This window comes from Eutrema salsugineum, unplaced genomic scaffold (genome assembly GCF_000478725.1).
Source record: "Eutrema salsugineum unplaced genomic scaffold, Eutsalg1_0 scaffold_5, whole genome shotgun sequence".
Classification (NCBI taxonomy): Eukaryota; Viridiplantae; Streptophyta; class Magnoliopsida; order Brassicales; family Brassicaceae; genus Eutrema; species Eutrema salsugineum.
In genome coordinates this window covers 201788-332129 of record NW_006256612.1, presented here as the reverse complement: position 1 = coordinate 332129, position 130342 = coordinate 201788, and the positions used below count along the sequence as shown (strand labels likewise).

Here is a 130342-nt window from a genome sequence, read left to right as displayed (position 1 = left end):
GAAACGCGATATACCCAATACGAACTCGTCTCGAGTATCCGAATGACCATGCCGAATGTCGACAAATTAGCAAAACATCAACAACAAAATCAAGATTGTGTGAATAAATGTTGTGCATTTTCCATTCAAAGTGGTTAGCTTTTTTCTTTTATTTTTGTCAATAATATGCAATTTACGGAAATTTTTGAGTGATGCCGAAGTTTGAAAACGTGATGAAAATTGCCGTAAAAAAAGAAAAACAAACAAACAAAACGAGGTTTACACGTGAACAAGCGTAAGCGTCGGCAGTGTAATAATAAATTAATAATCATACCAAGAATTTCAAATATGAATTAAATAATGATATGAAAATAATAATAATAATAATAATATGTAACCCGCCACATTATCGCTCGCCTACCCATGAAGAAGAAGAATCAGAAGATCCTTCTCTAATTTCCATCGCCGGATCTGAGACAGAGAGAGAGAGTAAGAAAAAATGGAGGATCCGATTCTATCTCCTTCTTCTCCATACGACCTTCTCTTTCAAGCTCTCACTCTCATCCCAATTCGCCACTACCTCTTCGCTCTCTTCGTTATCTGGACCATCTTCTTCTACAATTTCCTCGAGTTCCACTTCCTCGGCGACACGATTCTTCAGCATTTCAGATGCCGCGTCAATCTCATCTTCAATCCCGATTCGCCTCTTTACCACGGCGTCGTCTCTCGCTGCAAGATCCTTCACGGCCGGTGAGAAACGATTAAAACGATTTCGGAATTTCGGAATTTGGAATTTGAATTTTTGAATTTGAGTTTTGTTTTTTTTTTTTTTTATGAATGCTTGAAGATATGTGGCGACGCCATGGTTAGCGAGTCCTCATCTTCAGACTTGTTTCCTGAATTTCAATGGATTGCCTCCGGTTTTCAGCTACACGAGGTGATATTTTTTGCTAAAAAAATTTAATCGTTTTGTGCGATTGAGACGCTTTTCTTTAAACGTTTTGTTTTATTTTATCAGACATCTCTTTCGTGCTTCTGATGGTGGAACGATTGCATTGGATTGGGTCACGAATTCTAACGGTATAAATTTAGTGACTGAAACAGTTGATTTTTATATATGTCAGCTGAATAGTGGAATAATTTAATCATATAATAGCGGAATCACCCCTAAGCTGAATAAATTAAAACGAAATTGTGCAACAGCTTGAACAACAACAAAAAAAACTAGTACTATTTAAGTAGAGAAATAAAGTTTTGTTCTAATCGTGTTTTTGATTGAATTTGTTTTGACTTGTTCAGTTCTTGATGGCGCTCTGAACAATCAGAATGTAATCAAGAAAGAAGACACAACCCCAATCGCTGTCGTTATTCCAGGGTTAACTAGTGATTCTTCATCTGCAGTAAGTCTAATTTTCCACAAATCACCTTTAATTATGAATGTGCTTTATACATTACATGAAGTTTAAATGGTTAATTTGACTTGCATTTGATGTTTTTTGCAGTATCTAATGCATCTTGCATATAACACTGCAAAATCCGGTTGGAATGTTGTTATTAGCAACCATAGAGGATTGGGAGGTGTTTCTGTTACTGTGAGTTAACTTTGTTGTGTCTTTGTGTATAGAATGTTCACATGTGTTTATAAATCCTTGTGCTTGCTTATATATATACATATTCTTGTATAATCTTGTTATGTTGCAAACAGTCCGATCGCTTCTATAACGCTGGATGGACAGAGGATATACGGGTGGTTCTTGGTCATCTTCAACAAGAATACCCAATGGCTCCTCTCTTTGCTATTGGAACTAGCATTGGAGCAAATATTCTGGTACTAAATCAGCAATTCAGTGTTTTACAATTTTAGTTTACACTTCTTAGTTTGATTTTCTTGTCTTCCATGGACCTTCTGTTTCATATTGCTAAGTTGGCTGCACCATTTGCTACATTTAAGCAGAGGTTTCAGGCTAATAGAGTAGCTTGCCTCTTTAGGTTTTTCAGTACCGTTGATATGCGCAAACGAGGTTCATCAAATCGACAACATAAGCCTGAATCTACTTAATGTTTTCAGGTGAAATATCTTGGGGAAGAAGGTGAAAAGACTCCCCTGAGAGGTGCTGTAGCTATTTGCTCTCCATGGGACCTCTTGGTGAGTCATTTTGTCATAACTGTAATCTTAACTCCTCTCTAAGAATTTGATCAGAAATTAAAACTTATTTGATTTTCTTCATTGGTCCTAATTTAAGAACTTTGAGCTTGTCAATATTACTAAGCGTATCGTTTGATTACAAGTTGAGCTTGATAAATTATGATTTCTTTTCCTTTTGTGGCTTGTCCCACCAAGATTGGTGACAGGTTTATCTGTCGAACGTTCAAGCAAAAGTTATACGACAAAGCTCTCACCATCGGACTCCAAGGTTATGCCCAATTGTATGTACACCTACCTTTGAGTTTGTGACATGTGTTGAGAGTAGATATTTCAGATATGCTACTTTAAGAAGATCAGGTTTCAGTAATATAACTCTAGTTTTCATTTGCAGACATGAACCTCAATATACACGGCTTGCTAATTGGGAAGGCATAAAAAAGGTTAGTAGTGTCACTACATAACCATAAACTACACATTTTACTTGGTCGATGCCCTGAAAGAAGCAGAGTTCTTACTACTGACGTTGTCTGTTGTTCGCGCCAACTTTATGGCTTCATCAGTCACGTTCCATCAGAGATTTTGACAACCATGCTACATGTCGTGTCGGAGAATTCGAGGTATTACTTCTCCTCCCTATTATTTCCAACTTTCTGATGTTATACTTTCCACTAAAATCATTGCTGTACACATCTTTACGCAGACTGTGGATATTTATTACCGAAAATCTAGCAGTACACAATATGTAGAAAATGTCGCCGTGCCGCTACTCTGTATAAGTGCTCTAGATGATCCATTATGCACAAAGGAAGCTATTCCTTGGGACGAATGCAGGTAATACACAATCTCTTTCAAAACCTTGAATCCTGGTACAGAGATTAACATGAAAGTTTCTTTGGAAAAGGGCAAACAAAAACATTGTCTTGGCTACAACAAATCACGGTGGACATCTAGCGTTCTTCGAAGGACTAACTGCATCTAGCTTGTGGTTGGTATCTCTCAGATTTTTAAACAAGTGTAAAAATGGGATAGTTCTTCTTGTTTTCACTGTCTATATATGTGTGTGTATAGGTGGGTTCGTGCCACGAACGAGTTTCTTGGCGCTCTTAGCTGCAGTGATTATATGCATGTACAGAAAGTAAGTTCAAGATCAGTGAAGCAGGAGGAGCCTTCGATAAACCAAGGCCCGTACCTAAATATTGCAGAAGACGGGTTGGTGGCAGCAGTTAACTACGAGCAAGAGACCAGTACTGCCACCATACGGTCAGGAGTTGGAACACGAGGATCGAACCAGACCGGACCAAAGCATAAGGATGATGTAACAAAGAGAAGCTTTAACGAGCTGTGTCGCCAGAAAAAACGGTCCATATGGTGGCTTGGTTACATAGGTGTGGTAACAGGTTTCCCATTAGTTGGGCTACTCATAAACTACATCTTCCGTAAGAAGCAACGACCCACAACATCCAAAAAATACTGAAGTTGCTTCTATCTCCTCTCAAGAAACCCCATTTACTGATTATTAGTTTATGTCGTAATTTTTTAATTATTGATATTTGGTATGTTGATAAATACTAGAGAATTTGCTTCCTTAACGCAAAATAAGATCATATTTGCAAAACTAACACAACACTGTTTTCCACACTGCATTTTTTCATAACCTAATATTACCTCTGATGTTTTTCTCTCACATCTTCTTGTCTTATTTATTTATTTCGTTCATCTTATTCTCTCCTCACAAATCTTCAATTTCCACAATTCCTACTCAATCTCTTACACACATTCACCAAAAATCAAAAATCAACATTGTGTATTTCAGAAGAATGAACATAATGAACATCAAAGATATGGATGTGGATGTGATGCAAAAATAAGTGGAACTGCAAATTTGGGTGTGAATTTTATGGGAATTTAGATCGATTTTGATATGTGGGTATTATTGGCGATTATTGTTCATATATTAGTTTTTTTTAATGCTCTTCTGATGAATATAGTTACGTTAATTTGAAAGTTGATGATTCAAGATTTTACTTATCCTGTGAAATATAAAGTTAGAACTATATCTAAATGTTTAGATCATATAATAACATGTAAACTTTTAGAGGTAACATGTAAGTTAAACAGAAAATGATTAAGTTATCATATTAAAACAAATGTTAGAAGTACAATACATAATTTAACGTGTTATAATATTAACAATCTAAATAATACTTGTATTAGTTTGAGAGAAATAGTTTTATTATTCTCAAGTTTAACAAGAGAAATTTTCTAAATTGTCTTATTGAGTTCCTATATGAAGTTGATACAAACATTAACAGCAACTGTATTTTCAATGTCATGTCAAAATTTGTTAAATTATTTTTGTATAAAATATCATTCACATAGTAATGTTAAATAACATTGATGTTTGTTACAAAACATAAGTCTGAAACCAACACAAAGAAACCGTTATGGAGATTTTTTGGAAGCACCAAACATTTTTTGGCTGAATATGAAACTGATATAGAGATTACAAGAATTCCTGTGCACAACTTATGCACATAAGTTCTTGTAATTGTTAGTGTGTTGGTATTGTAAAGGGGATGATAAACTCTATTAAATATTTCTCTCAACTAATTTGTTTTTGTTCTCTACTGATTAAAAATGATTCTAAAAATTTAATCTTCAAAGATAGTTTGTTTGAGAATTCAAAGGATTAATAAAAAATAACTCTCTTTATTACTTTAGAAAATCATTCAAAACTAAAGCTCTCAATCTCAAACTCATAAGTTATGTCACACCTTGACATCTCCTTATATAATAGACAAAATCCTTTTCCTATTAGAAACACAATTATATTTAGATAACTCCTAAATATTCCTAATCCTAGTCTACTTTGAATAACTTGTAATTCAAGCTATCTTTAAGCTTACACCAACATTCTCCCTTTTAAGCTTGAAGTCATCTATCTCTTAATCTTGAACACCAATGAGATCTCTCATCTCCTTGAACTTGATTTTTCCAAGAACCTTTGTTAAGACATCTGCCTCATTTTTAGGGACATGTTCTACCTACGTGTTCATTTTCCACATATTCCCTTATGAAGTTATTCTTGGTAAGATGAATTGTTGACTGATTATCAATCCGTATGACAACATTTTCACACGGTAATCCAGTGAATTCACTAAGAAGATTTTGAAGCCAAATCGCTTGCGTTGCTGCTTCAGTACCTGCCATCACTACAAAATAACATCACAGATTCGTATGACATATATCATCAAAAAATTGTAGGAAACAGTCATTTTCTACCAATTTTCTACGAAATATTTTGGTAGGTTTTAAGCCGTCAGAAATTGCAAAATGTAGGAAAATCGTAGGAAATTTTCTATAAAAATGTTGGTAGAAAAATTTCGTCGGAAATGTTGGTAGGATATTCGTAAGGAAATACCTACTAAATTAATTCTATAATTTCTTACGAAATATTACCTATATATTTCCTGCGAATTACTCTTACCATTTTCCTACCACTTTTCAGATTTTGTAAGAAAAAAATAAATTTTATAAAATAAAAAATAGAATTAATTTTAAAAATTAAATTTATATTAAAAGATGAATTAATTATTAATTTGATTATTAATATATATAGAGAAGACGAAGACGAAGATTAATTAGTTTTCTTGTAGTGAATGCACTCGGCCTCACATGATGAAAATGCCATATTATCTTGTTTTTGTGAACACTAGGAGATCAGACTTTCACCGAGATAGAACACATGACCAGCTGTACTTTTTTCATCATCAGGATCAACATTATGACTACTATCACTATAGCCTACTAACATTGGTATCTTTGAAGCAAATGACTTAAATGTTAAACCAAAAGTGGTGGTGCTTCACAGATACCTTAAGCATTGTTTTATCGCAGCTCCGTGAGATTCTTTAGGACTTTGCATATATCGACTTAACACTCCCACCTAAAAGGACAGGTCTGGTCTTGTATAAAGCAGGTAACAAAGACAACCAACATTATTCCTGAACCTCATAGCATCAATTTCTTTTTCATCTTCAGCTTTTGACAGTTGCAGTCCAGACTCCATCAGTGTGTGAACCAAATTACAATTTGCCATTCCAGCTTCTTCCAAAATTTTCAAAGCATAGCGTTTTTGATTCAACTTTATTCCTCATTTTGTGTTGACACACCTCAATTCCAAGACAATATGTTAGTTTCCCGAGATCAATCATATCAAACTTAGAAGCCATCTTTCTTTTGAACTCATCAATGACGTTTATATTTGTTCATGTGACGAATAGATCATATTTCACATAAACTGCTACAAGAAGAAGATCTTTGCTTACTTTCTTTTGATAGACCGATGGCTCATTTGAACATTTTTCAAACTGAAGTTCTTCTAGAATTTGATTCAATGTATTGTTCCATGCTCTTAGTCCTTGCCTTAAACTATACATAGCTTTATTAAGCTTATCAACTTTATTTTCACATCCCTTCTCTTCAAATCATTCTGTTTAAGTAACAAAAATAGTTACCACTTAACTCTCCATGAAGAAAAGCCATTTTATCAAGATGATGTATTTCCCATTCATTTGATGATGCAAGAATGATAAGAAGTAATACTGTTCTAAGACGAGCTACTGGAGCAAAAACTTTATTGAAATCAATATCATACCTTTGCCCATATCCTTTAGCAAATAGTCGAACCTTGTGCTTATTAATACTTCCATCAAAATTACGTTTGAGTATAAAAATCCACTTCAAACCAATTGGTTTTGCTCAATGCGGTAGATTTACAAGAGTTCAGTTTTGATTTTTCTTGATTAGATGAATTCATCTTCACATGCATCCATTCCTTTGATTCATTTGCTTCATTGAAATTTCTTGGTTCTTCATTTAAGCAAAACAATAATCTTTCTCCTTCTTCTTGCGCAAGTAAGATGTAGTCTTCAAGATACTTAGGTTTTATGTTTTATCTTTGTGATCGTCTTAAGTCTAGTGGAGACTGATTGTCTAAGATCTCTGTCTCTTGCTCATGAGAAGGTATAGACTCAGTGTCATCGTTTTCCTCAATATTTCCAGAAGCTTCAGGATTGTTGTCAGCTTGCTCTGTTTCGACACTCTCACTTGATCTTTGGATACCATGGTTACCAAATTCTCCAAATACAACTCTGAAACTTCCACCTTGTTGTTGATATGAGTTGTTGGCATTCCAGTTCCAACCTTTTGATTCATCAAATACAACATCTCGACTTACCACTATTTTTCCGATTTTGTGTATCTAGCAACCGGTATGCCTTAGAGCCTGGTTCAGTGTCTAGATGAACAAGCATATGTAATCTATCATCCAGTTTCTTTAAATGTGGTGTCTCCATTTTTGCATACCCAATGCATCTGAATTTACGAAGGTGATCAATATTTGGTTTCTTGTCTCGGAATACTTCATATGGAGTTCTATCCTTGACTGCTCTTGTGGCGATTCGATTCAGCAGATACGTCGAATGTCTTATTGCTTCTCCCCTTAAGTAATTTGGCATACGCATGTGCTTCATAATGTTCCTTTCCATCTCCATTAATGTTTTGTTATGCCTCTCAAACACACCATTTTGTTGAGGGATATATGGCGCAGGGAGGTGTCGGTTAATGCCATTGTCATTGCAATTAAACTCCTGTGACACAAACTCTTCTCCTTTTTGAATGTTTGTATACTTTCTCCTGATCCTTGCTCCACTAAGCTTTTGATTTTCTTGAATTTGTTGAAGGCATCACCCTTTTCTTTCAATAAAATTTTCCACATGTACCTGGAGTAATCATCAATGAGAACAAAATATACATATTCCCAGCCGTCGTGCTTGGTGTTATAGGTTCGCAAAGGTCTCTATTTATGAGCTCAAGTTTCTTGGTTGCTCGATATAATGTATCTTGGGAAAACACTCGTCTAGTTTGTTTACCAAGTAGACATGAAACACAGATTTCCTTTTCAATGTTTACCCGTGAAATTCCTTTGACGAGTTCTCTTTGTATCATGTTCCTTAATGTGTCAAGGTTTACATGTCCCAATCTTGCATGCCATTTACTTGAGTCACTCATCAGTGTTAGGTACAGACACACGGTGTCTGTTAATCCCATATGAACCTTATATAGCCGATTTCGTGACCTGATTACTTTGACAAGTAAATTTCCATCGATATCATGCATTGTTAGATAGTCTCCTCTCATTCTTATAGCACAGCCTGATTTTTTAGCTTGTTCGAGACTAATAATCTTGCTTTTCAAATCCGGAATGAAGTAGACGTTTGTCATTACGCTTGAATCACCGTTTCTGTCAATGAATGATATCGATCCTTTCCCTTTGATGTTTATTCATGAATCATCACCAAATCAAACTTTTCGGGTAACAGAGTCATCAATCTTTGTGAAATATCTTCGATCCCTTGTCATGTGGTTGCTAGCCCCATTGTCGAGATACCATATGTTTTCTTCTCTGGTATTTTTTTCATACTCGCTTGGTATACAATTTTTTCTCGTTTAAGTACACCACCTTATGCATTAGGAGCTCATCTGCGTCTTCTGTCTTGTCTTTGTTATTTTCTTGAGCTTCTTACAGCCTAAGTAATTGATCTGGGCAGCTTGAGGCATAGTGACCTTGCTTGTCACATCGGTAACAGGTAAGTTTTGATAAATCAACACTTCTTGATGAATTTCCTCCATTAAATCGTCCACGTCCTCTACCCCTTAGGTAGAATTGTCCTCCACGTCCTCTGCCTCTGTAATCTCCATTGTAGTCTCGATTTTGAGTTTCCATATTTGTATACATCAATTTGGTTTGATCTTCCTGAGCTTCTTAATCTTTGAAGATGTGTTATTCATAAGCTTTTAGGCGTCCTATGATTTCTTTGAAACTCGTAGTGTCGAGATCTAAGACTTGTTCAAGAGATGCTACTATATGTATGTATTTTCTCTGAGGAAGACTCTTAAGAAACTTCTTTACCAGTTTTGATTCTTCAATGTTTACTTCTAAGGCAGCTGATTTTGACAAAATTTCGGACAACTTTACCGCAAAGTCATCAATAATTTCAGTTTTTTTCATCTTAAGACGATCGAATTCGGCCATTAGAGTCTGCCGTCTTGCCTCTTTGACCCTTTCTGCTCCCATATGTCTTGCTTTGATTGCTTCCCACACTTTCTTTGCCATGTCTAGCTCTCCGACTTGCAATATAAGTGTCTCGGGTATTGACTGAAATAACATAGTTATCGCCATGTTTTTCTTCTCCCCATCTGTTGTCCCTGCTTCTATGATTTCCTAAACTTTGTGTACCTTAAGACAAATTTTCATCTTCATGGCCCATACCATCACTACAAGAAAACACAAGATTACCATCGATTTTTTACAAAGATTTATTTTCGTAGCAATTTTACGACGAATTAGCAACAAATTCATCGTTAATTCGTCGTAAAACGATTCGTTGTAAATTCGTTGTAAATTTACAACGAATTTACGATGAATATTTTGTTCGTTGTAAATTCATTGTAAATTTACAACGAACTAACAACGATTATTATTATTTTTATTTAAAAACAAGAATCATCGTATTAACAACAATTAATAAAAAATAATCGTTGTAAATTCATTGTAAATTTACAACGAATTTTCGTCTTCTGAAAAAAAAATACTTTAAAAAAATTATTGTAAGGGTAAAATTTTTTTTTATCATAACTACTATAATTCTAAGTTCTAAATTTTATTTTAATATTTAGTTTTATATAAATTTCATGTTTGATTTACTCAATGTTTACGTAAAGAGTATATATATAATATATAGTAGTATGATCATTTCTAATTTATTCAAACTAACGAAGAATTAACCATGATTTGTTGTAAATTTGTCGTATATCTATTTTTTTAAAAAATTAACAACGAATTTACAACGATTACTCGATGTAAATTCGTTGTTAACCAAAAATTACAAAAGTCCACATCGGAAATTTGGCAAAGTCTCTTATAATATATATATATATATATATATATATATATATCTAATAAACTCATAACTATTAAATAACAAGTTTATTAATCCACGGTGGTGAAGCAATACACTACCGTCGGAGCCACCACCGCCGGAGCCACCACTGCCGCTGGAGCCACCGTCGCTGGAGCCACCACCGCCGGAGCCACCACTGCCGCCGGAGCCACCGCCGCCGTAGCCACCACCGTCGAGCCTTAGTTGGAACTACCCAGAGCAATAGTTGCTAATTCGTTGTAAATAAAAATATAATAAATAAATAAAATAATAAAAATCGTTATAAAATCGTTGTAAATAATAAAAATAAATATATAAATAAATATAAAAAATCGTTGTAAAATCGTTGTAAATTAGCGTCGAATATAAATCGTCGTTAATTTACAACAAATTTATGACAAAATTCCATTTACGACGATTGATTCATGACAATTTGAATTTCGTCGTAAAATCGATACAAACTCTCTTGTAAATTCACGACGAATACTGTTATTGTAAATGACGTGTTTTCTTGTAGTGCATGTAATTGGTTGAGTTAGGACATTGGATTGAAGAAAGTCTTCCTCCTTCTTTTGATTTCTCTGTAGGAGGTATAATATCTCCCATGACGTTATACCGTATGATCTTCGTGATTGATATCCTAGTTAGCTTTTAAGGTCTAATACTAAATCTAGTCTTCAAAGATAGTTTGTTTAAAAACTCAAAGGATTAATAAAGAATAACTCTCTTTATTGCTTTAGAAAATCACTCAAAACTAAAAGCTTTGAATCTCAAACTCATAAGTTATGTCACACCTTGACAGCTCCTTATATAACAAAATCATGTTCCTATTAGAAACACAGTAATATTTAGATAACTCCTAAATATTTTTAATCCTAATCTACTTTGGAATATCTTGTGATTCAAGCTATCTTCAAGCTTACACCAACAAAAAAACTGTTACAATTGCTTTTGCAATCAACTGGTGACTTGGAAGTGTATTATTATGGTGTTACTGGAACATGAGAGATGCCTAGTTTGAGGGATCTGTTCTGAACTGTATTATAAGATCGCCAAAAGTTTGAGATCCAAGGATTTGTTGGCAATCGTTATGCCTAAATCTTTTTGGATCGCATAAATAATCTTTTTTTTTAAATATATTGGATGATGATGTGGTCGATAATTGGTACCCTAACGAACTATGCTTATATTATTCCAAGGGGTGTTTAATCCGGTTTTCAGCTTTTTTTTTTCTTTGTGGTTGATGATATAAAGGGAACTGAATAGCTTGGTTCGATAAGGTTATGATCTCGATTAGATTTCATTTCTAAAAGGGTATGAAAAGACAATTGTTGACTGCTGTGGGTAGTGATCCTAATAACTCGATGTATATATCATCTTATGGGCCATTCTTTCAGTGGAGAACAAGGTATATTGAAAGTGGTTCATGGATTTATTGCAAGAAACTAGCTTGAAGCTTGGAAATGGTCTTGCAGTACTATCTTCAGATTACCAAAAAAGAGATTGATATATGCTATAAAATGGTGAATCAAACCCTTATATACCAGTTCACCAATCAATTTATTCTCATATACCAGCGTTATAAAAATTAATTTATTTCTAAATTATTTTTAAATCGGAAAAGCGAGAAAATACTCAGTCACCCTTAGAACATCATAACATTTACTGACCCAACCAGTCATGGATCAAATATCCACACCCAGTTAGCTATATTGTATCCGATTTCGGGTCTAAATTTGAATAACCCTAAATTCGAATGTAAATCATTTCTGGGAAATTCGTTCCATTAGGTACAACTACGAAGATACTACGAAGAGTCTTCGATTTTCTAAACTGGTCACAATCTTCAAATTCGCATCAGGTTCGTTCTTTGTTCTTCTTCGTTTTTGTCATTTTACTGTAGCTTATCTTAGGCAGAAGGCTTACGAATGAATCTGTAGTGTCTGATACCTGGGTTTAGGAACGAGGAACTGAAATTAGTATTTCCTGCAAAATTTGAGTTCAGTTCACTTCGATTGATGTGTGGATCCCGGTGATAATTAGATGTGTCTTAACTTGGTAGAAATACTGTAATGACATCATTCGGAGGAGATAGTGAGTCGCTTCAATTAACGCTGTGGAAGCCATTACGGTTTCGTAGTGAGGTTGGAGAGCAAACGCGTAATGAGCAAACACGTAATGATGAGGAAAACCAGCCGCCAATGCAACCGCTGAGTATGTATTTTAGTCCAAATTAGTACAACAAGGCAATAAAGTTAGGTACTCGGTGTTGGATCCACAAAGCAGTGGAGAATCTGGAGTCGCCGTCTCTGAGACTGAGACCCGAGGAGCTAAGATGGTTTAGCGAGCATCTTCAATTCAAGCACTTCTAGCATATGCACAAGGCCATGTATTTGGATACAACCCATAAGACTCAGAGGTTGTGGATGCTCCTTCTACGTACAGCAAAGATAAACAAGAGGAGAAAGTGTTGGTTTGTTTCTAATGGAGTTCCAATTCGGTATTCTCTTAAGGAACATGCACTCATATCTGGATTAGACTGCCATGATTATCCAAAGAATTACGAGAAGATGAGCATTAGTGATTTTATGGAGAAGTATTTTAAGAAAGGAACTGTCCCTGCACTTGCTGTTGTTAAAGAGAAGCTTGAAAAGATGCGTGGTGGTCCTGATCGCTTAAGAATGTGTGTTTTGTACTTTCTAGCAAGCGTGTTAAGTGGTAAGGTTAAGACTCGGAAGGGAGCTCCCTCAGTAGACCCTTTATTCTTGATGATGGTAGAAGATCTCGATGCGTGTCGAACATTTCCTTGGGGGAGGTATTCATTTGATGCGAATCTAAAGGAAATTGAACATACATTGAGGCACTTCAATGGGGTTGTCGAAACCGATTCTCTGACATTTCCTGGCTTTGTTACTCCCTTGGAAGAAGCTAAAGGAGCAGACATAGAGTGTCCTCGGATGTGTAAGACAAAGTTCAGACCATTCACTCTCAAAGGATTTCCTCTGTCGACCCTCTACATAACACTCGGTAATACCAAAGATATCCAGAGTATCTTGGAACCATCTGCTGATGAGGAAGATATGTTAGCTGGTATCATGGAAAGGTATGAAGACCCAGATAACAGTGATACAATTCCTGATACTTGGACGAGTCGTATAATTGATGATGGGAAGCCGATATTCTGGAAGGATATGAGCTTGGACGATGAAAAAACCGAGTTGAACCAGCGAAGAATGCCTCCTCTAAATCTCCTGCGCCGAGTGGGATTGTGGACCAGATTCAAGGGTTGAAGAAGAGTATGGATGAGCAGTTCCAACTAATGAGAGACCACATCAACGGCATGGATATTAGATTGAAGTCCGTTGAATCTTATGTGAAAGAGGCAATTCCAAGTGAATGTCTTGGAGAAGAGAAGGAAGGAGAAGAACAAGGTGATGAAGGAGAAGAGGGAGAAGAAGGAAAAAAAAGGAGAAGAAGATAATGAAGAAAGAGTTGAAGAGAATGAAGAAGTGGGAGGTGAGGTGGCAAAGAAGGAAAAGAAGAAGACGAATACGAAGGCAGCGGTTGTCAGAAAGTATTTGACCAGACAACGGACTGGAATTCAGGTATTATTTGGTACTTATAGGTATTATTTGGTAGTAATAGGTATTAGTTGATACTAATAGGTAGAAATATAGTATAAACCACATATCTTTGTTACCATGTAGGAACAATCTGGTTTTTCAGTCGAGAAAGGGGAGGTGCAGCATGAGAAGAAGAAGAAGAAGAGTAGGAATTAACAGTCCCAGATGTTCCCTCTATCATGCTGTCGATTTGAATTTATGGTTTTTTTAAGAACTAAATTGTGGGATCGTGTTGTTTGCAAAATTTAAATTTATTTTGAGGATATTGGTTTGTTATTGTTATAAGAATCGATTTATATTTAATTAGAGGATTTCAGTTTAGTATTAGTCGGTTTAAAATATTGTTGCTCTTTGGTTGTCGGGTAACTGTCTTGTCGTTATTAAATTATGTTATCTAAAACGACGCATGTGGGAATAGATAAAGGCAGCATTTGTATAGTGAGAGAAATCCCATAGTGAGACGATGCCATTAATGCATGCCACCGCTTAACTTCTTCTTCTATAAATACCACACCCTCGCCTTCTCATAACACCATCGCAGAGAAAGAAACATTCCCTAAACGTAAAAAAAAACCTAATTTCCCCAAATGGCCCACTTTCCTCACAACATTCGTCCGGCGTCATCAACACGTCCCGAGTAGTGGATGCACCGATACCTGCTAGACCTCCAGCTAAACCCATCGCCGATATAATCCGCCGGAGTGGAGGTGGAGGACGTGTATGTGTGGGCGGCGACCATCACCGGTCCGCCGTGAACTCCATACAAAGGGGGTGTCTTCAACCTCCGCATCATCTTCCCGCTGGATTTCCCCTGGAAGCCACCAAAGGTGCACTTCCGGACCCCCATCTTCCACCCTAATGTGAGCCATCGTGGCAACATCTTCCATCCGATGCTCATGTCTGATACGTGGTGCATCGCGACATCTGTGGCCCAGATGCTGATGAGTCTGGCCCAGATGCTATTGCATCCGCTGGTGGCGGAAGGCGACATCGTGAGGGAGGAGGTGGCGGTGATGTACCGGGAAGACAAAGCAAGCTACAAGGAACTCACACGTAGCTTCACCAAGATCCACGCCATGGATGGTTAACATAACATCCATGGCGGAAAAGACTCTAAATAATTGTTTTTTTATGGTTTTTTTAGTTTTCGTTGATATTATTATTATGTTTTCTGTATGTTTATATTATATTTTTATTTGGTTATTATTATGTTTTTTTTTTTGTGATAATGGAAATATTTCACAAACTTTTGGGTCTCGTAACGTTGACGTTTTAATAATCTACATGCAACCCTAACATCTAATAAGACTTGGTAGTTGGACCAGTTTTACATCGAGAATCTGCACTCATTTATAGCCCCATTTATACTGGTTACGCGTGAAGAGGTCATCAAGCAGACGCCTCTTTTTTTATTCATAATAGATAAGCGTAAATCACGGGAATTTATTATCTTATTTAAAGAAATTATTTTTTAAAGATATCTTTTTAAAATAACTGAGGTTAAACCAAAAATTACAAACGAAGATATCCAAAATTTTAAAATCAAAACTGAAAACCAAAAATTAATGTGAAAAACTGAATACAAAAACCTACATCGTCTTTGCATCCTACAAAGCCTAATTTTGTTCAGGCAAAAAAAACAGGATTACAAGTATAAGCATGAGCAATCAACGTATCAACGCTTTATAATTGTAATCATGTTTTTCTTGCCTGAACAAAGATTAAACCTTGTATTTCCCAGTCTGCAACATCAGGTGACCAAACTCGCTGACCAAACTCTGACTCACTGATCTGACTATTTATCAAGTGAAATACCCTTCTTTTTTGCTTTTATGGTGTAAGTACGATGGGTATTTCATCTGATGAAGAGTCTGAGATCAGCGAGTAAGAGATTGATGATTATTTTCAGGTTTATGTGTTTTTGAAGGACGACATTTCTCCATGGTAAGATCTGACTCGCTGATCTGACTCTTCATCAGGTGAAATACCCATCCTTCTTGCTTTTAAGGTGTACGATGGGTATTTCATCTGATGAAGAGTCTGAGATCAGCGAGTCAGATATTGATGATTATTTTAGGGTTTATGTGTTTTTGAAGGACGACGTTTCTCCATAGTAAGATAAGGAATATATATATATATATATATATAGTCAATGAGAGGATGAGTAAAGGAAGCAGTTAGTAAAATAGATTAATGATAATAACCAACGCCTCAATTTTCCTTTAATACCCCATTACTCATTTCATTTCCTTCATTTCATTTAATTCAGTGTAACATCTATTTATTCTCGACTTGTCAGAAACCCTAATTTTAAATAACTGTTTGTTCATCAAGTGAACTCTCTCAAAATGGCACGGCCGCATCTTCTTGAGATATGTTTTTTTTTCTTATTTTGTATTTTTGTTTTTTTTATTTTGATATTTTCACTTAATTTGTATTTGCAATGATATCTTTGTTATTCACTTTTTCAACATTAATTTTTATTTGGAATAGAAGTTTTTATTTTATTTTCAATATATTAATGATAATAAATGATATCGTTTACCAGGCTTGGTAGTTGTTCCAGTCTTACATTATAATTGTAACGCGTACAGGCGTCACCAACCACCGCCCACTTATCCTTAAATACCCTAGTCTCCTTCTCATTTCATCACCCCAACCTTTCATTTCCTTTTAGAAAAAACCGCTTACTTATCCTTCTCGATATGAAACCCTAAGATCGTACAAAAAGTGGTTGATGAGAAGATGAGCAACTTAGGAGACTGAGCGAAGAGTTTGGAGGAAAAATCCAAACACCAGCCTCCTAAGTTGTTCATCTTTTTCATCCACCACTTCCTGCACCATCTTAGTAAGGATCCACTCAGATCGCCTTGTAATTCAGGTAAGTATTACGAATCTAATTCTTTAATATGTGAAATAACCGTACAACATGAAGAAACCCTAAATAATAGAATTCGTTTTAATTTCTTACATGGGGTTAATTCATCCCGGGCAAATTTAAGAAATTATAAGTTCTGGTACAATTTGGTATAATTAGGCCCAACTACGTTCAACTTGGGGAAATATAAATCTCTGGTGGAAATTGGTATAATTCGGCCCAACTACGTGTAACTTTAGAAACCCTTAAAATCTGGTACTATTTGGTATAATTCGGCCCAACTACGTGTAACTTTGGAAATCCTCAAAATCTGGTACTATTTGATATAATTCGGCCCAACTACGTATAACTTTGGGAACCCATAAAATCGGGTACTAATTGGTATAATTCGACACAACTACGTGCAAATTCTTGAAATTATAATAACTAGTACAAATTGGTATAATATAACCCAACTATGAGTACTTGTCAAACCATAACTCGGTAAAATTAAATTATCAGAAATTAAGGATAAGATAAGTTCTTAGTCTGCGAATGAAACAATCTGGGAATTAAACAAGGATTCATTAAACAACAGGATTGTTAAAGAACTGTATCAGTTCTACACATTAAACCCTAAACCCGCCAATACACCTTTCAGCTTTACAATCAGCTCCATGCGCATTTGCTTGATTTGAAATTCATGGTTTGATATTTTCGCAATCCTCGAGTACAGGTCCCTAATCTCACCTTTTAGCCTAGAAATCTCATCATCGACAGCGTGATCCCATTTTACCCTAAAGTGGTAGCCGTCGTTCTACACAACAATTCATAAACTTAAACCTTATACACTCAACCCAGGAATTTTAAATCAATATAAATCCAGAAAATTAAAGTAATTCAAACCTTATACACTTTGCAGGTGTAGTATCTCTTTCTTGGATCTTCAGAAATCTCCTGCTTAATTCCTCCACCACATGGACAAACTGTTGGAATCTAAAACTCTGCATCGGCTACGTGGTAAAGGCGGTCGATAAGCTTCTTGTTTCTCTTCTCGTCTCTGTAGGTCGGGTTCATAGTCGCTGTAGCAAAGGAAGTTCACAAATTTGAAGAGAGAGAGAGGAATGTCCCAAAAGAGAGAGAGACAGAATATAAATATGTGAAATGAAATTCAAAATGAGGGGAAGTGTGGGGGAAGTTCGAATTTTGCTGAATTTAGGTATTGGGAGGAAATTCAAATTTGAATTATATTACAACTCAAGGGAAATATAATATTATTTAAGTATTACATGCAGAAAATGGGGCCGTCCCTCACGTGTGGAATTCGCTCACGTTCCGCCGCCAATAGCTAATATCCAATAACGCGTGGACACATGTCACTTCTTCATATGAGGTTTGATACATTTTTGTACGTAGTATGACAGTTATACACACTCTCAAGTAGTTGTATATTTCCGATTTTAACCAAAAAACTAGTTATACTTATATTAAATATGTAATTATGTAGTTGAACTTTTCACAAGTACTACTTAATTTGTTGCCCCATCATGTTCATGTAACCAGATTTCATTTTTGCTTTTTTTACGTTCTATTCGATGCCTTATGTGGTTACTCATCGTGAACTCTTCATAGAACTATGATGTGTATTATGAGAAAACTTGTTTCAAAGTTTAAAGATTTATAAATTGCATATTTTGGCTAGTTTAAATGTTAATCATAACATAACTATGCATACAATCTACGAGAATGTAATCGATTTCATATAATTTGGTGTATATGAAATCGATTTCATGGTTATTGTAATTTAAAATTGGTTTACCGAACCGATATATACCGAAACCTAGAACCAAAACAGAATGTATTCATATATTTTAATAATATATTAACTGAGAATGTCTGAAAAATGTCATGTCTGATAAAGGTATAGTCATCTACTCCACTTACGGTGTCTGGCCCACAACCCTTTATCTGATAAAGTAAAAAGTAACTGATTGTAACTGATACGTGTCTATTTCTCACGGAAGCTCATTTTCCGATGAAATGAAACAGAACATTCTCACTCGTTTTCCATAATTATTAGAAAAGCCTTGGACACATAGAGTTTTCTTTATTTTTAGCACGAGAGAACAAGCAAACCCAAAACCAAGAGCTAAAAATAGTTGAACATAGTTGTACCAAGTTATTCATACTATTACAAATTAAATGGTTAACTATTGTGAGAACATAGTTGTAACGTCTTTCTCCGGAAATTCTTTTTTTCCCTTCTGACAATGCTTCTGATTTTTTATATTTTTATTTTTTTATCCATTACAAATTTGTAATAGGTTCCGTTATTTCACCACATTTCAAATTTCAAATACATATTCAAATCCATATTTGAAGATATCTCTCTCTCTCTCTCTCTCTCTCTCTCTCTCTCTCTCTATCTATTCAAATTTCAAAACCCTCTCTTTTAGTCAGAATGACAAACAACGTGCTTTTCCAGCTACGAGATGTGTTGATTGGTATATTCTTAAGGGTAGGGAGAGAGTCTGCTGCTGATGCTGTTTCATTTGGTTGTACGTCGAAAGTTCTAAGCCAGATGTTGATAGATCTAGAAGTCATCAAGGTGTGAACCTGTCTGAATTCGTTAAGAACCCCCATTTAATTGCTTGCTCCCCGGATTTCTTTGAGTCGGCGGTCAGTCATGGTAATCCATACGCCTTGTACCTTCGTGGCATGAGCCGGATGATTCTCGATGTTGAGATCGACAATTTGGTGCCTTTTTTAACTGGGCCTCTAAGGCGGGAATTGATGCGGCGACAGTCATGATGGCAATCTGCGCCACCGCAAATAGTTTTTATCCAAGGGGCCTGGAAATCCTAGACCGTATCAATGGTTGGAAATCATGGATGATGTATATGAAAGAACTGGGGGATCAAGTAATGAACACTATTTTGATAATGGTGAATGATGGTTTCCAATATCTGCCAGCAGTCTTGACCGATTTCCCTGCATGTCGATTCCAGCACTACAACAAGTGCTGTGAGCTCTGCTTCCTCTACATGCATTACCAATGTGCGAAGAATTTACTACTTCTGTAACTGACTACTAGCTGGGAATGGCTACATATCCGTTGGAACTAGTTATGTTTGTGTTATTGATTAGTTAAAAACTCCGTATTCTGCTTGTAGTCAACTTCTTTTTACTATGAACTAATTTTCTATTGTTGTTTAGTATGAACTGTTTAGTCAACCCCGTATTACTATGAACTATTTACTATGAAATGAAACAGAGCATTCTCACGTAGTTGTACCAATTTATTCTCACATAGTTGTACCAATTTATTTATAAGCTTACAAATTAAAATTGTCATCTGTCCTGAGTACTAGATCCACCCTGATATTACTCTCAGGATTACTGCAATTAAAATATTGCCACCAGCCTCCACCATGAGTATAACCCTGCGTATTCCCTTCAGGATTACTGGCATTGAAATTTGGATCTCTGCCTTCATTCCCCTGAGTATTACCATGTGCATTCCCCTCAGGATTACTGGCATTGAAATTTGGATCTCTGCCTTCATTCCCTTGAGTATTACCATGTGCATTCCCCTCAGGATTACTGGCATTGAAATTTGGATCCCTGCCTTCATTCCCCTGAGTATTACCATGCGCATTCCGGACTAAATCCTCAGTATTACCCTGCCTTTTCTTACGCTTATTACTTGGTCTTGGCCCACGCTCTCCAACCGATGCAAATCTTCTCTGTTGCCTTCTTCTAGCTTTTTTCGGGACCACAAGTGGTTTTGGGGCAGTCTTCTTTTTGATATCATCTGGAATTACCCATTGTGAACGATGAGGAACAGGGTATACCGTCCTGGCATATGCAAGTGCCCACAATTCCGTAGTATAATACTTCGAGCACAAATCATACGAATGGATGTCCTCACTTCTATCTTCCCTGGCCATAAAAATTGTCACTGTGGCAAGTGCATGGACGCAAGGATATTTGTCTATATCAAACCATCTGCATGAACAAGATTTGGTTTTCAAGTTCACCAGATAAGTCTTCCCATCTCCACGGACCACAGCGTATTCAACCAGAATTGAGTTCAGCTCAGTCACATTTAGGGACTGAGCAATTTCAACTCTCCCGTGTAAGACATTTTCGACATAGAGAACCATTTTATGTGCTCCAGGTGCTGTAGCAGCGTCTTTCCTATGTTCGTTACACCACTCAGATACCTTTGACAAGATGGCATTCATCATAGGTAATAAAGCATACTTCCTCGCATCATCAAACACGCTGTTCATAGACTCTACACAATTACTAGTGTCGATGTTGTACCTTTCTCCCGGAAAATAGCACCTTACCCATTTTTCCTCTAGCAAACTATTACATAAATACGTAATTGCATCTGGATACCTTTCTCCCAGTTGACTATAAGCCACAAGAAACTCAGCCTCTGTATACTTCCTCGCAACTTCCATGAACTTGCCTACAACTAACTCTTTCTCTCTCCTAACGTTCTTTTTCACATTCTGGGCCAAATGATAAATGCAATAACCATGCTTAGCTTGCAGGTACACATCCCTTATTGCATTGATCAGGCTTACATTCCTGTCAGAAACAAACACCAATTCAAAACTGTCAGGTATATGGGTTTTAAGTTTAGTGAAGAACCAGTTCCAACTATCATTATTTTCCCCATCAACTACCCCAAAAGAAAGGGGATAATGGTGATGATTCAGATCCTGAGCTGTTGCAAATACAAGGCATCCACCAAATCCATTCTTCAAAAAAATTTCATCAACAATTATCACTTTCCTCATTGCCACAAACCCTTATATGGTAGGACCCAGAGCGACGAATAGGTACTTGAATCTTCCTAACTCATCCACTTCATCACTTGATGTCGTACCAGGATTAAATGCTCTATCATGTACAAATACGAATGCAGATGCTCGAAACTCTCTTCTGGAGTACCACGAACATAAGTTATAGCTTTCTGTTTGCCTCTCCATGCCGTAGAGTATGATACCTCCACATGACCTCTAGTTTGAACCAAAGCCATGATATCTCTAGGAGGTGGTGGTTTTAAGAGACCTGGGTAAGTTTTATTAACAACGCCTGCAACTAACCCAGGTGTGCCTTTCCTTCGTTTGCTGCTAGTACACGCAGAAGCTCGAGAGCAAGAATGCATTTTCCTATATACTCTAACCGTGAAAATATGTGACTGAGTTGTCTTAGCGGCATTTATATAACAGGTACATCCAGTTTCAGCTTGACCGCATTTCACATAGTATCATTTCTTATCAGAATTGTGTACAGTGATGCCAAAACAATGTTTATGAGAACCTCTGTAAACTAAATCTATTAGCTCGTGCTTACAACTAAACTCTGCACCAACTCTCAGTTTCTAACCGTCTGCCCATTCACATTGAATACGTTGTTCTACTACACAGTCTGGAGGATCAATAATATCAAGCATTCGATATGTTTGACTTATGTCATCTTGATCTCCACCGTTTTCCTCATTATCACGAGATAGATTAACATCTTCGTCATTCTCCATTACTGGCACATGTTGTTGTTCTGTTGAATCGTTTCCTGTATAAATAACAATAGCACCATCATTAAACTCAGCATTGCCGACAAAAATGCCATCACTCGCTATATCATTAGCTGCGCTCACCTCCTTGACATTCACAACAACAAGACTTACCCTCTCTACACGTGAAACTTGCTTGGCCACCTCAGACACTCCATCTACATTGATGACCTCTACATACAAGACACTTATGCGTTCCTCATTATCAAACGACATCAGATAGATACCGAGATCATCGTCATCCAAAATATACTACTGTTTCTTCATTTGCACTACTACCGGTATATAACTCAGTTTCAACTTTGTGGATGATTCTCCTATCCCAACCTTCTTGCATATCCTACCCACTAAATTGGAATAGCTTATTTCCTCTAAGCCTGATGTCTTAAACATTATACCGTACATGGAACCTTCTCTTGAAATCCATTTATCATCGGTACATGAATAATGTCCTCTATATTCAAACAATATGTTTGTTATCATTGTGTTCTGGAAAAAAAAAATATATACTTAACTCATTAATACCAATTGTTCCGAGTTATATGAAAACTCCTACTAAAACCAAATTATCCCCCAGTTATCCTGAATCGGCGAATTTGGTGTACAAACTAAATCTCATTACGATTAAACCTCACCAGTCAATTAAAAGAGCATATGCGACCTAATGTGAATAAAAAAATTAACTCTCCCCATTCTGAATTGCCCTATTTTGTAAATCAAAATTATATCCAAAACCCAATTGTTCCTGGGCAAAATAATCATTTAGCGACTTCACAAGAAAATACAGACGCCGAGAATGAAGAAAAACTTACCTCGTCCTTCGGCGTTGGAATGGAAGAGTAAAAGCCCCGTCGAATTTCCCGAAGAGAGGAGATGTTGCATGCAAACCCAGTTTTCTGATTTCAGAAAACACAGGAAAGTAGAATAAGACCAAGATCGACCTGATTTCTGATTGGCTTAAAATTTGGTCCGAAATGTTTTAATTGGCTGAAACTTCTCTATTTCCTATTGGTCGACATTTCCTTCCAGCACTTTTGATTGGTTGAAACTAACACTTTTGATTGGTTGAAATTATCATGAATCCCAATTATTCATTTTAGTTATTGCCCGACCAATATGGGGACTGAGTTTCTTGTTGGGCTTTTCCATTAATGGAATTGTCGAGAAAAAAGGGCAATATGGGGATAACAAGTTTCATTGAAATGTTTTTATTGGCTGAAATCTCTTTCTTTCTTATTGGTCGACAATTCCCACCAAGATTTATGATTGGCTGAACATTCTTAATTTCATTAGTCGATTATTCATTTTCCTAATTAACAGTTAAGGGTAATATGGGGATAACACATTTCATTATAAAGAAGGGGGACCACCGCTGGTATGAGAGAATAACTTGGACAGGGTAGAATAAATCATCATTACTTACTGGTAGACGAGAATTTCTTCCTAAAATGATACTCTCTTATGTATAGCATATAATGTGTGCTAACCACATTTGCTAACTTGAAGAAAATACACGGTCAAGCAGGCTATAATTATTAAAATCACATAGTGATAATGTTGTTATGCCTTCTTCAAACAGGATAGTGATAAATACACCAGAAAACAATGACACTATCTGTGATCCAAGCAAATAAGTTCCTTTTGAGAATGCTACAATGGTAAATTTCAAATGTTTTTACATTACGAGAATCATTTATAGTTGTTTGAAAACGGTGATGCATTTTATTTGCCGACATGTAGTAATTGGGGATAAAGATGGACACAACAAACATACATGCCAGAATTTCTTTGATAAATATCAAATTGTATATTATTATTGAATCATCATTTATATTATTTGTATATGTTCTTGTAATACATGTTGCTTATTTGTAGACATGTTAGCAACTGCCTACAAACCGGGCCCAACAAACGCAAACGTAAGGTCGAGTCAATGCCTAAGCCAGCCAATATATCGTTAGGAAGACTTTCAAAGAGACAAAAGACAATGAAACAACGTTAGGATTTTTAATGGACTTGACTTTTAGGATGTAAACCGTGTTGCCTTTTTTTGGAAATTTGATGCTGCTAATGGTTCAACTTGTCTTTGGTTTTCAAAACATTATAATGTAAACTCGGCATAGGAGTGCTTCAAAACTAAAGTTTGAAAGTTGCTTGAATTTTTTTTGTTTTTTGTCTCTGAAACTTAACTAAAATTATTAGTGTTTTAAAATTGAAACAGAAATTGAAACAAAAACACCATTTTCTTTTTCTTTGAAGCTATTTGTTACATGGACATATTTAGACAAAGGATAAAACAAGAAAGACATAATCAAACAATACCAAACAACATCACTTCTAAAACTTTGTTCTAAGACATTTCAATCACTGTAATGATCTCAATTATGTGTTTTTTTTTTAAATTATTATCAAAAATGTCTTTCTTATTCTCGGCCAAGTCTTTCTCCATCATAGACTGCTTATTTGCCAAAACATAAAATGCATCAAGATTTGCTTCATCAAGCCATTTAAACACATGATTTGAAGTCAAAATTTCACCACATTGATATAATTTTCTGATGGAATTTTGTTTTGTTGTAGATTTCACCACAATTGTTGATGCTCCACACTAGCACCTCCTAGATATTCTCAGACTTAAATCTATCGATGTTCAACCTCAAGCACTAGTTCTTCACACTACAAAACTAAACCAACGTCTATGAAACATCAACAAGAGCCCCATTAGATTAGAAACAAACAACTACGTAGTTTCTGTAATACTCCGGGATTTAAAAAACCAAATTAAAATCAAAAACATTCTTGAATATCCACTAAGATTCTAAATGGTAACCAAGAAATGAGGATGAATTATGAATTCCTCTTCATTCTAGAAAATACACTATTTAGAAAGAATACTTTTTTCTCATTCCCCTTCATTCTTAAATAATTACACCATTTACAAGTAATTTTTACACGTAATTCTTTTTTATTCTTCTGTTATTAGGTTACAATAATTCGAGAAGAAACAATGAAAAAAGTTAATTCTGTTATAATATATTTTATGATTATCCACTTTCACCGTCATAGTTTTTATGGATCTAGTAATATTCTATATTTTCTTTTGTCTAAATAGACACTTATCCCATGTAAACATGGTGTACGTAAGAAATCAAAAAAAGAAGAGACCAATTCTCTTTTATCTCTCTTGCTCTCACTTATCTTTCCCCACCAAAGAAATAATATAATATATATATATATACACATATATAAGCACATATATTCTCACCTATATAATATTGTAATATATAATATGTTATTAGCACGAATCATTATTATACTGAAAAAGTGAGGTTTAATTTATGTTTAATCTGTTTATGTTTTGTTTAATTCAAACTGATCATTATGGTCGGCTATGCCTTCACGATCATGATCATATGATAAACTATGTCTCTTCATATCAAATATATGATTGGTTTATGATCATATGATAGTTGTTTACTCAGATCATTACCTCCATATAATAAATGTCTCGAAGACATTTAAGAACAGTTTCTGAAGAACTAAGAAAAACATATTATGTCCAGAAGACATACTTGAAAAAAAAATATCCTGAAGACATATATGAAAAGAAGTTACAGAAGAACTATATGAAAATATATTTTAAGAAGATATACAAAAGCGTTCCTGAAGAACTGCATAATAAATCTCGTCCAGAAGACGAATATTTATTTTAATTATTGTTATTTAATTTCTGTTTATTTTTGCTTTAAATTCAGTCTTTTAAATTCAATTTTTATTATGTTTATAAATTTTAAAATTTTACCATGTTTTATTAAAATCAGAATTTCTAAAACTGGATTATAACCAAATTTATAAATTGTATATTGATTACAGTTATTATGTCAAATTTGACAAAACTCGAGATTTCTGTCCTTGATATATCCGGAAGTAATTATATGAGATAGGCAATAGCTGCAAAAATGCATCTAAAAGGAAATCAGCTCCTTGATATCATTGATAAAACAAAAATAACTCCTGAAGAGAAAAAGGCGAAAGCCATAATCTTTTTATTCCACCATATCCACAATGGTTTAAAGGATGAATATATTATGAAAGAAGATCCGCAGATTTTTGGCAATCACTCCAAGATAGGTTTGATCACCAGAAATATGTGATCTTACCAAAGGCTAAACATGAGTGGTTGAACCTCCGGTTCCAGAATTATAAGAGCGCTAGTGAGTATAACTCCGCTTTATTTGGAATCACTTCCAGGATGATGTAATGTGGAGAAACGATAAGTGATCATGATATGATTGAAAAAATTCTCTCAACAATTCATCCTGGAAACGTAGTTCTACAGCAACAATACCGGGCAAACGGATACAAAAAGTATTCAGAGTTAATGCAAGTTCTCTTGGTGGGAGAACAAAATAATGAACTCGTGATTTTAAACCATCAAACTCGTCCAACTGGATCAGCCCATTCCCAGAAGTGAATGTTGCATCGTCAAGCCATGAAAATTGGCAAACTGGACGTGGATGCGGTCGACAAAATGATCGTGGTCGTGGACGAGATTTTAGACGTGGCCGAGGACATGGACAAGGAAGAAGATTCTGTCCTACTGATTTCAACGATGGAAGAAATAAGAAAAGGTTCAAAGGTAATGAAATTGGTCGCGTGAATAATAAGCAACATGAAAATGCTTGCTACAGATGCGGCATGAAAGGACATTGGTCTCGTACCTGTCGCATGCCAAAATATTTAGCCGATCTGTACCAAGAATCACAAAAGGTGAAAGGAAAAGAAATTGAAACCAAAGGTAAAAGGAAAAGAAATTGACACCAACTTCATCCATTTTATGGTATAAATGAGGACACAAATCTCGATATTTCTGATTTCATGGTTGATCCCGAAGATATCAACAAAAAACAGAACTAGTAAAAAATTTCCGAAGAAGAAGATATGACATAATCTATATATAGTGTGCAAAATAAAAATGTAAAATCTAATGTTTGAAAATGTATCTTTTGTTGTAAAAAATGTTTTTATTGTAATATAAACTCTTTTATTTTGCTATATTAATTCATCTTTTATGAATATCTTGAAATAAGAAAATGTCAAAGATTAAGATCGAGGATGGAGATATATGTCTGACATACAGTGCTACAACGCACACAATATTAAAGGATAAAAAATATTTTTCCTCTCTTAAAATGAAAAATTCTGCCGGAAGCGTGAATACAATATCTAGTAATGCAAAAATTATTATGGGCTCCGGAAGAGTCAGTTTTTAATGCCAAGAGAAACAAAATTTGAAGTAAATAATGCGTTATATCCCCCTGGATCTTACATAATTTTTTTAAGTTTTAAAGATATCCTCAGAAATGGATATCACATAGAAAGTATGAATAAGAATAGCATTGAATATCTTTGTATTACATCAGTTATTTCGGAGAGAAAAGTTGTATTAGAATTACCAGCATTATCCTCCGGAATATATTCCACAAAGATAAATATGACTGAATCATATGTTACGGTAAACCCGAAGTTTACAAGTATATTCAAAATCTGGCATGAACGATTAGGGCACCCTGGTTCAATCATGATGAAGAAAATTGTGGAAAATACTAATGGTCATCTGTTGAAAAACCAGAAGATTTTTCAATCGGGAGAACTTATATGTAATACTTGTTCTCAAGGAAAACTTAAAACTAGGGCATCACCAGCTAAAATCGGGAATGAATCTCAGTTATTCTTAGATACATGGTGATATATGTGGGCCTATTCACCCACCATGCGGGCTGTTTTGATATTTTATGGTATTAATTGATTCATCCAGAAGATGGTCACATGTGTGTTTATTGACAACATGAAATACGGCTTTCGCAAGATTCATTGCCCAAATAATCAGGTTAAGAGTACAATTCCCTGATTATACGATAAAGAAAGTAAGGCTTGATAACGCTGGTGAATTCACTTCCCAAGCTTTTAATGATTATTGTATGTCATTGGGAATTGATGTTGAATATCCTGTTGCACATGCTCACACACAAAATGGCATGGATGAGTCATTGATTAAACGGTCACAACTTATTGCTAGACCGTTAATATTGAGAACAAAGCTCTCAATTTTGGTATGGGGTCATGCTATATTGCATGCAGCGGCATTGTTACAGATTAGACCGAGTTTTTATAATAAATATTCTCCAATACAATTAGCATCTGGCCAGGAGCCAAATATATTCCACCTGTGTGTTTTCGGGTGTGCGGTTTATGTTCCCATAGCTCCACCGCAAAGATCTAAAATGGGGCCGCAAAGAAGATTGGGAATATATATCGATTATACATCACCAAGTATAATTATGTATCTTAAACCGCAAACTGGTGATATGTTTACGGTACATTTTGCCGATTGCCATTTTAATGAAGATGAATTTCCTGCATTAGGGGGAGGAATTAAAGAAGTTTCGAAAGATGTTACATGGTGCACACCATCTTTGTTGCACCTTGATCCCCCTATGAAACAATGTGAACTCAAAGTTCAAAAAATAGTTCATTTCCAAAATATGGCAAATGAATTACCAGATGCGTTTACTGATACGAAAAAGGTGACAAAGTCATATATATCCGCTGCAATTGTTCCATCGAGAATTAATGTTCCGAAGAAACAAAATGGTGGAAAAATAGTGAATGAACCCAAAGTTCAGTTGAAGAAGGGGAGGCCGATTGGCTCAAAGGATAAAAATCCCCAAAAGAAAAAGAAGTTGGAAGAACAATAAAAATGGTTTAGAAAAACCACATACAGAGAAATGTCCTGAAGACGAAAATGACGAAGAAAACCATGAGATTTCCATTAGTTACGCCCAAGATGGAATATTATGGGCTAGAGATGAAATAGATGATAATGATGGAATATTCTCATTCTCTGTATGCAAAGAAATTGAATATGAAAGTGATGATCCAGATCCAAGGTCCATATTGGAATGCCAGAAACGATCTGATTGGGAGAAGTAGAAAATGACCATAGAAACGAAATTGATCTCCCTCAATAAAATAAAATTTTTTGGACCTATTATCACAACATCTAAAGATGTAAATCCGGTTTGGTACAAATGAGTATTTGTGAGAAAAAAATGAGAAAAACGAAGTGACAAGATATAAAGCCCGACTTGTCGCTCAAAGATTTTCTCAAAGACTAGGAATTGATTATGAAGAAACTTATTCTCCGGTTATGGATGCAATTACATTCAGATTCTTAATGAGTCTTGCAGCATCTAAAAATCCAGAAATGTACCTTATGGATGTTGTGACAACATAATTATATGGATCACTTGATAACGATATCTATATGAAAATCCCAGAATGATTGAAAATGCCTGAAGCATTAAGTTCCAAATCAAAGGAAATATGTTCGGTCAAGTTACAGCGATCACTTTATGGATTAAAACAATCCGGACGCATGTGATACAATCGCTTAAGTGAATATTTGCTAAAGAAAGGCTATGTGAATAATGAAATTTTCCCTTGCGTCTTTATTAAGAATCTTCGTCAGGATTCGTGATCATTGTTCTCTATGTGGATGACCTGAACATTATCAGAACTCAAAAATAGATTGATGATGCAAGAAGTCATATGAAAGAAGAGTTCGAAATGAAAGATCTCGAAAAGACAAAGTTTTGTCTTGAATTACAAATAGAGTATTTCTGAGATGGAGTATTCGTACATCAATCAAATTATACTAAAAAGATATTAAAACGCTTTTGTATGGATAAAGCGACTCCTTTGAGTACTCCAATTATTAATCGATCTCTCGATACCAAAAAATATCTGTTTCGGCCTTGTGAAGATAACAAAGAAATATTAGGTCCTGAAGTACTTTATATGAGTGTTATTGGTGGACTTATGTATCTTGCGAATTGTACCCGATCGGATATAGCATTTGCTATAAATTTACTAGCAAGATATAGTTCGTCTCCTACGCGTAAACATTGGAATGGAATAAAACATATATTCCGTTATCTTCAATGAACAATTGACTTGGGATTATTTTACCCTAGAAACTCCAAACTTGGTTTAGTCAGTTTTGCAGATGCAGGTTATTTATCAGATTCTCATAAAGCTCGATTGCAAACCGGATATGTTTTCATGTTTGGAGGAACCGCAATCTCTTGGCGTTTTCAAAAGCACACATTGGTCGCTACTTCTTCAAATTATGCAGAAACTATTGCACCTCATGAGGCATGTAGAGAATGCGTTTGGCTCAGATATATGACTCATCATATGTGTGAGCCAAAACTCGCACAACCAAAAATTTGTAAGAAAAAACTAAGGGATCCGAAATTTTTAGGGTAATCGCAAGAACAGTAAGATCAAAAAAAGGTTTTGTTTGCTGTGAAAGTGTTTAGGTCTTATTGCTCTCGAGTTGTGAAAAGTTACAGAATGAATTTCATACATTGTCTATTTATACTAACTTTCTTAACCGCCTAGCCGAGAATCTCGGGAGAGATTTTAGGGACATTCCCCTATCGCTTCATGCGGCCACCGCCTCAAGGCATCGCCTAGGGTTTTTACGGGCTTTCTTCCTTTAAGACTTCGGTTTGGCCCATCTCGAAAGGTAACGGCTCGGCCCATTCTCCTTCTTGCACGGCTCGGCCCATCTTCACTGGTGTACGGCTCGGCCCATCTTCACTCATACGCGGCTCGCCTATTTCTTCCTCGCGGCTCGGCCCACTTGGTTTTGGCCTACTCCTCTCATGCACGGCTCGATCCATACTCAATGGATCGCTGGTTATCCTTGCAATATCGGCTCTCCGATATTCCTGAGGTGGTTTAAACCGATTGGGGTGAAAACGACCCCAACATCATATACAAGAAGGAAGCAGAATAGTCATCAACAAAGAGCCGACGAAATTGTTCGAAGATAATGCTACATGTGTCGCTCAACTAATAAAAGGCTATATCAAGAGTGATAAAACAAAACATATTCCTCTAAGATTTTTTTCTTATACTCAAGAGCTCGAGAAGAATCAAGAAATCGATATCCAGTATGTTTGTTCAAGTGACAATGCGGCAAATCTCTTTACAAAAGAGCTTCTTACTACAATATTCAGAAAGCATATTTAGAGTATTGGAATGCGTTATTTGCGGGATTTATGAAGAGAACGTTATATCCATCATTTCAGGGGGGATTGCGTTACTGTACTCTTTTTCTCTTATCATAGTTTTTATTCCATTGGGTTTTTCCATAGTAAAGTTTTTAACGAGACAGTACATAATACATTAGCGGTGATAAATAATCAAGGGGAAGTGTTATGATATATTTTATGATTATCCACTTTCACCGCCTTAGTTTTTACCGACCTAGTAATATTCTATATTTTTCTTATGTCTATAAATAGACACTTACCCCATGTAAACTTGGTGTACGTAAGAATTCAAAAAAAGAAGAGACCACTTCTCTCTTATCTCTCTTGCTCTCACCTATCCTTCTCCCACCAACGAAATAATATAATATAATATAATATATATATACATATATAAAAAACACATATATCTTCACCTATAATAAATAATAAATTTTATTATTTTATTCTTATTCGTTTTTTTCCTCTTCATTTTTACAACAGTTGACTCTACACAATAGTGTGTTGAAAAAAAAAATAATAATAATGTGGATTTATTTCTGTTGAATATTTTCAACTAGTTGAAAATCAAAAAACCGAGATAAAAAACAACACGTGCCATCAATTGGTTGGGCGAGAAAAAAAATAGTTTATATATAAATAAAACATGTATTCTATTTCTATTGGATGCTGGAATTCTTGATATTTTTTCTCATCCGAATCATTTGAACTCAATTATTTCAACAAAAGTAATATTTTATTTTTTTTTTATACCAAAATTCATCATTTTTTATTCTCTATAAATAGAGACTTGTTTCATTCAATTTGGACACAGAAAAAAAAAACCATCTTTTTTTACTATATTTTTCCTATTAGTTTCAGATAAGCTCTTGTGTATTTTTTTTACCCTGTCTTTTTGAGTAAAATGGATCCAAATAATAACCCTTTTAGCTCTTAAAACTCTTCTAATTATCTTTTTACCTATCTAAATCCTAACAATTATCCTTTTCCAAACCAATCTTCAAATCAACTCCAAAATATACCAAATTATGGTTATCCACCAAATTTTTTCATGCCGTCAGCTGTTCCAAACTTTCATCCATATTATGAATCGATGATGCCATATCCATCTCAAACGCCTCCTTATTCTTTTATTACAACGGGTAATGAAATTGTTTCGAATGTTAGAGTAATTGAATTTCCCAAATTTTCTACACAAATTGCTCTTGGTGGTATGAGCGGTGTTCATGAAGCCACTCCTGATGCAGAAGATTTAACTCCTGCTCGGAAGAAACACACTGGATGGACCACTCAGCAAAATTTGGTATGTTGGATGGATGTCAAAACCCAAAAAGGTGAAAAATATTGGGGTAAAATTGCTGATTACTGTAACGAGCATTGCTCATTTGATCCTCCATGTGATGGGATTTCTTGCAGAAATCATTACAACTATATAAAATAATTTTTGGGCAAATTGATTGGCGCATACGATAATGCAAAGTGTATGCAACAAAGCGGGTGGTCGGAGCATGATGTATGCAAAAGTACAAGAACAATATGCAAGTGCTGATAATGGAACTTTCAATTTAATGGAAGAATGGCTCGCTGTTCGTGATCAGGTAGGAGGAAATACCGGCTCTGGAAGCAGTGGATCTAAGAGAGCCCACGAGAGTGATACTAGTGACTCCAACTCTGTAGGATCTGGTATTCGTCCAATGAGGAGAGATGCAACTAAAAAAGGCCAAAAATAACCAGTTCGCCTATGGGATATAGCCGATTTGGCTATAATTATGAGGTCATGTATCATATTGCATAGTATGATTGTTGAAGATGAACGAGATACATATGCTCAAAATTAGACTGATTATGATCAGTCTGAGGCAAGTGGATCTACTACACCACAACCATTTTCGACCGAGGTGTTACCTGCATTTGCAAATCATGTCCGTGCTAGATCTAAGTTACGTGATTCAAATGTACACCACGAATTGCAAGCAGATCTCATCAAACACATTTGGAAAAAAATCGGAGTGTTCCATGATTAAAGAGACGTTAAAGTATTTGTGTGTAATTTAAGAATTTCATTGTTTGTGAGTTGAGTCTATCGTAATTTTTAAGGTATGTGTGTTTTATTTAGTTTTTTTTGTATGCTTATTTATGCATTATATTTAATTTCAAGGTTTTCATAATTTTAATTGTTTTAATGATAATTATTTCTATTTTTATTTTTATTAATTAAGTACTTATATTTATTTTTATTCAGAATTATTATTAATTTGTACTATATAATCATAAAAGATAGGGTTGACGATCTATTTTCACACGAGAACTATCATATAGCACCATATCCACACGGAAGTTTGATCTCGTTCTATATATCCATCAAATGAAAGTTTAAGATCTATATCCCCAAGTAATGATAGTTCGAAATCCACTTCCCTAGAAGTGTTGGTTTTCACGGTTTCTGACGGTTTGGGAGGTAAACCCGAGAGTTAAGCCATTAATCGCTGAAACAAAAAAAAAAAACCCGACTCAAACCCGACCCGTATGACAGCATTTATCTCCCCATTTTGGTCCGAAAATCCCCAAATCGAAAAAATTCAGTAAGAACCCTAAAATCGATTCTGGAAAATCGATTGTTGTAATCAGTAATTTCTGAAATCGAGGGTAAATATACTGTTATGGGTTCGTATTTGAGGGTTAATCGTAGTATATTTCTTCTGTTTCGTGGTCCAAAATTTTTTTTTTTTTTGTGATGAGTTTTGTTTTGTAGGCTTAATTTGGTGATGTCTAGAGCATCAAGAAATGTTTTAGGAGGTTCTAGTGGATCATCTTGTGGTCGCCCAATGTGAATTCCACTTTGTAGCTTGTCAATGATAATCACAACTTCAAACAGGTTGATGAGGCTCTGTTAGATGAGATTGAAAAGCTGCAATTGAAACATTCGAGGCTTGAGCAAGTGTTGGAAGAGTTAAAGGCAACTGAGAGCATGATTTTTGAGAAGCTTGAGAAGAAGATATTTGATAGGGTTGAAGATGTGTTGGTTAAAGCTAATAGAGATATGAAGAAGATGATATTGCTAGGGGTCGTCGGATGTTTGCTCGTGGTTGGGATCATGTCACTAGTTGGGGGAAGAATATGAAGAAGATGATGTTGGTAGGGGATTATTGTGGTCGTTTTTGTTGAAGAATATCACTTGTTGAGTCGTTTATGGTTGAATGTTGTATGTTTTAGTACTTATTTGTGGGATTATTGTGTCATCTTTAGTACTTTGTGTTCAATGAAATGAGTTACGTCAATTTGAATGTATTACTTTCTGTCTTCTCTTTTGCATCTAGTCAATGACATGAACGAGATTAAAGCCATAAAAATCCATTACAAAACAAAAAACAATCCGAAAACTTTCTAGAGTGGTCCAAAAGTGGTCCAAAAGTATCAAACAAAAGCATCAATCCGACAATTTTCTAGAGTTAATAAAAACTGACCCACCAAAAACATTAGAAAGCTGACAAGATAACATAAAAAGAATAGAAACAATCTAACCCATCTTATCCTTATGCTAACTAAGACCCATCTTCCACATTACTCATCCCATGTTATCCATGGGATGAGTTTACTCTGCACACATTTCTAAGGTTCACCCTGCGAAGCTTGAGAATCATGGGACTGGCCTTGAGAAGCAGACGGCTGACCCTGAGAAGAAGCAGAAAGCTGACCCTGAGAAGAAGCAAAAGTCTGATCTTGAGAAGCTTTCTTCTTCGCAGGAGATTTCTTATGTGGAGGAGCAGGATCTATCTTCCTTGTAGGAGCTTTCTTCTTTGCAGGAGATTTCTTCTTTGCAGGAGATGGCACTTTCTTCTTTGCAGAAGTTTTCTTCTCTGGAGGAGCAAGAGCTTTATTTTCTGGAGGAGCAGAAGCTTTATTCTTTGGAGGAGCATGAGCTTTCTTCTTTGCAGGAGATTGAGAGGGTTGTGAAGCCGCAGCCTGAGTAGTTGAAGCCGGAGGCCGAGCAGCTGAAGGTTGAACAGAAGGAGCAGCTGAACCTTGAACAGAAGGAGCAGCTTAAGGTTGAATGGAAGGAGCAGCTGAAGGCCGAGAAGTTGAATGTTGAACTGCAAGTTATGAAGCCGCAGCCTGAGTAGTTGAAGTCGGAGGCCGATCAGTTGAAGCTTCACTAGCTAAAGCTTGAATAGCTGGAGCGTTATCCTTATCCAACAAAAAACATGTAACTACATTAGACACCATAAAACACATACCCGAGAAACCTAAACCAAAAAAATACAAAACCTTATTGTGGAATCTAGAGTTGTGGTCAGCTTTGCCACATATTCCACAATGCATGATTCTTTTTTTGTTTGGTGGTTACTTCTTGGTTGGAGACTCATTCACGCCTTTCTTCCTCTTTTTGTCTGCATTGGTGAGCTTCTTTCTCCCTGGCTGTGGTGGTTCAGGAAGAATGTGGACATCCAGAGCATCAGTCGTAGGCCAAAATGCAGCTCTTCTAGTAGGTACAAGTCCATCCACATAATTCCTCCTCCACATAGCAGTGTGGAACCAATGACAAACAAAGTTTTCAGGGACGAGTTTTTTAGTCAAAATCACTCCATAAGCATGCTCACATGGAATACCACAAATCTGAAATTTTAAACAAGTGCAAGTCCTCTTCTCCAAGTTCACTCGGTAATTACAACCTCCTAGCCTTACTTCATAGTCTCCATTTGTGCTTCTAGTAACTATGCAAAGCTTAGCTTCCTTATACTCCTTCGCAAGGAACTTAGTGACATAAGGCGTGCATATCCCTGAAATGACAAAGACAAACACAAACCCAAACACACAATTAAAGCACTAACTAAACCAAATATAAGAAGTCCACAAATACCAAATATAAGAAGTCCACAGTTAAAGCACTAACGCCGATTATACTCAGCCTCACTGTAGCTCAAGGCCAGATTCCATATGTATTTCTTCATATCTTTTTTAGAAGCATGGTTCTTCTTCAGATTTCCATAGATGTGTCTGACACACATTCTATGCTGGATCTTTGGCAACTCCATTTGAACAACTGCGATCAGTCCCTGAAACACATGAACAATTCAATAATAGATTAGTCCCTACTATCATCACCCTATATTTTACTTATTAAATACACAAACACATTAAACATATTACCCTTTGACGATCATAAACCATAATAAATCCATCACCATCATTCAGCTCCAAGTCGTGCTTCAACTTCCTCACAAACCATACCCAATTCTCAGTGTTTTCAACTTGGACAACACTCCAAGCTATTGGGTATATGGAGTTATCTACATATCTCCCTAATGCCACCAATAACTGTCCCTTGATTTTGTGCTTCAAGAAGCAGCCATCAACTCCTATAAGTGGCCTACATGTATTTTTCCAAGTTTTTCTAAGGTTTTCAGAGCACACGTAGAACCTGTTAAAGTCGTCTTCACCTTTTTCATTTGTCAGAGTTTCAACCACCACATTAGAATCCTCATTTGAATGACGCAACTCAGCCGCATAGTCTCGGAGACGGGCAAACTGGCGATCATACTCACACTCGATCCACCTCAATGCCTTATTCCTAGCTGCTTGACATTGTGGCCTAGATACAGTAATTCCCCACTCCTCCCTAATTTTTTCTTCGATCTTCATAGGCATAGAGTATTTAGGTTCCTCTCTAACCTTATCAAGAAACAACCTAGCGATTTGTGGAACCTTTAACATTTTAACCTCTCCATTAGGTGTACATGAATGCTTGTCTTCAAAAATTCTAATCTTCCACAGAGCATCTTTCTGCCGAGTTGAAGCATAGACTCACCATTGACAGCCTCCACTTTCTTTATCACCACCAAGACACTTAAATGATATGTTAATCTTATCATACCTCGTTTGCTCCAAGTTACGTCCAGTACTCAGTGCATAGTCGAGCACATTCTCCTTGAAATCCACTCCATTGAAGAATGCCTGGTTGAGATACAATCTCCCATTACCACGGCTAAAGGATGTTCGTGGTCTCGGCCTCGTCGGAGCTGCCTCTCCCTCGTCATCGTCATCACTTTCTGGAATATCGTCGTGGCAAATTGAAAGCTCATCCACAAATTCCTCAACCAGTTTCTCGATTTCAGTTGCATCTCTGTCTACTTCTTCTTCATCGAAATCGTATTCGCCAAGCTCACGACGAATGACTAATGCCATCGAAATCAACTTCTACCTCTTCCTTCAGCTTTGTTTTCGAATTCGATTATTAGGGTTCTACGATTTAGGGATTTCTAATTTGGGGATTTTAGTGTTAGGGTTTTGAATCGAAGAAGCTAACTGGGTTTAATGGGTTTTTTCGGGTTATTATTTCTAATCGGGTCATAATCCGGGCAGTTATCAGTTTAATTATGTTTATACATGGTTTAGGTTTGTTCTGGAAACAGTAAACCAACTAAAACCGATCGCAATAGGGTTTGGGTTTTCGAAGTTTAAACTTCTGGGGAAGTAGATTTCGAACTATCATTACTTGGGGATATAGATCTTAAACTTTCATTTGATGGATATATAGAACGAGATCAAACTTCCGTGTGGATATGGTGTTATATGATAGTTCTCGTGTGGAAATAGATTGTCAACCCTAAAAATAATAAAAAATATGAAGTAAAAGTTGTGGGGCAGAATGTTGAATTTTTATTAAACAAAACTATTGTAAATATAAAAGTTGAATTGTGTGTTGAATAATTAAGTGGAAGAGAAAGAAAATGATGTGAAGTGTTAAAAGAGAAAAAAGAAGGTGTTGAAATGAAAATCTTATGATTTTTCTATGAATCACCATTTAGAGCTTGAAACCGAGTTTGGTACAGCCAAAAACCATCACTGATAATAGTAGTAGTCTGTTTCCCATTTGTGGGCTTAGTACTCTCTGTCTCTAAAAGAGTCTTTGACTTTTTAAAGGATAGGGCTTGTTGGCTTTTATCATGCTTTTCAAAGATATTTTAACAATATTTCGAGTGGTTCCCTGCGAAAGAGTTACTGTTATTGATATTTTGGTGTTTGATCTTCAGAATTTCTAGGGTTTGTTCATCAAATTCACTATTCACTGAAGTTTTTCTCTGTCAATTTTCGAGTTTGGTTCTGTTGTTCGGTCAAGTCGAAGTAAGTGAAGAAGGTTGCGTTTTGCAGAGTATGTCTTTGAGTATAGACAGAGCTTTGATGGCGATGTCACTGGAAGAAGAAGATATTCCATTCGATCTTCCAGATGACCCAGATTACAGTTCGTGTGAAAGAAACGAGTTTAGTGTCATTGGAAGGCTTCTTAACCCAGATTGTCAGAAGATGTCTGATCTGATTTTAGATATGCCAAGGAAATGGCAGCTCTATGATAGAGTTAGAGGTGTTGCTCTTAATCAAGAAAGGTTTCAGTTTATTTTCAAACATGAACTGGATCTTGAGGAGGTTTTGAGGAAAGGAGTTCAATCGTTTAATCTTTGGACCTTAGCTATTGAGCGTTGGATTGAGAGACCTCCATCTGATTATCTGCAGTTCATCGAGGTTTGGGTTCAGATTCGGAAGATTCCTGTCAATCATTATACTCTTAAAGCTATTACTGCTTTGGGAGAGTTTGCTGGGCTTGTAAAAGTGGTTGCTTGGGATCCGTTGAAGGCTCAGAACAGATCTTATGTGAGAGTGAAGGTGGTATTTGATGTTTCCAAGCCATTGCGGGTATCAAAGGTTGTCAACTTACCGTCTGGTGAGGTTGCGACGATTTTCTATTACTATGAAAACATCCAGAAAAGATGCTACACATGCCAAAGAATCACCCACGAGCAGGAAAGATGTCATCTCTTTATTGCTTCTAAACAAAGCAATGAAAAAGGGAAAAAGTTTAAGAGCTTTCCTTTGGTGAAGAGTATTCCAATAGTTCTGAAAGAGTTTGATCCCCTTTTTGGTGTTCTTGCCGAAAATCAAGTTGGGATGAATCCTCATACAGGAAGGCCGAGGATTGCTGCTGAGGTTTTGGAAGGTATGAGACAATATCTTTTGTTGGCTAATGGTCCGGAAAGAATTATCAGAGAGGAAAGAGTCAAAAACTCGGTTGCAGTGGCAGAAAAAGATCCGATTGCTCAGAAAATCTCTCTCAGGCTGGAATCTCCTCCTAGAGTCTCGACTGATATTGATAAAGGAAAAGGAAAATTTTTTGATTTTGAGCTTAATGATAGCCTTAACAGGCGGGAAGATCCAAATAAGAATGAGAATAAGCTCCTTTCGTCTGCTATTCAATCTGAGAGGACTATGAGTTTATTGCGTTGAATGCTTCTCTCCAATCTGATTTCGTGGATGCAAACTTTAGAGCTGGTTCTGAATTTTCTGAGATTGGTACAACGGTTTATAGGACTGGCTCTTCGGTAGCTGGTTCTTCCGGGACTAATTTCAAAAAATCAAATCAGAAATCTTACCAAAGAAGGAGGCCCCGTAAAAGTCAGAGGAAACTAAAAAGGATGAGTGAGGAGCAGGGGTCGGGTGAGATTGTTATGAAGAAAGGTGTTCAGTCAGGAGAAATTATAAAAAGGAAAGCTGCGGATGAGGCTGTTGGTTCATCAAAAATCGCTAAGCGTAACCAAAAAGAGATGGTCTCAAATGAGGGACCGTCCAATATTTAATGAGTCTTCTCAGCTGGAATTGCCAAGGCTTGGGACGGTCTCAAGATTTGGTGATTCCCAGACTCAAGGAAATGCGTAAAGAACATTTTCCTGAAGTCTTGTTTCTGATGGAGCTAGACTATGAATAAAAGAGATGTTTTTTGGTTGACTTACAATAATGGCTGGGTTATGATAGGCTTTTCACTGTTAATCCGATTGGTACTTGTGGAGGATTAGCTCTTTTTTGGAAGAACAGTGTTGAGCTGGATTTCAAGTTTGTAAATAAGAACTTAATCGACTTTCATGTACAGTTTGGTGGTGTTGGGTTCTTTGTTTTGTGTGTATATGGTGATCCATCCAAGCAATATTGAGCTGTTGTTTGGGAAAGAATAATAAGGATGGGGATAAATAGGAAAGAAGCTTGGTGTATGTTGGGTGATTTTAATGAGATATTGCATAATGGAGAGAAGCTTGGAGGTCCTCGAAGAAGTGAAGCTTCGTTTAGAGATTTTGCTGAGATGTTAAAAGGTTGTGCAATGATTGAATTTCCGTCATCAGGAAATGGTTTCACATGGGGAGGAATGAGAGGTCAATCATGGATTCAATGCAAACTTGATAGATGCTTTGGGAATAAAGCCTGGTTCAGCCAATTCCCTGTTTCCAATCAGACCTTCATGGATAAGAGAGGCTCAGATCATCGTCCGGTTATGGTAAGACTTTTGTCCAGCAAAGAAACCTATCAAAGAAATTTCAGATTTGACAAGAGGTTTCTGAACAAACCGGATGTTAAAGTGGCAATTGTGGAAGCATGGAACAGAAAACATATTTATTTTGAAGAACATGTTTCGGATAAAATTAGAGGTTGTCGAAAAGCTCTCAGCAAATGAAAAAAGAGGAACAACATGAATGCAAGGGATAAGATTTCTCAACTTCAAGTGGCTTTGGAAAGTGAACAATCGGTTATTTATCCTTGTCTTGTTCATGTGGATTTAAAAAAAAAAACAGTTGATGAAAGCTTATAGAGAAGAAGAAGATTTTTGGAGTCAAAGAAGAAGAGTGAAATGGCTTAAGAAGGGTGATCTCAATACCAAATTCTATCATGCTTCTGTGAAGTCTAATAGAGGAAAGAAAAGGTTAGAGAAATTGGTGGATGCTAGAGGAAATCAGCAGAAATCTGAAGCTGCTAAAGGAGAAGTTGCCTCAGCTTATTTTTCTAATCTTTTCAAATCTTCTTCTCCGGGTAACTTTGAAGATGTGTTCCATGACTTTCATCCGAGGGTAACCAAGGAGATGAATGAAAATCTGATAAAAGAAGTGACTAAGGAAGAAGTCAAAGAGGTTGTGTTCTCAATCAAACCGTCAAGTGCACCTGGGCCTGATGGTATGACTGGTCTTTTCTTTCAAAAGTATTGGGATGTCATAGGTGAACAAGTCACAATGGAGATTCAGGGATTCTTTTTGAATGGTTCATTCCCGACTGAATGGAATTATACGCATCTGTGCTTATTACCGAAGATTGTGAATCCGTCATTGCTGTCTGATCTTCAGCCTATAAGTCTTTGCTCGGTTCTTCTTAAGTTATTTTCAAGATTCTGGTTTGGCGTCTGCACCTTTGTTAGATGATTTGGTGTCTCCTAACCAATCTACTTTTGTGGCTAAGAGGTTGATTTCAGACAACATCCTAATTGCTCATGAGATGATCCATGGTCTTAGAACTCATCCGTCAATATCAAAAGAGTTCATGGCCATTAAATCTGACATGTCTAAAGCCTATGATAGAGTGGAGTGGAGCTTCTTAAGGGCTTTGTTATCAGCTCTTGGTTTTCATCAGAGATGGGTGGAGTGGGTCTTGTTTTGTGTGTCTTCGGTTACATTCTCTGTTTTGATCAACGACCAGCCACATGGGATGATTACTCCTGAGAGAGGCTTAAGACAGGGTGATCCTCTATCCCCTTTTCTCTTTGTTTTATGTACTGAAGGTCTCACTCATCTTCTCAATAGAGCTGAAAAGAATGGTCTTATTCAAGGGATTCAGTTTTCTCTTTTCAGGTCCAGCTATTCATCACTTACTCTTTGCTGATGATAGTCTCTTTTTGTGTAAAGCTGATGAAGCACAGTGTGGAGCTCTAAATGATATTCTGAAGTTGTATGGAGATGCTACTGGTCAAACAATTAATTTGCTTAAGTCGTCCATTACATTTGGTTCGAATGTGGAAGAGGAAAAGAAAATCAGAATTAAAGAGATGACTGGGATCCTTAATGAAGGTGGTGCTGGAACATATCTTGGTTTGCCAGAATGTTTCAGTGGTTCAAAGACTGATATGCTTTGTTATATCTATGATCGGTTAAAGTCTAGATTATCAGGTTGGTTTGCTAGGACTTTATCTCAAGGTGGCAAAGAGATCCTTCTCAAGGCAGTAGCAATGGCCATGTCGGTTTACGCTATGTCTTGTTTCAAACTTACTCAAGCCATGTGTGAAAAATTGACAAATGCTATGGCTGATTTTTGGTGGGATGCTCTAGAACATAAAAGAAAGATTCATTGGCTAAGTTGGGAAAAGATGTGCTTAACAAAAGATCAAGGAGGACTGGGATTTAAAGATATTCAATGCTTCAATCAAGCGTTGTTAGCAAAACAAGCTTGGAGGATCCTTCACTTTCCCAACAGTATTTTTGCAAGAGTTTTCAAAAGTCGGTATTTTGATGAAGATGTCTTTCTTAAAGCAGAAGTGGGTTCTCGACCTTCATATGCTTGGAGAAGCATTAACCATGGAAGAGATTTGTTGTCCATTGGTCTTAAAAAGATGGTCGGTAATGGAAAGTCTATAAGTGTGTGGTTCGACCCTTGGCTCTGCGATGAGAATATGAGAGCTCCTTTCATCAAAAACTATTTCGTTGATCTGAATTTGATGGTGAAAGATTTGATAGATGTGCCGAGCAGAAGATGGAATAAAGAAGTCCTTCAGGATCTGTTCTATCCTGCAGATGTGAGCCTGATTTGTGCTAATAATCCGGTTGTTTCTGTTGATGATTATTGGTGCTGGTTGCATAATAAAAATGGAGAATATTCAGTGAGATCTGGATATTGGCTTGCTTCTCGGCAAAAAATGGCTGATCTTATCAGAGAGGCTGAGATGAAACCTTCTCTAAATGATCTCAAGAAACTGGTATGGACTCTTCAAACTTTTCCTAAAATTAAATCTTTTCTGTGGAGAGCTTTGAGTGCAGCATTACCGGTAGTGGACTTATTGGCTAGGAGAGGTATGAAAATTGATTCTCGTTGTCAGTTCTGTGGATTAGAAGGGGAATCAATCAATCACTTGTTGTTCACGTGTTCTATTGCTAGACAAGTTTGGGCTCTCTCGAATGTTCCTTGTCCTTCAGATGGTTTTAGTCAAGCTTCGGTGCACTCTAATCTTCATTATCTTATCTTTATGAGTAACAATGCAGCCATTGAGATTCAAAAACTTTTCCCCTGGATTCTATGGTGGAAAAACAGGAATAATTTTTTTATTGAAGGAAAATTATTCTTCGCTACAGAGTTGATTGAGAAATTCGATCTGAAGCTGATCTTTAATTTGTGGCTCAAGAAGTTGAAATGGAAACTGAAGTTGGGAAGAAATTGGAGAAGTCTAAAACGAAGATCATTTGGAAACGACCTCCACCTCTTTGGTTTAAATGTAATATTGGAGCTTCTTGGTCCAAAGAAAAGATGATATGTGGAGGTGCTTGGGTATTAAGAGATATGAGAGGAAATGTTTTGCTTCATAGTCGAAGAGCTTTCCCAGATTCAAAATCATATGACGAAGCTAAACTAATGGTGTTTTTGTGGGCAATAGAGAGTATGACCAGCCACAAAGTAAATCACATAATTTTTGGTTTAGAAGCGCATGAATTAGTTGGAGCAGTACAAAGGCCTCATGCTTGGCCCTCTTATTTATATCAAGCTTCTGAAATTCTCTTTCATTGAGCTGGGATTAAAGATTGGAGAGTGGAAGTGGAAAGAAGATCTTCAAATAGAGGGGCCTCTCTCATTGCTCAAAGTGTAACGAATGATTTTCGTTTTCAGTCTTACGTAGCCATTGGTTATCCTATATGGTTATGTGAACTGTTTGAAAGTGAGAGAAGCTTGCCCTCTGTCTGCAGTGTTTGATGCATAGCTAATATTTGTGTTGTTAGGCTCTTTATTGGAAGGTTTGGTATTAAAATTTTTTGTTATGCGTTCCTTGTTTGGCTCTGTGGAGTCTTAATGTTTTTAGGTGCAGCTTAGTTAACTTTTGTATAGGCTGACCTCATCTTTTGGCTCATTGTAATGTCTCTGCCCTATATGTGTTAGGTGCAGTCGGTGATCTCTCGTTGTAGAGATTTGTAATTGACCAATATATATATTCAATCCATAGATGATAAAAAAAAAAGTACAGCCTAAAACCACATTCGATATTATAGATAAATTCGACTCACCTGAGCTCGGTTTAGCGAGAATCGATTTGAATTAAAAAAAAAAACCCAAACTTTTTTTTTTAAACACTGATTGCATTAAGTAAATGAAAAGGAAACAAACGATTGTACGGTGATGCCAGATGCATCTTACCAAAGAGACCCAAAACCCCAAAAAACAAGAGTGGAAGGGCCGTTAGAAGGCTAGAGAATAATCTCGGCATAACAAAATAAAGACATGAAAGTCTAAATGGACTCAAAAAGAATCATCTGCTGTAGCCAGGCAGGACCTCCCCGAGCCACATAGGAGGAAAGTCTCTGGTCCCTGGTGACGCTAGTTGCAATTGCAGCAGCCACTTGATAACACGGAGGAGCAATGTAATTTAAGCTCCAGAAATCGAAGAAATTCAAAAGCTCACCAATGCTCTGTAGAATGGCGTGAGTCGAGGGGAAGTCATGTGGGTGGAGAAGAGCTTCCCTGGCCAGGGTGAAAGAAGACTCAAAGATCACCATCTTCTGTTTCATATTTTTTCATAGATTCCACTGCCCATAATAGCGCCAAGAGTCCCGCCTCAACAGGAGATGCAACCAACGAAAAGGATCGTCGACTGTGGAACAAGACTTCACCCCTATCGTTACGGGTTAACCAGGAAGCACCACTCATTAGACCAGCTAACCTCCAAGAGTTCCCAATATTGCATTTGATCACAGGAGCTATCGGTTTGGTCCATTTGATTCCTTGTGCGGCGCTTGGAGGAGGAAGAGCGACAATCTCCTCAATTACTCCATGTAACTTCAACCAGATACTTGCTTCCTCAGCTGCTTGGGTATATATAGATGCTGGGCTCAATTGTGTTTTTTCAAACACCAAACCGTTCCTAGCCTTCCATAGATGCCATAGAATCCAAGGGAAAGATAGTCTTATGTGCTTAGGTAAGAATTGCTTTCTGCTGCAGTGCACAAGGTGGTGCAGGTTAAGGAATACTGAAGTTGCTGAGAAACCTGCTAAGGGTAGAGGTATTGACGACAATCTCCATACCTCCCGTGCTACAGGGCAAAGGAATAACACATGACAGATGCTTTCTTGACCAGAATTGCAAGCTTTGCAGGTAGTGTCGATGGAAATACCCCGAGTAAGTAAACGTTCGGAAACAGCCAGAGCTCCACTCAATGCCTTCCAGAGAAAGTGTCTAACCTTTGCCATAGTTTTGATTTTCCACAAACTCTTCCAGAGCTGCTTTTCTACCGGCGGCAAGGGATTACTTGGCATAAGAGAGTCACGAATTTTTTCAAGGAGCTTATAACCACTTTGCGACGAGTAGACCCCATCTTTGGTAAATCCCCACACTAGTTTATCGGATTCAGCACCACCCGGTTTAATCTCCAGAACACGCACCACATCTGCTTCCGAGAAGGTTTGTCTAACCAGTTCCACATTCCATAAGCCTGTCCTGTCATCAATAAGATCGGATACATGGAGGGCAAGGTTCACTACAAAGTCAGGATTATACTCAGGAGGACGAGGGAGGTCCCCTAAAATCCAATTCTCAGCCCATACATGTGTAGACCGACTATTACCGATGGCCTTGATTAAACCTTGTTTTAGTAGGTCACGCCCATGAAGGATGCTCCTCCAAGCATACGAAGGTCTAGAACCCACAGTACTCTCCAGAAAAGAAGAACGCCTGCAGTATCTATGCTTCAAAATCCGAGCCAAAAGGGATTCAGGACGACTCCAAATCCTCCACGCCTGTTTTCCGAGCAAGGCCTGATTAAAATTGGCAATATCATGGAAACCCAAACCTCCATCCTCTTTTTTCTTGCATAGTTTGGACCAGGCGATCCAGGATATTTTCCGGTGCTCAGAATTGTTACTCCACCAAAACTCCGTTAAGACACTCGTAATTTTGTCACACAGCCCTTTTGGCAATTTAAAGCAATGCATCGCGAAAACTGGTAGCGCTAGACCCACCGATTTTATTAGAATCTCTTTGCCACCTGAGGAAAGAGCTTTTGCGAACCATCCTTTGACTCGCGATTGCACTTTCTCCTGTATGAAATTTAGGAGCTTCCGTTTCGACCCACTAAAGCATTCCGGTAACCCCAGGTAAGACCCTTCTCCACCTTCCTGCTCAATAGCCAATACCCTCTTCACAACAAGCTTTACCTCATCAGTGACTTTGGAGCCGAAGATGATAGATGACTTTGCTGGATTAATAACTTGACCCGAAGCTTCGCCATACACCCGAAGACATTGATTAATCTCGGTAGCCTCTTCAATTGAAGCTCGGCACATAAGAAGACTATCATCGGCGAATAATAGATGATGAACTGAGGGAGCATTCTTCCCAAGGGAGATACCATGGAGCCGACCCATAGCTTCACTTTGATTTAAATGGTTCACCAAAACCTCCGCACAAAGAATGAAAAGAAAGGGGGATAAAGGATCTCCCTGACGAATCCCTCTCTCCGGTTTGATGAAACCATGGGGTCTACCATTTAAGAGCACCGAGTAGCTTACCGAACTAACACAGGCCATCATCCATCTAGTCCAAATACGATTAAAACCCAATTTTTCCAGTAGAGTTTCCAGAAACCACCATTCCACACGATCGTAGGCTTTTGACATATCGGTTTTGATCGCCATATACTCTGTCGCCACTGCCTGATTGGTGCAGAGACCGTGAATCATTTCGTGCGCGATGATGATGTTGTCGGAGATCAACCGGCCTGATACAAAGGCACCCTGAGTATCCGATATGATCTTCGGTAAAATTTGCTTGAGGCGCCGACAAAGTATCTTCGAAATAATTTTGTATTGGACCGAACACAGACTGATGGGCCTTAGGTCCTTCATAACACAAGGGTTAGAAACTTTAGGTAAAAGGCTGAGCTGTGTATGGTTCCAACCCGGAGGAATGATGGAAGTTTGGAAAAAGTTGTGAACCTCTTTGGACACTGCAGGCCCAACAATGTGCCAAAACTTCTGATAGAAAAGCCCAGTGAGCCCATCTTCTCCAGGCGCACTACTGCTTTTAATCGAGAAGACTGCAGATTTGATCTCATCATCTGAGAAAGGAGCTGTGAGGATCTCATTCATCTCTGTCGATACCCTGCTTGTTAACCCAACGAAAAGAGTCTCCATGTCGAAGGGATTCGAGCTCATAAACAGGTCCTTAAAGTACTCAACCGCCACATTACCTTTAGAGCCCTCAGTGAATTGCTCAATCACATTTTCGTATTTGAGCATTATAATCTGGTTGCGGAGCTTCTTTCCTTTAACACTGTTGTGGAAATATGTGGTGTTGCAGTCCCCAGCCTTAAGCCATTGTTCTTTGCTCCTCTGTTTCCAAAAGACTTCCTCCTCGTGATATGCATTTGCTAAGTCACGCTTGAGGTTAAACATCCTGGTTTGATTAGGGGAAGTTTTTGAGACCTCTATCTCTAGACTTCTTTCTAATCTCTGGATACGATCCAAGGAATTTAAACCCGAGTTCTTTTTCCACCTAGCCAGTCCACGACGACAGTTACTAATACGATCCAACAAGGGAGTGTTGGTGTTCCCAGGCAAATCTCTCCATGCTTCCTTGACAACATTCTCAATGTCTGCTTTCCCAATCATACGCTTGTCAAAGAAGAATCTGCCCCTGTTTGGATCGTCACTCTCTAGCGCAAAATGGATTCTTAAAGGACGATGATCCGAAGACCTCATATCTAAGTACTCAACTTGTGAGCGAGGGAATAAACGGAACCATTCATGGTTCCCAAAGCATCTGTCGAGTCGGCATTGGACCCAGATTTGGTCTCTCCAGCCCGCCCAAGAGAAAGTATTACCAGAGCTTCGCATTTCCTGAATTTTGCAATTCTCAGCCATAGTCCGAAAACCCCAGAAAGTAGATTCCGCCCGTATTGGGCCTCCCAACTTCTCGGAGTTATTCATCAACTCATTGAAGTCACCAACTAGCACCCACGCCTCATCACGATTCATCCCAATAGATGAAAGCTGATCCCAGACCACGTGTCTATTAGCTCGCACCGGATCGCCGTACACACACATTAAAAAGAAATTGAGAGAACCCATCTTGACCCTCAGATCGATGACCCTCTTATCCGACGACAAAACCACCACCTGAAAACTCTTCTTCCACATTACCACCAAGTCTCCACTTAATCCAACAGGCTCGACTGTAATCAACTCATCATAACCCAAACTGATTTTCAAATTCGAAATGTACCCAAACTTTTGCTTAGTCTCCATGAGAAACAACAAAATCGGGGAAGAACTTTTTGCGAATTCCCCGTAAGCGACGAACTGTCTCGGTGTTTCCCGCCCCTCGACAGTTCCAACTCAATATGCTCATTGGGATTGCAGCGGCTTCAAATCGGAAGCCACCGTTTCGTTGTTGGTTTTTGGGGTTTTGTTAATCGGAACTGTAAGTTCTGCAGCAGATTTGCGTTTAGCGGAGCCATCAGGAGGAGGAGCTATTTCCACCCGAACTTCATCGTTTCCAGAGTCCTTAATGTTTGTTCTGGGGTGTCTCTTCCATGAGGGTGGTCGCTTTCTACTCTTCTTACCCGATTTAAGGTTCCCGGTGTATGAGGTACCACATGAGGATCCCATACTAAAACCCGTTGAAACCATATCAGGGAGAGGAACAGATAAATTGCATGACGAAACCACTTCACCATCGAGGCTGTTTGAACCGGCTTGAGTCGGCGCCGAAAGAGATGGCTTGGTATGAGCTCTTTTTGGTTGTTCCTGAGTCTCATTGTAACCAAAAACGTGCCCCTTGTTCTTGTTCAGATCGTGCGATATTTTTGTTTGGTGCGCTGATGACTCTGAGGCCGAGTCCTCTATCGCTTGTCTAACTCTGCCTATCCTCGCTCTCCTTTCAGTCTCATTGGCATGGGATATATATTGCATCGCCATAACCTGATCTTGTTTGGATAGTTCCGGAAACAGGGGAGGAAACCCCGGAGGACCTGCTAACAACAGCTGAGAGGGCCCAGATGTAATGTTACCCTTAGTCGGAGACTTCGCCGTAGAAGGAACCTGCTGGGAAGGGCCTGCAGTGTTAACATCCGTCCGTTGAAGATCTGCCCCTTTCCTCTGCATGGAAGCTTTCCCATATCCTGATGGCTTCCGTACCATCGGGCACATAGCTTTTTCATGAGTGAGCCGGAAACAGTGAAAACACTTCTTATGAAGTTTCTCGTAATCGTATTCTATGAGGACAGTTTCTCCTGTGGGCAGAGATAGATTCCTCGCTTCGCGGGCAGGTTTCGAGGCATCAAAAGTGACTCTGGCACGAACATACTCTGTCTTCTGAGATACTTTGGGATCGTAAGCAATCTCCTCAACATGCCCAATGGCTTTAGCCAATTCGAACATTGTCTCCACAGTATAATAGTTGATAGGAATGTGTTTAATACGGATCCAAACCTCAAAGGAGGAAAGAAAGTCCGGTGGTGGATTGGGGGTCCATCTCTCCAGCACCATCGTCCAATGGTTATAGGACCAGGGCCTATCCTTTAGAACCGTGAGTAGATCTTCCTCTTTTTGGAAAACAAACTGGAATCTATCTCGGGATAGAGCAATTCCCCTTACACGGTCAAAAACCCGCCAGGCTCGCGGCATATACTCAATCATCCTCGCCATTGGTTGACAATCCGGGTTGAGAAGCCGGCCCATGAGGCTAGTAGCGTTCTCATCAAAAACTTTGAACTTGGGATTGTCCGGAAGCACAATTGGGTCTTCATCATCCAGTGATAAGCCACCGATGGCACGGTGAAGATTTTCAGCCATCGATATGGGAGTTGCACCGCGCGGAAGAGGACACCGGAGACGTAAAGTGTTTAACCTAGGAAGAATGTCAATCAACACCACATTAAATTTGCCCTTGAGGAGGCAATATTCGGAGCAAATTTTAAGGGAAATCATATTGGAGAGGAAGCTTGATTGACAAGATTGGGAAGAAAAGGAAAGGATTGAGTAAGGAAAAGGAAACCCGGGAACAACGAAAGGAAGGGGGATATGTAGTTACTAAAAAACCGTTGCAATTAAGCCGGGAATTGTGCTCCACTCAACAACCGAGAGAGAGAAAGTAAGCCAAGGAACTTAAAGCAAACCCTCTAGACTAACTAGAGAGGCCTGAGCGAAAAAAGGGAGTATCCTACGCTTTCCCCCAAACTTTTTTAAACTGGAGAATCTTCGGTCTGTAATTGATTTCGCATGGTAATGTGAAGCCACGGGGGCATCATTGTGAATACGAGCTGACGTCGATAATTTCTTTTTAACTAATTTTATTGTTACTAGATTAGCCGAACCCTGCAAGAACAATCAAGATAACAGATCAAACGAGGGTGTGGTAAACATCCTGGCGCAAGTGCAAGATTAAAAGAATAAGATACAGAAGACTTATAAAGGTGAATCAATGGTCGATCGCAGTGATCAGGAGTACTAACCTGAGTAGGCTGCGTCCAGATAGTTATCCGTCCATGAAAATTAGCAATGAGTAACGCACGAGGACAAGAAGTAGGAGACCATTCGATAAATTGGACAGAATCACGAGGAGAATCTACAAGAACAAAATTGCATCATAATCATCTAAAACAAAAACTCTGGTATCTAGAGCAACAAAGTTCACTGAAAAAAAAAAGAAAAGCAATATCAAAATACCTGCCACAACATTAAACACTGCACACTCAGTTGGGCGCTCCGGTATCAAAATATGAATCGGGATCCAAAAAGGTGGATTTGCCTTGGAGCTGCAAGAGATGAGAAAAAAAGATGAAAATGAGAAATAAAGAGATACAAAAATTAACAAAACTCAAACCTTGGAATCCTGGCACAGGTTCGGAAGCGCAAGCTATAGCATTCAATTTGCCACACCACGCAACGGCACTGACAAAAACAAGGGAATCGGTGATTTCGCCGGAAAATTTGGAAAAAAAAGGGTCGATCGGAGAAAGAGCAAAGTTGAAAACCTGAAGTTACGGCACAATTCAGGGACGCTCATCTTATGAAGCAAATTGGAATTGGGCTGTTTAAGCTTGACGCAGAAAACAGTGGCCGGACTCACAAGATCAACCTCCATTTGATGATCCTCTTTCTCTATGTTCTCTGTTGATTTCTCTAAAGATTTCTCCTCGACGACAATTGGATCCCTAGATTCAGACTCCTCCAGCTGCTGCTGCTGCTGCTCTACTTCTTCTTCTTCTCCTTCCTCCGTAGCAGGAGCCTCGATGTTTCCTCCACCGCTATTACCCAGAGAAACTTCCGGCTGTTGCTGATTCATGTCAGCGAGAAAGGAACAAAACCCTAATCTTTATAAAAATCAAAGAGTGACCAAAAATTCACGATTGAAGGCGACAAAAAGCACTGTGCGTAGAGAGAGAGAGAAAGGGTTAGTGGGGGACTTTAGTGCGGGGAAAATTCCAAAAACCAAAACCAAAATCAAAATCGAAAAATGCGATTTTTTTTTTTGGTTTGTTTAGGGTTTGTGCCACAGTCGTCGCCGGGACGAAGAAAAACAAAACATTCTGATCAGAACACCTTGGTGACTTTCTCTATATTATTACTTTTTTGCTTCGTTTTCTTACCATCTTCCTTTTTTTTTTTAATTTCTTTATCAAGTTTAAAGACTTGTGGTTTGAACATTACAAAATTTAATTTTATCCATAAAAAAATCAACCATAAAAAAGTGAAAAAACAACTATAATTATTAGGACAGACTCTGCGCGTATTCGCAGACTTTATTTTAATTTATATTTTAAATAATATATTTTTAAAATTTATATTGAATTTTATGTTTATTATCAATATTTTTGCATTTAAAATATTTTTACTTTTTTTTATTTTTTCTTGATGATATATTATTTGTAACCTCTTCTACACCACTTATGTCAAATAGTCTAATTTTCTCTTAAAATAATAAGAGACTAAAAAATCTAGTTTTTTTAATTTTTGCATGAAAACGTAATAGTTCACTTAAAAATATACGTTGAATATCATAGAGAAATATTTAATTTTTCTTCGATCTTCATATTCTTATTATTCTTGTAAATCTTACTAATATAATACTTATTAACTTTCTTAATTTATCATTTTGAAATTTTTTGGTTATATATATTTTATTAATTCCATTTTTTTGATTTTTAAAAAATTGTATGACATTTTCATGTGGACACCTTTTTATTATTATTTTTTTTAATAATTTTTATCTTTTTAATTGTTTATTAAATATTCTTTGTGTTTTATCATTTTATTAGTTGGAGTTTTATATAAAATTATTTGAAACTTTTTAACTTATTCTGTTTCATAATTTGTTTTCATTTACAATAAAATTTAATTATATTTTTAGTTTGAAATTAAAATTTAAAACACTTGAAAAAAAAGATAGAATGCATTTAAAATTTTTTGTATTATATAATATTTATAAATTTTAATATATTTAAATTAAATTTAAATATCATTTTAATATAAATACATATAAGTATTTATTTTTGTTTTTTAATGTATTTACTTTAAATTTAATTAGTTTTTTATTATTAATATTATAAATGGATATGTGTCAATCTCTCTAATGCTGATGTGTCATTCAACTGGAGAGAGTTGAGCAAATTTTATATATAAGATTATTTTTTTTTTTTCTGGCAACTTCGAGAGCAATAAGTTGACAAAAAAAAAAAAAAAAAGCCTTGAGCGCAAGCAAAAACTTGGCGAGAGCGTGAGAAAGTAGAGAGAATTAGAAACTGAGAAAAACGAAGGAGAAGAAAAGGATTTGATTACTTAGAGAGTGTGATTACATACATCATCGCTGCGATTTCAAAACTAGAATCTGATTTTTAAGGGTGAATTTGAGTAGACAATGGAGGAAATAAGATCGGCGATGGAGCAGCAAATGGATCTCATGGCGGATCTGGTCCAGAAACTCTCCGGAGAGCTCCGAACCGGATTACAACCTGCCTACGAGAATTTCTTGGGATTTTTCCACGCGATTGATTGGAAGGTAATGAGTATATGTTTTTTCCTTGTGAATTTTCTAGTTTAGCTTTCGCGAAAAAGGAGAAGAATCCTTCGTTATCAATCGAATTTCTCGCCTACCCTGGATTATAGTCATTGATTAAAAACGACAAATCTTCCATTCTCGGTGCTTTAGGGTTTATATTTCAAATATTAACTCTCCGCATTGGGTTTTTCTCAATGGGTTTCTTTAGTTAACATACTTGGATTGATTGTTTTGCAGGAACCTTGGATTATGGGATTAATGGCGTTTCATGCTCTGTTGCTAATGGTTACTCTTCTTTCTAGAAGGCATCTTAACTTCCATATGTTCTTGTTCTTAATGGCATGTAAGTTTCTCTTTGAAACTGTTCTCTAGTCTCTTTTAGACGCTTCTCTGTGTTAGGCTTTGTTGTCAAAATAATCTACTCGACATTCTTAGCAACGTATCTCTTGGAATTACATTGATTTTTTTCATCTTCTTCATCGCTTCGGTGTTGCAAGTTACAAGTCTGCTATGTTACTATAGTTTAGAGTCTTGAGTTTTTTTATTTCATCTCTTTTCCTCCCTTTTGTTATCAGTGTTCTTACTTGATCCAATGATCTCACTAGGCTAGGTTGCACTATTCATATTGAATCAAGGATTGGGACCTAGTTTCAATACTTGTACCATGCAGTTTTTGATAATTTCTTCCTTCAGAATAGCTTATGAATCAACAACCTAGGCTTTTTTTTTTGTTGAGTACAAATATATATTTGGATATCTCTAGATCCATTGTTAGAGAGTGCCACACCATGCATATGGAGAAATAATTTGCTTGGGTCTCTGTCTCTATGAGTTAGTTAGTATGCTAGAAAAGTCTCGGAGACAATGGTTGGTGAAATGGATAATATGATATTCACACTTGTTCTATACAATTTGAATTATGAAGTTAATGACTGGCATCTCCATTTACTGTTTCCTCTTCGTGATTGATAATGATTATGTGACCAAAAACAATTCTGCAGTGGCTGGGGTATACTTTGCAGAGACTCTCAACAGGCTCTTGAGAAAAAACTGGAAGCGCTTCTCAACTCAAAACTACTTTGACCCGCATGGAGTCTTCCTCTCTGTTCTCTGGTCAGGACCACTTCTGGTCATTGCAATGATAATCCTGGTAATGTGTTCAACAATGCCCCTCTTTTTCTCTCTTCCCCTTTCTTCCCTGCTTATAATGAAACAGATTTTGTTAGTAGTGCATCAAAATTTTCTTGACCAAACAGACCATTGTAACTAAAATTTCGAGGATCTGTTTGCATGTTTGAGTTAAGAACAATGATATGTGGTGGTTTTAAGCATGTTTCTAATCGCATTGAAAATTTGATGGAGTGTTGTGTTTTTCTGACAGATAAACACACTGTTTTCGCTTTGCTACTTAATCGTAAAATGGAAAAGAGCAGAGCTCAGGCATCGTGCAAGGCTTGCTCGTACCAAGCAGGAATAGATCCCAACTCTCTCTCTCTTAGCACATCCTTTCTTACATTTATGTATACTCACTTTGCAGCAACAAACCGTTTTGTTCTCTAATGTAATTCGCCGAATCGATTTGAACCGAACCAAACCGACCAAACCAAGCCAATTACTTCTATTTCGGTTTGTTTTGGTAGAGTTTTGAATCCCCGAACTTAATTTTCCCTAAATCGAAAGAACACTTGCATTATTTAAATCGAAATTTTAGAAATTGATTGGTTCTGTAATTTTTTAATGTCGGTTTTTTTTTTTGAAAGGTGTTGAAAAATCTCGAATTGAACCGAAATTATGCTAAAGAAACCTCAACCGTACGATTAAGGGATAAATTAAGAATGGTTTTGTGAATTTGAAATAGTGTTAGAGATTACACAATTAGCCGTTACGAGTTAATAGAAGTCGTCGTCGACTCGGCACTCTTCAACGGACTCCTTCGTTTTCAAAAATCAAAACTCGTTCAAATCAATCACGAAGAGATAGAGAGAGAGAATCACGAGATTTGAAGACGACTCTCTTAATCTTCTTTCTTCTCTGTGTTTTCGAAATCCGTAACTCGATAATATCTTCCTCTTTGGTTCTTAGTCTCATCCATGGAAGTGAAGGAAGAGAAACCGATGGAAGAGCAACGAGTGCGGGAGAAGACGATCCCTGTGTTCACAGTGCTGAAAAACGGTGCGATTCTCAAGAACATCTTCGTCGTCAACAGTCGCGATTTCTCATCGCCGGAGAGAAACAGTAACGCTGTTCGCGACGATGGTGACGAGGTAGAGGAGATTCTGCTCGTCGGTCGGCATCCAGACTGCGATATTCTGCTAACGCACCCTAGCATTAGCAGATACCACTTGCAAATCCGCACTGTTCCTTCTCTCCAGAAGCTCTTCGTCACGGATCTGTCCTCTGGTACGAAATCATCTCTTACTCCATTTCGATTTCTAGGGATTTCTCGACGAAATTTATTTGGTCATCCACGATTAGATTGTTCTCATCGATTTCATGTGAAGTTTTCGTTCAATTGGATTGTCGGTGTATACGTTTCTGGTTGTTTGATTTGGAGTTTCCTTCGATTTAGTACATGGGACTTGGGTTACGGATCAGAAAGTCGAGCCAGATGCTTGTATCGAGGTCAAGGAAGGCGATATTATTAGAATCGGTGGCTCAACAAGGATCTATAGGCTGCATTGGATTCCCCTAAGCCGTGCGTATGATATCGACAATCCATTTGTTTCACCACTCGATGCATCTACAGTGATGGAGCAAGACGAAGAGAATAGAATGCTTGAAGCAGAAAATCCAGAGGTTGCGCACCAGGTTAGACATTTGTTAGTTTATCCGATTGCTTAGTTCTATAGTTATCTGATGGTGTATTTGCTTAGCCTGAGACTGTATCTACCTTCACTGCAGTCACTAGAGAAGACTGAATTGGTTGATGACGGATATCTACATCTGGATGTGACGTCTGAAGGAAGTGGATCATCAGTCCCTAGTGAGGATGAGGATACATATATTACGACTAGGGAGATTTTGTTGCCGCTTGCATCTCCAAGAGATTCTGTCAATACACAAAAGCTACAACTGATTGAAGATTTGCAGGATTCATCAAAGTGGGACTTGGATGTTATAGAAGCTGCAGCAGAAATGCCAACTAACAACTGTGCCCCAAGTAAGCAGCAGAGTTGTGGCTCCATGGAGGTTGTTGGCTGTTCTGAACCTGAAGTTGTTGCAGAGGCTGATGAATGGGATGTAAGAGGCGATCTGCTTCTGAATGTGATGTCAGAGAGGATGGTGTCATCAGTCTTTAATGAGGATGAGGATCCATATCTAGCTGCAAAGGAGACGTCATTGCTTCCACTTCCAAGTGATTCCATTGAGAAAGCAAGACTAATTCTCACAGAAGATGTCCAGGCTTCCCTAGAGAAGGCTGTAAATACTATAGAAGCCAAAACAGAAAATCCAAGTAGCGGCTGCTCTCCAGTTAAGGGACAGATTGATGGCTGCCTTGAAGCCTCGGGTTGTACTGCATTTGAATTGGCTGCAGAGGTTGCGATTCTGAGCCTTTGTCAAGATGTCACTGGAGAAACTGAGTTTGTCAGAAAGCAAGTAACGGAAGCATCTGGCGAATCAAAGAAGGCTGACATTTGGAGTAACGTAGACAATGGTGAAGTTATTGCAGTTTCTCCCAATTCCTCTCCTCAAGCCGAGGGACTGTTAGAAACTGTAACTGAAGATGCCCGAGGTGACTTAGGTTCTGAATTCCGAAGTGAAGTGTCCATAGAGACTGATAGTGAGAACCTACATCAAAAACTCAATGAAGTGAATCCTGCAGGAGACCAGGATACAAAACCAGGAATGAACAAAGAGATTGAACCAATATTTGATGAAGGGAGCAGCTTGTCCCATTCTGAGGACCTTGAGCAGAGTAGTACACAAAATTTATTGTCATTAGCAAATCTGAAACCCGAAAAAGAGACGTCAGTTGGCTCTGATAGATTTGGAGACCTTTACAACTTAAGAGAAATAGGGGGCGACGAAAATACTGATAAAGAAGTTCCATTTCCTTCAACCTTGGCTGCAGAAACATTTGAGGATATAAAACCGATTGACGAACTGCTTTCTACTGAGAGTCAAGAAAACCAGGCCCAGCAACCACATGCTGTTAGAGATGCTGCACTCCCTGAGATGGATAGCTCTGAGATGGAAAGAGGTGCGTCTATTCCATTACTTGAAGCCTCAGGTTGTTCTGCATTTGAATTGGCTGCAGAGGTTGAAAATTCGAGCCTACGTCAAGAGGTCAGAGGGGAAAGTGGGTTTGTCACAGAGCAAGTAATGGAAGTAGCTGCCAAACCACTAACTAGAGCTGAAACCCTGAGTCACGAAGACAATGGAGAAACTGAGGTCTCCAGGCAAGTTATTGCAGTATCTCCTAATTCCTTCTCACAGACTGAGCCAACTTTAACTGGAGATGCTCGAGGCCTCTTAGGTTCTGAATTGGCCATAGAGACTGATAGTGAGAACTTACATGAAAAAAGCAATGGAGAAACCAAGATCGGTTCAAGGCAAGCCATTGCAGTATCTGATTGTTTGTTCGGTGGCAACGAACGTCTTTCAAGAATCTATACAGAAGATATTCAAAGTCTGAGCTCGAGTTGGCAGCCACTGCCCAAGAGTAAAGTCGGAGCTCTATCTGATATCTGGAGTGAAGTGAGTTCGGCAGAGGATCAGAACAAAAAACCAGGAATGAACAGAGAGACTGAAAAAATATTTGATGAAGGGAGCAGCTCGTGCCTTTCTGAGGATCTAAACCAAATGTTCTTGTTGACACCAAATCAGAAACCCAAAGGAGAATCGTCAATTGGCTTTGAGAGATCTGAAGAATCTTACAGCCTAAGCGAAATGGAGAGCGAGGGAAATACTGATAAGGGTAGTCCAACCTTGGCTGCAGAAACATATGAGGATACAAAACCGGTTAAGGAAGAACTGCCTTCTGATTATAATGGAAGTCAAGAAAACCAGTCCCCTCAAACACAGGCTGTTAGAGATAATGTGCTGTCTGAGATGGATAGCTCAAGGAGCTCCCCAATAAGATTGAGCACATGCAACATATGGTCTAGGAGAGGAAAAGCTACTTCTGTTCTTCAGGTCCGGACCAACAGTAGTAAAGGAAAGCAAAAACAAATTGGGAATCAACCAAAAGGCCAGTTGCATGGAAAACAGGCTCTAAATGACAAGTCTATATCTCTGACTGTTCATCATAGTGCAGAGAAACTGGAGCCAGAGATCTTTACTCCTGACAAAGAAAATCTCACCCCAAGCTCTCATATGTTGAAAAGATTACAAGATGTTGGTGACATTGAAGATAGCAAGAGCTCTTCAAAGCTTCTGGGCAAATCATTCTTGTCAAAGATTGCTATTGTTGCCTCAGGGGCATTGACAGAACCAGAAATCTTTACACCAGATAAGGAGAATCTTACCCCAAACTCTCATATGCTAAAACGTTTGCGAGAAGTTGGTGAAATCAAAGAAACAAAAGGCTCCTCCTCTAAAGCAATACGTAAACCATTCTTTGATATTCATGTGGAAGAAAAAGTGATCGCAGAACAGAAACCAGATCTACACAGCATGAGCAGCACATCAAAGGTGAAGAAGCGTGATGAGCCGGTGGCTACGAAGAAGAAAGCTGAACGGGCACCTTTTCAACCTCTACTTGAAAAATCTTCGTCCCAAAGCCAATCATACATCGAGGATTCTTCTACTGCATCAGCAAGAAACAACATTTCTAGGGGCATGCGTTCTTCTTCTGTAAGTCCTTAGCAATTCTGATTGTCATCGATTCTTTGTTTAGTTCTTATATATTAACCATTACTTCACTGTGTTTCAGAACCTTTCCGATGGAAAGAGCAAGATGAAATGGACCATTGTGTTGGACACTTCTTCACTCCTCGACAAGGAGTCTAGAAAGGCACTGCACTTACTACAAGGTCTCAAGGGGACACATCTGGTCGTACCACGAACAGGTAAAAACCACCTGTCTTTTTCTTTTCTATCATAGACCAGTAATAGTTTCTCTATTCACCTAAATCTCTATAAACAAACCATACAAATCCTTGAAGACAAGGCTGTAAGTAGATACGGCAGACGAATCTATCATATAGATCTTGAAGAATTTCTCTGTGGTAACATAAGTTTATGGATGACTTGTGCCTTAATCACACAAATCTTTAGTTCCTATATCTTTTACCATTAGAAACATGTCTCTCACCTTTGGTTTCATTGTGCAGTGTTAAGGGAACTAAATGAGACGAAGCGCAATCGCAGTATATTCTTTAGAGGAACAACAGAGATTGCTTCCTCAGCTCTGGATTGGATCGAAGAATGTAAGGTTAAAACCAAATGGTGGATTCAACTCCAAAGCCCATTAGACGAAACCAAAGCAATTGCACCAACTCCACCAGTTACTCCTCAGTCAAATGGCTCAGCATTCCCGCTTTCACTTCACTGGAATCACAATGCACCAGAGATCGATTCTCCTACATCAGAAGATCAAGTCCTCGAATGTGCACTACTTTATCGAAGCCGTAACATCGACGAAAAACTCGTTCTTCTTAGTAACGATGTAACTCTCAAGATCAAAGCCATGGCAGAGGTAAAAATCCTAACAATATTACGTTAATTTTTTATTAAAACAAAAGCACTCTCTGTGTAGTTGACTAATATAACGCTTTGGTTTTGGAATTAGGGTGTGATTTGTGAGACGCCAAATGAGTTCTACGAGAGTCTGAAGAATCCTTTCTCGGAGAGGTTTATGTGGACAGAGAGCTTGCCGAGAGGAAGGACTTGGAGTCATCTAGACGACGTCGTGTTGAGAGAAAGGTACAACGAGAACCGAACTTGTTTCCCTTACAGGAAGAAGAAGTCAATGTTCAGTGGAGTAGGAAGAGGAGAGAATGTTGCAGCAGCAAAAGGCTTGAAGCTCATATTGCTTCATAACTCTCACTATGGTCACCACATTCATTGATGGATCCATTATTGTTTCTTTTTTCCAAGTAAGCCATAAAAATTCATCTCGCTTACAACGTGCACTACTTTTTTTTTGTAGAAATAATGAGATTTTCATATTACTATTGACTTTTTTTATTGTTGAATGCATTTGTCTTGAGATCCGTCATTTCCATGAAAATTAGAATATGCTTAAAATAGAGACAACACGATTTAAGAATGTGCTTTGAAATAATCACCCAGTTACTGTTATATTGTGGTAATGACTCTTCAAAATATGAAAAAATACATAATTTGAAGGGGCGTTTTTGAAGTAAATAATAAGATTATAAATTAGTCTATACAGATGTTATCATTTCCTGCACTATGCATATTCCCACCAATGGGTGGCTCCATAATTTGTGGACACGTTGCCGGATTAATGTGATAAGAATTTTTTTTTAAGAAAAAGTCAAGACTTGAACCGGAGATATTATTAGTCCCTATTCCTTTATAAACTTGAAATCAAATGTTTTGAAGTTTGGTGGTTAATCAACTTTGTTTTTTTTTTTTTTGAATTAAAGAGGCATTTCTGGAAATTTTGATTATGCTTATGATCTTCACATTATGAAATTTGGTTATTAAACATTTGGTGTGATAAAACAAAAGGAGTATGGAAGTGGAAGAGGTATTTTTCGTTTATGGAGTTAAGGTTGTTGAATCAATATAAATTTGTTATTTCCACTTTGTCTAAAAAAGGAGTTTTGATGTAATAGAGAGTCATAGACACAACAGTTAAGAGGTTCCCACCACTTTTATTGGGTTGTAATCATTCTTGCCCACTTTGCCCAAACAATTACTCATTAGGAAAAAAAAAACAAAATCCTAATTGGTTTTGAACTCTTCTCCTTTTTTTTTATTGAGAACAATTGTTTTGAACTCTTCTTCTCCTTGTTACCTCTTATATTTAGAAACAAATAGAGTATTTTTTTCTTTTCAAATAGAGTATTTTATATTTTTGATATATTTTTCTTTCTCAACCAAACGTATAATGTGACTTGCATTTTGAAAAGTAATGATAACACGAAATGAGTATATTAGTTTAAATCGGAAAAATATAAATATATATTTATTCCATATTTTCTTTGTGTATTCTTTAATGCAGTTTCCCTGATCTTTTTTATACTTAAAATGAGTTAAAGAGCATTAAGTTTGGGTTGTAAAGTATCGAGAAATGCCAAAGCGAAAATGAAGGGTTAGTTTGGGTTAAGTTTGGGTTAGTTTTGAAAATGGTGAATGTCGTTGATATTAACGTTGACAAATTCACAAATCCTAATTAGCTCATCTCATAGTAACTTCGATTAAGGGATTTAGCTAGGAATCTTGTGTTTCCCAATCAACGGTCCATTATTTTTATCAAAAATAATTAATTTTGTTTTGTTTTGATAACAAACAAAAAAAAGTTCCTTAGTTTTCAATTTTGGCGGTCCAGTGAATGCATGAACGAAACGAACCTTCGTGGCAGGTAGACTCCACTTGGCAGATGTAACTGAACTTTGAGGTTGGTTCCTCGTAATTTAAGTAACTCTCCTTTCCCGATCAACACAAAAAAAAACCCTTTATCCACGTTTTAGGTAGCTTAATTCTTAGTAATTTTCGATACGTTTCCACATTTTTATACAATAGTATCATAATATTTTTTTTTGAGAAAAACTTTAGATAGTTTCTGTGACACCCCGATCCCGCCTTTCCTTTGGAGACCAGACGTAGATCAGCGATATCAATCTTAATTCCCCCAACTGTTTCTCCCAGTGAGCCCAACGCCCTCTCTAGATCCGTGGGCCCAACATCCTCTCTCTAGGTCCGTTGGCCCAACGCCCTCTTTAAATCCGTTGGTCCACCACTATCCGACGGTCGTGAGTCGTTAGTCCGGAAAGCTTGTAAGACTTATCTACTGTTCCGGCAATCACCATATGATCGTTCTCCGTGCTTTGTCCTCACTCGTACGGTACCATAGAGTACTTCCCGGTAGGTCACCCATCCGGAGATCACTCCAGCATCAGCACACTTAACTTTGGAGTTCTCTCAGCACATTTGACCAGAAAAGATAAATGTTATTTATTGACATCGGTAGCCAAATCAATCCTTATAAGACTTTCCATATACCGGAAATCGGGATGTTACAGTTTCGTTTTTGAAAAAAAAAACATTAACAAAAAATTAGTAATAATAATTATAATTGTTGGAGATAAATAACTTTTTTGGAAAACATCAAACAAGTAATAATACCTGTGATAAATCAGTCATTAGCCACTAGAAAATACAAGAAGGTGCAACTAAGTTAAGTGGTCGTATCTTAGGAGTGAAGACATATTACTTTTTCCTGAAATTGTTGGTTTGAAGCTATGTTCAAAACTTTGCTAGCCGTTATTCGAACGGTTAAGATGAACCTAGCGCTTAGAAAGAAAATTAGAAATTAGTTTTAGAGTTTTTTAAATAAAATAATTAAATAAATAATTAGAATAATACAGTTATATTTCTAATATTTTGGTAAGAAGCTATAATTATTCGGTGGACCAGTGATTTAACACTTGACATTTGCTTTGATGTGCCAAATTCGAACCCATATAGCATTTATTTGTCAATTTTCTCATTTATTATAAATAAATGATAAAATAACAATTATCTAATCATCTACTCCCTTTTTTTATAAAAAGTGTAATTTTAAAATTTTTTACACATATTAATAAAATTGTTAAATATTTCATATTACCTTTTGTTAATATATTAAGCAATTTCTCTTTTTCCAATTAATACACTAAAATTAATAGGTTAAAATTAGATTTTTGTCTAGAATTATGTATTGGAAACATAAAATGATAAAAATAAAACTTTAAAACGGCATTTTTTGTGAAACGGAAAGAGGATTTTATTAATACTTCACGAGTTTAGAAACTCATAAAATGACAGCCACTCATTTTTGAGACATCAAAACTCTGTTTTAACACTATTTTTGTTTTCCTGGTTTCAGCATGAATATGAAAAATTTATCATGTAATATCTTAATTCTAACCTTGAAACTCAAAAAAAGAATCATTATATTTTTTTCTCCAATTTTGTTACCAATTTTGCCCAGGTCGTGATGGCAGCCAACCACCGAGCGTTTAATCACTGATTAATCGACTAAGACGGCCACGTTTTCAAACACGGGTTTGAAGTGAGCTAATGGGAAGTAAAGAGATGATGAATGGTCCACTAGAGAGTCTGAGATACTGCTACCCCAATTTTGGAATCGGTTTATCTCTTTCTTTCCGATCCAATTTAATTTCTCTCATAAACCAGAATCCACTTATAAAAATCCCTCTCTATTAATTTTTCTGTAAAATAAACCCAAACTCTTTATTTTTTTTTTCTCCATTCCGACCCCCTCTCTTTTTTTTCTCCTTCTTCATGTCGCAAGCTTCTTCTCCTCTCCTCCTTCTCGCCATGCCACACCTCTTCCTCTCTCCCTCACTGCGATTTCTCCTTCCCTCTTCTCTCCCTCGCCGTGACTTCTCCTTCCCTCTCCTCTTCCTCGCGCCACGGCCCCTTCTCTTCCTTTCCTCTCTTCCTTGGCCGATGCTTCTCCTCCACCTTGGTGTCTCACTCGGTGTCTCCTCTTCCTCGTGCCGCCGCATCACTGCTTCACCTCGCTGCTCGTGCTGCCATGAAGCTCTACCACCGCTAAAGCTTCTTCCTTGCCGACCTTCATCCACGGCGAGCTTCCTCCACCGCGCCGCCACCACTCCTCTCCTCCTCCAATGAAGAGTTCCATGCTCTACTGCACCGCTTTCCTTCTGCTCCTCCTCCGCAAGAGCAAAGGTGAGGGCTCGTTGCTATTCACAGTCTTTCATATATATGTTTTAGTGATGTGATTAGTTTATTCTTAAACCGAAGCTGCTAGTTTTATTGTTAGGTTATGTTGTTGTGTTTCTATGAATTGTTAATGTCTTTGATGAGTTAGATTGTTATAATTGATTGAATGTTGGTGATGGTTGGTGTGGATGTTTAATGTTAGATTCATTAGTTTCTTTGGTCCTGTTTGAGTGTCTTGAACTTAGTTAATATCGTCGGAAGGAATAAACCGGCAGTGCTTGTTTAGTATCGACTTAGGTATCCATCACATGATCAATCCAGGATTGTATTTCCTCTTCTGCAGAGCATTTTGCTCTTATGTGAAATTGTTTGTGATTGTGAAATGATAATTAATCGATTTAGGGTCGAGGATGTTATCGATGAATTTGACAATTGAATTGGAAATAGAATTAAATGAGGAAATAGAATTAAAGATAACAATTTATAAAAAATACTTATATTCATATTATTTTCTTGAGCTTGTTTTAGATTTGAACTTTTTATATCTTAATTCATATTATGTGTTGGAAGTGATAAACGGGTCTCCTAAGACTCGTCCTCATTGAGTAATCCCAATAGTCATCCCTCCTCTTCCCTTTTATCTTTTCAGGTTAGCTTGGATTGTTTCATCTAATGTTGTTGTTACACAGGCGTTTTTGTTCCTGGTATACATGATTCTCACCATGGACCAGACCTGATGGTTAACCAAATGAGGCTAGACCATCAACTTAACACGCCCGATTCCTCGGTTTTTTAGTAAGTTCGGGATAGGGATGTTACAGAGTCGCTTTTTTTTTTAAACCCGAAAATTCGTATTATGTAATATGGAGAATGTGGTTGCAGAAAGATAAATGAATCAGGTATAAAAGAGATATCTTTTCCTGGTCTTGCTAATTCATGACATGTGATGTGAAAAATACGATATGAGAGAGATGAATGATTCTGCAAGGACAAGTTGACTTTATAACAATCAACGTAAATAAAAATAATATGATAACAATATCCATATAAGTAAGTGATAAGATCCTGAAACTCCTTATACGAGTTCATACGTGAATTTTCTTTGATAAATGATAAATATTTAATAAGTGTGGGAGTATATATTTGAATTTCTCTAAATTGCTTCTTATGATAAAGATATTATAGCGATAAATCACTATTTATAGAGAAGATAAAAACATGTACACTTTGCCAAAATCGTGTCATCTCAGTGCCTTTAGAAGTTTTTTGAGAAACAGAATAAAAGCGACAAAGAAGATTGGCGAAAAACACTTGATCAGATTATCTGGTTTGTTTTCTGACCAGTGGTTTTAGTTGGATTTTGTACCTGCAACTGATCTTTTAGGTTTTTGAAAATTTTGAAGAGCTTATCCGTGCTTCATCTTGAATTTAAGAATTTAAATTAGGTAATTTATAGTCTGTTAATTAAATTGTTATTATTTTTATTAAGTTAAGGATTCAAATAATTTTGATTTTTAAAATATATTAAGATTTTGTCCTATATTATTAGCCGGGGAATAACGTCACAAAAATTTTTTTTGGCAAAAAAATATTATTTTTTATTTTTCTGTATTAAATTTTTATTGTCTTATTGGTAGGTGATAAAAACATTTTTTTATTTAATCAATGAGCAATTTTGTTTTAGTTAGTAAGAGGTTTTAGGCCAAAGCCCATAATCTCCGAAATCCAAAATCACAGCATATAATATTAGTTCTGTCGCAAGCATCACTCAATCCTGTAATCTTCTAAGCTTTGTGTAGAATCTTAACCCAGATTTTAGTTTTTAACCAACACTTTGTTAATTTTTTTGATCCGGATTATTTAGCATTTTCTTAATTTTTTTGTGCATTAAATCAAATAGACAAGTCTTAACCGAACATAAGTGGAATTAAGCAGAATACTTGAACTAAAAATGGAGTTTTAGTACAATGATCAGTTCGCATATAAGCTATTACATTGAAACTAGACCTTAACTACCCAGATCTTACCATCTCTTTCTCCACAACCTTAGTCCGTTTGCGCTGATTAAACATCCTTACTACCTGCATCCATAAAAGGAAGCATAAGCAACATAATTTTCTAGTGAGAGCAGTAATCATGTCTCACCAAACCATAACATAATCACATCAAACATTCATCGAGTCAAGTACTCATCAGAACAAAAAACTATCTGCACATGACCATATACGTTTATCCGGCCGATCCTTCCGCAACCAGACAAGCCTCAACGAGCATCACAACCGCGAACGCCTTGCCTGATCTAGATCACCGATAAGGTGGATTGATCATCACGGTAGCCAGCAGAAATGTCATGACAAGCACAAAAACAACACGGAACAGACAAGCATCTAAGCAAGAAACGACTAAACTAGACCACAGTCACGCACTCACCTTAGCTTTTCTTGGACAGATTTGGTAAAGAAAAATTTTCTCGATCGCTCAGACACGTTCCCACAATTGACTAGACCACAGTCACGCACGGGTTAAATCTGTACCACACTCGACAGAATCTCAATCGCTCTTGGCTATGATCGAATTTCTCTCGACTAGACAGAAATTCTTTCAGATAACTTCTCTCTTGGATTTTCTATAACTTTCTTTCAGAGTTATTTGGTCGCACGAAAAGAAATAACGAGCTAGAGGCCTTTCTTAAATAGGCCTTCATCGTTTTTTGCAAAGAAAACCTCTCAGAAACCGTTCCCGTGTCAGTCCATACAATCTCTCCTGTAAATACCGCTCATGCGCGTCTTTTATCCGAGAATAACCGTTCTCGCGTAAACACTCGCTCGGCTAAAACCAATAACCATTTCCAGTTCCACACTTTCTCCTTAGCGCGCTTACCTGATAAATGTTCCCGCATACGCCGGAAGCCGACAAATGCTGTCTAATCCTGACCAACCTTATCCAAATTCGGACCAAGACCCAAAAAACTCGGCTTGTCGGAATATCCAGCTAAATCTCGACCAGCTGATTTTAGCTCGGATAAAACTTTTTTTTGGCTCGTTGAATGTTGGACTTGAGCGCGTGGCTGATATGCCCTAACTCGCAAAAAAAAAATCTCACCTGCCATAACATAATCTAATGCCATAAGTAAAAGTGTAATGACGTTTATAACCTTAATAAATTGAATATTAAATTTTAAAGAATGAAATTGAGTTTTTTGTTTTTTTTTTTAAAAAGTTGTGGCTTTCTTCTTCCCCTAGCTCGTTTCCGTACACCTCCGGCGAAGAGAGCTTGATTCGAACCACCGTCATTTGCTGGCGCCGGCTCATTTTTGGTTGTTTAACTACTCTTTCTGATCCGGCCATTTGTGTGAGAAGACTTCGAATAGGTATGGTGGTGTGTATTTTGGGGATTTATAAATTAGGGGTTTTCTTTGTTTGTTTGGTGGTTGTTTAACTATGTACATTGCCTAAGTTTGTTGCTTATTAGTTAAGTTCTCTTCGAATCGATGTTAATTTGTCGATTTTTAGTGTTGAATCTGTTTGGTAGATGTGAAACGAGGATGTGGAACCAAAGGATTTAGGCAAGAAAGTTTGGGAATTTAGATAACTGGTACAAAAAGTATAAGTGAAAGATAGGGGACAAGTAGTACAAGTAGTACAAATGGTGGAACTGATAATTATGGGACAACTAGTACAAGTCTCCGGCTTATGGGACAACTAGTACAAGTCTCGGACTTATCATATTATGGGACAACTAGTACAAGTCTCTGTTAAAACTGATAATGTGGGACAACTGGTACAAATGTTATAGTGAGAAATTCGGGACAACTAGTATAAAAGGTATAATTGTGAGAAACATAATTGGTAATATGATTTTTTTTTTGCTGCGTACCAGGATATAATGAGCATTGGCCACACCAACATACATTTTGAGTATGGAGGATATTATTCACGGAACGAGGAGGAGTTTAAATGGATTTCAGTAAAACCTATATATGCAATATCATTTAAAAGATTATCTTTGGATGGGATTACTTATTCAGCTCTTGTAGAGAAGATATGCCAGAAGATTGCACTAAGCTCCAATACGACGAATCTGAAATTGAGCTACATTCCTTTGGTAGCTAAGCCTCAAATGGAGTCATGTATTTTCGGTGATGATGATGTATATGCTTATCTGACGACATTTGATAAAGATGGTCTGAGATCTGTTTTGAATGTGGAGGTTATCGAAGAGGTGGATACAGACAAAAGAGATCAGCTATGTGAGGATGATGTAGCTAATGGGGATAATGTAGCGAATGGTGGTGTTATGGTTCTTTTCAGGGCTGAGGAAAGAGGAAATCAAGAGAACATGCCTACTAATGAGCGTACTAATGAGCCTGATAGTGAGAAGCAGATGGAGAATGAAGATGGCTTGGAAACCGGTTTTGATGAGAATGAGCATGTTGAACTTCCACCGGAAGAAGAACAAACTCAATTTGTTCTAGAATGGGATGATGGTGCAGGTTTTGAAAAAGGTCAACAGTTCTGTTCGAAGGAGGCATTGAGAGTAATGGTTGATAAAGCTGCACATAAAGGGTGTTTTGGGGTAAAAACCGAGAAGTCTGACCAGGGTCGAGTGATACTGAAATGCCAACAAGCTGATCGTGGGTGTCCATGGTATTTACATGCTGCCAGAATTAAGGAATCCACATATTTCAGTGTCAGAGTATATAGGAGTGTTCATACCTGCTCCAGGGTTGTCGCGAGTACAAGTCGGAAGAGAAGAAAAGGTACTCCACAAGTAGTTGCATCCGTCTTGCGTGATGCATATCCAGGTCAGATTGACACCTCCGCGCCCAAAAGTATTATCAATGTTGTTCAGGTAGAAGCTGGAATAAATGTGTCTTACTCTACTGCATTGAGAGGCAAAAAGCTAGCTGTTAGTGAAGTGAGAGGGAGTCCTGTAGAAAGTTTTAGGAAATTGCGTTCTTATCTATACGTGTTAGAGAGGGTAAATCCTGGTACAGTTACATGCGTGAAGGTGGATGCTGAAAATAAGTTCAAATATCTATTCATTGCTTTGGGTGCTTGTATAGAAGGTTTTAGAGCAATGAGAAAAGTCATAGTCATGGATGCAACATTTCTGAAAAATATATATGGTGGTATGCTTGTATTTGCTACAGCTCAAGACCCTAATCATCATCATTACCCCATTGCAATGGGTGTAATTGATAGGGAGAAAGATGGAAGTTGGAATTGGTTTTTAGAAACACTGAAAACTGTCATACCAGATGATGAAGAGCTGGTTTTTATGAGCGATAGGCATAGGAGCATTTTGAAGGCAGTTCATGAGGTGTATCCTAAGTCTCAGCACGGACATTGCATGTGACATTTGTCGCAGAACGTGAGAGGTAAAGCTGCTGTTGGTTTTAAAGATATTTGTGCTGCGAGATTTAGAGATTGTGCTCATATGTATACCGAGTATGACTTCATCAGCGCATACACCGATTTTGGGAGGAGGTTTCCTAAAGCCGCCGAGTATCTTGCTGCTGTTCCTGTGGAAAAATGGGCTAGGTGTTATTTTAAAGGAGACAAGTACAATTTGGACACCAGTAATGCTTGTGAGTCGATGAATAGTGTATTCAAGAGGGCAAGGAAGTACTCTCTACTGCCTTTGATTGATGCATATGTTGAAAAATTATCTGAGTGGTTCAATAAGCATAGAAAAGACACTGTTTCTGCAACAAGCTTAGGAAAACAGTTGGTGCCGTATGTGGAAAATGAATTACATACACGTTGTGCAGTTGCAACTCACCTACTAGTAACTGAGCTGAACGGCAGTGAACTTGAATACAGTGTCACTGGAGTTGATGGGAAGAGATATCAGGTTGATTTGTTAAGGAGAAATTGTAGTTGCAGATGTTTTGATATTGACAAGATTCCTTGCGTGCATGCTATAGCAGCGACGATGGCCCTAATGCGCCAAGAAGGAAGATCTGTGGATATAGAACTCTCTGATCTGTGCTTGGAATACTACTTGACAAAGGCTTGGTCATTGGCGTATAGCAGAACCATATATCTGGTTCCACACGAGTCTACTTGGGATGTTCCAGAGAACATAAGACAGTCAATTGTGCACCCACCAGACTACATCAAAAAGCGTGGAAGAAAGCAAGACAAGCGATTTCCCTCCACCGGAGAACCTCGCCGGAAGCGTGCAAACAACAGGTCTAACCCAGGAATTAACTTGGGACGGTGGTTATTCCCAGAGTCAAGTCCAGGAGCAAACGACCAACAGGTGTAACCCAGAAAGAACTGGACAACTGTGTTTTTTTCATCTAATCATGTTTTGGGGTTTAGGGACAACTGGACAATTAGTACAACTATGTTGGAATTGTGATGTACAAGTAACGAAACATTTGGAAATATTTGGGACAACTGGACAACTAGTACAACTATATTTATTGGGACAACTGGACAACTCGGACAACTATGTTGCATTTGTGCTGTACAATTAGAAGAAGGATATGTTTGAAATTGGGACAACTGGACAACTAGTACAACTATTTTATTGGGACAACTGGACAACTCGGACAACTATGTTGCATTTATGCTGTACAAGTGACGAATCATATGTTTGAAATTGGGGCAACTGGACAATCAGTACAACTATGTTGTATTTGTGTTGTACAATTAGAAGAAGCATATGTTTTAAGCAACAGGTCAGAAAATAAGATAACAAATTTGTTTCACAGTGAACACTCCTTATAAAACAAGAGAGTCTTCACTAATACTCATCACCTGATGATGGATAAATGCAAATTTTTGTATTTTTCAAAACGGATCAATCAGGACCTTTTAATTGGTGGCATGAAACTGTAAACAATGATGGACAACTACAATCAGTGGTATATGGTCATGGGTCAACTGGAAATATTTGAAAACGCTTAAAGTACAACTCTTACAAATATTGGACAACAATACAACTACGTACAACTATGTGAAAACCTAAATCATATTGTTTTTGCACGTGAAGCACGTGTGTTTACTATGGCGGCAGAATAATTAAATAGTTTTTGAAATCTCTTTTCTTTAAATTGTTCTTCCTCTTATTCTAGTGAGCACTTCCTCGTTTTTTTAGGGTTTCAGCCGCAGAGCAATGTCGATGAAGGAATCTTCCTCAAAAATGTCGAAGAAGGAATCTTCCTAAAAAAAAACTGCCTGGATTCCCAGAGGTAAGTTAAAATTCCCAGAGGTTGCTGTGGTCCCAAAAATTTCCCAGAGGTAAGTTAAAATTCGGAATTTAAACAATTTACAGATATACTATCTGGATTCCGCGAAAATTAGTTTTTCGTAAGTGGATTTTCAGGTTCCAAGCTGTGGCTTCAAAAAATGGTGGGATGAAGCCATAGTTGAAGAGATTGAAATGGTAAAAGAAACTCAAGAGGAGATGAAGTCTTTGTTTGATGTCATTATATCGAGGATTGAAGCTCTTGAGGCTGCTGGGGCAAGAAGAGGTGCTCGAATGAAGGTTGAAGCTCAAGATCCGTTATTGAACTACTTTGTTATCCTGTACTGAACTACTTTGTTGAACCTTGTTGTCCTGTATTGTCCTACATATTTAAACTATGTTGTCCTTTATTGTCCTACTTGTTGTCCTTTGTTGAACTTTGTTGTCCTGTATTGTCCCTAATTTGTTTAACTTTGTTGTCCTGTATTGTCCCAAATTAGAATATCACACATCATAAACTAAACATCCGCAAACAAATCCAACATAGTTTAACTAAACATCCACTGACAAATCCTTCTTAAACTAAACAACCGCAAACATCCGCAAGTTAAAAAAAGAACATAACATCCAGAAAACAAGAAAAACTACCACATCCGACACTTCTACTTCGATTTCTTCGTCTTCTTTGGCTTTCCATCTGAGACCCAAGGTGACTTCTTGTACGTCGATTTTGACCGTTTCCTTTTTTTTGGAGGTGATTCTGGTGCTGCTGCTGCTCGTGCTGACGACGCCGGTGCTGCTCGTGATGACGATGCTGCTGCTGGTCGTGAAGAGGATGTTGCTGCTGGTCGTGCTGACGATGCTTTTGGTGTCCTTGAGTGGACTGGCCTAATCTCTGAAGCTTCCACTATACGATTCTCCGCTGTCGCAACAAAGGTGATCAAGTAACGTCCACTCTCTAGAATTGCCTTAACCGTCGCTTGATGCCAAACAGAATCCTGTAACGCCTCTACACGTTCCAACAACTGATACGCTTCATGTGGTTGCCGTGAGGAGGTTTCAGGAAGTGGTGAACCGGTTGTTGCCATAGGAGAAAATGTTTGACCGAGTGGTGAAGATGTTGGTGCCATAAACCCACTCTTCCACATCTCAAGAACTCCAATTCTTCCATCAAAGCTTTCAAGCTTCTCCGACATATCCTTAAAGCCTTTCTCCATCAAAGCTTGGAGCTCCAAGAGTGACGTAATGGAAGGAGGAGGATTCGCTGGATTCGCTGCATTCGCATAATCAGGTGCCACATCCTCTCTGATCACACCGCGGGAGCTAATCTCCATCTCGTATAGATTTTTCCAACAAATCTGCTTATTCTGAATGGTTAGGTAATCAATCCAATTCTCAACAACTGGATCAATAAACCCTATCCCATCATCGAATCCGGGTTCCAATATGCGCCCCAATAGACGAACTTCGCCTGAATCAGCTTCCAAGATGCTAGAAATATCCTATTAATAGTAGTACCAATCGCTTATTAAATATCATCATCCAAACATCCATACAAACTCATAATCTAATGCAATGAAAACTCACCTCGGTAGTAGTACCAATGTCTTCATTGATGTCATCCAAAGGTATTCCTTTCATTGCAATTTCAGTGAATTTGTGTTTGCACATCTTTGGACAGTCATCCGCAGCAGGTACAACTTCTCTAAATTTGCGTCCAAGATTTGGAATACACTCAAATGCAAGAATCTACAAAATACAATATCAAAGTTACAATCATAAAATCATAACGTTTAGACACCTATTAAAATGAGACTAACCTGTAGTGGAACAATGAAACCAGAAAACGAAAATGCTTCTCCTTTTGCTCTCACTTGGCCATCAAACTTGGTCACCACTCGCCTGATCTCCTTTGCGGTCTCATCATATGTGTAACGCCCCCATGGAAACCTTTTACACAAATTCAAATCAGAAACCACTCTAAGCAAGAATTCATCAATGTTCCCATCAATCTTGGATTTCGCTTTCAGTACTATGCATAAAAAATACAAGACTGCCAGCTTCTTCCTGTCTAGAGAGGGTTCCTCCATTGAGAGTAACTGAGCTTTCACATCTGCGATTTTGATTTGTGCTTTCCTTCCAAACATTCTCTCCACAAATTTCAAACTACCCAATTTCTTATAGCCTTGCGGGTAATCATGGCAGTCAAGTCCACTTAACAGTGCATGCTCTCTCATAGAATACCTGATAGGAACTCCATTAACCACAAACCAAACCTCATTTCGCCTCTCAGTGTAAGCTGTGTGAAGGAGCAGCATCCAAAGTCCTTGATTCATGTGATTTGGCTCCCTAGCCATATGAAATATGTGCTTAAACTGCTGGTGTGATCTGAACCATTTATCCTCTTCTAGAAGAGACTCAATCACTTCAAAAACATGCTTCATACTACATCTCGTCATTATCCTTGCCGTCTTGCTATACTCGGTTGGACCGAAGTAGAGCTTCTCAGGTCCCATTGGTTGGTTTCCCTCATCCGTATCCTGAAATCCAAAGACAGTCTCACAAAGTTATCCCATTTGTTCCAATTGTACAACTACTCTACTTAACTCAGTTGTCCCACTTGTCCGAAACAACTAATCCAGTTAACTCAGTTGTCCCACTTGTACGAAACAACTAATCCAGTTAACTCAGTTGTCCCACTTGTCCGAAACAACTAATCCAGTTAACTCAGTTGTCTCACTTGTACGAAATTGTACCATAACCAATTAATCATATTTCCCACAATTGTCCTATTTGTCCGACTTATACTCCAAATACATAATGTTATCCCAATAAACCTTAAATTAATCAAAGTTGTCCCATTTATCTCAGTAGACTCTATCTCTTACCCGCATACAATGTTTTCCCAGTTGTTCCAATTGTACAAATAATCTAGTTATCTCAGTTGTCCCCCTTGTACGAAATTGTACCAAAACCAGTCAAACATATTCCCCACAATTGTCCTATTTGTCCTACTTATACTCCAATTACATAATGTTATACCACTACACCTTAAATTGGTCAAAGTTGTCCCATTTAACTCAGTAGACTCTATCTATTAAACGCATACCTTCGCCGGTGAGGGTTCGTGTTCCACTTCTTCATCCTCCTGCTCTTGCTCTTCAGCCTCCTGTTCTTGTTCTTCAGCCTCCTGCTCTTGCTCTTCAGCCTCCTGTTCTTGTTCTTCAGCCTCCTGCTCTAGTTCTTCAGCCTCATCCTCTTTTTTGTCAGCCTCCTCCTCTTGTTCTTCGGCCTCCTCCTCTTGTTCTTCGGCCTCCTGCTCTTCTTCTTCAGCCTCATCACTTCCCTCCTCTTGTTCATCAGCCTTTTCATTTCCCGAATCTTGTTCATCACCCTCCTCCTTGCCCTCCTCTTCTTCATCACCCTCCTTTCCCTCCTCTTCTTCTTCACCATCCTCCTTTCCATCCTCTGCTTCATCACCCTCAGCCTCTTCTTCTTCTTCCATGGGGTTAATCGTTTCGGTTTCATCTTCTGTGGTTATTTTTTGGGCTGCGGTCTCCTCAATAGGATTCGGAGAGGTTTCCTTCTCCATTTCTGTTTCTGTGGGAATAGGGTTTATCGCGGCTTGAGAAACATCTTCGCTTGACTTTATCGCGGCTTCGGCTTCGGTAGGAATAGGGTTTACATCGGCTTCGGTAGGAATAGGGTTTCCTTCTCCATTTCCTTTCTCTTTCTCCGCGGTTTCAGGATTTACTTCAGATTCTCTCGCTGCGGCTGGAGAATGCGATTCTGTTTCAGGCAACGTTTCCCGGCTTTCACTTGACTCATACTGGACGCCTTTTTGTTTCACACGAGCCATGGAGAAGTCGAAACGAAGAGAAGATGGAGAAATCGATTACAACGGAATTTGTAGATTGTGGAGTGGAAATAAAAAGAACGCACTCGCCGGATTCTTCGCCGGAAAACACTCAATCGGTTTTTTTCAAAATTCTTAACTGTATGGAGGTTTTTTTACAAAGAATTCAAGTTTCATTCGGGTAAATCCAAGGGGATACGCGGGTCGGATCCGATTTCAGTTGGGTGGGTTTTCATATACCCAGGTTTTCTCGTAATTAAGGAGACATTCATGGATAGGGTAGTAAACAACCACCTTTTTGCTATTTAAAATAAATCAAAACTGAATTGATTATTTCATCGATGGCATTGGGGCTCTTTTTTATGCGACTTATGGCATTGTAGCTTTTGATTCGTTGGACTTAGCTCGGAATCACTCAAACAAACCCAATTTTTCTCCAGCTAAACCTATTTTATGACTTTTTTCAGTTAACCTCTTTGATATTTCCCATTCTTTGTTACATAACTCATAACTTTCTTAACCAAATTTTTGACTTGGTAATGTTTTTCCGAATACGAGTGTTACACTTTGCCTAATATCCCTTTACCAGTTGAGTTAATGAGGCTTGGTAACAATTTTTTTTCTGTTGGAAAAAAAAAATACAATATTATTTTCATCAACAACCATAAACATTATCGACAAAGACACATAAACATAACAATCAATCCCCATCTGAAGATTGTTGTTTAGTTTACAAAGCGTAACGGGTTCTTCTCTTATATATAGCAACCCCAATATTAACGAAAATGAAAGCCTTAAAAATTAGATTGAGTGTGAGTGTGGTAGGACCTCTACAGATTCTACTTTGCCAAGGTTTCTCAAAGTGCTCGACGACCTTAATCCATAAGGGATGTAAGCGTTCACATGTTTTTTTTCTGCCTGAGAAGACACCCAATATACAGTGATGAAAGTTTGCAATTGAGAATCTCTCTTATTGTGGCAAGAATTGTTGACTTGTAACAAAATATAGTAATAAGTAATACAATTATAATTAAAAGATAATAATACACAATTTGTTTTGTGTATTATTATTAAATATCGCAATATCAGATTTTTTTAGAAAGTATATTAGAATATTTGTTTCTATTTGTTAAAGGACCCTGAATTTTTTCCATGCATGGTAGTTTTTTTATATAAATTCGAGGAAAACACATCAACAACTATATTCCTCTATTTTCTCAAACATCTCCATTTAAAGATAACACATCCAAAAGGAAAAAAAAATGTAATATTAAAACCTTTATGTTTATTGGGGATAAGTCCAATCCTTCCTATGTGGATGAATCATGTGTTTGTACGTGGCGTCATTGACTTTTTTTGCAGATACGGCCCCCAGACCAAATTAGATTTTGTATTGGACTAGATCTAAGCATATAGCACCAGGTCTTGAAATCTTTCAAATTTGAGAGATCCAGCATAAAAATCCACATGTTCTCGGGTTCCTCGTACCTGATAGCGCAAGCCATGTTGTCAGGGACAAGGAGGTCAAGAACTGAGTGATAAAATGGTTGCCTTCTCTATGTCCTAGACCTAGGCTCAATGATCTGGAAAGGTCAGGACGTAAGAAAGTGTAACCCGGACAGGTACCCGAAAAAAGAATCCTGGCTAGGTATCAAAACAACCACGACAGCCCATTCCTAGTATCAAAGAATCCTGGCTAGATATGGATGCTCTATTAAGCAGGAAACACTGTTCAAATTTCCCTCTATTCGACAATCAAAATATGAAGTTGTAAACCCACGAGGTTGGCATTTAATGCTCAATGCGTACATGTGTCAGGTGATAGTGACCTCTCGCAGAAGGCAAGAGAAAAGCAGAGGTTCAGCGAAGACCATATCACGTCCGAACCGCCGAACTCAACCCATACATTGAGAGTAAAAGGGATGCTCCAAGGAACAGTCTCACAGAAGGAAAAACACGCCAAGAAAAGTTGGTTAGGCTGTCAGAAGCATGAAGCAAGCACAAGATTAAGATCCAATAAAGTTAGATCCCAGACCGATCTACAAAACCAACAACCCAAGGTCTGATTCAGTAATGACCCCTTCTCATAATGAGAATGTATCTAACCTTATTCCGGTCTGGTCCGGTATGGAATGAACTTATAATCATAGAATTGACTCGATCATCAGATTATAAATATACTAATACTCTATAGATACTAATACTCAAGAAAGGGGTTATTCTCTCACTACCTTCAAGCTCATGTTATCTCTCTAGATACTTGTGTACTACAAGGCTTAGCATTCTTACTTTTTGGTCATCATTCCGACCATTCTTTTATCTCCATTCCACGGCGGTTCCTAAACCGTAAAGCATTTCCATGCACAAACTCTTACATTTATTCTTTTTTTCCACCTAAAAAGCCCTCTCGCTACCTTGAAGCTCATGTTATCTCTCTGGATACTCATGTATTACAAGGCTTAGCATTCTTACTTTTCAGTTATCATTCCAACCATTCTTTTATCTCTACTCTACGGCGGTTCCTAAAAATCGTAGAGCATTTTCATGCACAAACTCTTACATTTCTTCTTTTTCCATCTAAAAAGCTCACTAAACTTCGGCCCAAGCAAACTCTCCCATTCTTAAGAGCTCTCAACCCGCTTTCCTTTTTTTCGTTTTTCAATCCTTCTAATCTCTCCAATTTGCCATTTTGTGGTTTTCTTTAAACCGGTTTTTAAATGATGCGTCGGAGAGCCATCAGAAAACACCTAACCATAGTGTTTTCCTAGATTTCACGTGGTTCTTTGTTTTATATAAAATTTGTCCCTAAGAGAACCAAAAATCCCATAAACAATGTTTATCCAATTTGTTTTATGTATCTTATAAACAAATTTATATCATTAGCCTAACCATAAGAATAATATATATTTCCTTTTTATAATAACTTTCATTTTGATATTTTTCATACAAATTAATATAATAAAGTAAAAATTCAGTTATACTCTTACAATACATAACAACTTTTGGAATTCTTCATTATAGCTGAAATTAAATTACGTATTTTATGTTAAAATTTGTATTATAAATCTAAAATGACATTGATTATAAAATAAAAAATATAATATTAAAATAACATTTATTGTGAAACAGAGAAAGAGTATAAATTATAATTTATTCTGAGTATTTTTCTTAAGTTAAAATTTTGATATACTATTTTTTTTGAAATAAGTGATGTTTTACAGATTTTTTTTGTCTTTGAATAAGTGTTAGTGATGTTTTCAGTTTTCAACATAAAATTCAATAATTTTTTTTATTTTTATTTGTATTATGCATATTGTTTTTGTATTGAATTATATTTTAACAGATAATAAATAATATTTTAATATGAAAATAGTTAAAAAAATTAAATGAATCTTTAATCTTTGTAAAATTTTTTTATACATTACTTATATTAAGGAGTATTATTTTAACAATGAATAAACGACTAAATTTTTTTGTGTCAATTAATGTTCATCTTCAATTTCGAGTTGCCAAGTCAAATATGCAAATGCAGCGCATGGACAGAGAGAGACAGAAGAGAAATAAATATAACAATTTACATAGGACTTATTATCTTATGGACCCCACCACCCCCTTCTCTATCGTATCGTCATCCTTTTTTTTTCCCATTAATCAACGGCTCTAGTGTAGCGTTACTGTTTTTGATGCGATAAAACGACTAAGCACCGTCAGATCTAACGGATGCTGATTTTTGATATATTTCAACGGCTGAAATCATCTCGTTGACTTTACTCGGGGTAAATCAGAAAGTGGAAGAGCACCAAAAAGAAGATTTTTGCTCAATAAACATGAGCCCCGCTTCAGAGCTCTGCTTCCTTCTCTCTCTCTCTACCTTCCTCTCTCTCTCTCTACCTTCCTCTCTCTCTATCCTCTCAAGCGGCCATTGGAGGTCTCGAAGAACCATTTGAAGCTTCACTTCCAGTTAATTTTCCTTTCCTGTTCTCAATTTTACTCAGTGAATTTGACGTCTGTAGTTTGATTTTCTCTTTGTTTTTGCTTGAGAAAGCGTTATTTGATTTGGGGTTTTCTTCTGTCTTTTTGTCCGCAAGTGGTGATTTGGTTTTTTTTTTCAGATTCAATGAAAGTGAGAATCTTTTTTTTTTCTTTGACCTCAAGCTCTATCATTCGTTTACAGATCTTAAGAGTTGTGTGAGAAGATTTGGATTTTGACTCTCTGTTAAGGTAAAATGAGGCTTCACTCGAATTTGATTCTGTGACATATCCATGTGCATCTGTGTTAAAGAACTTTGAGCTGGTCCTAATTCTGATTCTGATTTCAAAACTTTTTTTTTTCAGTTTCCAAGTTATTAGCTTTATTGATTTGATCCTTATGGTTTTATAGGTGAATACAAGATCTTGAAAAAAAAAATGGAAACAGAAGACGATATGTGCCAGAACAATTGGGGAAGCTTATCATCTTCTTCAAAGTTGGAAGATGGAAACCAAGCCTTCGCAGGTTTCACATCACAGCAAAAGTGGGAAGATGCTGAAATCTTGGATTACGAGATGGGTATCGAGAAAAATTTGCAAGCTTTCGACCAGATGAAACCTTCTTCAGGACAAGACAACGACAACAACAACAAGAACAACAACAGTACTCAAGCTAATGTTGATTTCTTGCAAGGTGTCAAGGCTCAAGCTTGGGATCCAAGAACGATGCTGAGCAACTTATCCTTTATGGAACAGAAGATTCACGAGCTGCAGGATCTTGTTCATCTGATCGTTGGTCGGAACGGGCTCGTGGCTCAGCAGCAGCAGCAACTCATCACGACGGATCTTACTTCCATAATCATACAACTGATTTCCACCGCAGGTAGTCTTCTTCCATCTGTTAAGCATAATATGTCGTCAACGGCGCCGGGTCCATACACCGGTTCGGCCGTGTTCCCTTGTCCAAGGGAGGCTAATAACGTTGCTTCACAGAGCCAAAACAGTAACCACCAACGTGGCGCAACACAAGATTTCGATTTGCCTAAGCCGATTGTTGTTGATGAGAGAGATAGCCATGTTGTAGAAGAACATGAGATGAAAGACGAGGACGACGCAGAGGAAGGTGTAGAGAACCTTCCTCCTGGCTCGTATGAGATATTGCAGCTCGAGAAAGAGGAGATTCTCGCGCCGCATACACACTTCTGCACGATATGTGGCAAGGGTTTCAAGAGAGACGCGAATCTGAGGATGCACATGAGAGGGCACGGAGATGAGTACAAAACACCTGCTGCTCTGGCTAAACCGAACAAAGAAGCTGTGCCAGGGACTGAACCGATGCTGATCAAAAGGTACTCGTGCCCATTCCCTGGTTGCAAACGTAACAAGGATCACAAAAAGTTCCAGGCTTTGAAGACGATACTGTGCGTCAAGAACCATTATAAACGCACACACTGCGACAAGAGCTTCACTTGCAGCCGTTGCCATACCAAGAAATTCTCTGTCATCGCGGATCTGAAAACCCACGAGAAGCACTGCGGGAAAAACAAGTGGCTATGTTCTTGTGGCACAACGTTCTCGAGGAAAGACAAGCTGTTTGGTCACATTGCTCTGTTCCAGGGACACACACCTGCGATCCCTCTTGAAGAGACGAAACCATCTGCTCAGAGAGGGAGCTCTGAAGGTGAGAACAACAACACGGGAATGGTGGGTTTCAATCTTGGTTCTGCGACTAACGCTGATCAAGAAACCGAGCAGCCTGGATTCATGGAAGAGAAGATAAGTTTTGAGGAGTCTTTCTCGCCGTTGAGCTTCGATACGTGTAATTTCGGAGGGTTCCATGAGTTCCCACGACCGATGTTTGATGATTCAGAGAGTTCATTTCAAATGCTTATTTCGAGTGCGTGTGGTTTCTCGCCAAGGAATGGTGGTGGTGGCTCTGTTTCAAATACTATTCTCTAAGGCCTTTGCCATTATAAGTTATGTTCTAGTTTTTTAGCCTTTAGGCAGCTACCTTTGTGTCTGTAATTTGATGTCGCCAGAATAATTATCAGGAAAAGCAAAAAAGTGGATTACCTTTTTCTTAAAATCTGTTTGCTAATATAAGAAAGTTAGATTATTTTTTTCTTACCTTTTAGGGTCACATTGATGGAACCAACTATGTCAATGGTGATAACAAATTCAGTAAAAAGAATTGATATCTCCTGAATCTTTATGTAATGACAACATATTTGATATAGATTATTATATATGTAAGTTTATAACCAAACCAAATCTGTAACTACAATAATACACCGTGAATTTGCGAATTAGTTTCAAGGTTCCAAAAGCTAGCATCAGTTCTTGAGCATGGACTTAGGTCTATCCATCGACTTCTGTCTTTGAATATTTAGGAGAAAGAGGCTTCGGTGTGCGATTGAGCTCCTCAGCTCAGTATCATCCATGCAAGGTTGAGAAAAAGCTTGACAAAACTTCTGAATCATTGCTTGTATCTCTCTCCACCAGCCATTCATCTTGAATCTGTACCCTCACATCTCTATGATAGAAGAATGATTACATTATCAGCAAGAATATCTTAAAAGAGATGCATAATAATCAACATGAAGGGTGGTTTAAAGGTGAGAAAAATGGAACCTTTTCAAGGCAAGAACTTGATAGTTTCTTCTCAAGAAATCCGCGTATTTCGTAAGTGCCTCTTGTGCATATGGTCTCCCAACGGTTCTTACAGCTGCTGCGCTTAATAAACTCTCTAGAGAACCATGTTTTCTGACAAGTTTCATCGCTGTTTTCTTTCCGAACGCAGGGACCACGTGCTGAATACCCGGAACTCCATCGACTTCATCCCCCATTATACATCCTATCACAAAACTCATAGTCCTGATCAGTATGCATAACCAAGAACTCAATATGCAGAGTAATTTTCTGGCTAAAAAACCACACCTGTATCGATTTCTGACCAAACAAATGGATCGAATTGGTTAAAGACTAGCATAAGAAACACTCTTCTAGAGATGAATCGGTATTAGTCACTTACGAAAGCTCAAATCAGACTGTGGATCACACTTATACTGAGCATGGTAGTGTTTCAACGTGTAAAAAGACCATCTTCTGAGATCTGCCAATGGAATAACAATCTGAACATTTTCTGAGATCAGCTGCTTAAAGTCTTTGTCAGGCGATGCAATAACCGCGCGGTAACCTCTTTGCACGGCTTGTTCCATCAGCGTAGCCACCACATCGTCTGCTTCATGGCCTTCCATTCTAACAACCTTTGCACATAAACCAGATTCAAGTCAGAGACCATTCATCACACATCTATGGCTAAGTCTACTGTGATCTTGTCTTAATCGCCTTAAATATATGTCTATATCATCCAAGAACTCAATCATGTTCAGAACTGTGGTTAATTGATTAAATAACATTGAGGTCAGAATAATAGTTTTACCCACTGGTACATTGCATTTTTTAAGAACATCATCGACAAAATGTTGTGGCCTTTTGGAGTGTCTCCCAGGAACTGGTGATCTCCTATGCGCTTTATATGAAGGAAGCAATTCTCGGCGTCGTTTGTTACCTTCTTCTCCATCGAGAACCTGTAAAAAGGAAACACCTTTCAGACGTTTCCATGGACCGGAGAAGAGTAAAAAGGAATAAAATTGTGCAGAGGAGAGTGTTTTACAGCTATGACAGGATCGGTGAGGCTGACTTGAGAGAAGAAGAGTGAGAGCCAGTGACCAAAAGCTTGCGAACTGGGTTTGTTTCCTTCGTAGCAAAGTGGACTAACGTCTAAGAAGAAGACCCTTTTCTTTTTCTTCCTGCTTTCTTCATTGTTACCACATAGAACATCATTGTGTATCACTTGCCCATAATCTGTTCGATGAAATGTCTCACTGGAAGGGGACGAGAATGGAGGCGCAGGAAGAGATGAAGAAGAGACCCATTTGGCTCGTGAAGCTTTTGTCTTGTCAATGGCTTTATTTCTGAACGAAAAAAGAGAAGAATTCGATTGAGCAAATCCTACTGTTGTCATCATCTTCAACCTCCAGAGTCCAGAGACTAAGAATACTTTTTACGTTCGATTAATAAAATTATCCACAGAACGTATAAAATGGTTTATCATCGATCATTTCAACTTAGACCAGGCTTATTTTGGGCCTTAAGTGGGTTTCTTTTTTAAGGTGGAGAATAGGCCAAGCTTCCGGAACTTCAAAAGTTTCTACTACTTACAGAAGTTTTGGTTGTCACTAATTCGAATAAACCAAACAGAAAATAAAAACTTGAAAAGAAATCAGTTTAAAAACAATAGAAAAATGGCGCTAGGCTTTATCTTTAAGGTTCATGATCTATGATACAAGGGATCTAGATAAAGACTTTCTATGACTCTAGAACTAGAATAGACACTTATAATTAGCCAATTCTCATCACCCTAATCATCTAATCATTATAACTCGACAAGTAGCTTTCGTCTTTTGCTATGAGAGAGATCATGCATTACTAATTAAATTCATCTCGGCTCACGTCCCCTCTGTAGGTAGCTTTCGTCTCCTACGACGGTTACGTCCATTAGATCCAGTTCAGGCAATCTGATACATCACTCTTGTGGCTCTGATTCAACCTTAGATCGGATACTGGTTACCTACTCCAGCATAAAACTATGAAAATAGGATGAATGGGAGAATCATGTAAAAATCAAAATCTTTTAACCTAAAAACATAGATGTCATCGATCATAGGGTCCCTTTTGATGGCCCCTTTATCAAACAAGGTAACTTACTCTGACATAGCTGAGCTTGACATCATCATTGGTTTAAAAGCAAAAGCAGTAAAGTAAAATAGATAGCAGATAAAGAAAAGCTTCTCTTATTGAAGACAAGTATGGCGAGAAAAGCCTTCTACAAAAGCATAAAAGCAAAACTTAGAACTAAAATGAAGTACTCTCTCTAAAGCATGAAAAAGGCATGGTTCCAAAAGACCTAAAGATAATGTATTTATAGTGTTTCTTCTCTTCTAGGCGTATAAGGTTTGAAAATGAGTGTCGGAAATGACTTGGGCTTTGGTTGGACTTCTGAAGGTCGGAATTAGGTCCACCACGGGTGAAAGTGGTTCAGCCGCAGTGTAGAGTGTCTTCGCCGCGGGTGAGAGTTGCTTCACCTTCCCGGGCTGTGTTAATATGCCTTCAGTGCATTGATAATATCTAGGGATCTAACCATTGCATTGCATTGATTTTAAGTGCATTGGAAAGCTGGTTTTTCTCCTCTATAATTTTTCAAAATTTGGGGATGATCAGACGGTGAGAAGGTCTTCATTGGTTGCTAAATTTCTGACGTCCTGAATTTATCCAAAAATATACTTTTGCTCAAAAATACACTCCAAAAGTCCAAGTTTCCTGAAAACTCTTTTAAAACTCAAAAAAATGAAAATCACTTATAAAACATTGAAAACGAGTTTATGGTAAAAAGCTGGTGTTATCACAAACCAAGCACAATATCCATTGAGATATCAGTCCATGGATGAGAAGGAATCGGTAAAGGATTATTCAAACCATGGGCTTGGACCTTTGACTTAAATTACTTACAAGTGACACTCCTGCCACATATTCTGTCCACATCTCTCTTTATGTGGGGCCAATAGTAGTGTTTTTGCATCACTTTGAGTGTCTTAGCAACTCCAAAATATACCATCAAGCCTCCTCCATGAGCTTTCCTGACAAACAAATCTCGAAGAGAGCAATTAGGCTCACACAAATGGTTTTCATAGAAAAGAAACCTTCTTGTCAAAAGTAATGTCTAGAAGCAAACTTCTCACATGCCTTGTAGATCTCTCCAAGCTCAGGATCTGTCTTATACATTTCTTTAAGTTGTTCAAAACCCAGCAACTTAGTGTCCAAAGTAGAGATTAAGACATACCTTCGCGATAATGCATCAGCAACAACATTTTCCTTACCTTGTTTGTACTTGATAACATAAGGAAATGTTTCAATGAATTCAACCCACTGAGCATGCCTCTTGTTGAGCTTCTGTTGCCCTTTCAAATGCTTGAGTGATTCATGATCTATGTGGATCACAAATTCCTTAGGCTATGATAACACTGTATTTTGACCGCTTTTATGGATCGTTTTTCAATATTTTTTTCAATGCTTTTTATTTCTTTTAAGTGTTTTTATTATGGTTTTTTTGTATTTGCAGTTTCAAGACTCTTTTCAGGAAACTTAGGAAAAAGTTTAGCAAAATGGATAGAAGACCAGATTTTCAGCTCAGAGTAAAATTGTCAGAAGTTCACCCTCAAATGAAGACCTTCTTACCGTCCGATTCAGATCAAATTTGGAGACCTTAAAGATGGAACAATCAGCTTTCTAGCACACTTGACACCAAGACAATCCAACGGTTCAATCAAAATTTACGCAAAGAGCAAGATGTCCTGTCAATCAGCTGGCAAGCATTCCTGACCACGGCCATCACCCATTTTACACCGGTCACGTCCCCTCTGACCGTGAAGAGTGATCTGTTCGGCCTAGAAGCTCATCACCAAGCCCAAATCGATTCTCTCATTTGGAGAAACCCTAAGTGACGTCTAGAAATGACTTGAGCACTATAAATACAGGTTTTAGGAACCCTAAGTCGTATGCCTTTTAGAATACCTTTAGTTGGGTTTAAGAATACCTTTTAAGTTTTTTGTACTTTTAGTTGTTTTAGGTTTAGGGAGATAGAGATCTATCTCTTGAACCTTTTTTGTTTCTTTTCACTATCGATTTCTATTCAACTTTTCAATACAATATTTTTGCTTTCTTTAATAATGTCTGAGTGGTTCTATTGTTAGGTTTAAGGGATTTTCGATGGGGACTATATATGTTCGATGATGATTCCATTAGATATTAAAGCCGAATCCTATAACTTTTTCTTCAAAACTTATTTTTAATGCATGTGAGTAGCGTCATGAACTATAATCTGATTTAGGTTCGTAGTCTTGCGAAAGTTTTCATTCGGAGGTAGATCTAGTTTGAGAAGATCAGTTCTGCCATAAGAGTGGAAACCTACCTATGGTTGAGCTGTAAATATTGATGAGTCTTAAGCAGGCTTGCATCTTTTCCCTTCCAGGACCAGAGTGGAAACCTACTGGTCAAGGTCGCGAGAGATAGTTGGTTATGATCACGAGGGTGACATAATCATACGTTCGTGACTCAAGTTCTAAAATTTTAGCTAGGATCTTTTAAATTTATTTTTTAGCAATATTTTGAATCGTACATATCCTGCAGATAATTTTCCTGAAAACCCAACGTCTTGTTTTTATTGTCTTACATCGATTTTTATTCAGGCTTTTAGTCATTAGGTTATTTTTCATTCCCAGCCGATTTTTACTAAAATTTTTGCATTAGGTTACTTCCAGTTTTCATTAGATTTGTCTTTTTCTTGTCATATCACCTGCAGCCGCGGCCAACCATCGGCCACACCCTCATCAGTCCCCTTTGATTCACACAGGTAACTGCTCGACTGATGGACCTCCTGGATTGACCAGAATCCCTTCCTGTAAAGCAAGCAGTTTACTCCATTAGCTCTAAAACATCTCAAGACAAAAATGAGGTACTACCATGCGATATAGCCTTGGCCTATGAAGATGAATACGAAGAGCAGTACCTTGAAGACGAAGACTATCGTTTGTTCGTTGAAGGGGGCAATCCAGACAATTCATTGTAACAAAGCTCACCAATCTCTAGGGAATGACTTATCAAGTTCAATAACTTTGTGAAGACAATCTCCATTTATAAAGTTTCCGATGATATTTGGAAGATTGGCTGTTTGCATGTTTTCTTTAGATATAGCAAAGAGACCAAGGAGGATATTCGAACCTATCTTGGGAGAGCTAAACGTCTATCATTTCCCAAAACCTCGCCTGATGCTGCCATTTACTCAATCCATCTCCAAAAATCTGAAGAATGCAGCTATTATACCAACAAGATCAGCAAGAAGAAGCTAGATGAGTTCAACGATGTAATTCGAAGCTTACCTGAAGGAATCACCTTTACCAGAATCTGCATAGACTACATGATCGGCCACTACTTCTGTGAGAGCAAGGAATTTATTCCTGAGATAGAAGACTTGTTTATTCATGCTAAAAAAGGGAAGTCTGTTTGAACACTGCATAAAATCGAAGACAGAGGTCAATTTCTTATCTCTTGTTCCATTAGAGGTGAAAGATTTAACCATGTTCTTTGTGGTTCTAGAGCTTGTCTCAACATGATGTCCAAAGCAACTGCTTTGTGGCTTGGTATTAAGCATCTGCGCAGGACTAGAACAAGGATCAGTTTAGCTGATGAATCCAGTGCTACACCTAAACAGTAGCCTATGACATTCCCTTGAGGATATGAGACTGCATTGTCCCTGTCGATTTCTACATTGTCAAGACCAAAGATGAATCACATCCGATCATTCTTAGATCGTCTGTCTTAGCAACTACCAGAGCCATCATGGACTGGCCAAACCGGATGATTTCATTTGCTAATATCAACAAGGACATCTTCTTCAATGTTGTTCCTTTTAACAGCAGAGCAGGAAAACGTCATGCAACAGAGGTGTTTGAAGCAGAACTTTGGAGTGACGAAGAACGTGCTAGGAAGAACAAGGAGATTAAGACTTGTCTTAGGTTAAAGGTCTTCATCGGACTGAGCATCTTCTTACACAAATTCGAGCTAAACGACTTAAAACAAAAGCGCTTAATGGAAGGCAACCCATTAAGGTATTGTTTTTCTTTAGGATTTTTTTTTCTATTGATCTTTTTTTTTATTAGTTTCAGGTGTTTCTTATTAATCAAAAAAACCAAAAAATCAAAAAAACCAAAAAGAAGGATAGGTTCCCGACTGCTCGGCCCTGCAGGAACCAAGGAGAAGCAGGATTAGGCTGCATTTAAGGCTCCACGGTCGCATGAGTTTGGACTGCAGAAAAAAACCCTACCTCGACCATGATCCCATACTCGTGATCGCGGCCAAACATTCTCCAAATCAGCTAGGATTTCTTAGAAAATCTTACAATCGGCTAACGTTGGGGATCTGTCCCATTCTTGCATCAATCTCCCATACCTTCAGCTCGAGTTTGTTTAGCCTGTACTCGATTTTTTGCAACTCTTCGTCTGTCTTCTCTCTATACCAGGAGGCGAATTCTCCAACTTCTTTGATCTCCCATTTTGATTCGATAATATCACTTGAGTTTTGTATGATATCATACCCTTGCCTTGTCTGTTCTGCTGCAACTTGATTGATCACCCCGGTTAGGGTTTGTGCGTCCTTGTGGGTTTGCTCTTCCAGAACTCTGACATGATCAGCCAGATCATCGAATTTTCTGTTGAACTCTTCAGAAATTGAATCAATCCTCTTGAGCAGGGTGTTTTCAGTGAGGATTTGCTGACCAAGGAGCTGGTTTATCATTCCTTTGAGACTTTCCAGGGATCCTCAAGTTTTCCTCTTGCTGACTAGGGTTCTGCGGTGGAGGATGGTAGACATGCAGCTCAAAATAGGGGCCATAAGGATTTTCCCGGCGGCGAGCAGGCTCTCTGCGCCGGTAATACGAATGGTCCGGCTGGGTGTATCGATCCATGTGGCTGAGATCTCGAGCTTGAAGTTCTTCTCTGCGTCTGGTGGCTTGAGGAGTGCTGTAAAAATCTCCCTCATAGTAGGGATTTCGATTTATAGAGTTCATTGCTTTGGGTTGAAACAAAAAGAACCGAAAAATGGAAATAACCAGAAAAAGGGTTCTAGAGTCGATTTACCAACCTTTCTTAGGGTTTTGCAGAAAAGAGAATGCGTGCCTTCCCCGGCAACGGCGGCAAAAACTTGATGTGTGATGTCGTTAGGGTTGTCAAGTTTTACCCTAAATGAAATCAATAGCCACAAGTGCACAGGTGATCGATTGTAGTACTTAGAGATCGAATCCACAATGAATGATCTTTCTTGCAAAAGCCTTTGAAAGAAATGTGAAGTAAGGAAGCCTAGAACCAGGCGATTTTCGTAGGGGTTTTGGTGGTGTATTTAAAACATAAAAACTAATCTTAACGAGAAAATACAGAAATTAAAAGGACCTATAACTAAACTTAAAGAAATCGACTATAAACTAGAAAACGGCTAAACCTAATTTGATTTGAATCAAAATCGGCTAGGATAAAGAAAAATAACCTAAGGACTAAAAGTTGTATTGAAATCGGCAGAAACTTATAAAGACGAGACGCTGGGTATTCAGGGAAATTCTCTCCAGGGGATGAACGAGTCAAAACATTGCTAAAGAGTTAATTTAAAAAGATCATAGCTAAAACTTTTAGAACTAGAGTCACGAACGTATGAATACGCCACTGTCGTGATCATAACGAATTATCTCTCAACCCTGACCAGTAGGTTTCCACTCTGGCCCTGGAAGAGAAAAGATGTGATGTGCTTAAGACTCATCAATATTCACAACTCTTGCATAGATAGGTTTCCACTCCTATGGATCTGCTCTTCTCGAACTAGATCTGGCCTCGAATGAAAACTTTCGCAAACCCAAAACCGGGATCAGATTGTAGTTCATGACACTACTCCCATGCATTATAAATAAGTTTAGAAGATAAAGTTCTAGGATTCAGCTTCAATAGCTAATGAAATCCACATCAAACATATATAGCCCCCATCGAAAATCTCTTAAACCCAACAATGACACTACTCAGACATGATTAAAGAAAGCAAAAACATTGTATTGAAAAGCTGAGCAGTAATCGAAATTGAAGAAGAAACAAAAAGGATTCAAGAAATAGATTTCTATCTCCATAAAAGCAAAGTATTGAAAAACCTAAAAAGTATTCTAAAACAATAAGAGCATAAAAGACGACTTAAGGTTCCTAAAACATGTATTTATGGGCGTCACTTAGGGTTTCTCCAAATGAGAGAATCATTTTGGGCTTGAAAATATGCTTTGGGGTCGGACAGACCATTCTCCGCGGTCGAGAAGGTCGGGACCGTGGTGAAATGCCTGTTGGCCGCGGGTAGGAATGCTTGCCGGCTGGTTTACGGGACATCTTGCTCTTCGCGTAACTTTTGATTGAACTGTTAGATTGCCAATCTGTAAAGTGTGCTTGAAAGCTGGTAGTTCCATCTTTAAGGTCTCCAAAATTGAGCTGGATCGGATGGTGAGAAGGTCTTGATTTGGGGGTGAACTTCTGACGGTTTGACTCTAAGCTGAAATCTGGTCTTCTATCCATTTTGTTAAGCTTTTACCTAAGTTTCCTGAAAAGAGTCTTGAAACTACAAATACTAGAAAGACATAATAAAAATACTTGAAAGAAATAAAAAACATAATAAAAATACTTGAAAGCAATAAAAAAAACATAGAAAACGTATTTCAAAATGATCCATAAAAATAGTCAAAAATACGGTGTTATCAACTCCCCCGGATTTAAACCTTTTTTTGTCCCCAAACAAAGCAAAAGTCTAACCTGGTTAAGTGAAAACAAAGATAGGAAATGCACAAATCTCAAAGACATGAACTCCTAAACTAGGACCATAGATCGTACACCAGTCCACAACTTAATCTAGAAAATTCTCACCAAGGCACAAAAGATACTAGTCCACCTTTTCTGTCATGCAAAACTCAAACAACCCAAATCTCGATTTCAGTCAAGTAGCTCTCTACATTCATTAAGTGCAAAAGTGAGTTCTCATCAAAGACATCATCCAGGGTAGACGGCGTTTGGCATTTAAGGGCTGTTTAAATGGTGGAGTTAAAGTGTTTCGGATTACCTGATGAATCTGGAGGATGCATGATATTATGTAAAACCGCAAGAGAGATAAGGACCTGTTGATGACCGCAATTTTCAGTCACTTCTTTTTGTCCAATGTTGTTGCATAATCCTTTCTCCTTTGTTGTGAACAGCTACTCCCCCAGACTTAGATCTTTTCCGGGAATTAGAAGAATGATCTCCAAAACTCTATAAAATCAAACTCTAGCTTGCCTCAAGGATAAAATTGATCCTCTTAGACTCTCTAAGGTTTTATTTCCTTTGCTTTCTCATTTTTTTTAATTTTCTTTTCGGATTTTTTTAAAAGGGAAATAACCTTTTAGAGAGAGAAAAAGTCTAGGAGACGAAAATGTACCAATGTTTGGCGATTTTTCTGAGGTAAGCTGAGTTTTCTCCTTTGTTGAATCCTTCCAGTAAAGTTTCCAGCAAGATCGCAGTTCTTCGTCTTAGTGACTGAAAACTACGTCGTTCTTCTTTCTCTCCGACGTTTTTTCACATATCTGCATATAAGACAATAGAAAACAAGAGTGCATGTGGTTTGAAAGAGGCTTGGTTAAGGTGGGGAACTAGCTAAAGATGAACTAGCCATTCAGGATCAACATAGAGTGGTAAAAGGGTAAAGGAGTCCTAAATGTATGATTTGTTTCCCTGGTCTAATGCTTTAATGAGAGAATTAAGTCCATGTTAAGTCCAAATAAAACAGAGCTAGTGTATTCCTTCATCTAAATCGAAATCATTCAAATTCCTCTGGGTTACTTCGTTTTAAATGTGTTTAGCTACCGCCTAGTCTAGTCCTAAATCATGAATGAGCATGTCACTAGGAACAGTCTAAAAGCACACAGTACCCTATCATTGATTCATGTTCACAATTCTCTTTAAAACATATTTTGTTTTGAAAACCGTTTTTGAAAAAATTTAAGGAAAATGCAAAAAGTGTAGATAATGAAAGACTCATGAAAGAAAAGTGGTTAGAAAGAGATGAAATCCTCCCCCAGACTTAAATCACACTCTCTTCAGTGTGAAACAAGTCGAGATTGGATGAGAAAAATGCATAGATAATCGAATTTGGTAAGCCAAATAAAACTTTGATACCACCTGATTTTGACCATATTTATGGATCACTTTCAGTATCTTATGCAGGTTTTTTCAATCAGGTTTAAATGTTTTATAAGTGTTTTCCATTTTTGGAGTTTTAAAAGACTTTTCAGGTTATTTAGGCAAAAACAATGCAAATTGGACAAAAATACATTTTTGGCCAATTTTGGACCGTCAGATGTTTCACATCCGATGAAGACATTCTCACCGTCTGATCAAGCTCAAATTTGGAAACAAGATAGAGAAGACAACCAGCTTTCTAATGCAATTGGATTCGACGCAATCCAACGGTTGGATCATAGGTTATTTTCAATTTACGGGAGACATGTTCTGCAGTCTCGCGAAAGAAGCAAGAGAAGGAATGAATTGGACATCATATCCCACCCACCGCGGTCCAGGAGCTCGTGACCGCAATGAACACTATCCTGGCCATGCCTCAGGGCCTTCATCCACGGTGGACCAGCATTTACCAGACTTGGAGAAGCGTCATTCTGCGACAAGCCCATTTTTGGCCCAATGGCCTGTTTTCAAGCCCAACTCATTCTCTCTGCAGAATAAGCCCTAAGAGCATCTCCACCCCTCATACTCATAATAGGTTGTTAAACATTGTTTATTATTAAATTTGATATATACTCAGGAGAGAGAAGTTCTTATGCAAGAGTTTATGAACTCAGTATATAAGCATTTATTTTCTTTCTGATTTATTTTAAATGCTTAAAATTCCTTATATCCCCACTAAAACTTTGCAATGGAGATGGTCTAAGTACGACCAGAAGCACTTGGAGACCTATAAATATGTATTTTAGAAGATTTAATTTCGTGTATGCTCCTTTGTCCTTGTTAGGGAGGCACCAAACTTTTGTTTCTTAGGTTTAGGTTAGGGAGATATAGATTCTTCTCTTGAACCCTCGTTTTTTCTTTTCATCTATTCAGTTTATGCTATTTATTTCTTTGATTATTCTGTTTTTAGTCATGTCAGAGTAATTAGTTTTTGGGTTTAAGGGATCCATCGAAGGGGACTCCATATTCGTTTAGGGTTGTTGTTTTCTTAGCCATATTCTAGATCTCATCTCTTCTAAGTTGTTCATAATGCATGTAGTTAAACTCGCAATCTAACTACTGAACCTAGGCATCAGAGCCACGAGAGTGTTGTATTAGATTACCAGAACAAAGCTTCAGAAGAATATAGTCGCTATAGGAGTCGAGAGCTACCTGTAGAGAAGATGTGAGCGAACGAATTCAATGGTTAATGCATGATCTTATTCGCGGCATGAGAGCGAGAGTTAATTGCCGAGGTAAGTGATTAATTGATTAAGATGACGAGAGTTGGTTAACATGTATATGTCTATTCCAGTTCCATGCAGATCTCAGAAGATATATGAAGATAAATCGCCCGGAAGCTAATTGGAAATGCCACCAAACATCGATTAGAGTAAACAGGAGAAGTCTAACTTGCAACCTATGAGCTTTAAAACCCTAGCATGAATCGAATATTGATGTGCTCAGGTTTTAACCCTAGTTTTCTGCAAGCGCACATATGTACATTGTAGTACTTAGGGGTCGATCCACTGAAGACCAAGTAACTGCAGTACGAGTTTACTTGAGATGAGAACTGAGCTAAGATGAAAATATGGGTGTTTGTTTGGGGGTTGTGAACAGTGACGAAAATAGCAAATAATAAACTTAAAAACAAGTAAACAATAAGATCAAATCAATACAAGAAGGTGTTGGGCGTTAGGGAATTCGCCGGGAATCAAAGACTAGCTAACAAGAGAATCAAACATAGAGTTTTCTATAGATGTGTTCCTGAAATCAAACTCAGACTAAGCTACTCACCTAGTATTAATCACAAATCAATTCACTCAGATTTACTAAACTCCCATTCAGTTCTCTAAGTTTCTAGACAAATTAGTTTGATAATTTCACAAAACGTTTTAGAACGACTCACACCGTCTAAGAGAATTTGTTCATCTACATAAGGTTAATCGATTCAACAACACTTTCGGTGAGTAAATCAACCTAATCGCAGTAGCTAGATTATCGATCAAAGCCACATAAACGAAACGCAGATTTAGACGAAGAACTCTAAAGATAAACCCTAATCTAACAAACCAGAAATCAATCCATGAATCCCTTTGAAAAATCCTTAAAACCCAACAAGGGAATTACTCAATCATAGTGTATAAGAACATCACAGAAGTATTGTAGTTTGGTGGAAATTAAAATAAGAGAAAGGTAAAGAACGAAGAACGAAGACGAAGGCAGATATCGATGGTGGCTGCTTCGGCAACTCCTCCTTCTCCCGAAGACGGAAACTCCAAGGTATGCGGCTCGTCTCTGCTCTCTCTCCACGACTTGGTCATTAGAATGACCTAAAACGAGTATATATAGCCTTCTAATTCGTTGGAAACGTTTAGGGTTTGAAGAATGAGCAGTGGGCTGGACTTGGGCTTGAATTAGGTCACTTTCATACGTCAACGTTTTCTGGCCGCGGTCGCGGTGGTCCTGACCGCGGGGAGTCATGGTCTGGCCGCGGTCGCGGCCTATGCTCTCCTTCGAGACTGTATTTTCTGTCTTTAGTGCATCGAGAATATCTGAAGATCTAACCATTGCATTGTCTTTAAACCAATTGCATTAGAAAGCTGGTTGTATCCTCTATGTTGTCTCAAAATTTGGGGACGATCAGACGGTGAGAATGTCTTCATCGAGTACCATACTTCTGATGGTCTGCATTTATCCAAAATTGCTCATTTGTTCCAAATAGCACATCTTTAGTCCAAGTTTCCTGAAAAGTCTTTTAAAACTCTAAAACATAGAAATCACTTAAAAAACCATTGAAAACAGAGTTAAAACACCTGCATAAGATATTAAAACGATCCATAAAAATGGTCAAAATCTGGTGTTATCAACTCCCCCAGACTTAAACCTTTGTTTGTCCTCAAACAAAACATAGATCAAGCCATGAAAGAATCTTTAAAAACCCGCAGGAACTACACAATATCTCAGTGACCGTCCTTCTAAACCATAACCTATCATAAAACATCTATCTGGATCTAGTCTAGAAAATTCTCACCAAAATACAAACATAACTAGTCCGTTGATCCGTCATGCGAAAATCTACACACTTAGATCTAACTTCCAGTAAACTAGCTATTTAAGTGCTGGAATTAAAGTGTTTCGGGTTACCTGAAGATCTGGAGGATGCAACATATTATGCAAAACCGCAAGAGAGAGTGGACCTGTTGATGTCCGCAATTTTCAGTCACTTCTCCTTGCCAAATGTTGTTGCATAGTCTTTCCTCCTTGGTTGTAAACAGATGTTCCCCCAGACTTAGATCTTTTCCGGGAATAAGAAAAATGATCTCCAAAACTCCATATAATCGAACTCTAGCTTGCCTCAAAGATAAAATCGATCCTCCTAGACTCTCTTAAGGTTTTTATTTCCTTTTCCTTCATATTTCTATTATTTTTTTTTCGTTTTTTTTCTTTTTGTTTTTGAAGGGGAAACAACCTTTTATAGAGAGAGAGAGAGTCTAAGGGACAAAATTGTACCAAGATTTTGAAGTTTTTCAAAGGCAAACTTAGTTTTCTCCTTTTGTTGAACCATTCCAATGAAATCGCAGGTCTCTGTCTTTAGTGACTGAAAACCGCGTTGATCCTCTTTCTCTCCGACGTTTTTGCACATATCTGCATATAGGACAATGCAAAACAAGAGTGCATGTGGTTTGAAAGAGGCTGGGTTACGGTGGGGAACTAGCTAAATGTGAACTAGCCATTCAGGATCAACAAAGAGTGGTAAAAGGGTAAAGGAGTCCTGAATGTATGATTTGTTTCCCTGATCTAATGCTTTAATGAGAAAGTTAAGGCAAGATTAATTCCAAATAAAATGAGCTAGTATATCATGTCAGAAAGAATCTCCATGAATAGAAGTCCTCTGGTGGGAGTTCGTAGTGTAAGTACTCTAGCTACCGCCTAATCTAGGCCTAAATCACGGAAAGAGCAAAAAACGAGGAAATAGCATAGAAGCACACTGGTCTAAATCATCATAGTATTGTTTATTTATGTTCCTGGTTTGAAAACATTTTGAAAAATTTTTGAGTAATTTTTTTATGTCCAAAACAAACTCAAAACAAATCAAATTTCGTTAGTAACGGATGAACATCCTCCCCCAGACTTATTTCACACTGTCCTCAGTGTGATAAAATCTAAGAAATGATGGATAAGGAAATAGAAATTTGAAGTGTTTAGATGTACTTACCTTGCAGAAAGAATGAGTCGCGGTTGGAAGAATGGCACCGTCGGTCGAAGTTTCACCGGGGCCGGAGTGATGGCCGTTTTCGGTTTATGATTTCTTCTCGTCTTTTATTCGTTCTTCTTTGTAAAAACCTGAAATTAAATGAAACAAAAACAATACCGAGTGGGTTGCCTCTCACTAAGCGCTTGTTTTAAGTCGTTAGCTTGACTTGGTCGTCTTTTAGGCATTAGGCGCATCTGCTAAGGAGATCGAATCTTCCTTTTCTTCTTGAATGTCTGCAAGATATGGCTTAAGACGTTGTCCATTGACAGTGAAATCGCCTCCTTGGCGGTTCCATAGAACCACAGCACCAAATGGTAAAACTTCTTTGATCTTGAAAGGTCCAGACCATCGTGATTTAAGCTTTCCGGGAAACAATTTTAGACGTGAGTTAAAGTAGAACCTGGTCATTAGGTGAGAACGTCTTATGAACTATTTTCCTGTTATAAAACTCTTTCGTCTTCTCCTTATAGATCTTAGAATTCTCATAGGCTGTATGGCGAATCTCCTCTAACTCATTTGGCTGAATCAAACGTTTTGCACCTGCTGTCTGGATGTCGTAATTCAGCTTTCTTATGGCCCATTCTGCCCTGAGCTCTAACTCCCATGGAAGATGACAAGCCTTACCATAAGCAAGTTGAAAAGGTGTAGTTCCCAATGGGGTTTTGAACGCAGTTCTATATGCCCAAAGAGCATCATCAAGCTTTGCTGACCAATCTTTTCTTGTTGGTCCTATTGTCTTTTCCAAAATTCTTTTGAGTTCTCTGTTTGATACCTCCACTTGGCCACTCGTCTGTGGGTGATAAGGTGTAGCTACCTTATGTTTCACTCCATTTTTGTTCAAGAGATTCTCAAACACTTTGTTGATGAAGTGGGAACCACCATCACTGATGACGAGTCGTGGAACACCAAATCTTGGAAATATGATCGACTTGAACATCTTCATTACTACTTTTGCGTCATTTGTTGGGCTGGCTATGGCTTCTGCCCACTTAGACACGTAGTCAACAGCAACAATGATGTACTTGTTTCCAAAAGACGAAGGAAACAGACCCATAAAGTCGATTCCCCAAACATCAAAAACTTCAACTTCTTGAATGAAGTTTTTTGGCATCTCATGTCGCTTGCTGATGTTCCCTTGTCTTTGGCAAGCATCACACTTAGATATGAATTTATGGGTGTCCTTGAACATGGTAGGCCACCAATAACCAGCTTATAAAACCTTCGTTACAGTCTTATCAGTAGCAAAGTGTTCAGCATAGTCTGGAACTTCTTCTTCGGAGATGCACCTGCGAAACAAGTTGTCTGCACACTGCTTATAAGGATATGGTTAATCCAAAAAGTACCTTCTAACTTCACGCAAGAACTTCTTTTTGTTGTAGCCGAAGAATCGTGGCAGTTCAACGTCTGCTGCTAGGTAATTCGCGATATGCATAAACCAAGGAAGCTCGGAAGGTTTTGCTTTTGGAGGCGGGGCGGGACGTGTCTCTGGGGTGATTACTTTAGCATTACCATCTTTCTCCACGTCTCCAATAGGGTCTTGAGAGGTCGATGTTGAGCTTGCACCAGGTGAGGTAGCTTTGCCCTTAGATTTCTTTGATTTGCGCTTAGACTTCCTTGCTTTGTGCTTTGATTTTCTCGACTCGACAACTCCCTTAGGCTCGACTAAAGGGACTTGTATAGAAACGTGTTGGCAAAGACATAGCTGATGCAATACTGTCGGGGCCTCGTTGGTTACATTCTGAAGTTATTGATTAGCCCATTACCCATTGTTATAAGTAGTAAATTAATTGAGGTTTGGCAGAAAAATTTCAATATATGTAGTAGAGTTTGGCAGAAACTTTAATTATCAATTCTCTCCTAGTAGATTAGCAACTTAATTTATTCACGTTAACGAAGGCCGATTATTTGCACTTTAATTTAATTCAATTCCTCACCCATATCCTTTCAGCAACAGCTTAAAAGCTTTTTTACAAAAAAAAAAAACAGCTTAAAAGCTCGTGCATATATGGTAATAAATCTAATTTATTAGTTATCAAAATTTTCTACGGGCATTTAAGTATTTTGGATTTAATAATATTATTACTAACCAGGTTAAAGTTTTAGCCAGATTTGTTGGCTTTTTATTTTGCAATATTTGAATTACTTACACTGAAATTACTGAAATCAGATTTATTTGGAAAAAAATAATTTATAAAATATTTGATGGCTTGACTATATCATTTATTTTAAAACATTAAGCTATATTATCATGTTGTTTCATTTTTGAATGTAGATATGGAGTATTTATTTGTATTTTTTGCCGTGTAAAAAAAATATATATTTGTTTACTTCGACTATGTAAATAAAATAGTCAATGTTTATTTTTGATATTATAGGAAGAAAATAAGAAGCAAGGCCAACTGACAATTTTTCCGTTCAAATGCTTTCAGTTTCAACTTCGTCTCCCTCCCAGCATCTCTATATACACTGATACACACCCTCACATATATTCGTATTTGTATATCTTCTACTATGCCTCTGCCTCTGGCGTTTTCCTGATAGCATACTTCCATGGCGAGTCTCTTGAACTCTTCCTCAAAACCCACTGTGTCTTCTTCTTATTCTTCAACATCATCACCATCTTCCTCGCGTCTGTTATTGCTCGTTACCCTTCTTCCTCTCACCCTCGCCTGTTTCGCCTTCGTTCTTCAATGGCGTGGCGGACTCGACGACCCGGTTACTCATTGGTCCACGGATCATCACGGGTTCCCCGGAATGGCCACAACCCACGAGAAACGGTCCTTGCGACGTTCAGGTACTGATTCGGGCTGCGTTGATCTTCTAGGTCAAAGTCGTGCCCCTTCGTTTCCCTATTTCCGAGACTGGAAATTTGATTACCATTCGGATCTGAAACCTAGGGTGAGTGATGACGCCCCTGTGAATCTGTAATCCAATCTAATGGTGAATTTGGTATCATTTGATTTGATGTAGACGCGTTCTTGTTCATATATTTGATTGCCATGTATTGTTGATCCTTGTTTTGTGATGGTGCTTGTCTCTGCCGTGGGATTTGATTTGTGTCCTCAGGGAAAAGTTGTGATTTTTAATTTTGGGTTTTATGAAATTGGTTAAAAGATTCTGACTTTCTGCGAATGTGTTTTTCGTTTTTGCGATTTTCTCATGTTAGATATGCATTACAACAAGCACTTCCGCTGGCTTAGAGCAAACACTTCCATGGATTTTCTTTCACAAAGTTATTGGAGTTTCAACATTTTATCTATTTGTTGAGGGGAAGGCTGCATCCCCAAATGTGTCTCGAGTTTTGGAGACAATTCCCGTAAGCTTTGCAGCTTTTGCCTGATCCATTAAATTTGTTTTCTCACGGTTTATTAGTTTTGTTTTGCGCCTCCTCTTATTGCCAATGCGATTTCTTTTGCAGGGTGTAAAAGTTATACACAGGACAAAAGAATTGGAAGAACAGCAGGCTAAAAGGTATGTATGGTTTGTTGCATCTTTGTGGATTTTGTGTTTGATGAAATGGTAGGGAATAAGTTCTTTTATCGCAGAAACTAAATAGAATGTAGGGAAGTTCTGATTTTATGAGTAAGATCGGTCTAGAAAACTTGGAGGATTTGACTTTCTTGGAATGACATCAAATTGTTTAGTTTGAAAAGAATGTTGATGTATGATGTGCTTTCCTTGTGACTGTAATGTCACTTCTAAAACTTGGGATTTAGCTCCATTACTTTAGATGTACAAATCCACTAATGTGCTATTTCATTTCCTTTTGGTTTACAGCCGGATATGGAATGAGACTTGGTTGTCGAGCTTCTTTTACAAACCGTGTAACTACGAATTATTCGTGAAACAGTCCTTGAATATGGAAATGGCAATCACCATGGCTAAGGTATCTGTACATTTTCCATAGTTGAATCCGGCATGTGGTTTTAGCCACTAGATAAAGTATAAAAAAATTGCCAACCTCTTATACATGCCACATGTTTTTGTTATGCGATGTATTTAGGATGATGGTATGGAGTGGATAATTCATCTTGACACCGACGAGCTTATACATCCTTCTGGTACCCATGAATATTCCTTACGGAAATTGCTGGGAAATATTTCTGCAGATGTGGATATAGTTATCTTTCCAAATTATGTGAGTCTTACATAGGACTTTCAATTTTATACTGAAAAAAAGCTTCTTTTGGCTTCATTTTTTCATTTTCCTGGTCCCTGTTTCAGGAGAGCAGCGTTGAACGAGATGATATCAAGGAACCTTTCAGCGAGGTAAAGAAATTATAACCATCTGAAGCTATTATGCCACCATGAGAAACTGAATACATGTCATCTCCATAGATCTAATACTACAATTTTCTTTTGTTGTTACTTCCATTATATCGTAGGTATCAATGTTCAAGAAGAATTATGACCATCTTCCGAGAGATGTTTACTTTGGAAGCTATAAAGAGGCCACTCGTGGAAATCCAAACTATTTCCTAACCTATGGAAATGGAAAAGCTGCTGCCCGTGTTCAGGACCATCTCCGTCCCAATGGTGCTCATCGATGGCACAACTACAGGAAGAGTCCAAAGTATGCTCTTTTCTCGTTTGGTTCTATCATGTGACTCTTTGTATTTGGCATCACTTTCCCCTGCATCTAGTATGATAGATTCTAGTGCGATTTATTCAATAGAAGCTACTTTTGCATGATTTCAATTTTTTGGGAGCTGTCTATTTTGTGGCTGATAAATGGCATCTTTTTGACAGTGAGGTCAAACTAGAAGAAGCTGCCGTGCTGCACTACACTTATCCCAGATTTTCAGATCTTACTTCAAGGCGTGATCGTTGTGGTTGCAAGCCCACTAAGGTGGATGTTAAGAGATGTTTCATGTTGGAGTTTGACAGAGCTGTGAGTGGGAATTGATACATTTTCCTTTCTATTTCCTGCTTATTGTTCTGAAGTATACAAGTCATTGCCCTTGGCCATCGTTTTCTTCTGTGTGCAGGCATTTATCATTGCTTCAACCGCGAGTTCAGAGGAAATGCTTCAATGGTATTAATGTCGACTCAAAGTTCTCTTCATCCCATTTTGCTGCATTCTAACAAGCTCCACCAATACAGGTATAGAGAACATGTTGTGTGGACGGATGAAAAACTGAAACTGAAACTCCTTAGGAAGGGGATTCTGACCAGAATTTATGCCCCAATGGTTAGTTACCACAAACCCCAAACCTTGTTCTTTATTTTGACTTGATCCATCAAATGTTTGGTTTTACCACAAGCTATCATCTTTCACAGGTTATAATCCAAGAGTTAAGAGAGGCGGGTGTTTTCAGCTCGGTGGTAACCTCAGCTCACATGTCTCTCTCAAAAGATGGGAACAACTCTTCAAGCACATTAAGCTCTACCCGAGAATCATCCCATGCAACTGGTACGAGGAGGGTTTTGGAAGCCCATCTTGATCTTGAAAGTGAATGTCAGGCATCAGCAATACCACCGCAATCGCCTCCAAGATTGGAAGCAACTCAGAGGGAACCATCATCTGAATAGTGCTGTTTTACAAAGAGTGGGATTTTTTTTAGAAAGATTTTATGAGCTCTGGCGTACATTTCGAAAAGTATTTTCGTTTAGGTTATACAGATGGTTCTACAGAATTACAGATGAATAGGAATTAGAAGATTGGCAGGCTTCTATAGTTCTATCTTATGTAACATTCAGAAATACTTGATCATGTTGATTTTTATTACTTCAAATACAAAATTCATCAACTTTCTGATCCACCTGGTTCACTTCTGTTCTCTTTTTTCAACTTCCACATTGAGGGGCTTTCCTGAATTGTTCTGTCTGGTTTCTGACAAGAGTTGATTACAGCTCGTGTCTTTTTGTTTGGCATTGAGTTTCTTCTCATCAACAGCATGAGAAGTTTCGCATGTTCTCAGGTTATGATTTCATCTAAGGAGATGATGATGTTGGAGAGTTTACATAAAAACATAATAAAAAACATTACCTTATATGTTGGATCTAATCAGTTTATACGTATGATTTACTCTTCATTTTTGTATTTCTTAACTTCTCTTCATCACTTTCCTTTAATTTTTTCTTCACACTTTGGCCTTTTTTTTAAGGGTTTTTAGTGAAAAATCCTCTCAATTAAGTTTGAATCGGATAAAAACCCCTCAACTATTTTTGTAATGTAAAAACCTCTTAACTAAGTTTTCGAAATGATTTAGCCCTTTCGTGAACAGTACCGTCAAATCTTAACGGATTACAGTTAAATGAAAACATGATGTTTTGTATTTTATTAAAAAACGAAATGACTTCAATAAAAGAAAACCTCAAATCGATTTGAAACTAAAAATCCTCAATTTAAAAATTAGGGTTCCTCATTCAATTTGAAAAACTCTTAAATTCTTCTTCTAAATAAATTTGTTGGAGGAAGAAGAACAAGGTTTTAAACATCAAATTAAAACAGCTGCCTCATCTTCTTCCAAGCTTCAGATTTGTGATTCTTTCTCCTTTTTCTCCCAATTTGCGAAAATATTTCTCTCAATTCAAGGGTTTTTCTTTCAAATTCGTTTTAATCAATACAACAAATCATTTCCAATCTCACCCAATTGACTTACAAACCATAAAAACTACTTAGAATCACACTTTCAAAAATTAGGATTCATCAATTTAGGTTTAAGAATTTAGGAATTTTAAAGATTATATTTAATTTTGGGATTCTTATATCTGGCTTTCAAAAAACTTGTTGTTTATAGTAAAAATCGTGTAGTTTTTGCTAAAAAAAGAACGATTTGTTAAGATTTGACGGTGCTTTTCACGGAGGGGCCTAAATCATTACAAAAACTTAGTTGATGGGTTTTTACGTTACAAAAATAGTTGAGGGGTTTTTATCCGATTCAAACTTAGTTGAGGGGTTTTTTCACTAAAAGCCCTTTTTTTAACAACAAATTCAGATTTCTTATACTCTGATACGGCATCGTATTGGCGTCCTAGTTGGGTGCTTGTGAAGAGTGCGGTGCTTTGAATTGCTAGACTTTTGAGCTTTAGCGAAAAGTCGAGAAAGCAAAATCCAGAGGCGGGGAACCGAAGAAGCCAACGGATCCGCCATGACTGCTCGTAAGAGAACTTCAGTGACTAATTCGGAAAAACCGCCACCGGCGCCGGCGGAGCGTAAGACTATTGCTTCCGGAGATGATTTCCGTCTCGCACCGCCGAAATTGGGCGTGATTCTCGTGATCTCTTTGCTTCTGTGTTCGCTCTACCTCTATCTTCTCTGTTTTCATTACAATGTTGATAATGAGCTCAAGCGACCGATCCTCATCAACGCTGGGCTTAGCTTGGTGGGGTTCTTTGTTACACTCAAATTGATACCTGTGGCTGCTACATATGTCCTGAGGCGTAACATGTTTGGTTTTGATATCAACAAAAGAGGCACTCCTCAAGGAGAAGTTAAAGTGTAAGTTTTTCCCTCTTCGATTTGTCTCATTAACTAGCTGTGTAGCTTTTTAATTCAATGTTATTAGTGTTCATCGTTTTTTCTTGAAATGGATGTTTCTAAAGATTTGATTTTTATGGGGAGGCATCTCATTTTCTAATTGATGTTATATCAAAGTTTAGGCTTGATTTGATCTACTGGGACATCTGACTTCTGCGTGTGTGCTTGGCTTGAAGAGTTTTGATTTGCTTATTTTTTGCATTTCTCACTTTTTTTCTTCTCTCATCTTATATCTATGTGTAGGCCTGAGTCATTGGGAATAGTTGTCGGTATTGTCTTCTTGGTCGTGGCGATAATATTTCAGTTCTTTAATTTCACAGAAGATTCCTTGGTAAGTGTGTTTATCTCAAAAGCTATAAGCTTGATCATTCATTTCTTTTGGCTGAATGGGTCATTGTATATGGAAAGCCCACGTTATAATTCTCCCTTTGTTTCCCCTGTTTCGCATATGTGACAAACCCTGTTGTTGTTTTTTGTAAAATGGAATATTTTTCTGCTAAATGGATGTCAACTATGAAGTTGCTAGCTCTTGGCTCATTCATTGCTTTCAACACATTTCATCAATGTGGCTGAATGACTCTGTGCAGTGGCTTGTGGAGTACAATGCAGCACTGGCATCTATTTGCTTCATGATTTTGCTTGGATTTGTAGATGACGTCCTTGATGTGCCTTGGAGAGTGTAGGCGCAGTTCTTATTTTGTTTGATTGAGCTCATACGTGAACTTTGTTCACACTTTTAATCCTTTTCAATTTGCAGGAAACTTCTCCTGCCATCTTTTGCAACCCTTCCACTTCTGATGGCTTATGCTGGACATACAACTATCGTTATACCAAAACCTCTGGTTTCTTATGTTGGCTTGGAGATACTTGATCTAGGTACAATAATCTTCTTTTATATAGTGTTATATATCTTGCAGCAACTATTTTTAAATTGATTTCCGTTGTTGTATTTTTATCGTGGCAGGACGGATATATAAGTTATATATGGCGCTACTGGCTGTCTTTTGCACAAATTCTATAAACATTCACGCTGGTCTGAATGGCCTTGAAATCGGTCAAACAGTAGTTATTGCAGCAGCTGTAAGTTCTGCAGTCAAAATGCGTTGGAATTCTTCATTCTTTCGTCCCATTTTCTGTAAGTAAAAATGATTCATCTCAGTTACTTGTAGATTTTGATACACAACGTTATGCAAATCGGAGCATCTGTTGATACTGAGCTTCGTCAAGCTCATGCCTTCTCCATATATCTTACTCAGCCATTGATGGCAACATCCTTGGCAATGCTTGCTTACAATTGGTATTACTTTCAAGTTTTTCTCTTGAATACTTTGAGTAATGCTTTCTCTTAAGTCTCTCAGGTAAAAAAAAAAAAGAACTAATGCTTTCTCTAACCACATTCATGTCCTCTCTTTGGTGTTGTTAGGTACCCTTCTACAGTTTTTGTTGGAGACACTTACACAGTCTTCGCCGGAATGACAATGGCAGTTGTTGGCATTCTGGGTCACTTCAGGTATATTTCCAGCCATATCATTCTTATACCCCTGTGGCCTGTGCTCAGTTTCATCATTTGCAGTTTTGCATTTAACTAATTTGTGTGCCTTCAACCAACCAACTCCATCTTCGTTAAATTCACTTTTGCAGTGAAACCCTCCTAATCTTTTTTCTTCCTCAAGTGTTGAACTTTCTGTTGTCGCTTCCGCAGGTTTGATCGCCTTTCTCCCTCTCACACTTTCTTCTACTCTTCAAGTTTCTTATTAAGCATCTAACTTGCTATAGTGTAACTCTTCAGCTTGCTGGCATTGTAAAATGTCCACGACATCGCCTCCCAAAGTAAGCTAAATTTTGTTGTCTTGTTACATAAAAAGAAAAGCCAGCAAGACTTGACTCTTCCTCCCTCTTGAACCAGGTTTGATCCTGCTACCGGATTATTAACGGGAACCAAAGATGGGACACTCATTAACGTCTACTTGAGAATTTTTGGTAGGAAATCAGAAAAGTATCTTTGTATCCATCTTCTTGTTTTCCAGGTAAAATGCCCATTCTCTAATACAAGCTAGCTTGTTGTGAGAGAGAAATCACAAATTTGGTTTTTATTTTTGTTACTTTCTTTTGCAGGCACTAGCTTGCGCCTTCTGTTTCCTGCTGCGGCATTTTCTTGCTGGTTGGTACAAATGAAGACTCTTTTAACGGTTCCTCGTTTCCCCCTCTCTCTCTCTCTCTCTCTGCCTTCACAAATCACAGATACAGAACTTAGTTTTGTTTCATGTCCAATCTATTAGCAACGTTGTTTTAGTTCGCTTACAAAGAGAGTTTCCATCCTTAAACGAGATCAAGGCGAGTGAATTTCAACAATATCAAGATTACATATTGTAGCATATTTTTCATCTAATTTATAGAGCGACTGAATCATCTGTCTTGAAATGTTGTTACACATTAGTGACCAATCACTATTTATTAGTCCACACCACCGTTAAAGGTTAAGAGCTTTACGACACCCAAAGCCAAGTAAAAATAGTTCAGATTTCAGAAAGTCTAGGTCGAAAACACTCTGCTCGGATATAATTTGGTTTTGGTCCAAAAAAAAAGAAGTAATAATAGTTTTAGTTTCTAGAAATGCAAGATGATAATGATTTAGTTAATATGACATGTATTTAATTTCTATATGAACAAAAAATTTATCAGTTTCAAATACTCTCATACTATCTCTCAATACAATAAAAATGGTATAGATAATAAACTTGAAAAATTGAGAGAGTCACCTGGAAATTCAACAATTGATCTTACAAGCCTTCAACAACTGATAAAGAATTATAATCATCAGGTTTTGAAGAGGTGCTTGATTATCTTCATTACTTTGATTTCGTGCATTCTGATTAATCTAGTGTTGTTAACATCTAAAGTGTTGAATTTGAATGTACTCAAATTTAGATTCTACGTGAAGAAACCAAATCACAGACCAAGGGCAATGTAGCATTTAAGATTGAAAAATAAATTTAATAATTAGAGCACAATGAAAGTAATATATAAAACTTACAGCCACCTAGTAAATTTAATAACTAGAGCACAATGAAAGTAATATATAAAACTTATTGCTAGCTCAATACTGAAACAAGAATAACTGAATAAGAATCTATATCCATTGTTAATGCTTAAATCACTCATACAGTGACTAACCTTGGGAAATAAGCAATAGAAACCCTCCTATGCTTAGAACTGAAAGGTAACCATAAGTATGAAGAAGAATCATGTTTTTCTAAGTAAATTTTGTTAAGGATCATGCATCACTAAAATACGGCCATGTTTTTCTAAGTATGAAGAAGAATTTTATTTTTCTTAAAAGTTGCTATTATTTGTGTTGCCAACGGTTTGCCAAAACACCAAATGGAAGTTATCTTCAAATTTTGAATACATATGAAAGTTATCTTCTCCCTCTTTTTGTCTGAACTGAACAACGACCGTATCTCTTGCTTCCTCTCCTTTTTTTCTCTGATATACACAAATGGTCATTAAGGTTGCATATAGCAACATGACCAACAGTGTTAACTAATGTCTTCAGATTAATTTCAAAAAGTTTCAGTGTAAAGATCAAAAGACACTATACTGTATGTCTTTTTGAATTGTAGACGTGGATTAACCAATGAAATGAACCATCTACGTATGTTGGGTACACTACTTGAGAATGAGAGGCAGAAGCAGTCACGTTCCTTCAAGTGTTCGTTTTGAAAGAGAAAACCTCGCATGTAGTTATGTACTCTAGTCTCTAGAAATTCGTACTAGGTTTAGGATCTACATATTTGTATAAATACCTTACCTTGTAAATCAATAAGATACAGAGCATCGCAACTCTTAAATACATTAATAAAAATATGTCGTAGAAAAGTAAATAAGAACGATTTGAAAACCGATTCTCTCAACGTCAATGTATTTACACAAACTTTGGTGAGTGGGTTACAATTATCACATTTACTCTGGAAAAAGAGGATATTCGGGTCATGAGATCTCTGACTACTCAGATGTCTTTCTGTAAATTTAGATACATCTCGTAATGACTTGAGTCTTATTGATTCACATACAAAGATTATACATATAGATCAAACTTAATCCATAGACTCTAAACCGACTTTAATCCTTATCCCAAATAGAATTAGGATCTTATCTAACCACGCTTGATATTTAGATCTTTTCATTTTGAAAATTATCCCCAATGCCTTCCTTAAAATATTGAGACATAATCGATAATTCCCATTCTTTTGATACAAAAGTGAATTTAATAAGAGATTTAAACGGAAGCTTTGCTAGAATCTCTTCGACGAGACGGTGAGGTAATACTATAGTTGGAGTTGTTTTTCCCTCTGCCTCTCTCTCCCACGCCCCAAGTTTAGGTTTAGGGCTTCCTCTCTTTGGATCCTCCATTGGTATCGTCTTGTACATGTGTTTGTGATGCGCCTGGTGAGCATTCTTTTTATATATAACTTCTGATTTTATTAGAAAAGACAAGATTTTTTTCTTTTTTCGAGGTATTAGAAAATAGTAAAGACAATACATAGTCAATGTGTAGTGCGTGGAGGAACATACGTCATATGTGGAATGCTAAAGAAAAAAATTGGAACGTTATCTTCTATGCATAAAGTTTGTAAGATGTTCCAAGCAACTAATACTATGACATTTTTAATTAGTTTTTTTTTGTAAATATAAATTTCAATTCTTAAGTGGATTCATTGATAAAACAGAAAAATATTACATACTAAGCTAAAGTTTTACCTGATATAATTGTGGTTATGCTTTAAAAAAAAAGTGGATATTATTAGAATATTTCCTATTTGTTTTGGAAGATTTCAATTAAATTTTATTTCTTTTTGGAAGATATACATTCAAAATATTTAACTAAAACTATTAAATACTAAATCTTAAAAATATTCAATTTTCGGAAAATATATTAAACAAAAATTCTCAAAATTTTCACATTCTAATCAAACAAATCCTCAATTAATTTAAATGCCAAAATACAATTAATTTAAATTGAATCCTAGTTTAGATAATATTTTTGGAAGATTTCAATTCTGTTTTGGAAGTTTTCCAATCAAAATATTTAACCGAAGATAACATTGAACTCTGAAATTTTAATTTCTTAAAAAAATTATTAAATAGAAATTCTCAAACTGTAAAACTCTAGTGAAATCTTCTGAAAATCTTATTTCAACTAAAAAATAATTTTCAATTAATGTTACTTCAACTAATTGGGACTTTTTCAGTGGAATTAGAAAAGTTTGAATATTTGGATTTCTTCATAAAAGGAAAATTTACTAAAGGGCTGCACATAGTTACACCTTCTTTTGTTTCCTTAACGACTCAGAAATAGAGGTGCACCACTGCACCCAATGAAAAATCGACAAATTAAATGATGTATTAGGTGGTGACATCTTTAAGGCGGTTGCCACCATTCAGATTTTTTTTTTTTTTTTGATCCTTTCAGATTTATGAGGAATTAAATCACTTTCACCCAATGAAAAATCTCACTTGTCCCCATCAAATTTTGTTGTCCAAATAACCAATGTTACAAATTTAAACCCAACCTCAGTAATAAAAAATAATTATTTTAGTTCGCATGTGAATTAATGTCGAAATTTAACTATTTACGTGATGTATTTACTAATTTACATATGCATGAAACATAATATTTATTTCCCTTTTTACCAACTCAGAAAACTAATGAATGTCTAATGATGTTTTCTTTTCATAATTTTGGTGGTTTCTTCTCTTAGTATTTACTTTTTGCCTATTTGGTAGTTGGTTCTTTATAATTTTCTTATGTTTCTCTTTCAAATATTTTAAGTTTCTATTGGATGATGGCGTTTCGATTTTCGAACACATTATCAATTTTTTTTTTTTTGGTAAAGCACATTATAAATTTCGGTGGTTGGGAGGACTGAAATTGTTTTTAAGACTGCCAAATGAATTAACAAAGAAACGACCATCAACTCGATGAACCAGAAAATCTATTGGAAGATTCATTGATCGATAAAAGAACTGTTAAACCAAAGATGGTGGATCGAGAGAGAGAGAGTTTGAAATCAACTGACCATGAGCGATGTTCATATGTATATATATATATAAAAGGATGGAAAATGAAAATGACGTCATCAATTCACAATTTATTCTCTCTTACACTTGACGGTTGTATAAATTACATCGATATTTCTGAAACTAGGCCTGACTAGTTTGGGCTTTGGGCCTGTAATATGTTAGGTTATAATGCTATTCTTTTTGACAACTTTGCTTCTTCCTCAAGCAATTGTGATTGACGCAACAAAGATATAAATAAATATTATAAATGAAGGCATACAAAAAGGGTACATTGTAGTAGAATGTTAATATAATATAATAGATCATATTATTGGCATATAGGATATTTTGTTTATCAACAAACGACGATGATGGAAACAATAAACACACACAAAATAATAATAACGAAAAACGACAATGATATATATATATATATATATGCATGTTATTATTGGCAAAGGCGATGAACTAGGGTATTATTTATATATTTTACTTTGGTAGCCTTATACGGAGAACATTTGTATCTCCAACAAGCAGAGCCGACCCTGAGTTTTAAGTGGCCGTAAGCTAAAAAAAAAATGGACCGTTTTGTAATATTTTTTTCTAAAATTAAAAAAGAATCATAATTCATAAATATGTTAAACAAAAACTATAAAATATTTAAAAACAAAAAAATAGGTACATTAATTTTGAAATTTGATTCTTCTTGCATTCCTTCCTGCAAACTCATTCATCAAGCATGTATAGTCAAGTTTTTCAGCCATTCTCCTTTCAATCGACAATATCGACAATCCATTCAATCTTTCTTGTGACATAGAGGACCGTAGATAAGACTTTATTAGTTTTAGCTTTGAGAAACTTCTTTCTGCTGAGGCAACTGAAACTGGAATCGTCATCATTATACGGTATGCAGTCCATGTATTTGGATAACAGCTTTCCAACTTTTTCAAATAATCAAGTATCTCGACTACTTTCTTAATCTCTTTTGGTAAAGCTCCTTTTAAAAGCTTTAGCTCCAAAAATAAATCATTACCATCAATATCAAAATGATTACCATGTTTCAGAGAAGCTTCCAGGTTAAGACAAGAAGCCATCAACTTGTCATCATTTGCTAACATCAGCTTCTTCAAGTCAAATAAAAATCCAAAAGTCTTTTCATAACTTTGAAGTTGATCAAACCTTGTCTCAAGAGAAACCAAACCTTGATCCACGATTGTGATGAAGTAGTTGATCCTGAAATTTTCTTCTGCTGCTAATATCACATCTTCCCCACTTATCTCAGGCTCTTCATCATGATGTCGTTTCCTTTTCCTAAGACGTTTTGCTTTGACAGAGAATACAGGTTCGACTTCCATCTCAATAGCAATCCGTTCAGCTTCTCCTTTTGCTGCATCAAAACCCGTCTCTCTATAGTTTTTTAAAAAAGCAACTAGACCTTCAAGTTGAGAAAGAGCAATATCAATATCCATATCTTCTGACTGCAAGATCTTGCTTACTTTGTTCACAACAAACAAAAGTTCATACCAGATAATCATTCCAAACAAAAACTCAAAACTCCCAATTCCATGGACTTCGCTCATTGCAAGAGACTCAGCTTCACTTCTTGTTTTTGGATTGTCACTGTTTTCTGCTAAATGAAACAAAGCATCTCGAATCTGAGGAGCTTGAAATCGTATAGCTTTGATGCTTTTAATGCGGCTCTCCCAACGAGTTTGTGATAATGGCTTAACTGTAATACCATTCACAATATCTCTGAAAACTTCACAATTGTTTGTAGAAGAGGCAAACAAACAATAGATGCGCTGAATAATTCCAAAAAATGATACTGCTATCGTCGACGAGGAAGCGATATCTGTGAGTAAAAGATTCAAACTATGACAGCCACATGGTGTGTAAACCGCTCTTGAATTAATTTCAAGCAACCTCTTTTGTACTCCTTTATTTTTTCCTTTCATGTTTGACCCATTATCATAACCTTGTCCTCGAATGTCATCAATACTCAATCCAAGATTAAGGAGCACATCCTGAAGGGTTTCAAAAAGTCCTTCTCCGGTTTTATCTTTGACCTCTAAGAATGACAAAAAAAACTCTTGAATCTTTGGTGAGGTGTCAGATATATCCACACATCGGATAACTAGAGACATCTGTTCCCGGTTACTACAATCAGGAGTAGTATCAAGAATAACCGAAAAATACTTTGCACATTGTATCTTCTCCAATATCATTTTTTTCACCTCAGTCCCAATCATCTTAATCAACTCATCCTGAATTCTGTGACTAAGATAATGATAACGGATTTCACGTTTATCAATTCGTCTAAAGTGTTCTTTGATCACAGGATCAAAATCTGCAAATACCTCCATCATACCCAAAAAATTTCCATTATCATCCTCATGAATTTTCTCGCTGCGTCCACGAAATGCTATATTCTTTTTAGCTAGACCCTTTACCAATGCAATTGTCCTCAACAACACATCTCTCCAATGCTTTTTTTCTTTGTTAATCTCTTCTTGGATATGCTTATCAATAGTCTGACTTGTCCGTAATCTCACTTCTAGATCCATCCACTGAGTCATGCAAATGACATGCTTATGGCTTCTTTCATGTTCCTTAAGCGTTTGTGAAATATTTCTCCAATCATTGTATCCATTAGTTGCCAGCTGATAAGCAGTATTTTCCTGCGGAAATAACTTACAACAAAAACAAAAGGCCTTATCTTTTGCTGTTGAGTAAATTAACCATCGCCTATCTTGCTTTTCACCGTTAGTTATTCTTCTTGTATAAGACAAATGAGAAAAACTTCTGCCAATAGAATCTCTTGGAAAATGATAATCAACTGGAAGCCTTTCTATTGGACCCTTATCAACCAGAAAATCTCTCAATTTATTATCAACTCTTTCCCAATTTCCAGGATCATTGATATCCCCCTCTATTAGATATTCCTTAACATCAAACGCTTCCTTCTCTTCATTGTCTTTCATAACTTCATCTTCGTTTTCGTTCTGGACGTTCTCAGCATTAACATTCTCATTCTCATTCCCATCCCCATTCTCATTCTCTTCTAAAACCTCATCAATTAGGAGTTTCAGATCTTGTTACATACCTTAGCATCGAATTAGCTAAAGATTTTCTCTCCTCTTCTTGTTTTTTCTTGTCCCTTAGTTTCTCTGCACCACCTTTCACTTTCTTTATTCTTTTCGAAGACATGTTTCTGTGTGCATTTAAAATATTTGTTAAATAGTTGAGTCACCATGAATAAACAAGTAGAAAAGGTACACATGATTAGTAGATGAGTCACACGATGGTTAGATACCACACATTACAATTTGAAGAGCAACGATTTTATGGGTTGATAGATTGATACCACACAGATACCTAAAGCATTTTTTTTTTACTTTTAAAACAAAGCTCTCCCAATATAGTAGAATAGCAAGTGAACAACAATAGATTGATCAAACAAAGCAATTTGGATTACCATGGCAATAAACCAGTTACTCAGAATCTACATAACAATGGAATTTCCATTACTCTAATCTATTAAGATTTAAGACAAAGACCAATCTAACTGATTGTATTTGTATACACCCAACACTTCAATCAAAGAAAGCCAATCACTTGAATATTTGATCATATAAAAAAAGAGACTTTTGGAGAAAAATAATAAGTAAGTAAGAGATTGATAATCAACGTACCAGGAGGAAGAATCAAAGAAGGCTGAGGATAAGCAGAGAAGAAGAAGTCGATGATGTCTTCGTGAGCCGTGAAAGACTTGGGAGAGGAAGAACTAAAGAAGTTATGGTGTTCTGATTAAAAAATTAGGTTTTAATTAGAAATTCTTATGTTAAATTAATTATTTTACTCTATTACCTTATTGGCTGGTTTACTATTAAAAAAATACAAAATTGAGTTTCGAACTCTCGACACCCAACCACAGCAGATTTCGCGTTATACCACTAGACTACCAAGACTTTTAACAAATTTGGGGCCGAAATATTTTATATAAAATATAAGGCCGCAAGCCCATGCTTGGATTGCTTGCTCTCAGGACCGGCTCTGAGTCTTATCTAGCCTTAATGCTAGGATAACAGCTTCATATGCCTTCTTCCGCTTTTTCTCTGCAGGCTTGTTCTTTATTTTCAAAACATTTTTTAAGTCACCGAGTCTCTGCATGGATTATAAGATTTTATCCCAAGAAAAATACATAACATATGACACATAACTAAGACCTGTATATAATTTTACCGAATTTTCTGCATCGTAGGCGCATAGAACGGCCTTGTACGCCTCTTTCTGGAGTTTCTTGAGAGTGCGCTTCTTCTCATCTTCAGTCAGCTTGCCTCGCGAGGTGGTACTGTTCACACTCGACATATTTGGAGAGACTTTTGAGCGATGTGTTTTGTCTTCTGTTTTAAGTTGTCTTCTGTTTTATTGCTCAGTACGTGATATCATTATTTATAGTGAAATGTCATGTAAAAACAGGGCGGTGATGTTACATTTCACTCAGTAAAAAGGCATTATAGACATGAGTCGTTTTACTCGGTTCGAGGAGTCATTGGGTCATTCGTTAGGTGAAAGGTTTCCTCATTTAGAAACGCATATGATACGACCAAAAACTAAACCTTCTTAAAAATGTATAAAACGGGAAACTTTACTTGTATGATTGTATCCTAAAATCAAAAGTCGCAAACTTGATACATTTGTATTATCTCTAAAAAGCATAAACGATATTACAAATGGCACGCAGAATTAATAGATTGACAGTAAGAGAATGAATTCTCAACAGAATGGATGAGTCATTGTAACCTCGCTTTTCTATTTACAAAAAGGTGAGATATTTGCTGACTTATCCAAACTGGTGATTTTTTTTCTTCAAAATGTCCTTATTAAAAATGACTATATTCAAAACTGGATCCCATTTTCTATTATTTTTTTTCTTAACAAATGTATATAAATCTCAAAATTCAACCCTAAATAAATTTCTCGACTAGTTTTTGTAAGTATCAACAATATTTCATAATTCCATCTTTTTGTAAATAGAAAATCGATGTCACAATGACTCATCCATATTGTTGAATTTTTAAAATAATAATTTCAATAAAGAAATTTTTGTCCAAAACAACTGGTTTTTGACGTGTATGGATTGTGGGATTTTATTTTCGGCAACCGCGCGCTCAGTTGGCTTGATACCATTATTTGCTGATGCTTAGAAATCCTCTCTTTTACTAGGATTTCTAAGCCATGCATGGTGGCGCAATTTATAAAATACATGCACATGCAGTAGCAGATTAATCAATTAATTTTACTGTTCTATTGTTATAATAACAAAGATTATAGTCAGAGCCGGCCTTGAGTTTTAAGTGGCCGCAAGCTAAAAAAAAAATGGGCCGTTTTGTAATATTTTTTTCTAAAATTAAAAAAGAATCATAATTCATAAATATGTTAAACAAAAACTATAAAATATTTAAAAACAAAAAAATAGGTACATTAATTTTGAAATTTGATTCTTCTTGCATTCCTTCCTGCAAACTCATTCATCAAGCATGTATAGTCAAGTTTTTCAGCCATTCTCCTTTCAATCGACAATATCGACAATCCATTCAATCTTTCTTGTGACATAGAGGACCGTAGATAAGACTTTATTAGTTTTAGCTTTGAGAAACTTCTTTCTGCTGAGGCAACTGAAACTGGAATCGTCATCATTATACGGTATGCAGTCCATGTATTTGGATAACAGCTTTCCAACTTTTTCAAATAATCAAGTATCTCGACTACTTTCTTAATCTCTTTTGGTAAAGCTCCTTTTAAAAGCTTTAGCTCCAAAAATAAATCATTACCATCAATATCAAAATGATTACCATGTTTCAGAGAAGCTTCCAGGTTAAGACAAGAAGCCATCAACTTGTCATCATTTGCTAACATCAGCTTCTTCAAGTCAAATAAAAATCCAAAAGTCTTTTCATAACTTTGAAGTTGATCAAACCTTGTCTCAAGAGAAACCAAACCTTGATCCACGATTTTGATGAAGTAGTTGATCCTGAAATTTTCTTCTGCTGCTAATATCACATCTTCCCCACTTATCTCAGGCTCTTCATCATGATGTCGTTTCCTTTTCCTAAGACGTTTTGCTTTGACAGAGAATACAGGTTCGACTTCCATCTCAATAGCAATCCGTTCAGCTTCTCCTTTTGCTGCATCAAAACCCGTCTCTCTATAGTTTTTTAAAAAAGCAACTAGACCTTCAAGTTGAGAAAGAGCAATATCAATATCCATATCTTCTGACTGCAAGATCTTGCTTACTTTGTTCACAACAAACAAAAGTTCATACCAGATAATCATTCCAAACAAAAACTCAAAACTCCCAATTCCATGGACTTCGCTCATTGCAAGAGACTCAGCTTCACTTCTTGTTTTTGGATTGTCACTGTTTTCTGCTAAATGAAACAAAGCATCTCGAATCTGAGGAGCTTGAAATCGTATAGCTTTGATGCTTTTAATGCGGCTCTCCCAACGAGTTTGTGATAATGGCTTAACTGTAATACCATTCACAATATCTCTGAAAACTTCACAATTGTTTGTAGAAGAGGCAAACAAACAATAGATGCGCTGAATAATTCCAAAAAATGATACTGCTATCGTCGACGAGGAAGCGATATCTGTGAGTAAAAGATTCAAACTATGACAGCCACATGGTGTGTAAACCGCTCTTGAATTAATTTCAAGCAACCTCTTTTGTACTCCTTTATTTTTTCCTTTCATGTTTGACCCATTATCATAACCTTGTCCTCGAATGTCATCAATACTCAATCCAAGATTAAGGAGCACATCCTGAAGGGTTTCAAAAAGTCCTTCTCCGGTTTTATCTTTGACCTCTAAGAATGACAAAAAAAACTCTTGAATCTTTGGTGAGGTGTCAGATATATCCACACATCGGATAACTAGAGACATCTGTTCCCGGTTACTACAATCAGGAGTAGTATCAAGAATAACCGAAAAATACTTTGCACATTGTATCTTCTCCAATATCATTTTTTTCACCTCAGTCCCAAGCATCTTAATCAACTCATCCTGAATTCTGTGACTAAGATAATGATAACGGATTTCACGTTTATCAATTCGTCTAAAGTGTTCTTTGATCACAGGATCAAAATCTGCAAATACCTCCATCATACCCAAAAAATTTCCATTATCATCCTCATGAATTTTCTCGCTGCGTCCACGAAATGCTATATTCTTTTTAGCTAGACCCTTTACCAATGCAATTGTCCTCAACAACACATCTCTCCAATGCTTTTTTTCTTTGTTAATCTCTTCTTGGATATGCTTATCAATAGTCTGACTTGTCCGTAATCTCACTTCTAGATCCATCCACTGAGTCATGCAAATGACATGCTTATGGCTTCTTTCATGTTCCTTAAGCGTTTGTGAAATATTTCTCCAATCATTGTATCCATTAGTTGCCAGCTGATAAGCAGTATTGTCCTGCGGAAATAACTTACAACAAAAACAAAAGGCCTTATCTTTTGCTGTTGAGTAAATTAACCATCGCCTATCTTGCTTTTCACCGTTAGCTATTCTTCTTGTATAAGACAAATGAGAAAAACTTCTGCCAATAGAATCTCTTGGAAAATGATAATCAACTGGAAGCCTTTCTATTGGACCCTTATCAACCAGAAAATCTCTCAATTTATTATCAACTCTTTCCCAATTTCCAGGATCATTGATATCCCCCTCTATTAGATATTCCTTAACATCAAACGCTTCCTTCTCTTCATTGTCTTTCATAACTTCATCTTCGTTTTCGTTCTGGACGTTCTCAGCATTAACATTCTCATTCTCATTCCCATCCCCATTCTCATTCTCTTCTAAAACCTCATCAATTTTAGGAGTTTCAGATCTTGTTACATACCTTAGCATCGAATTAGCTAAAGATTTTCTCTCCTCTTCTTGTTTTTTCTTGTCCCTTAGTTTCTCTGCACCACCTTTCACTTTCTTTATTCTTTTCGAAGACATGTTTCTGTGTGCATTTAAAATATTTGTTAAATAGTTGAGTCACCATGAATAAACAAGTAGAAAAGGTACACATGATTAGTAGATGAGTCACACGATGGTTAGATACCACACATTACAATTTGAAGAGCAACGATTTTATGGGTTGATAGATTGATACCACACAGATACCTAAAGCATTTTTTTTTTACTTTTAAAACAAAGCTCTCCCAATATAGTAGAATAGCAAGTGAACAACAATAGATTGATCAAACAAAGCAATTTGGATTACCATGTCAATAAACCAGTTACTCAGAATCTACATAACAATGGAATTTCCATTACTCTAATCTATTAAGATTTAAGACAAAGACCAATCTAACTGATTGTATTTGTATACACCCAACATTTCAATCAAAGAAAGCCAATCACTTGAATACTTGATCATATAAAAAAAGAGACTTTTGGAGAAAAATAATAAGTAAGTAAGAGATTGATAATCAACGTACCAGGAGGAAGAATCAAAAGAAGGCTGAGGATAAGCAGAGAAGAAGAAGTCGATGGTGTCTTCGTGAGCCGTGAAAGACTTGGGAGAGGAAGAACTAAAGAAGTTATGGTGTTCTGATTAAAAAATTAGGTTTTAATTAGAAATTCTTATGTTAAATTAATTATTTTACTCTATTACCTTATTGGCTGGTTTACTATTAAAAAAAATACAAAATTGAGTTTCGAACTCTCGACACCCAACTACAGCAGATTTCGCGTTATACCACTAGACTACCAAGACTTTTAACAAATTTAGGGCCGAAATATTTTATATAAAATATAAGGCCGCAAGCCCATGCTTGGATTGCTTGCTCTCAGGACCGGCTCTGATTATAGTACACTACTATAAACCTAATGCAAAAGCAAAAAATTTAAACGCAATATTAATTTTACGTATAGAATGAAATGAACCATACAAGTTTTGGGTATTTGCAATTTAGATGTCTCGTTAAGTCATCATACAATAATTGATAAATTATAGCTTGAACACCAACGTATTGTTAGCGTCAAACAAGCCCCAAATAGTAATATTATCTACTACTCACCCATATATATACTCACCCGATACCAAAACGCAGCCGTTAGATCAACACCATAGTCCATAGATACCAACGGACCATTGCGTACTTGATTATAAATTTCAAACAAAATGTACCAAACATTAAGAAAATGAAGACGTTGTGTGTATTTTTTTTTTTTTGAGCATTAATCATTTACGTAGATTTTTAAAAAAAAACTATTACTCCCTCCGTATTTTTTTAAGTGTCGTTTTGGAGTTATGCACACAGATTAAGAAAACATTAATTATATTAGTTTTTCAATATAAAAACATCATTAATTATCTATTTAAACACAATTCAACCAATAATAAAACAAATTACATAATAAAAATAATTATAAAAAATAAAAAACTAATAAATGTTGTATTGAAAACTGAAAACGACAACTAATTTAAAACAAACAGAATTTTTTAAAACGACAATTAATAAAAAACGGAGAGAAAGAGTATGTGCTAGTAAAATAAATGATTTTTTCTTTGCAGAAAGGCTTTGGAAAAATAAATGTTATCTAGAATTGCTTTCGAATATGTTCTACATTTCCAAAACTCGTACAATATGCTTTCACATATATACAATCGTCACAGATGATCAATCCAGACTGGGCAAGTGCGTGCTATTTATAGTTAACTACTCTTGATGATCCATTAATAGGACATAATTTTATTTTTTTATGAATTCATGATATTTAATTTCTTTCAAGTGCAATACGAAAATCCCGAGACATCGCAAGTCCCAACTAATGTATCTCAATCAATAAAAAGAAGCCCAAAATTTTCCCAAAATTTTCCTGTTACATATAATAGCTAACTGTAACATGCTTCATACATTTACGAAAATAAGAACAAATTACCATTACGTAACTACACATTTTAAGCTCTGGTAGTAATTAATGGGGATTGATAAACTTTTGACTTTTTTTTCTTCATGTTATGCTTTAGGCAACTCAAATACTATAAATATACGAAACGAAGTTTCGTTTCATTGATTAATGCAAACTAATTCCGCGTTGAAACTCACAAAAATCAAAATTAACCCAGAATGGTCTATTATATATATAAAAAATCAATCGAAAAATTAAAATAAAATAAGCTGTGATGATATTAATGGTAATTTTTGACTTTTTCATCTTGTTATGCTTTTGTATTAATGATTTACGTAACTCAAATAATAAATGGTACTGATGTTTTTTGAGGAAAATACCATTTAGTGATTTGATAAAATATCCCTAAATAGTTGCATTAGTGTGTGCTCAGAGATTACTGGTCTTGGTCGTTTACAAAATGAATCAAATCCTAACAAATAGCACATCGTTTGCTAAACCGACCAGTGCCATATTCGTAAATATGATGTGGTTGTCATACAGTAGAACCTCTATAAATTAATACTCGATAAATTAATAATCACTATAAATTAATAAATTTTATTGGTCTCAAATCGGGCCAATGTAAAAATCCATCAAATTCGATAAAATAATAAGATAATAATATTTTTTGAAACCCTTATGTAAATATACGGTTCCAACAAAAACATAAATTAATAATTATATAAATTTATGCAAATATATGTAAATATAATATTTTAAAATATGACTAATGTGTTTGTTTTTATTTAAAGTTGAAATCTCATTGATTCTCATCTCTCTAATTATTATATCAGTAGCTCTTATTGCTGTTTTACTATATACATTTAAAATTTATGATGATTTTTAGATGTGATAATTGATTTTCTTACATGTAAATATTTTTAAATGTATTGTAGTGTTATTTTCAAATTTATCATCAATAATATTGACAGTAGCCATAATTTTTTAATAAATTTTAAACTTATGAACATGTATATTTTACATGGATAATTTCAATATGGTATTAAAACTATTTTATTACGATAGTTCTGATTGTTAATCATAATTTATACTATGAGATTTGTTAAAAAAATTTAAAATATAATATTATTCTAATTAAATTTTTAAAAAATTATATGTGGAAGTCAATTTTTTTCTATAAATTAATAATTAGATAAATTAATATCACGATAAATTAATAAAATATCATGGTCCTAACATTATTAATTTATAGAGGTTTTACTGTATTAGGTTAGTAGTTTTGTTTGTTGTATTTTTTTTTTTCTTTTTAAATATTTGTTGTAATTACACTTGTATCTCGTAAACGTAAAGTGTAAACAAAAATATGTATGTAACTATGCGTAGCCGTTTCGTTCTTTGATTTAGCTATCTCGCAAGTGGTCCTTTTACAAGGGCACCGAAAGGTTCAAAAACTTTTTTTTAATTCCATTGATATAAGGCCCAAATGGTTTTACCCACGGCCCAGGTCTCATTTGGGCCAGATTTGATACCCAAAACAGCGTGTACTTAATACACTTATTAGTTATTTATTAGTCTTTCATTTTTTGTTTTTTTGTTTTTCATTCTTTCGTCTTCCTTTTTCTGACTAAGTGGCAATCGATCGCATATATAATCCGTCTAACCTCCACGGAAGAACCTCAACAAAGTTGTTTATGAGTCTTCTAGACATAGTGGATCGAATCCACCATCTTTTTCCTCTGGCCTGAGATTCCATTCTGAATTTGTTTTCTGAATTGCTATCACATAGTGCTATATATGTTTCGATAGTTATATAATAGCAATTAGAACGGATTTTTTTTTCTAAAAAATGTATAACCTTTTCGATCATAAGATTACAATATGACACATCATACAACGAATGAATCAAAATTCATCGTATCATATATTACCCACTATTTACCAATACATATTTCCTTACATTACATCTATGCGTTGAAAAGTCTTAAGAATGTGAGTTTTCTACAAAAGTAGCTTTCAAGTTGTATATCAAAACCGATGAAGTAAAACATACTTGTATGTATTATCTTTATTTATTCTGATTCATTATTTCTTATAATTATTACAACACAAGTCCCCACTCTTTGGAATACAATACAAGTCCTTAAATTTCATATACGTATCTCATATCACTATCTGAAACTGTCTTCAATGATATTAATCGAAATTGACTCCGTACTTAGGCTGCTGATTCGGAAGAAAAAGTCCAAAGAACTTCTCAGACTCATCAGGACCCTTTTGATTCTCATCGAACATAGCGAATATATAAGTCTCCACAGCCTTACCTGGCCTCCTCGGAGAACCACTCTTCACAGTTTGTATCAAGTTGTTCACATAAGTCCTCGCATTCTCCACACTCGTCGCCGTTCCTCCCGCCGTTGGCCAACCGCTCTCCGACACAACGATCTCCACCAATCCGCCTCCCGTTTTCTCCAATGCTGCGTAAACAGTGTCTAGTTGTGCGTGGAAGAGGTTTCGGTACGAGAATTGCCCGTCGTTGACAACAGTAGACGGTGTAAGCAGAGCGTAGTCTAAATTGATGTCTCTCATGTTGTTAATGTGACTGAAATAAGGGTATATATTCACGAGCAGAGGAGATTGCTTGCTTGCCAAGAAAGCTATCACCGGCGCGATAAAGTTTCTAAACTCCGGTGTGAACGCACCGTTCGAAGGCGGGAAACCTGTTATGCCTTTGGTGTCTATCGCTGTGGAGACTTTGATCCCTAGACCTGACACTGCTCTCTCGATGTTCTGCATCGCAGGGAGGACATACCTAGCGCGTGAGTCTGATGGTTGAACCTCGTTCCCGACCGAAATGTAGCGGAATCTGACACCGTTTGCATAGTTTCTGACGTTGTCTTGGACCCATTTGTCGGCTCCTGCTTGGCTGGAGGCGACAGTCTGGAGATCTGTGTTTGGGAACATCGAGGATAAGCTCGATGTTGGAGCCACGAAGAGCGGCGAGAGTCTCTTGGTTTGGGTCGTAAATTCTCATCCTCCGGATGTTCCTCTGCCGGAAAAGTGATACCACGTCTGACGCACGTGGCAGGTTGTTTCCATTTCTTCCGTAGCACACTCCGATTTGCGCAGCTTCATTTTTCATATTAAGAATCGTTAGTAACAAGAATCAAAGAGATTAGTATGATATGATCAATAGGTTAAAAAAAAAAGATGATTGAGAACCTGCCGTGTCGAAGAAGGAAGCCATTAGGAAGCTGAGAAGAAGCAGTAACAGTGGTAGTGAGCTCGATTCATTAGACATCTTCATGAAATAACAATTAAAGATGATGTTAAGCTAGCTATCGATGTTTTTTTTTATGCTTAGATATTTTAGAATTCGCAGCATTTTGCTGCCTAATTTATAGAGTGAATCGGTGAGACAAGTCAATGAAAATGAAACAAAGTCATCGCGTCATATCATCACTAGTTTTGGAATGTTATATACATTAAATCACCGTTCATGAATATCTCACTGCTTTGAAAAGTCTTTAAGAGTGAGTAATTCTATACATGTAGGGCGAAATATTTTTGAACCCTTTAAAAATCTAGTCTTCTTGTTTTGGTTTCTTGCTTTGCAATCTATTTTAGAGCCTCTTTGTATAATTTTCTTTGGTAGATTTGTTATGGGTATGTATTTTTTTATTTTTATTTTTTGATTATTTTTCTCGACTTTTGTTTTTAAAATAAATGTCTTGAATAATGGGATATGGAATTGAACCGAGCTGTGGCACATCATGTCTCCAGCCGGCTTTGCATGTAGTTTTTTATAGGGCCTAACTAGCTAGACACTACAAATCATTACTAGCTTGACCAAGACGAACCCTCCACCGCCTCATCAAAGTCAAATACTCATATCTCAAGTACTAAAATTTTCAATCAACGAATTCAATTAATTTTTTTTTAAAAAATTTCAATGAATATAACCCCTTTCTAAGCCAAAAAGAAAATCCCTTTTCTCAAAAAATTAAAATAAATAAATTGCCTGGATCAAACTATCTGATCCAATATTATAATCTTTATTTTATAGTCAAAAGAATTGTGAGAACATGTCCATCAGTGAATCCTTGATAAAAGAGTTCATCCGAATATAATAATAATTTTTTTAAATTCGAAAATTATTCTTTTAGACCAATCAAAATGTTCCACGTGTAATGATACTGTCTCTTTAGGATCGTCGGAAAGAACCTGGACCATGAACCTCTATCTTTTTTATTATTATTTTATTAGATTTCGTCTAAAAACCTGTGCCGTCTTGAAAAACTTTTGATGGACATGTTCGAGATAGTAATCTTCAAAACCAAAAGCAGTTATATATTATGTTAACCATCAAAGATTTTATTTTATTTTTGAATAAAACCATCATAGATTTTAGACATCGAATATCTAAAATATTCCGAAATAACGGATCCCTAATACACGCCCCCTCGATACAAAGTCTAAGATTAAATGTGATGAGGACTTGCATTTTGGAATCATGGTATAAGCCGTTAACCACACGTCGATCGTGGACCATTGACTTGTATCCTTATTAGGTCATTACTCATTCAAGAAAGTAGCCATCGTCAATTTTGGTTAGATGACTTCCGTTAGTAATAGACTAATAGTTCTTGAAATCATCAACGGCACCTTAAATCACGTTAATGAAACGCTACACTCTAGAATCCAATTTTTTTTCTATCTGCGAATCATTCTAAAGAAAAAAAGAAAAAAATACGGCATTTCTCTATGTACTTTAAGGTAATCATCGTAACAAATTACAATGGGTATAATCATCGGATTTTCTATCATCAATTTTGTCACGGATTTCAAACATTAACTTCATAGCCAATTTTTTCATACATATTAAACATATATACCCAGGAAAAAAAACGTATTACACCCCCGATGGATTGACGCAGTTAGCAATTGTGATATACATTGTATATATCCTCATAATATTATGTCGTAGGTACCTCATATATAGTAGCCTAGAAAATCAGTGCAAAATATTATGAAGAAATTAATTAGTATAAAACTCACACCACAAACTAAGATTAAGTTTGGTGTTTGTGTAGTGATCATAATAGCTAAAGAAATTTCTTCTTGGGGTCGATTTCAGTTTTGGACGACAAAAATAGACGCCGTGTTGATAATGGTATTTCCTTAAATTGTGGTACGTCTAATGTTTCATCTCGATGTGAAACTTCTTTTTTTTTTTTAATATTAACGTAATATTTCATATATAATTGTAGAATTTTAAACAACTAAAAGAAAACAAGTGAAAAACATATATCATCGTGGATTTTTGTTTTTCTGTAATATCTTTTTTGTTTTTGGCATTTGGTCCATACTTTTTCATCAGGCAGAAAACTGTAATTTGATTAGATTAGTCTTTTCTCCTCCTCATTACTTAATAAAATTTATGAACTTGAAAAAATCACCCCTTTTGCGTCATGCACAATTTAATTTACCAAAATAAAGCTTGTTGAATTTTTTTCACTATTTGTGGGTAGTTCGGGTACGTATTTATACAAAATAAACGTAGAGTCGTAGAGACTCAGGCTATAACAATTATATTCCTTACGATGATCATTGATCATAATTAACAACATAAACATTAAAATAATCACAGTCTCGAGTTTATATATTATTCATGACAAATCTCTCCAACTTTATTCCTTACATTTATATATTATATTATCAAAATAGAAATTATAGCATTCCCTCGATGACATATTGGTTTGGCTCAACCAAAGTTAACCTCGTACTTAGGCTGCTTGTTCGGATGAAATAATCCCCAAAACTTCTCAACATCAGGAGGAGTAGGCTTCTTATTCTCATCATACATCGCAAATAAATAAGTCTCGATTTCTTTCCCTGGTCTCTTCGGTGTCCCATTCTTCACATGATTAATCAAATTATTGCTATAAATCCTCGCATTCTCCAGATTAGTCTCGGTTCCTCCTTCCGTTGGCCATCCAGTCTCCGACACGACAACATCCAACGATTCACCACCAGATCTCTCTAGAGCCGAATGCACCGCATCGAGCATCGCATCGAATAGGTTCTGGTAAGATCTTGGAGGGTCTGAGACGGTTCCTGGAGAAGCCGTGAAGAGAGCGTAATCGAGTCGGATTTGGTCTGGATTGCCCGCGTAGCTGAAGTAAGTGTAGAGGTTTAAGTGTAAAGGAGATTTCTTGTTTACCAAGAAACGTATGATTGGTTCCATGAGCACCATTACTTCTCCTTTAAACGAACCTTTTGAAGGTGGGTAAGACTCTCCGAGCACTCCCATGTCTATCGCTGTTGATACCTATTAAGAATCAAGCATTTACAACAAAACGTAATGTTTCAAACGCAATAAAGATACATGCATGCTACCAAATTTCGTATAAAATAAAAAGACAATTTAGCGGTTCCATTGTTTCATTTCAAACGCACTTACGTTTTCAAAACAAGATTTACAATTAGAAAATAAATATTTCTTTGATTATTAGATAATTTTGCTAACTGTGAACAAAAATAAAATTAACGAATTGGTGACCAGGAAAAAAAAAATATTTTGCAAAATATTTTGCGAATTGTAAACTAAAGTAAAAATTAATTAAATGGTGAGCAGAAGAGAAAACTTATAATTTAAAATGCCAAAAGTTTTGGTGGTAATACCTTAATACGACCGCCGAGTCCGGATCCTAATACCGCCCGGTCAATATTTTCCATGGCAGGGACTAGAAATTGTGAGTAAGAGTCAAAGATCTTCACTTCGTTCCCAACAGATACGTAACGGAACTTGACGTCATCCACGTAGTTGTTGACGTTGTTTTGGACCCACGTGTCAGCTTCAGATTGGCTAGAGGCTATGCGTTGAAGGTCCTGGTTAGGGAGGCCCAACATGACTTCGATGTCGGAGCCACGTAAGGCGGCAAGAACGTCGTGGTCCGGACTGTAAAGCCTAACTCGCCGGATGTTTTTCTGTTTGAAGAGCTCAATGGTTTCTGCCGGCGACGGGAGATTGTCACCGTATCTTCCGTAGCAAACGCCAACTTGTTGTCCAGCTGTTAAATAATAAATGATAAGAATCCAACAACCAACATATTAATACCTTATCAGATATCGCATAGTTTTCTATCCTAAAAAATCTATATATTTCATCAGAGAAAATGTTACTAAAATTAATTTTTGCTAATAGTAAGAAGACATATCATTTCGATTGAATTTTTGGTTTACTAAATGTTTTAAACTTACTATGAACCAATAATATAGATAGTTATATTGAATTTTTTTTAGTTTTACTTTTAATTGAAAATAACTAATAGTAAAATAGCGACTTGGTCTGATTTTTTATTTTTCTCAACATAGTCTGCTAACTCTATGGTAGCGTAATATTATAATATATAAGTTATATTTTCTACATACAGAACGAAATCAAGAGAAATTGATGACCTGCGGTATGTGAATTGACGAAGAACAGACCGAGAAGAATGGTTAACGACGCCAAGAAACGGAGATCCATGGCTGGTACCCTGGGATATATTTGAGCTAGCAACTGATGAATTAGGAAGTCAATATCGTTTATTGTAATTACGTTGATCTTGTACATATACACACACAATATTAATGTTAAAAGAAAAAAATTAGAGAAATAATATCGAAATGTACCCAAATGGGCGAATGGGAATATGGATATATAACGAATAAGAAATAAGTAAAATAAAGAGTGTTGACTGTATCTCTTAATAGTAAATACAATGGAATCAGTCTATCAGATATGGTATCTAACACATAAGAGACTGCGAGAAAGACATTTGTCTCTTCATAAGTCCACTAGGTGCAAATTGCAAGTCAAGCAACGAGTGGAATTTATTAGGGCTTAGAAATGTTGAAATCAAGTAGGGAATAGGTGATACATGGACTTCTGATTGGAAAAACCCAACTGAAAAATTTCTGCTGAATTAAATAAGAAAAAAAAATAAAGGGAGCTCCAATAAAATTAAAATTTTCAACCATTGAACGAACCATCGTGAATTGGTTAATCGAACAGAACGATACAACATGAAAAGTGTAGACTTTTAAACTTAATTATGTCGACGCGGACTAAGGAAAAAGACATTTTCAATCAGATTACAATATTATTTGGGTGTGTGCATGATATGTAAGAAAGTTCTTTAAATTCGGTTGGTCGTTGCGGTTATTCTTTCCTCGTCGTCACGGCAGCGCAGCGCTTAATGACGATCCACAGGAAAAAGTAGAAAGAAAAGACTTTTGTTGTCGTGACTCGTGAGTCTTGTGGCCGTGTACCTTACTGTTTGTTGAACATTAAAATGTGAGGAAAAGTCTTTCATTTTTGGTTCCGGTCTTCACGTCGCCAATAGATGTGTGAATCTCCCAACTAACATGCTAATTAATTAATTTAGTGTACATTTAAGTTTATTTTTATATTTGTTTTAGTTCTATTTGTGAGTGTTTTCTTAAGCCATCATGAGAAAACATACATTAGTAAATGTGAAAATTCGGATAGATGCACAGTTGTAAGTTGTAACATACATCTTGTTCTTAAACTATATAAAAATTTGAACATCTAAACTGATATCTCGAAGTATACAAAAAAAGGGTACAAATATTAAGTTAGCCAGCCAATCTCAATTTGCATACTTTGACGTAAACAACCTCCAACGTCCTTCGTTATCAACTAATGCCACTCGACTTTAAACGAATAAGCCCAACAAAGAATCTGAGACTAATTCGATCTCACTTAAAGTACATTCGTTTTTTCCCAAAATTCGAAGATGAATGAGAAACACCAAGAGGAAAAATTAAACCGGAATCCGAATCCAGCTCAAACTAAAACAGTATCAAATTAATGATACTAAGAAACAAACCAAAATATCCTAACAAAATAAATCCAAACGATAATCAATTTTATTGCACCACATTTTGACCGATCAATTTTAAAAACCGAACGAACAATTAAGATTGTCCGATAACATCGTCTTCTTAGCATCTTCATAGTAGGTCAATGTTTGAAATTTAGAATCACAATACTTTTTTGGGATGACTTGTGAAACAATTATCAGAAGCTTAGATCTCTATTCACATTCACTAATTGATTATGATATTAACTGAAATAAGTTTGAGGTTTACTTACCTTTACTATTTCAACTTTTTCTGATATTAGAGAAGTTATCTTAAGTGCTCCATAAATATTCATACATTTTGGTGTTGAAATTATCAAAAAAAATTGTTTGTGCACTATTTATGAAAATAATGTTTTTCGTTAAGAAACCATAATTTAGGAACATATATTTTTTATGAAACATTCATCTTTTTTACTATATTGAAACAAAAATAACCAGAACAAAAAAACTACAAAATGATATATTTTTTTAATTAACACTAATTTTTAAGATGTAATCATGTAACGTAGATCTTTAACAAAAACAAAAAAGAAGATATAACATAGATATTAAATAATTATGATTTTTTTAGATAGTATGAATCAAGAATTGATAAACATACATGAAAATTCAGTATGCATTTTTTTTAACCAGTGTTAAAATATAACTAAAAGACTAATGAGTAAGCCAATTTCTCAATTTGCATACTTTGTAAGAGTATCAATTAGTGCCACTGGACTTTCAACGAAATAAGCCCAATAAAGAACTTGATATTAAATCCGAGCCCACTTAAAAGCTAAACCGAAATCGAATTCTAAACCAACTAAACTGAAGAATCAAAATTCACCAAAATAATTTAAATGGATTCGTTTTTACATCTACCAAAACTCGAAAATGAACCGAAATCCATATCCAAACCGTGTCAATTTGATGATACTAAGACATAAACCGATAATCCTAACAAAATAAATCTAAACCATAATCAATTATATAAAATGTGTGTAATTTCTCGCACATTTTGACCGATCGATTTTCAAAAGTCAAAACCGAACAGACGGTTAAGCTAGTCCGATCAAGAAGTCCATAACGCCGGCTGAATCAAAACATCAACCACTCTCTTTCGTGCTGACCACGCCATCACCGACGATACATCAGGTTTTCTCTACTACTATAGGAATTGATCCGGATGTTAATCAGTTAGGGTATCTAGAACTTTCTAGTATTCTATTACGCAAGGTGGATTTGCCTCTCTTCAACGGTACATTACCGTTTGGTTAGATTGCTAGAGCTGAGAGGTTTTTCAGATTGCATGATGAACAGAAATTGGATTTAGTCTCCTCCTAGATTAAGTTGGTTTAACTGAGAATTAGCACAAGAGTTGTTTGCAGACTGGAATGACTTTAAACAAAACTTCTGGGCTCGTTTTGGGGATCCCGTGGATGAAGAACCAAGAAAGATATTGTGTTGTATTCGACAAACGGGTTCAATCAAGGATTATGTGATAGAATTTGATGATAAACCGAAATCGAATCGAATCCTAAACTAATCCGAGCCCACTTTAACGATAAACCGAAAACGAATCCTAAACCAACTAAACCAAAAAA

At 36.8% G+C, this 130342-nt stretch overlaps 16 protein-coding genes and 1 long non-coding RNA gene across 20 annotated transcripts; 8 read left to right on the top strand and 9 right to left on the bottom strand.

Moving 5' to 3' along the window:
- Nucleotides 1–401: 401 nt before the first annotated feature.
- LOC18991622 (phospholipase ABHD3) lies at nucleotides 402–3749 on the top strand. Its single transcript, XM_006396007.2, has 13 exons — nucleotides 402–729; nucleotides 827–916; nucleotides 998–1059; nucleotides 1279–1379; nucleotides 1482–1571; nucleotides 1685–1807; nucleotides 2048–2125; nucleotides 2321–2406; nucleotides 2517–2565; nucleotides 2686–2742; nucleotides 2826–2956; nucleotides 3027–3110; nucleotides 3194–3749. Exons 1-13 carry the CDS (start codon nucleotides 479–481, stop codon nucleotides 3597–3599), a joined length of 1608 nt encoding a protein of 535 aa, XP_006396069.1. The 5' UTR covers nucleotides 402–478; the 3' UTR covers nucleotides 3600–3749.
- A 16194-nt stretch (nucleotides 3750–19943) lies between these two features.
- LOC112084159 lies at nucleotides 19944–21793 on the bottom strand. The gene is made up of 3 exons (XM_024153361.1): nucleotides 21512–21793; nucleotides 21274–21383; nucleotides 19944–21210 (listed from the first exon to the last, which is right to left on the bottom strand). Exons 1-3 carry the CDS (start codon nucleotides 21791–21793, stop codon nucleotides 19944–19946), a joined length of 1659 nt encoding a protein of 552 aa, XP_024009129.1.
- A 16682-nt stretch (nucleotides 21794–38475) lies between these two features.
- On the top strand, nucleotides 38476–39600 carry LOC112084158. Its single transcript, XM_024153358.1, has one exon. The coding sequence runs from the start codon at nucleotides 38476–38478 to the stop codon at nucleotides 39598–39600; it is 1125 nt and encodes a 374-aa protein (XP_024009126.1).
- A 9123-nt stretch (nucleotides 39601–48723) lies between these two features.
- LOC18991621 lies at nucleotides 48724–50172 on the bottom strand. Its single transcript, XM_006396006.2, has one exon. The coding sequence runs from the start codon at nucleotides 50170–50172 to the stop codon at nucleotides 48724–48726; it is 1449 nt and encodes a 482-aa protein (XP_006396068.2).
- A 505-nt stretch (nucleotides 50173–50677) lies between these two features.
- Nucleotides 50678–51709, bottom strand: LOC112084119 (mediator of RNA polymerase II transcription subunit 16-like). Its single transcript, XM_024153076.1, has 5 exons — nucleotides 51354–51709; nucleotides 51203–51270; nucleotides 51046–51134; nucleotides 50832–50944; nucleotides 50678–50694 (listed from the first exon to the last, which is right to left on the bottom strand). The coding sequence occupies exons 1-3, from the start codon at nucleotides 51662–51664 to the stop codon at nucleotides 51091–51093; spliced, it is 423 nt and encodes a 140-aa protein (XP_024008844.1). The 5' UTR covers nucleotides 51665–51709; the 3' UTR covers nucleotides 50678–50694; nucleotides 50832–50944; nucleotides 51046–51090.
- Nucleotides 51710–53023: 1314 nt separating this feature from the next.
- Nucleotides 53024–55093, top strand: LOC18991620 (transmembrane protein 18). The gene is made up of 4 exons (XM_006396005.2): nucleotides 53024–53377; nucleotides 53615–53720; nucleotides 54379–54527; nucleotides 54759–55093. Exons 1-4 carry the CDS (start codon nucleotides 53237–53239, stop codon nucleotides 54852–54854), a joined length of 492 nt encoding a protein of 163 aa, XP_006396067.1. The 5' UTR covers nucleotides 53024–53236; the 3' UTR covers nucleotides 54855–55093.
- A 374-nt stretch (nucleotides 55094–55467) lies between these two features.
- On the top strand, nucleotides 55468–60449 carry LOC18991619 (FHA domain-containing protein PS1). Its single transcript, XM_024153352.1, has 6 exons — nucleotides 55468–55777; nucleotides 55947–56185; nucleotides 56279–59173; nucleotides 59253–59388; nucleotides 59653–60017; nucleotides 60111–60449. The coding sequence occupies exons 1-6, from the start codon at nucleotides 55468–55470 to the stop codon at nucleotides 60387–60389; spliced, it is 4224 nt and encodes a 1407-aa protein (XP_024009120.1). The 3' UTR covers nucleotides 60390–60449.
- A 3205-nt stretch (nucleotides 60450–63654) lies between these two features.
- LOC112084097 lies at nucleotides 63655–65191 on the top strand. The gene is made up of 2 exons (XR_002898061.1): nucleotides 63655–64210; nucleotides 64854–65191. It is a non-coding gene; the product is annotated as an uncharacterized LOC112084097 (long non-coding RNA).
- A 13898-nt stretch (nucleotides 65192–79089) lies between these two features.
- Nucleotides 79090–81345, top strand: LOC18991618 (protein SENSITIVE TO PROTON RHIZOTOXICITY 1). 3 transcript variants are annotated; one of them, XM_006396002.2, is made up of 3 exons: nucleotides 79090–79220; nucleotides 79435–79481; nucleotides 79642–81345. In XM_006396002.2, the coding sequence occupies exon 3, from the start codon at nucleotides 79668–79670 to the stop codon at nucleotides 81186–81188; it is 1521 nt and encodes a 506-aa protein (XP_006396064.1). In that variant the 5' UTR covers nucleotides 79090–79220; nucleotides 79435–79481; nucleotides 79642–79667; the 3' UTR covers nucleotides 81189–81345. The 3 variants fall into 3 exon arrangements, with proteins under 3 accessions (XP_006396064.1, XP_006396065.1, XP_024008115.1); XM_006396003.2 differs by lacking the exon at nucleotides 79435–79481 and having other exon boundaries at nucleotides 79099–79220; XM_024152347.1 differs by lacking the exons at nucleotides 79090–79220; nucleotides 79435–79481 and having other exon boundaries at nucleotides 79672–80112; nucleotides 80223–81345.
- A 91-nt stretch (nucleotides 81346–81436) lies between these two features.
- LOC18991617 (5'-3' exonuclease) lies at nucleotides 81437–83286 on the bottom strand. Of its 2 annotated transcripts, none has more exons than XM_006396001.2 (5): nucleotides 82906–83286; nucleotides 82676–82819; nucleotides 82261–82495; nucleotides 81861–82083; nucleotides 81437–81762 (listed from the first exon to the last, which is right to left on the bottom strand). In XM_006396001.2, the coding sequence occupies exons 1-5, from the start codon at nucleotides 83257–83259 to the stop codon at nucleotides 81663–81665; spliced, it is 1056 nt and encodes a 351-aa protein (XP_006396063.2). In that variant the 5' UTR covers nucleotides 83260–83286; the 3' UTR covers nucleotides 81437–81662. The 2 variants fall into 2 exon arrangements, with proteins under 2 accessions (XP_006396063.2, XP_024008116.1); XM_024152348.1 differs by having other exon boundaries at nucleotides 82672–82819; nucleotides 82906–83262.
- A 13259-nt stretch (nucleotides 83287–96545) lies between these two features.
- Nucleotides 96546–98135, bottom strand: LOC112084155. The gene is made up of 6 exons (XM_024153350.1): nucleotides 98132–98135; nucleotides 97712–98039; nucleotides 97597–97654; nucleotides 97225–97548; nucleotides 96769–97182; nucleotides 96546–96698 (listed from the first exon to the last, which is right to left on the bottom strand). Exons 1-6 carry the CDS (start codon nucleotides 98133–98135, stop codon nucleotides 96546–96548), a joined length of 1281 nt encoding a protein of 426 aa, XP_024009118.1.
- Nucleotides 98136–98903: 768 nt separating this feature from the next.
- On the top strand, nucleotides 98904–102086 carry LOC18991616 (glycosyltransferase-like At3g57200). The gene is made up of 11 exons (XM_006396000.2): nucleotides 98904–99266; nucleotides 99535–99684; nucleotides 99787–99839; nucleotides 100146–100254; nucleotides 100372–100506; nucleotides 100593–100637; nucleotides 100754–100941; nucleotides 101118–101259; nucleotides 101357–101403; nucleotides 101472–101559; nucleotides 101649–102086. The coding sequence occupies exons 1-11, from the start codon at nucleotides 98919–98921 to the stop codon at nucleotides 101898–101900; spliced, it is 1557 nt and encodes a 518-aa protein (XP_006396062.1). The 5' UTR covers nucleotides 98904–98918; the 3' UTR covers nucleotides 101901–102086.
- A 1287-nt stretch (nucleotides 102087–103373) lies between these two features.
- Nucleotides 103374–106272, top strand: LOC18991613 (UDP-N-acetylglucosamine--dolichyl-phosphate N-acetylglucosaminephosphotransferase). The gene is made up of 11 exons (XM_006395999.2): nucleotides 103374–103812; nucleotides 104095–104182; nucleotides 104439–104530; nucleotides 104609–104727; nucleotides 104816–104931; nucleotides 105021–105148; nucleotides 105275–105361; nucleotides 105493–105553; nucleotides 105641–105681; nucleotides 105758–105878; nucleotides 105967–106272. The coding sequence occupies exons 1-11, from the start codon at nucleotides 103463–103465 to the stop codon at nucleotides 106024–106026; spliced, it is 1263 nt and encodes a 420-aa protein (XP_006396061.1). The 5' UTR covers nucleotides 103374–103462; the 3' UTR covers nucleotides 106027–106272.
- Nucleotides 106273–110597: 4325 nt separating this feature from the next.
- On the bottom strand, nucleotides 110598–114282 carry LOC18991612. Its single transcript, XM_024153349.1, has 7 exons — nucleotides 114157–114282; nucleotides 113963–114078; nucleotides 113607–113698; nucleotides 112782–112975; nucleotides 111881–112592; nucleotides 111510–111673; nucleotides 110598–111269 (listed from the first exon to the last, which is right to left on the bottom strand). Exons 1-7 carry the CDS (start codon nucleotides 114280–114282, stop codon nucleotides 110598–110600), a joined length of 2076 nt encoding a protein of 691 aa, XP_024009117.1.
- Nucleotides 114283–115398: 1116 nt separating this feature from the next.
- Nucleotides 115399–117924, bottom strand: LOC18991611 (zinc finger MYM-type protein 1). Its single transcript, XM_024153345.1, has 4 exons — nucleotides 117583–117924; nucleotides 116682–117393; nucleotides 116311–116474; nucleotides 115399–116070 (listed from the first exon to the last, which is right to left on the bottom strand). The coding sequence occupies exons 1-4, from the start codon at nucleotides 117922–117924 to the stop codon at nucleotides 115399–115401; spliced, it is 1890 nt and encodes a 629-aa protein (XP_024009113.1).
- Nucleotides 117925–121866: 3942 nt separating this feature from the next.
- LOC18991610 (probable glucan endo-1,3-beta-glucosidase BG3) lies at nucleotides 121867–123176 on the bottom strand. The gene is given in 3 exon segments (XM_006395995.2): nucleotides 121867–122784; nucleotides 122786–122955; nucleotides 123049–123176. Coding segments are annotated over 3 exon segments (1017 nt in total). The 5' UTR covers nucleotides 123134–123176; the 3' UTR covers nucleotides 121867–122022.
- Nucleotides 123177–125446: 2270 nt separating this feature from the next.
- Nucleotides 125447–127753, bottom strand: LOC18991609 (probable glucan endo-1,3-beta-glucosidase BG1). Its single transcript, XM_006395994.2, has 3 exons — nucleotides 127288–127753; nucleotides 126511–126899; nucleotides 125447–126157 (listed from the first exon to the last, which is right to left on the bottom strand). Exons 1-3 carry the CDS (start codon nucleotides 127442–127444, stop codon nucleotides 125591–125593), a joined length of 1113 nt encoding a protein of 370 aa, XP_006396056.1. The 5' UTR covers nucleotides 127445–127753; the 3' UTR covers nucleotides 125447–125590.
- Nucleotides 127754–130342: the final 2589 nt, after the last annotated feature.

Coding starts and splice junctions, on each gene's coding strand:
- LOC18991622 (XM_006396007.2), top strand. CDS start 479: ATGGAGGATCCGATTCTATCTCCTTCTTCTCCATACGACCTTCTCTTT. Junction 1,572..1,684: donor TGGGAGGTGTTTCTGTTACT/GTGAGTTAACTT, acceptor TGTTGCAAACAG/TCCGATCGCTTCTATAACGC. Junction 2,126..2,320: donor GCTCTCCATGGGACCTCTTG/GTGAGTCATTTT, acceptor TGTCCCACCAAG/ATTGGTGACAGGTTTATCTG.
- LOC18991616 (XM_006396000.2), top strand. CDS start 98,919: ATGGCGAGTCTCTTGAACTCTTCCTCAAAACCCACTGTGTCTTCTTCT. Junction 100,638..100,753: donor TCAAGGAACCTTTCAGCGAG/GTAAAGAAATTA, acceptor ATTATATCGTAG/GTATCAATGTTCAAGAAGAA. Junction 101,260..101,356: donor TGTTGGAGTTTGACAGAGCT/GTGAGTGGGAAT, acceptor TTCTGTGTGCAG/GCATTTATCATTGCTTCAAC.
- LOC18991611 (XM_024153345.1), bottom strand. CDS start 117,924: ATGTCTTCGAAAAGAATAAAGAAAGTGAAAGGTGGTGCAGAGAAACTA. Junction 117,394..117,582: donor ATAAATTGAGAGATTTTCTG/GTTGATAAGGGT, acceptor TTATTTCCGCAG/GACAATACTGCTTATCAGCT. Junction 116,071..116,310: donor ATCCAAAAACAAGAAGTGAA/GCTGAGTCTCTT, acceptor ATTGCTATTGAG/ATGGAAGTCGAACCTGTATT.
- LOC18991621 (XM_006396006.2), bottom strand. CDS start 50,172: ATGGCTGAAAATCTTCACCGTGCCATCGGTGGCTTATCACTGGATGAT.
- LOC112084119 (XM_024153076.1), bottom strand. CDS start 51,664: ATGAATCAGCAACAGCCGGAAGTTTCTCTGGGTAATAGCGGTGGAGGA. Junction 51,271..51,353: donor GAATTGTGCCGTAACTTCAG/GTTTTCAACTTT, acceptor TGTTTTTGTCAG/TGCCGTTGCGTGGTGTGGCA. Junction 51,135..51,202: donor ACCTGTGCCAGGATTCCAAG/GTTTGAGTTTTG, acceptor CATCTCTTGCAG/CTCCAAGGCAAATCCACCTT.
- LOC112084155 (XM_024153350.1), bottom strand. Junction 97,549..97,596: donor ACTTTGCTACTGATAAGACT/GTAACGAAGGTT, acceptor ACCATGTTCAAG/GACACCCATAAATTCATATC. Junction 96,699..96,768: donor CGTTCTCACCTAATGACCAG/GTTCTACTTTAA, acceptor GGACCTTTCAAG/ATCAAAGAAGTTTTACCATT.
- LOC18991609 (XM_006395994.2), bottom strand. CDS start 127,444: ATGTACAAGATCAACGTAATTACAATAAACGATATTGACTTCCTAATT. Junction 126,900..127,287: donor CGTCAATTCACATACCGCAG/GTCATCAATTTC, acceptor ATTATTTAACAG/CTGGACAACAAGTTGGCGTT. Junction 126,158..126,510: donor GACTCGGCGGTCGTATTAAG/GTATTACCACCA, acceptor GATTCTTAATAG/GTATCAACAGCGATAGACAT.
- LOC18991619 (XM_024153352.1), top strand. CDS start 55,468: ATGGAAGTGAAGGAAGAGAAACCGATGGAAGAGCAACGAGTGCGGGAG. Junction 59,389..59,652: donor TCTGGTCGTACCACGAACAG/GTAAAAACCACC, acceptor TTCATTGTGCAG/TGTTAAGGGAACTAAATGAG. Junction 60,018..60,110: donor AGATCAAAGCCATGGCAGAG/GTAAAAATCCTA, acceptor TTTTGGAATTAG/GGTGTGATTTGTGAGACGCC.
- LOC112084159 (XM_024153361.1), bottom strand. CDS start 21,793: ATGCATTCTTGCTCTCGAGCTTCTGCGTGTACTAGCAGCAAACGAAGG. Junction 21,384..21,511: donor TGATAGAGCATTTAATCCTG/GTACGACATCAA, acceptor ATTTTTTTGAAG/AATGGATTTGGTGGATGCCT. Junction 21,211..21,273: donor AATAATGATAGTTGGAACTG/GTTCTTCACTAA, acceptor TGTTTCTGACAG/GAATGTAAGCCTGATCAATG.
- LOC18991612 (XM_024153349.1), bottom strand. CDS start 114,282: ATGTCGAGTGTGAACAGTACCACCTCGCGAGGCAAGCTGACTGAAGAT. Junction 113,699..113,962: donor CTAGATAAGACTCAGAGCCG/GTCCTGAGAGCA, acceptor TAACTTCTTTAG/TTCTTCCTCTCCCAAGTCTT. Junction 112,593..112,781: donor ATAAATTGAGAGATTTTCTG/GTTGATAAGGGT, acceptor TTATTTCCGCAG/GAAAATACTGCTTATCAGCT.
- LOC112084158 (XM_024153358.1), top strand. CDS start 38,476: ATGTCTTTGAGTATAGACAGAGCTTTGATGGCGATGTCACTGGAAGAA.
- LOC18991618 (XM_006396002.2), top strand. CDS start 79,668: ATGGAAACAGAAGACGATATGTGCCAGAACAATTGGGGAAGCTTATCA.
- LOC18991613 (XM_006395999.2), top strand. CDS start 103,463: ATGACTGCTCGTAAGAGAACTTCAGTGACTAATTCGGAAAAACCGCCA. Junction 103,813..104,094: donor CCTCAAGGAGAAGTTAAAGT/GTAAGTTTTTCC, acceptor ATCTATGTGTAG/GCCTGAGTCATTGGGAATAG. Junction 105,149..105,274: donor GCAATGCTTGCTTACAATTG/GTATTACTTTCA, acceptor TGGTGTTGTTAG/GTACCCTTCTACAGTTTTTG.
- LOC18991617 (XM_006396001.2), bottom strand. CDS start 83,259: ATGATGACAACAGTAGGATTTGCTCAATCGAATTCTTCTCTTTTTTCG. Junction 82,084..82,260: donor ACAGTCTGATTTGAGCTTTC/GTAAGTGACTAA, acceptor GTTTTGTGATAG/GATGTATAATGGGGGATGAA. Junction 81,763..81,860: donor CAAGTTCTTGCCTTGAAAAG/GTTCCATTTTTC, acceptor CTTCTATCATAG/AGATGTGAGGGTACAGATTC.
- LOC18991620 (XM_006396005.2), top strand. CDS start 53,237: ATGGAGGAAATAAGATCGGCGATGGAGCAGCAAATGGATCTCATGGCG. Junction 53,378..53,614: donor TCCACGCGATTGATTGGAAG/GTAATGAGTATA, acceptor ATTGTTTTGCAG/GAACCTTGGATTATGGGATT. Junction 54,528..54,758: donor TCATTGCAATGATAATCCTG/GTAATGTGTTCA, acceptor TTTTTCTGACAG/ATAAACACACTGTTTTCGCT.